Consider the following 121,526-nt stretch of genomic DNA (forward strand, 5'->3'; position numbering starts at 1 on the left):
CTTGAATCTCTCCACCAAAAAGATCCCAACATGGCAGCGATCCACAGAGGGGAGCGTGCAATGAATGGACGTGATGGCTTCAGTTTTAAATTAAAAATCCTTCAGCATAGTAAGCACCAGTAGACCAAAAATGCATGTTGTATTTTTAATTTCTTTTTTTATGTGCACTGATATCAAAATGAACAAAGGTCTTAATACTGCCCTGTTGCATGCAAAAAATGTCCTTGAAACGACTACTTTGCTCCTCTGCAGGACTTTGACACCGTGACAAAATGATAAACGTGACTTGGTGAGGGTAGCTTGGTGAATAACACTGTCATGTCTGTTTGATTATTTCGGGTTTTTGACTTTAGTTTCATGTTTTGGCCTTGTGTTCGTGTGTCTTCTGTCTCGTCAAGTCTTTGGTGTCCACCTGTGCTGGTTTACCCAAGCCCTTGTGTTCACCAATCATGTCCTTCCAACCCTCTGTGTCTTGTTCAGGTGCTCCTCGTTGTCTCGTCAATTTGTTTGTATTTAGTTCCCTGCTTTTCGTAGAGTTCTTGTCGGTACATTTTCTTTGCCTCTGCCCTTGTCAGCTGTCCTCGTCTCACGTCCATGTTTATGTTCACGCCTGTCGTCCTTCTATCTGCTTCGCTTTATTTTCAGTTTAGTCAAGTCCTCGTGTTTTGTTGCTCCCACATTTCGTTCTTTTGTACCTTTTGTTTTTTCTTGATTAAATTGCCCTTAAGTTTCCCCTGCCTCACTTCCCTGCTTTTTTGGTCCTCCTCTCTCTCAACCTCCAAGCCACGCTTCCCAACAAACAACTTCACAAATAGGAGGTGGTCAATGTTGCTCACTCGGAATCCAAAGTGGATTAATGGAGAAAGCATCTGGCTTGACCCGAGTCCAGTTTGGCTGCGATGAGCAGGCCCATTCCGAGTGCGCTGAAGGGGTGCGAAGCAGCTTGTCAGATTGTAGCGGGATATCAGGTATCAATGTGGCTGAAAACTCGGCAGCAGGGGGTTTGGAGGGCGCCTCTTTCTTGCCGTCTTTGGATATTAATAGAAACTGCGTGGCACAGAATCATGCCTTGGTGGACGGCCCCCCACATAAGAGCCACTTTCAACGAAGCAGCCTAAGACATGGCGATGCGGCGTCAGGTCGTTGCTGCCCCTTCGGAAACGCTGTCATCTCATTATCGGTGCGCCGGCCTTTTGGATGCACACCAAGGTCCGAGCCGATATGCCCGGTGAACAATTCCGCCACATATGTGATTTTACAGCGTGACGCCGAGTTCACAGCACATGTTTTGCCCTTCGACGGAAGGCATTTGGAGGCAATTTGTCTTTGTTCGTGCAACCCTGACCTTACATGCAATGCGACATCAGCAGATGGACAGAATTGCTTCATGTTCCTGCTTTAAAATGAGATCCACATTCAATGTTGAAAGTCAGGCAATGCTACAAACTATGAGAACCTGACACGTTGAGTAGAAAATAGGATGGGACAGGACGCCTTGGGAAAGGAAAAGTGGCTCAGGCAGTTTTGCAAGCAGCACAGGACAGGAATGAAAAGGGTAGTAAGTCAGGCAATGCTACAGTCTGTGAGAACCTGACATGTTGAGTAGAAAATAGGATGGGACAGGACGGTTTAGAAAAGGAGAAGTGGCTCAGGCAGTTTTGCAACTTGCAAAGAAAGGTATAAGTCTGGAAGCTAGGACAGGATTGGTGAGCCAGACTGTATTACATGCTGCAAGCAAGGCGGGCAAGTAACAAAGAGGATGGAACAGGACAGTGTCAGAGAAGTGAGTCAGGCTGTGAGGAAGGCACAAGGCAGCAGTAGATATTTTGAGGACGGGACATGACAAGTAGCAAATAGGGAGCAGTGAACAAAGCAGTTCTGCACAATGTGAGGACAGGATAAATGCCGGCCTTGCATGAAGTATTTGTAGTTTGACATGCAAGTTTTCATTTGATAAATCCAAATGCAAAAACAACTAAGTGGTTGCTTGAATGTTGGCGGGTCCCCTCTCACCTCTGTTGTGTCGCCTGGGGTGAAGGCTAAGTACGGCGCAAGAGAGTGTGTGCCTCATCGTTTACCACTCAGTAGCTCGAACGGGCTATTTTAAACACACTGATGTGTGTAACATTAGACAAGCAAATGCAGCGGGCAGCGTGATGTTTTTTTACACGACAAGCTTCACCTGCCCACTTTCCTCACACGTGTTTGCACACAAACCTTTCGACTTGGGACCAACGAGGAATGCCCCAACCAGCACACCCGGCTCGTGACTTTGTCCGCTTTCAGCATCGGCTAATGTAGTCCACAGGCCAAAGCCTCGGGGAATAAGGCGAGAAATCAGGTCAGGTGTATAAAATGGGTCACACTACAATGGTATTTAAACAAATAGGATTAACGGCTGTTGATTCAATTTGGAGGTGATAAAAACGGTCAATCAAACATGGAGTAGGTCTCGAAAATAACACGTGACAATACGATGTTGAATTGAAGCATTCAAGTACGTAACGTGGCCGTTTTGATTAATAAAATAATTTCCCATGTTTCCATTATGGCAACGGTTTCTCATTTATGCAACTTATCAAAATAATTCAATTTAGAATTTAAAACTGGATTTGCACACACACACGCAAAATTAAGTTTGAAACTAGAGAATTCATATTAAGAAGAAATGCTACACCATTATATTTTCAATTAGCCACAATTATTTTTTATTTTTTATGGTTTTTGCCACATTTTGATTTCTGAAAAACTAGATCGGCTTGTCAATAACAACAATTTGATTTTTCATCCAGCCATCCATAATCGTACCCGCTTCTCCTCACAAGGGGTTCGATTTTCCAATAGTCACAAATTTGTTTGTTCAATTTTTCATCTGATGGACATTTTTGGTTTACGGTTGCAAAATTTACCAAACACAGCAGGACTACGACGACCTTATTTTACCGAAGATAAATGATGACGAGTCTGCAGTGGCGATGGCCAATGCTTCGGCAACACGTTATCGTTTCATTCGAGTTGCGCAACAACTAACTAACAAAACCTCTGCTGACAGCGCCAACGTCACGTCTTTGGCACGTCTAATTAGTTTTTATAATTTAGTTTTCAACCACTCTCATCATCCGACACCTAAAAACTAAGAAATAAAAATCTTTTGACCGTGTTCAAAATATATACTCCAAAATGAATTGAAAACCAACAACCGTTGGTGTTGAAACGTATACGTGAACTTATGCAACGCCTTCTAACCTTTTAGCGTGCGCCGAAAATAGACGACGTGAAGGAATAGACAAGATGTCAGACAAGCGCAGGGGTCCTCCTGGCGGAGGCTCAATAACGGCTGACGTGATGCACCCGTCGCTCGCTGTCACTGCTCATATGGCAGACATAAAACACACGCTTAGCACCGTGCAGCCGTCCGTGAGTGACACACGCGCACTTGGAAGCTCTGATACAGCAAAACATGCCACAAATATTATGCATGAGGAATTTTGCACGAAATGGACAAAGTTAAGAAAATAGAAATTATGAAACCAACTTGTCTCTGAAGAATTTGTCCAAGATTTAGGAATTATAGTAATCATCCACAATATACACATCACAACACAAATTTGTCAACGATGAAATCATGATTGAGATGTTTGTCACAAGTCTTTTGGCCATCTTGTGCTCGATTGGATGTTTGAAAAAAATATCGTAGCGTACACGTTAATGGTGGTAGCTCAGCTGCCGGTAGCAATTCTGAGCAGGATGTCGAGTGAATTGTATGCAATGGAAATGATCACATTTTGATGTTTTGTAATGTTTAAGAAGTGAATCGCGTCATTTGTTTTCATGAGAATACAAATGCAACTCACACAGGTTGTGTGTTTAAGAACAACAGTGAAAGGCGGATATGCATGAATTTCCACGGGAGGAAGAAACCAACCCTTCCTTTTTGGACCTCTTTATTTCTTTGCGTATTGATCAGATCATTTCAATGTAGGAAGGTAGAAAAGCGCAACTTGGAAACCCTTTCTTGGTTGCATCATGTCTCCATGTTGTACTGTTTAACCTCTTGCAAAGTTGAACAAAAAAAAATGTGTGCAAAGTTTGTTTTCAAGTATTTGGTCAAGGCATTCTCGAATAAAATGTGTCTTTTTTTTTTTCCGGAGAAATCAGCAAAAAAAAAAAAACAACTCAACGTCGCAATTGAAAATGGAAGCACACCTTCAAAAGCAAATCAGGCAGCAGTTGATAAGAGAATCAGAATCAAAGTAAATGATTGCAAGCCTGTCGTCAACAAAGGCGGCCGCCGCTTCTTTGGTAATGTGTCGCACTTTATTGCCGGACACGGGCGTACGTAGTTATCAAATAACCACGACACGCTCACTTGTCACCCTCACATTTCTGGATTAGTTTGGCCTTTTATAGAGATTTGATATTTCCAAAGTTATTTGTCACTTCTTTCCAAGCCCCCAAAATAAATGACTCTATCTTTGCAAAAAAGGTGGGGGGTGGAGTCCAGCGCTGGCTTTTTGCTTGTGACAAGCTGTCAAGTCAACATGCGTGCCGTGCCATGCCGCTCCTGTTTCCCCGGGGAGCTGTCGTCTCACTCCCCCTCCCAGCCTTCTCTGTGAATATTTCTTCCTCATGGACGTGACGGTTCACCAGCGAGTCACTTGGACTTTTGACTCGGATGCATTGTACGCTGCGTCGACTCTCAACTGGAAAAAGGAAAGAGCTTGCCATGTATTTGGAAGAAAGTGAGCAGAGTGATGCCTCTGAACAAGGCCCGCTACTGACTGACAGCATACTTGCAGTTGCCAAATTAGCAGAAGACAACGGAAGTGCAGCACTTGACGGTAATGTCCTCGCAAAATTTTCCGAACAGCTGCTTGCCGTTCCAGAAATGAGCCCGTCCAGACTTTGCATGGATCATTGTAACAACTGTGAAGATTTTACAGATGACAGCGGAGACTCTGAGAGATCTGTCAAGTATTGCAAAATTGGCAGCATTCTGGAATGCGACACAATCCACGATAAGACTTTGAGGTTAAGGCACCCGTTAGAAAGATGGCCCGTGAGAACGTCCAGGACCTCTGAGCCCCGTGCTCATGGTATTTCCTCTCACAATGGTCGTCCTTGCTGCGCAGAACAACAGCAACACGTAATCCATGAACATGAGCGCACCCATCACTCGTCTGAGTATTCCGACTTAGCTGTAGATAAATTAGACCTGAACTCTGACAGTTTCATGCGGTGTGAAACCTGCGGTCGTCCGTCTGAATCCGTAGAGCAGCTGGCGTTATCGCAACAATACACGCCTTGCGGTATGCCCGACAAGTGCCTTGACTATAAACCAGAAACCTCAATTGAGGACCGCGAGACACACAAGATGACTGGTTTGGTACGCGACGCTTTGGAGTCGGCGGATGAATCAGATTGTGATACGGAACTCAGTGAGTACGCCGACCTCCAAAATCTAAGCGTGGTTGCAGAAGACAATGATGAGTGGGGCTATTTGTCAGACGTCAGCCAGGAAAGGGTTACTGATGATGAGCTGTGTACTGTCTCGGAGGACAACGACTGCGAGGGACATATCGTGGCCGCAGATCACTTGAACACGAGTGCATATGAAGACTTAAATGAAACAAGTCAGACATCAGAGCACAACTACTCTGGCAAGACCTTTGCGGTGTTCTTTATGGAGGACGATGTCTCCTCAGATGGCTCTTGTTCTGAGACGATATCCTTTAAGACGTGTGCAGAAGACTGCTTGAATTCTTCCGAGTGTGAATCTGACAAAGAAGCACAGGAAGATTGGAGTGATGAGCAGACCCAATGGGAATCATGTGAGGATGATGAAGAACAATGCAACGGCACCCAAATTGTTCCCGATGACGAAAAAACATCCAATTTCGTCCTTGAAGATTACTTTGATTTGTTTGACAGGTGTAACGACGACGGGACAACGTTGACACAATCGCAACATTACATCTCTTGCTTTGATGGAGGAGACATTCATGATTTTTTGTGTGCTGACCAACTTAAGGCCAAGAAGCAAGCGCAAAATGTGTCACAAGTCACAGAAATGAATCCGCAAATGAACGATTCTTCAGAAAAAGCATTTGAAGGCATTTACGCTTGCGATTCAAGTCTGAGAAGTGAGTCAGAGGTCGGACCACAAGGCTCCCAAGCGCAAGTTGAACTTGATGAGGGTCTTGACTCTCTTGAGGTATATTCTACATGTCAAATCGAAAGCCATCCGATGACTTCAATCCATTTCCTGAATGGTGATGACTCAAACAAAGACTCGGCTTCAGTTGAAATCTCAAGAGAAGTCCCTGCGGATATTATCCACAGCGTCGTCTCAGAGTGCGACAAAACTGACGAGGACGTTCTCGACGACTTGGACGACGAGGACTGTGATGGTGACCCCGATGAACTCTGCGACTGCGAGTACTGCATATCACCAAATACGCAGGTAAGTCCAAACGTTTGAAGTTGTGCAGGTCAGGCTAATTAAGGCAACTCAACCAAAAAACAGAAGTTGACATTCAACCTTTGTGGATAATTAGCAATGGTGAAAGATTATAAATGAAAACACGGTAATATTGTAAAAGGTTCACGTGAACCCATCCTGTCTGGCTTTTCAACAATCCGACAACTGTACACTATAACTGTTTATAAAGATCACGTTACGAACGACTTAAGGGAGACTGAGGCATATCGCTTTCAATCTGCCGTCAGAGCGCTGCACTCTCCCGAGCGGTCCATCGGTGGCCCTCAGTTTGTTTTAGGATCAGAATGATGATGAGAGGATGAGACAAAGAGCGCCATGTATGTTCTGTCGACACGGCACCATCTGGAGAAGCATCTAAAAGCCGTCATTAAAACGACACGCATACCTTGCTCACTGAAATGAATACGAAACATGACGTCCGTGTTGACACCCGGCTACGATTTGTCGCAGAACTTGATGTGGGCTCCTGTTGTTTGTTCTTCCCAGGTAGCTACAAAAGTGCTGCTCCCGCAACTGGAGTCTCACGATTCAGGGAAGATCTGCGTGGTCATCGACTTGGACGAAACCTTAGTGCACAGTTCATTCACGGTAAGACATTTTTTATTTTATTTTTTAACTCGGAGCACTGTGACCCCTAACTTAATGATACAGGCGTTCCGTTTTCTGCTCTTCCCCGATGTAAACAAATGGCAGCCAGTAATAATAAATGATTTGTATAAGTAGAATTTTTAACCAGCAATGGTACTTTTTCTGAAAGCATTCAGAGAGGCAAAGTTATGTCTTTTGAGTGCCTGCGACATGAAGTTCCTCTGCGGTTAACGACTGTCCAGTATTGATGTCACTGGATATTGCTAAGATGAGACATGCGGAAAAATTGAATGCGGTAAGGCCCATCTTTACAAAAGGCAAGTGGGACCGTGTGTTGCATATAACAAGGTTGTCGACATCCAGGAAACAGACGTGTGAAAAGAACACGATACCTTTCCAGTAGAATCATTCAAGTCAATGGTACTGAAATGTAATCGTGACCGTAAAATGTCGAGCAAGTTATTCAATGCGGTGAAGATGGAACACATGAAGTACATCGTCAACTGATGAATCATTTCATTTCTAATTTGAGTCTTTATGTCACCTTCTTGATGTCATTTGATGGATTGGTTTATATGTTTTAGGGGTATCAAACGCTCAAGGCTGAAACTCACTCACAAGCACCCCCTTGTGGGGGGGGGCAAAATCACACTCCAATCAACACAGAAATCGGTGCAGACGTTCATAATAACACCAAACAGTGTTAAGGACAGGTTCCTCAAATTCAACAAGAAGTCAGCCATTTTGGGCAAATTCTGCGATTGGTACATTGGCAAACTCACCAAGGATTTTTCTTTTTTCAAATGAGTCGAGGGGGTATTGGAGGCAGATGGGCAACGAGAGATTTTTTATTATTTTTTTTTTTGCCGGAGCTTGGTGTCAAAGTTTGATGAGCATTTCTTGATTATTCAAGATTGTGTTTTTTTTGTTACTAAGATGTTCTACAACTATTTGCTTGCATTTAATGTGACTTGATGGGCACCAGTTTTCTTCATTTTGAATTGTAACATTTGTTTTCCGTGGCAGCCAGTGAACCATGCCGATTTCATCACTCCGGTGGACATCGATGGAACCGTTCACCAGGCAGGTTCCTCAAACGCAGCCGCCTTTGTGTCATTTGTTTTACGGGTTGACTTAGTGCACAAACCATCACATCAACCAAAATTGATGACAAATTCTGTTCGGGAGTCGATTTCCAGAATACTATGTGTAGCTTTGTCATTTTTTTTCTATGGCGCACAAAGCATGATATTGGTCAATACATTTCTGTTTTGTTTTTTTCAGGTTTACGTCTCAAAGCGACCCCACGTGGATGAATTCCTCAAGCGGATGGGCGAGATGTTTGAATGTGTTTTATTCACGGCGAGCCTCTCCAAGGTGGGTTCGCTGCCGCTCGCAAGGTTGACTGAGCGGCGCACGGTGAACAATGTGTTGCACTTTGTGTGTCATGTGGCACCTGCTGTTTTCAAATGCGACACTTGGAATGGCGACCATGTCGTTCTGACCTTTGGGGGACTTTTTATTGTTGACCCGCCGTTAACACCAACGGCTTCATTTAATGGTTGTGCTCCAATTTCAAAGGCAAGAGAAATCTGGTTTTTGGAGGTCTCGTCATAACAGAATTAATTAATTGGTATTATTCAAGCAACGGTTTGGCCGGCATTTTTTTTCTTTTTTGTCGTCATGTTGGTCATAAGAGAGGACCAAAAAGTCTCAAGGTCTGAAATTGAAGACAAAGTGGTCCCATTAAAGAAATTTGCGCGGAGCAAATTACAAACAGAGTTCACTATCTACACATGATTGCTTTTCAGTTTTTTGGTTCAAGTGGAGGAGCACTTCTTGAGCTCCCATTTCGAGTTAAAGTTGTAACTCACGGACAGTTTCTGTGGACAGTATGCAGATCCTGTGTCGGACATCTTGGACAAATGGGGAGCTTTCCGAAGTCGTCTCTTCAGGGAGGCCTGCGTCTTCCACAAAGGCAATTACGTCAAAGACTTGAGCCATTTAGGGCGGGACCTCAACAAAGTCATCATCATCGACAACTCGCCGGTCTCCTACACCTTCCAACCAGACAATGCGGTACGCTTTCCTGCCGTTCTTCCCAAATAGCCAAGACACCTTGTAAGTGTTTGCACCCCTTAGGTTCCCGTAGTCTCCTGGTTCGACGACATGTCGGATAGCGAGCTCCTCGACCTGATCCCCTTTTTCGAAAGGCTAAGCAACGTGGACGACGTCTACGACGTCCTGAAGGAGTCAAGGTCTCTGGGATGAACGCAATCGGCGAATTCAGCGTCGACTTTCAGTTTTGGTTTCGAACGAAGACCCGAAGAGGACAAGTTCGTCTGTTTGCGTTGGGGCCAAGTGGTGCAGTGACCCACCAGATCCAGCAGGTGGCGTTACGATAGCTGTGTCATGATTTGGACTCGGATGGGGGTTTTTTTTAAGCCACGTTTCCATACAGATACTTTTTTTTTCTTCTTTTTGCAGTGAACCTCAGTCTAAAATATTTTTGTGATTAAAATATACGACATATTTTAGAAAGTCGATAATTCTGGGCCTTCTGTAGACGTATAAACTGACCGATTTTTTTTAGCGCACCAAGAACGGCGACATTACTTTGTACTTAACATAATATTTGATGTCAAATCTTTGTAAAGTTCTTCACTTTTATATGTTGTTTTTGGGAAAATAATCACACGTGATGTTAACGTTTACGGTGATGTGATGTGTTCAAGTATGATATTGATGTGTGGTTCATTGTGATCATTTTTTTTACCAGCTTTTCATAGCATCAGCACGTCAAGCTTACTGATCTGGAATAGCATCGTCTTCGGGAATATTGACATATTTCAAGTTGATTATATGAAAAAATATCCTCTCTTGTAATCTTAATTAAATAAAAAAACAGCTTTCTGTATTTTTGGTGAATTTTCTTCATTCAAAATTAATGATGATGTAATGATGAAATTAATGATTAATGATAATGATGATAAAACATGCCATAATTTCTATGCAAATACAACACGCACATTGTTGTTGGGAATTTTTGGGCATTTCTTTCATTTTGCGGTAATTAAACGTGATAGGGTCAAACTGAGCCGGAGACAGGATTAGAATAGAAATAGAATAGAAATCCCTTTATTGTCATTGTACTCAAGTGTGCAACGAGATTAGAGGGCAACGAGATTAGATTTATGCTAACGTGAAAGTTAAAAGTTACAATTCCAAACATTGAGCATATATACATATATATATGTATATATACATATATATATATATATACATATGAACGCACATGGTTGGGGGGGATTTATATATTTATTTTTTTTCCATTTCTGACTTTTTGGAATAATAAAACATAAATCGGGGTCATACTAAACCTGGAGCATTATTGCATTACTGCTGTAGAATGATTCTTCAGCTCAACCAGACCAATGTATATCATCATTTTTTTTTTATTTAAACATTTTCACACACACAACATTATTTACATGACCTTGCCAAGTGCTCTTTCAGTTACTAAAGTTCAGAAGAAGACAAAATGACACACTAAATGCAACGTTGTTTATACGAACAGGACCTTTTGATCCAAAAAGCGATTTCCTTCAAAATAAAAACACAATTTCAACACATGACATAATATTTGAGCCTTTTTTTTTCTTTACCACTTAACACCATGAAAGTAAGTCTGAAGGTTGACGGCACCCACGTCACTTACGGCCCACCTGAGAAATTGCAGCACAACAAGAATTACACTTTAACTCTCTCGACTCTCTTCTGCCTGAACGCAAACATTTGAATTCATTTTAATGCCGCGAAATTCTTCGATTGAAAAGTACTTTTCTTGCTCATGCGGCTTGACAAGCTGTTTGCGATCTCTTGCACGTCTCCAAAGTTCGGGGTCGGGCTCTTTTGCGACTGACCGACATTGGCCACAAATAGAGCAAAACCTTTTCAACAGTCCTTACAATCTGCTAAATGTGCCACTCTATTTTTACGCGCCGCATATTTCTACTTAATGTGCGCGTGACATTTCTTCACGATTGGCGTCAGCAATTAGGCTTTCTAAAATGAGACACCTTGGGGAACTTTTATTTTTAATTGCTTGGGCAATCCTTGTTATTTCAAGTGCATAGGAACTGAGCCATTTGCGGAAAAGACACAGAATTGAGCGGACACCCCTAAATGATTTCACAAACTGCCTAAATGAATTCTATAGCAAATTATAATGCGTCTCCAAAAGTGAAATTTTCTTCTCATGATTTTTTAAATAAGCTGATTGAAGTTAAGATGCATTTTTATCTTATTTCATTTGAATTAGATTGGATTTATTTTCATTACAGTTAATATTGTCCTCTGTCTGCAAATTTTAAAGTTAAATGCAACTGAGCTGTTCTTGGGCAGTAATTATTTCATTTGGTGTACCTCATGTTTTTTTTAAATTTTGGTGCTTTGCTTTGGTATTCCCAAAAAATAACCACGCAAAAAAAAAAAATCCAAACTAAAAATCTCTTGACTTACTCAAGACTCTGAGCTGAGCTGAGCTTTCGGCTTTCCCGCAAGCGAAGCCGACCACTCCGCTCATGGCCGTCGAGGTTTGCTTGAATGTGAGCCTGTGGACGGCGCCCAGCTTCTCCAGGCGCAGCTCAGGCCCGGGTTCCACAGGTTGCCCGTTGAGCCTCCACGTGGGCGGCTTCTGGACGGGGGTGGACACCTCGCATTCGAAGCAGGCCTCAGCGGGGGCCACCACCTCCACGTCTCGCAGCTCTCGGACCATCAAGACAGGCTGAGCTGCGTTGTGCACACAAGTGAGGAGAGGTTTTTTTTTTTTTTTCACGTTTCAATATAGTAGACACTGACACCTGGTGTTGAAAAAAAGGAATTGTCTCCCATCCATCCATTAACTACTGTACTGTATAAGTATCAAAACCTTTTTGTAACCAGAAAATTAAAACCAAAGAGAGAGATGTCAGTTTGAAAATACAAGCAATAAATACACCTCGGGAATCCAAAATAAAAATGTTTCACTGCTTTGATTCTTATAACCCGCAGAATAACAGACGAGGATATTTCAGCAAAGCTACTTTGTACTTATTTTATAGAATATGTTCTTTATTTTGGTACCTTGTGATCAGAAAAATAATCACGTGCGATTGCTATGTGTCCAGAAGGAAGTGCCCTGTCAAGTGCCCCCCCTTTTGCATGCCCCTCTCTAATGTTGTCCTCCACAGCCCTCAATTACTGTTGACTGGTTAGGATGAAATTGATGATGTTACAGAGATGCTGTTAGATTCTTTTTTTTTTTTTTTCTTTTCATAAAACAGTGGCACATGTGATTTACCCATGATGAACGCCTCTTACCCTCCACCGTCAGTTTTGCAGAGCACGTGTACTCCCCGACCTGCATGCTGTAGGTGCCCTCGTCGTCCAGCGCCACCTGCTGGATGATCAGCTTGCGATAGCAGCCCTCGCTGCTGATCTCGAAGCGTTCTGAGGGCAGGATGACGTTGCTGCCTTTGTACCAGCGGATGCTGCAGCGCGGGTTGGACACGGTGCAGTCCAACATCACGCGGCTCTTCTCCAGTGCCGTTTTGTCCTGCAGAGGCTTCACGATGCTCAGGGGAATCACTGGAAGAATCACCATGGGCTTTATTGAAAAGAAAAATGGCGGAAGTCAGGAACTCTGGGGAGATTTATTTTTTTACCTTTGACCTGCAACTTGGCAACGGAGTCCACATGTCTGGCGACAAATCTGATCTCGCCAGAGTCCTCAGGTCGCGCGTTGCACATGAGGAGAAAGTGTTTGGTCCCTGAAACGCAGATAAAACTCAAAAAGAACTTCAAAAGACAAAAAACAGGCTTGAAACTTTGAATTTATACACAAAAATGTTGTGAGGCATTTTAGGAAGCTGCAAACATGAACATCCATTTCGGTCGCTGCTTTGTGGCCATCTATGATTTGTTCACCTTCCTCAATCCTCCCCAATGCCGCATGAGCAGCTGCACTGACCTTCCTGTCGGGTCTTGATGGTACTGGTGGGATGAATCATCTCGCCGTTTTTGTACCACTCTCCCGGCACGTCTTCCACTGAGATCTCACAAACAAAGACGGCGTTCTGATCTTCGCCGATGCTTAAATCCTCGAGGCCCTGCACAACCAGCAGCTCCCGTTCTGTCGATGAATATTTACGCATCACATTCAATCGTCACGTTGGATTCCTGTTGCATCCTTTCCGGTCTGCGTCGCGTTTTTGCCCCCTCAGAGCAGCATACAGGAGCATCAATGCTGAGTTGTGTCCTGTTCTTACTGAGGAGCGCCAAGGCAGCGTTGAGATGGGCTGTGATGTTCAATGAGTTAGAGCAGGTTAGCTGGTCATTGGTGAAGTTTTCTCGATGGAAAGCAAAGCATTAGTGAAGGGCGTCGCCACCTTTCTTTTGGAAACACGGCCGCGGCCGTCTGGGGGGTTTACGAGAGAACGCATTTTGTCTATTTTGCAATTAAAGTTTCCGTTGTTGTTATGTTTGTCCACTTTTGACCACTTAAACGATGTTGCCATTTGAGGCACTTGAAAGTTGCAGGAGTAGACGACTTTGCACTGTGAATGCGTCTCAACATCTTCAGTTCAAAAGAGGTCGCTTTTGTTTTGTTTTGTTTTCATGGACTGCCACAACTTGTACAGAATGTATTTGGATAACCGCACACTTTTATCGAAAAGGTTTCCTTTGTGTGGTGTGATGAAGTCAGTCAGTTTGGCGTGATTTTCAGGACAAAAAGAGACTCAGGTCTCAGTGAGTTTTTTTTTCTGGTTAAATAAAGGTTTTGATTGAGATCTTATTCAGTTTAACTGCTTTTCTTGGTATTCAGACAAACCCAGGCACGGCGCCAGTGCGTTTTTTTACTGACTGATCGAGTTGTGGGGGTGAAGGTGAAAATAATAGATTCTCATCTTTTCACTTTCTCTATTGAGATTTTCGTGTTTTTTCAATGAAAGGTCAAAGTACTGAATTTGTGCCCCCTTCCCCTCCCCTCAAAACCACAAATGGGGCACAGGTGCAGCACAAATTGGATTGCTCTTGTAAACTTCTTAACAATTTTGAAACAGAATTAAATGAACCCCCACTAAATAAGTTCAAATGTCAAATAAAATCCTAGAGGGTCTCAACGGATTTGCGAGTGGCACCGTGCCTGGTCCCACCAATGTCGCTTCCTGCTCAAGCTGACACTTTCTTGACCTTGATCACCACAAGCCGTACACAGTACGTCATGCTTGGATAGATGGTGATTGCGTTCCAAACGTGTTCAGCGCATGTTTCTCAACCAATCCAACCACGTGGTAGGCAGCAGACTTTTTACCGTAGACCTCCACAGTGCCGCTTGTGGCCACTTCTCCGGCATCGCAGGTGTACATGCCAGAATCGCTGACGAGACTTTTGGTGATCTGAAGAAATCGCTTCCTTCCGATGGCGTAAATACGCACGTTTGTGCTCGGCTTCACCTCGGTGCCATTCTGAGAAGGATCACAAAACAACGCTTGAAATGATTTGACAATTAAATGCAAAACAGCAACCGAACTGACCGATGTGTTCGTCCACCGTGCGCCGTCCGTCAATTTGAAATTTTGTATGACTGAACCGCCGCGACACGTTTCTAGTCTTTTGTTTTCAGATATGCAAATTCATGAGAGATTGGCCCTTTTTCCTCCCTATGGAACTCATCTGCCACTATTTGCATATTTTGCTGTTCTCGCTGTAGCATTCAAAGCTACCACAAGATACCAAATGTTTGCAGTAAGTCTGATTTGCGATTCGATGACATAATCTTTCTTACTCTCAAAACGGGGTAACTGCATTAGCGTAAGTCAGCGAGACACAAATTTGGGTTTGATTCCGAGAGTAGTACTCGCCTTCATCCATTTGACGTCCACCTTGTGCCTCGACAGTTCACATTCAATGGAGACGACGGATCCCTCGGGGATTCTCTGGTCCTCTAATTTTCGGATAATTGTCAAGGGAGGTTCTGTGAAGAGAAATATATAATATTTGATGTGATTGGAAGTTAATTTTGGTCTTTTTTTTTTATTAAGGCATATTGAGTTGATGTTTTTCAAACAACCTCAAACCGCATCCAGAAGCGTCCCCGTTACTCGTTCCACAAATTGCCAACAAATTCAATCGCGATAAAATCTCAAGGACTTAAGAATGATATAAAACAGAAAGTCGGACATTTTTGTTTAAAGCAGCCATTTTTTAAATTGCAAAAAAAGGCCGAACTCTGAAGACAAAAACCTCTGATGGCAATCCTGTTGTCATCGAGGGGATGAACGTCTCCATCGGCGGCTGAGTGACTTGGCAGTGACTGGATTAATTTGACAGCGTGTGGTTAAACTAGCAGCTGACAGAAAAGACAGAGCGAAGCTGCCGCTTTGCTGCATTGTCACGCGAGTCTATTTTGTGTTTGGGAACGCGAACCAGACCAAAGGGCCACTCCGTTCTCTTCTCCAGCCTCGCTCTCGTCTGTCATTTGAGTGGACCGCTTAAACTGCCAATCTGAGCTTTTTGGCCTCCAGGGACCACATATGCAGAAAATACATTTTTCCAAGGACCCTTTTATCATCTTAACAACATTTAATGAATTAATTCAAGTAATCACAGCGCCCAAATTGAGACCCGTCCATTTTGGCAGCAACGCACCAACAATGTATTATATTATATAATGTGCCGTATAAAGGCACATTTTCAGAATTTGCATCGTAATGGCTATTCGAGAGGATTGCGATGGATGCAGTTCACTAATAAAAACGTTCCGTGAGCCAGGCATGCTATTAACGTCTTGATATTAGGACGGCCACAAGAGGGCACCAGTGACTGCTATTAGCAGTCTTCACCAGTCCTCCACACCTTAAAATAAAGCCCAGTATCAATGCTTGATATCATTACTCATCCACTCCTATTTTGTACTATTAATTAATAATTACCCCCCAAAAACTGTTTGGCACTATATTGCCACAATGGATTATGTACCACAAAGTTCTTAGTCTCAGCAATTATCTTTTCCTTTTTCTACCGCATTCCCAAAACACGCATGTTAGAGTTTTAGTTTCATATTGCCCAGAGATGTTTTGTTTGTTTAAATGGCATGGCTGGATTTGGACAAGTTGAAGTGAAACAAGGTCTCTCGCCGATCAAAATACTTGAGAGTTGCACCTCCTAATGTGATGAAACGTTTATCTGGTCATAACGGGCCTCTAAGGGATAGCAGAACTCCAAGAATGAGCGACAAGAATGAGTTTGACACCCCTGCTGCATTAAAATGGCCCATTAGGCGAGCAGTGTAAATCCGGTCTAAAAGAGCTCTTAATCTTCCCACGGCCTACCCTTGACAACAAGCCTCGCCGATGTCTTCAGCTTCTCGGCGCAGAACATGAAGGTGGCTGTGTCTTCCGCAGACAGGTTGCAAATGGTCAAGCTGTGGACTTGTCCCTTGGCGCTCATGCGGAAGTGACTCGTCAACTTGAGCTGGCTCCCGTTTCGCCACCAGGTGCCGGCCACATTGGGATGGGATAGCTCCACCTCCAAGGAGGCCGTTTCTTTCTCCATGATTTGCAGGTCGCTCAGGCCCTTCTTGATTGAGACTTTGCGAGCTGGAAAGAGTACACTGATCAAACAATGCCATATATATTCATCCCGTTCCTGAAATATTGGCCCAAGTCATTATTTAGCTTTTTTTTTTTTTCAGAATACACCAAAAACTGATCGAAATACTGATTCATTATATTTATGAATTATTTAATTTCAGGAGTAGAATTGAATGATTGATAATGTTTTAGTGGAGGTGGTGAAAAAATGATTTCAGCCATCATTTTAAGAGGATGACAATATGCTACATTCCGTGTCAGCATTTCTGGAAAATTGGGGAATCAATGTTTTTTTCATTTATTTATTCATTTTTTAACAAGTGCGTTGCAAATACTTGTACTGTCGGTTGTCCCAAAACACGTCCCCCGCTCCTTGCTGTGCCACGGGCTGGCATTGCAAATGTCACGTGACCAAATCCAGAAAACAGGTGAGCCACCACGTTCGCCCCGTGAGCACATTGACGTCAAAATCAGTCAACAGCAGAGGGCCGAATTAAATGAAAATGTCTTAAAACTGCTGGATTCATCTGTTTAATTCTTATCCCATGAACGCAATCAGAATACCGTTTTTAGACGAATGGCGGCACACAGCACTTGTTATGTCAAAGAACATTCTTGCTTTGAGTGCCCGTTTAAACTACGGTAATATTTAAAAGACTGCCGGCATGGAACCGCGTCCGCAGGGTCTTTATTGCTGGCCCAGATTCTGTTTTGCAGGCCGCAGTCCTGATGAGAATCTGACAGATATTTTGGTCATCTGACCACGGGGCTTTATGCAAAAGCCGACTTTGAATCTGCCAACATTTTTCATCGATTCTAACATAGACGACCATTCCCTGTGGAAAAAAAAAGGTGTTTATTTTGGAGACCCGATGACAACAACCTTAGTTTTGAAGGCCAGGGGGTAAATTTAGAAGCAACGAGGGGAGATCCAAATTCATTGGCGGTGCCAGCGGCCTGAGGTCCTGACTTTCCCCTTCGCGAGTGATGAAAGAAAAGACCTTAAGTCACTCTACGGGCAGACGTTCAGAGGAAAAAAATCACGTTTGTGGGGCATGTGTGCCACCGGTTATCGGCATCGCTGAAACCATCGGCGGCTTGGCTTTTTCCACTGTCAGCGACATCACGTCGCTTCTTCTAATTGGTGGGGCGATGTAAGCAAGTACAAACACTTAATTACTCTCATTTGAGTATTTACTTTCATTTGAACCTTTACTCCCTATGTTTGAAAAGAGAGTCGGCAATTTATACTTTCTTTTTGGTAAGGTTTTCAACCTATTTTGGTATTTGCTAAAATGCGTCAAGAAAACCGCCCATGTTTTACACGACAACACATTTGATCAAATGTTAAGATTTCATATTAAAATTTCCCTTATGACAAATACTCCACAGCTAAAACGTTCCAAAACAAATAAAAAAAATAAACTACAATGAATAATATAAAAAATTCCCCCTCTATTTTATTGCCGAATGTGACCGTGCCCCTCAAAGTCGACTTGTTCAGGGTGGCCCTCAGCTGTCAGTTCCAATCAGGTCTGATTACAAGCACCCCGCCGGTCCTCGCTCACTCAAGTTACACTTCCACAGTGATTGCTTCCACGACATGCACCGACGCAAGATGGGACGTGCTCAACAACGGAGGGAAATAAACAACGGTGTTGGCATGGCGACAACACGTGCGCACTCACGTTCCACGGTGAGCTGGGCTTGCGTGCAGTCGTGGAGGGTCTCGCAGCTGTAGGTACCCCGGTCGGACATGGCCACTTTGCGGATGGTCAGGCTGTGCTTGGGGCCTTTGTGCTTTAAGCTGTATTTGGCCCCGGCGTGGATCAGCACCCCTTGCCTCATCCACTGAACTTCGCTCGAATCCAGGCTCACCTCCACCTCCAAGGTGGCCTCGCCGTATTCCTCAGCTATTACCGGCGCCATCTTCTTGGTGAACGTAACCTGCTGTTCTGAAAGAAATAAAACCACCAAAAGAAGAATGCATGACTATGTAAGACTCTCCCATTTTAAATTTTGTTGGTAAGAGTCACGGTGTCCCATTATTGGTGGGCTAGTTCCACAACAGAATCATGGGTGTTTTTGTGTGTGTCTGAGTACTTTTACCACCACTGCTGTTTAACGTAATACACACCCAGATCCAGGAAGAGCGCGTTTACTGTCGGTTGAGTCAAAGCAACCGTGGCTGATGCCAAATTGTGCCAGGCTTTACTTTCTGGACCTTGGTTTAAACACCTCTGTTAGAAAGGAGGATTTGCATTTTGGCCATGGTGGAAATATTCCAAACAACGGCAATAGACGATTTGATGACCATCACTTGACTGTTTAAAGTACCAGTCAAAAGTTTGCAACACACGTTTCTCATTTACAGAATGGGAAAGCCTGTACACTCTTTTGACTGGCCGTGAAATTTATATTGGCGGTCAGGGAGTGGGGGGAATCTCTCAGTGGGTGGTTTACTGTTACACACTTTAAAAAATGGTTGTCATACAACCAACACATGCAGACACAAACACGGACTTTGTATGCAGTGTTGTTCGTGCGATCGACACATTTTTGGTCCAAGCTTGATTTGTTGAGCCAGCGGACACTCACCTTGAACCTGGAGCTCAGCCTTTGATAGCAATCCCTCCGCATCAGCTGTCACTATGCCGCTATCGGAAAGCATGCAGTTGCGGAGACAGAGCATGTGGCAGAGTCCGTTGCTGGAAACGACAGCGGCCTCATTCAGGGCTACTTGTTTGCCATTCCGGCGCCAAACCAAATGAGCGTCTGCTGGCGAAACCACACACTTAAATACAGCGTCTTCCCCTTCGCAAACGGTGACGTTCCGGAGTTCCGCAATGAACTCCACGACACGGGGAGCTGGTAGAAGAAAACCGGCATTGAGATGCATTTCTCAAACAGGGTTGAATGGTTTTTACATCTACTTACTGTTTACGGTGACAGTTGCCGAGGTTCTGTCATCTGTGCTTTCACAGGCATAATTTCCTGCGTCTTCTTCAAGTAATTCAAAGATGGTAAAACTTCGCTCTCGCCCTTGCGCCCTTATTCTGTAACGATGACTTGGCGAGATCTCGAGGCCATCTTTCCTCCACTGGACGTCTCCTTTCGGCTTATTGATCTCGCATCGTAACGTGAGGCCGCTGCCCTTAAGAGACGTGACGCTCTCCAGCGGTCGGGTGAATTTCACCTTCATTTCTGGCGAGGATGAACGGAAGAGATCATGTCAAAGAAATTAACTTGCTGACAGATATCCTCAAGGAAATATCTAAGATGGAACCGGGGAGCTCCTTCCGATTAGCGGGTGTCAAATTCTTACCTTTGACGAAAAGACTAAAATACATCTCATCTGTGTTTGCATCACAGACATAGTCTCCAGAATCGCACAGCTGCAGGGGATTAATGCTGAGCTTGTGGGTATTACCCTCGCTGGAGATGTGAATGTTGTCCTTGTTCAGTAGTTGGCCATCTTTCAGCCAGCGCACATTAGCTTTGTCTCGGCTCACGACAGCACATAGCGTGACGCTCTCGTTTTCATAGGCCATGATTTTATTGGTTGCCTTTTTATTCACAAACTTGACTGGTATCTCTGCGGTGGAGAACGATAAGAAGGGTTGATTCATTTTGAGCCGATACACGTTCTTCACGTGGCATTTGAAAACATTTATACTGTCATCTTACCCTGCACCTCAACAATTGTAATCAGCTCGTCATCTTCGGCATCACAAACGTATTTTCCTGAGTCCGACGGCTGAAGTCTAGAGAGAACAAGCTTCCTCATGACGTCATGGCTGTAAATTTTAACGCGGGTGTCCGGTTTCAGAATCTCGCCATTCCACAGCCACTGAACGGTGGCATTTGGCCGAGACACCTCACACTCTAAAATAAGTTCTTCTCCTGCCAGTAGTATGTGATGCTCTGGGTGACCAGAATTTCCAACGATCTTGACTGGGGGTTCTGAAATGAAAAGACCGTAGCCCTCAATGTCCTTCTGGGCAAATAACGTGATAATGGAATTACCTGCGACTGTGATATGGAAATGCATCTTATCGTCCACAGCATCACAAGTGTACTCTCCTGAATCCTCCAGCGAAGCGTTTAGGACCACCAATGATCGGAAAACACCCTGCTCTTCGCTACAGTATCGCTCCGTGTCGTCAATTGCTTGATTGTTTTTGTACCAACTGACCGATGCGTTTGCTCTGGACAGTTCACACACTAGAATAATGTCATCAGACACTAGGAATTGCATGTCTGTTTTGGCGTTGCTTTTCCCAATAATTTGTACGGGCAACTCTGAAAAACAAACAACAAGAGACATTGAACAGAAAAACGTCATAACTTGATGATGACTGAAGAATATGACTTACCTTTCACTTTAATGTGAAAATCCATCACGTCATCTTTTGCATCGCAGACATATATACCCGCATCTTCTAAAGTCAGCGAATGAATAGTTAATTGACGTGCGCCGCCGTCTTCCACGACGGTGATGTTTTTGGAGTCTTCCACTTCTTCTCCATTCCTCTTCCAGAGAACAACGGCGTTCGGTCTAGACACTTCGCAATCTAGAACCAAGGAGTCGCCGACCACTTTTTCCAGTCTGTTCACGATCTTTCGTGGACGGACAAAGCGGACAGGAGGCTCTGTGGACGCAGGAAACGTGGTGAGACGCATTTAAACGAATCACTTTGCATCTTGTACGGTTCAAACTTTCCTTACCGGCTATATTTACAAAGAACGTCATGGAGTCATCGGTCGTATCACAAACGTATTCGGCGGAGTCTTTCACGGTGGTTTCAGGTATAATGAGCCGTCTGTACACACCGTCTACCTCCAGTAGGAGGTTGTCACTCTCCTCTACCTCAAGTCCGTCTCTGTACCAACGGACCACCGCATTTGGCCGCGAGATCTCACAACTCAGTACCATCCGCTCTGACACTTGCTGGCACAGTTCCATTTGGGACTGACTCGGAGATACAATCCGCACTGGAGGTTCTGAATAATGACACAATAAAATGCTTCGGTTAACCAGGGGTTGGGGTTAGTGCAGAGTTTGCTACTTTGCACACCGGGGACAGAGCTATGGTGTTGCACGGAAACAAAGGCTACACGGAGCTCAAGTAGCAAGCAACAAATCCAGTTCCTTTTTGTGCTGTTTTTAGGGACTCTTGGCATTCCTCCAGAGTTTCATGCGCTTCAAAAGTGTTTTGTTACAGCTGGCTGTTGTGAAATGTCCTATATGAATAAAGTTGCATTGTATTGTATCTTTGTACGTGGCTGGCTTTTTTTAAAGGTTCTTCAACCAGCTCGCTCTGACTACGCAATGGCAACATAAGCATTGCAGTAAAATGTCAAACAAGCAAAGTAGCCATGCAAGCAAACAATACACACGCAACATGCATTTTTACCTGTGATGCTGAGGTTAAAGAATATTGAATCGTCTGCTGTATCACAAACGTATTCTCCCGAATCCTCCACCCTGCTCGTCAGAATCTTCAGTCGTCGATAAGGGCCTTGGACCTTCAGTTTGATATTCTCGCTCATTTGAAGCTTTTGGCCATCTTTGTACCAGCTCACCACTCCGTTTGGACGGGACAGCTCACAGCTGAGAATGATTTCCTCAGGTACGTGACGGTCAAGGTGGACATCTTCTTTCGGGTATATGATCATCACCGGAGGTTCTTGGAAGGAACGGTTTATTTTTAGACTGCAGTCATGCAAACTCTGACATTTTTTGTTACCTCGAATGTTGACCTTGAACATAACAGCTTTGTCTCCTGCACGGCATGTGTACATGCCCGAGTCAGAGAGCTGAGCTGACTGGATTGCAAGATGTCTTTTTGTGTCTTCAGCTCGCATCGTACTACTGCTGTTGGGCTGGATTTCAGCTCCGTCCTTGTACCAGTGGACGATAGCGTCCACCCTTGACACTTCGCATGACAGGCTGAGCTGGGAATTCTCCACCACGTTCTTGAAAAGCTCTTCCTCCGGGACGTCAGCAAACGTTACCGGCGGGGCTGAAGGCACAAAACAGATATTTACACTCGGCGGTACTCTTGGCCTGCTCTCAAAACTCATGTACACAGCAGCCGCATGGCAGTTAAACATGCGGGGATCAATATAGATTTTTTTTTTGTATTTATTACCACTCCACATAAAAGTTAGAAATGGAAGTTAATTACGTTTGAAGACATGTAGCAATGGAATGTGAAGCGCTTTATCTAAATTGCGTAATGAAATGGAATTAGAGCATTTTGACGCATGATTTTACTTATTATTTGCGGTTTTGGCAGAGGATAGAACTCTACAATCACAGCTTGACAAGAAAAAGCTATGCATATCACCTTTCACCTCCACATAGCAATCGTTGGACTCTGACTCATCGTCACTTTTACAACAGTACTCCCCAGAGACTGAAGATATTGCTGAGACCAGATCAGATGTCCTTGTGAGGCCTTCCGAATCGATCTTTGCAGCTGATTTTGGAAAATGTTTGATTCCATCCTCACGCAAACCAGGGTGGCCTGTGGTGTTTGAGCCCTTGCACTGCGTTTTTTCAGTATCGCCTGCTTCAACCGCCTGTCTTGCTTTAACTTCTGGAAGAGCTGAGAATAAAATCAATACTACAAGAATTGCAGAGATTTTGCCACTCTTGGCTTTGTCCCATATTTCGTCACATTTAGGATGGTGACTGAACACTCTTGTGGGTTTGGCTAGCATGCAGTCCATTTTTCTGAGATTTTGTGTTGGACCCAGGTGACACTGGTTAGACCAGACCAAATCAAACAACAGATCACAAAAGTGAGAGAAAATTGAAGGGGATTAAGCATCCTTAACCTACCGTCATGAACACAGTCTTGCAGTATTACTGACATTCTCAAGTGGTCTAAGTTGTTTTAGTTGCATAAAAAAAGGCAAAATGTTAATGATTTTCAAAACGTGTCAATCACCTGAAACATCCACTTTGAATTCTATGCGGTCATCTGCAGAATCGCAGCTGTACACCCCAGCATGTCTGACTTCTGCAGCTTTAATAACCAACGCTCTCAATGCCTCTTCAGATTGGATTTCAAAATCCCCTTTTGGATGCAGCTGCCCGCCATCCTTGTGCCACTGGACTTGGGCACTTGGCTCTGAGACTTCACACTGCATCTTAACCGGGCAGCCTGCCTCAACCAATTTGTTCCTTTCTCTGTCTGGAATTGCTGCAAACTTTACAGGAGCAGCTGGTATGTGGAAAACATTTGGAGATAAAAAAAAATGAGATAAGATAAAAAGACAATAAAATGAGTCTATTAAGTCTGCACTTTTGACCTCATTATGCGCCTCAAAATCAAGAAAATCCCACCTTGGACGTCCACATGGAATGTGACAACATCTTCCGCGAGTTTGCAGCCGTAGAGGCCCGAATCCGACGTTTTAGCTGAATGAATGATTAATTTCCTGAGGTTGCCATCCCGTTTCATGTCGAGGCCAGTTTTGCAAAAGAGGTCGGCCTCATCTTTAAACCAGGAAACCTGAGCAACCGGATCTGATACCTCGCATTGGAGAATAATTGGAGAACCAGCTGCAATCATCTTGCGTTTTTCTGATTGCACAACTGGCATAATATGTGGCAAGCGGCCTACGAGTAAAGAACAGTGTAGGTTTTCTTTTTATAAGATTGACAAACTTTGCTGTTCATAAAAAAAAAAAATTAAAAAAAAAGAAGATATACTCGTGTCAAATATCAAAAAGAAGACTTGAATAAATGGATCACCTTTTACAGCCACTTTGAATGTGACGGTGTCGTCAGCTGTTGCGCATTGGTATGTGCCACTGTGCGTGGTTTCAGCCGAAGGGATGACAAGTGTTCTTCTTCGACCTTCTTTTTGAATCTCCAAATTGTATTGTTGGTGTAGTTTGAGCCCGTCTTTGTACCAGTCAACCGCAGAATCCCGGGACAGCTCGCAGCAGAGGACAATGGCGCAGCCCTCTTGGAAGGTCTTATTCCTATCTGCCTCTTGAAGCTCTGAGAACTTCGTGGGAAGAACTATAAGTTTAAGATATTACAATAAAAAAAAAAAAAAAGGAGAAGAAAAACAATGCCTTAATACATTGAAACACGTATTATGTATCCAATCAACTTAAGAGGAAAAAAATAAGTCAAAGAGTGAACGGAATAAAGATGGCTTATAACCTCATTTCTGATGTATTTTAAACCTAGAGTCCACTGTCATAGTCGATGTGTCAAAATGTCAAGCCAAAGATGATTTTTGGTAACAACAACTATTTTTTACGCTTAGTCTTATCTCAGTCAAATCAAAATCTACAGCTTTTGGTCAAACGTGGAAAATACCAACCTTCAAATTTCTCAAGTATTCCATCAATTGAAGCGTATGTATACTTTTAAAATACCGCATTTGGTAATAGGCCAAAGTGGCCCTCATATGTTTATATTCAACAAGTGCATGTTTTCATTCTGGACTGATTAAGTCTTCAGTATTAGATTGTTTGGTATCATGCAATGTACTCATAAACTTAGCAAGGTATGAATATGAACGAATGGTTAGAAGGGAGACGGCATTGTAAAACGAATTATGACTTTTCGTAGCCATCACCTTTTACTTCGACCGTGAAGTGGACGTCGTCATCCTTTGACTGACAATGGTATACGCCAGAATGAGCCATCTCGGTAGACGGAATCACTAGACTGCGCAAATTATCTTTTGAGCGGATATCTAGTCCAGTTTGCGGTATGAGTCTTGTTCCGTCTTTGTACCACGTGACTTGGCCATTGGTGTCCGACAACTCACACTGGAGAGCAATGGGACAGCCTTCCATGACGGTTTGTTTCTGTTCAGCCTCGGTTATAGCTGAAAATGTCTGAAGTGGAACTAGAGGATGGAATGTAAAATGCAATTAGATTTGAAAACTCCCTTAGGAGCCAAATATCTCAAAGTACAATTGTGAAAATTCATCTTGGCAGAGTATCAAAATATGCATCACAAAGACAACTGATCAATTTAAAAAAGAACTCCCTGATTCATCCTGCTGTTCAGTTGATCATCTCAGATAAAGATACACTCCCGGGGCTGTGACGTTTAGTATTTGCTGTCAGGAGTGTGAAAAACAAAAATCTAACATCCATAATCATGTTCACCGTGTAAGACGGTTCGTTATTACCTCGTCCAAGGTCCAAATTAATTAGAAGTGAAGGTATTCCTACATAACACAGGTACTGTTTTAAACTTATATATATGCAGCAATGGTTTTATAGAAGAAAGAGTTGTTCATGGCCAATATTTGCAAGAGGTAAGCCACTAAGTTGTGTTTTATGGTTATACACCCAGCATATAATTCATGTCTAAGAGGCAAAGGCAAAAAGACTTTCTGCTCTGGATGTTATCAAATTGTGCGAACGTAAGACATTAGTACAAAGTTCCATACATGCTGAAAAGGATACCATAAAAGACTTCCGTTAGTTTGCAATTGAATGCTAATTCAAGTGGCCTGGCATTAAGATCTGTTTCTTGACATCAGGGCAGTCCATCCAGCAGAAGAGAACCATCATTTTTGGTCCTTATTTCCTTTATGAACATTTTCCATTTGTACTACTAGAGGTCTACCCTCTGCACCAGATTATCATAAGGGGATCTCATAAGGTTTTAAGGTAGGTCTTGGGTTAAAAGCAGAGATAGGAACTTTATCCTATTTTGCTGGTCGCCATCCATCCGCGACCTGTTCACCCTTCCGTCATTGATCCCTCCATCCATATTCATAATATAATCATCATGCACACCTCTCCGTCCTCATCCTTTTAAAGCTCTTTCGTCCTTGTATTTCACTTGTGCCCCCCGCCTCCGCCACAATATAAGAAAAGAAAAAAAGCGTCCGTACAACTAGAGGTTAACAGATGACTCATCATTCATAAACATCATTTAAAGCTCATTAGATGGCTAATTTCCTATTCACATTCACTTACCATAATTTTCGGACTACAAAACACACCTGATTAGCCATAAAAACACATTTCTACAGACATTAACCGCTTCGTACGAATAGCTGCGGGTCTCTATGTTATTAAGTGGGGCATTATCTGTATTATAAACACCGGGAGACACTTTTGACTTTTTGGGACGGACGGATGGAACGTTCCGTCCCTCGGACGAGATAGCCTTCTCTGGTTAAAAGCAGTATGAAAAACAAAAGTCTCAGAGCGCAGTGGAAGGACAAACAAAAGAGGCGTTTAAGAACTCTGTCCGAGTTATTCCACCAGTAAGTGATAATCTAGCTCGTCTTTAAAAGTACAAACAATTACATTTGTATACTCTCTCCTGACAAAAACTGCTTGTCACCTTTAACTTCCTCTTGAAATGGCATTGCATCATCGGTTGTCTCGCAGCTGTGAACCTCCGCATCAGATAGCACGGCAGAATGCATAGCCGGTTCTCCTAGGGAACCTTCCACCATTGGGTCTTGGCTGTCCTTTTCGCGTTGCTTTACTCCACCATCGTGCTGAGACGCGACCTCAATTGGAGTTGATAGTTCACAAGGTGGTGCTACAGGGAGCGCTACAGGCTCATGCACTTCGGCAGACTTGATCCTCTCAGTCTGACACAGTGTAGAAATTGTCACAGGTGGAGCTGGGGATTTTTTGAGGTACAGCGAGAAAACAATTCCATCACTCTCATTGATTCAACAAAACAGTGGAGCAAATCAGCACAATTTCAAATGCAATCTAAGAATGTATAAATCTACAGTAAATGTATAGGCTTTAAAAAGTCTTTGTACGTCACCATTACAATTTACATTGCCAAATGTTATCTTACTATTACCTAAATGCAGATGTTAAAATGCCAATGATCCCTACAAAACATCTGACTGCAATTTTTCTTTGCAAATGCGAACCATTTAAATCACCTTCAACAGCCACCTTATTTGCAGTGACACTGATGTGACTGTCACATGTCCTTGGTGGGTAGCTCTCTTCTGATTGGACGCTTGTTGTCTGCTCGATACAGGCCGAACCTGAAAACTGCATTGACGATCCTCGTCCAGATTTCAGTGCGACTTGCACTTGGTCTTTTGCAGCCTCCGTATTGTGTTGATGAGCTATCAGGACAGTTGTTTCCAGCTTGGACTGATATTGTTGGGTGGTCACAGTCTGTTCTGTTTGACAGACGCTGTTCGGTCCAACAAATGGAGTATGGACATGAGAATTGCTCCTTGGCTGGACAATTTCGGGATGTTGAGAGTCATACAGCTCCACTGATAAACAAGGTGTAGAATCAGCATTATCAGTCTTTGCTGATGAAACAGTCAACATATCCTCTGATTGGCAAATCTCAGTCTGTACGGAATTACTTTGGTTGTCTGAAATGAGTAGTTTAGTCTGCATGCAATTAAGAAGATTATTTGTCAGGAAGTCTGACATCTCTGTGGAATTGTGGGGCTCCTCTGCCCCAAATCTTGTGGACTGCATTACTCTAAAAGGTTTCTCTGTGTGGGGACTGCTTAGAGAGTCGTCTAACTGTATGGACACAGTCTCTAGTTGGTTAGTAAAGCGCATTGACTCGGGGGCAGAAGTCTTTTGGTGGCTACCTAGGTGTGATGGAACAGCAGTTGGTTCAGAGCCACAGCGCTCTTCTAACTGAACAGATACATTCTTGAGATTAGATTCCTCTGATTCAACATTTGTACTCCGCAGGGATTTACAAACCTCTGGCGGGACGGCAGTTGGTGCTGAGCAATTGCGCTTTTCTAACCGAACAGGTACAGTCTTGAGAAGAGATTCCTCTGATTCAACATTTGTACTCCGCAGGGATTTAGAAACCTCTGAAGGAAAAACGGTTTTTGCTGAGCAGTGGCGCTCTTTTAACTGAACAGGTACAGTCTTGAGAGTAGTTTCTTCTGATTCAACATTTGTACTCCGCAGGGATTTGGAAACCCCTGAAGGAAAAACTGTTTTTGCTGAGCAGTGGCGCTCTTCTAACTGAACAGGAATAGTCTTGAGGGTAGATTCCTCTGATTCAATATTTGTACTCCGCAGGGAATTGCAAACCACTGTCGGAACAGCGGTTGGTGCTGAGGAATCGCGCTCTTCTAACTGAACAGGTACATCCTTGAGAAGTGATTCCTCTGATTCAACATTTGTACTCCGCAGGGATTTAGAAACCTCTGAAGGAAAAACGGTTTTTGCTGAGCAGTGGCGCTCTTTTAACTGAACAGGTACAGTCTTGAGAGTAGTTTCTTCTGATTCAACATTTGTACTCCGCAGGGATTTGGAAACCCCTGAAGGAAAAACTGTTTTTGCTGAGCAGTGGCGCTCTTCGAACTGAACAGGAATAGTCTTGAGGGTAGATTCCTCTGATTCAATATTTGTACTCCGCAGGGAATTGCAAACCACTTTCGGAACAGTGGTTGATGCTGAGGAATCGCGCTCTTCAAACTGAACAGGTACATCCTTGAGAAGTGATTCCTCTGATTCAATATTTGTATTCCGCAGGGAAAGACATATCTCTGACGGTACAGCAGTTGGTGCTGAGCAATTGCGCCCGTCTAACCGAACAGGTCCAGTCTTGAGTTTAGATTTCTCTGATTCAACATTTGTACTCCGCAGGGAATTATAAACCTCTGAAGGAAAAACTGTTTTTGCTGAGCAGTTGCGCTCTTCTAACCGCACAGGTGCAGTCTTGAGAAGCGATTCCTCTGATTCAATATTTGTATTTCGCAGGGAAATACAAACCTCTGACGGGACAGCTGTGGGTGCTGAGCAGTAACGCTCTTCTAACTGAACAGGTACATTCTTGAGATTAGATTCCTCCGATTCAACATTTGTATTCCGAAGGGAATTACAAACCTCTGGCGGTACAGCTGACTGCAAGGAACTAATAAACTGTTCAGAAACTTCCGGGTCTTCTATCTTCTGTGTATGGAAAAACGATTCCTCACCTTGGGATTCTGTAAGAAGTCTAGTGTGATAGCATGGGTCAAATTTCATGACTGATTGCTTTATTGGGTTGCGGTCGGATGGACATTTGACAGTAAGGTTTTTATGATGATCGTTGTGCTTGTTTTTGTCTTTTGCTAAAATCCCTTTAGTCACGTATTCCTTAGTTGACGGAGCAGTGGTGTTGCGCGTGGAATGTGCCTCATATGTCAGTGAATCTCTCTTCTCGCCACTGGAGCTGCCAGACTTGTGCTTTGGGGGAATGCACTCGGCATCTGTCGTGTTGATCTTCTCTTGTTCAGAGGCAAATCTTGGCAGTGCAGCTACAAGCAGAAATGTGTTCAGTGGTTGTTGGTCTCAACGGTTCTTCTCACAACAGAATCTCATTGACATCATTGTGGGTTAGGATGGAGTTATGAGGTCATCCATTGCAAAGACAAACAAGATGGTCGACCAGGTTTGGTCTGAAATTGAGATTTTACAGTTCCCCTACAAAGCAATCAGAACTCAATTGCAAGAAACGGCTTATTTGTTTTTTTAAGATGCACATTGCATCGCTTTCATAAGAGTTCCTTGTCATTGCAACAGGGCAAAGGTTTGGCGGATCTGGTGATGCAACACATGGAATGAGCTTAAAGAGCTGAAAGCAGCATTTAAAGAGGAACAATGTGTGTTACTGTGAAAAATGAAGTGACAAACAACACAAATGTTAGTTTGAGCGAGAGGTCAAGTCGACTAAACACCCGGACACAAACCACAGAAAATAACACATCAGCAATGACAAGATGGCAAAAAGCAAATTTGAGCGGCAAAAAACGGGGCAGGTGCCTCAGATGATTGAGCCAAGAGTACAACACCACCATTGTTAGTGGCATGTATGGGCTGGATTAAAAATGGATGACTGATGTTGAAATATATGAAATCACCTTGGACATCGGCAGTGATTTGGGCAGATGCATCAGAAACCTCACCAATCTCACCACCATAGTGACACTGCTCTGCTGTTTGGACAAAGCCAAAGAGAAAACAATGAAGCGTGGTCACATCTCTCGACGTGAAACAAAATGTTGAAATTATTACGGGAAAAAACACCTTTAATGTCCACATTTAAGTGTGTGTCATCAGACGCTTCACAGTTCAAACTCGCAACAGCAGACAAGTCAAGTGTGACCGGAGGTGCAAAGGCTTGGACGCTGCTCTCAGGTTCGAAAAGAGATTCCTTTTTTGGGTAGATTGGAGTTCCGTCTTTGTACCAACAAGCTTTGGCAACGGGGTCTGAAATTTCAAATTGTTGCACGATTGGACAGCGCTCTTCAGATGATTTGGCGCTCGCAACATCTCGACCAGATGTCACAGCTGGCACTATGGACAATCATCGAGGATGGAGTATTAGAAAAAGTGTTTTGAGCAAAAGATGTCATATATTTGCACACGAGCACAGTTGAAAGACAAACACAATCACCTTGAGTTTTTACAACTAATGGAGCAATGTCATCTGCTGTTGCACAATAGTAAGCTCCAGAGTTTGATGGATGACTTGGTTCAAAGACAAGTGTCTTCTTAATGACATCCATTCCAAAATTTTGTTCTGAATTTGCTACAGTAGCGTTAGCCTTCTGCTTTGACCCCTGTGCCTGCTGTGGGCCGTGATTCTCTGGGTCTGAAATTTGACATGGAAGTTGAAAGGAGCAGCGGTCCTCAAGTGATTGCTTCTCCACAAACTTCGGCAAGGGTGACAAGGACGCAGATGGCACTGCAGTTGATGACTCAAATCATAATTGTGCAAATAGCCATACTCTGATTACAAGAATGGAGGTTAAAATGTTCAACTTTCCATAAACTATAATACACCAGATCAATGAGAAATCAAGACGAACATTTGTAATGTTTGCTAGTAGAGATTAGTTTGAAAACAATAAAACCACCATTTTGTACACAAGTGACAAATACAATATGATTGATGTGTTGCTTGGTTGGTTGGTTGGTTGGTTCAATCAGTGTATAATCACCTTTCATATCGACGGTGAAGTGGACGGTCTCATCTGACGTTTGGCAGTTGTATTGCCCCGCGTGCACAGGCTCAGCAGAAGGGACAATGAGTCGCCTCAAAGTGCCATTACTCTGTATGTCCCGCTCTTTGTGCGGGAAGAGCTTTACGCCATCTTTATACCACTGTGCAGGCAACGAGGAGTTTGCCACCTCACATTCCAGCACCAAAGGTTCGCCCATTTCAAAGGACTCGGATCTCTTAACGTCAACGTTTTTGGAGGGCTTCGGCGGTTTAGCTAGCATTGGAAATTCAAAAATGTAAATGAATACCTTCAAAAAGTAACTTCTTGGAATTTTAATGGCTTTAGAAAATGTGGTTTCATAGTGAACCGATCCATAGTGATAATGAAATCATGAAGTTATAAAGTTATAAAATCTAGGGATGTCTACACAACATCAAGTTGAAGCAGGCATTATTAGTGACATCTCCAAGAGACGTGAGTTTAAATTCTTTACACAGAAGTAAAAAAATGTCACCTTTTATCTCAACGTGAAAGTCCATGGCGTCATCCGTTGTTGTACATCGATACACGCCAGAGTGGTGCATCTCAGCAGCCTGAACAACTAAAGTCCTTGTGGTTCCGTCCAACTGGATTTCTAACTCTGAGCTCGAAACAAGCTGCGTTCCATCCTTGGACCAGCAAACATGGGCCTCCGGATCAGAAACCACACACCGGAGTATAACAGGACTCCCCGCTTCAATCAACTTGGTCCTCATTTCTTCGGGAAGTGGATAGAACGTCTCCGGTGGAGCTACAGATATAGTTTTATATCTAATGTCATAATTAAGACAACTGTAGAGGTCGCTTATCAATAAGATTAGCCTAACAACTGATCACTTGCGTGATCTAATAGAGTCAAACAAAAAGGGTCAGATGTAATAGAGATAGTTGCTTTGCTGTATTTCCATTTTGCTAAATGATAAATCACCTTTGATGTTCACATTGAATGTGACGGTGTCACCCTTTGTCTTGCAGGAGTACAAGCCTGAGTGGTAAAAGTCAGCCGAAGGGATAACCAACTTCCTCAGCAGTCCATCGGCTTGAATATTTACTCCATTTTGAGGAAAGAGCTTTGAACCGTCTTTGTACCAGTGCACTTGGGCATCGTGGTCTGACAGCTCACATCGTAAAAGAATTTGGGAACCTGCGTGGATGGTTTTGTTCCTCGCCGCTTCAGGAATTGCTGAAAACCTCACAGATGGGGCTATGGATATTTGAATATGGTCATTTATTTGTTTTTAAAATCCAGCTTTTTTCAAAAGCTATACTTAAAAATGTAGAAGAAGAGGTCATCAAACAGTTTTTTATAAGCCGACCACATAACAGGAAGAACTCACTTACCCTCGACTTCCACATTGAACCTTATGACATCGTCAATTGCGTCGCAGCAGTACACTCCTGAATGTGAGAACTCTGCTGACTGGATGACAATCCTCCTCATGGTACCCTCCGACTGGATGTGAAGACCATCTGTTGTCTGTAATTCCACCCCGTTCTTGTACCAGTGCACCGGAGCTGCGGGGTCTGAGAGCTCGCAATACAGCACGATGGGGTTTCCAATTTCTACAAATTTGTTTCGATCCATTTCTGACAGCAATGAAAATTTTACGAGAGGCGCTGTTGATTTGAACAAAAAAAAAAATACATGGCCGTTGATATTTTCATGTTGTATGTTTTTGTCCAGTCAATATAAGACAAGTAAAACTCATCCAGATGACTCTTGAAACTCACCTTGAATATACAACGCAGCTGAATCCCGTATGCCGTAAGCAATAAAAGTTATTTCAGCTCCATTTTCTGTGTCTCGAACTCCTTGGATCCGAAGAGACTGGTGCGTTCTCGAGCGCCGCATGGAAAAACGCTCGTCATCCTGAAGCTGCGTGCCATTTAAGAACCATGAGCCGATAACAGATGCAGATAATTCAATGGTAAAGACTGCATCTTGCCCTTCTGGAACCAGTGCATCCTGTAACGGGGTTTGTATCCTGGCTACTGGAACTGGACAGCGGAATAAACACAAGTAACATAAGAAATGATCAACCATGACATAAATTCACTGATGAACTTAACTGACCCAAGTGCACTGCTCGAGGGAACTCCACATTGTTGCTCTTCCCGTATTTGTTGACACTACAAATCCGGAATCGATAATCGGCCTCACAGGGCACGCTATCACCAAGGATCTCCACCGAGGTAGCCGAGTCGGTGGTTAGACACTGTAGCCACTCTTGTGAACCCGTACCCACTTCTTGTCGCTCCAATACGTAACCGGATGGGGGGTTCTTGCGTGAGTCCTGGGCTGGAGTCCATGAAAGAAGTGCAGCATTTGCCCGCTCTGTGTTGATCTGCACTCCCACTGGGACACTAGGAGGACAATGTCTGGCCGCTGAAAGCAGATCAATTACAAAAATTATAACAAAGTTACGGCCACCGTTACTTTTGTGTCGTTATACAGTCATTTACTGAATCCTACCCTTGACTCTGAGCTGAGAGGAAGTCTTGGATCTTCCCACAAAGAAAGTCACAAAGCCCGAGTCTTGGGGCATGGTGTTGACGAACACTAGAATATGAGTGCGACCAAAAGACTTCACGATGGTCTGATGCGTCTCACGCAGCTCCACACCATCTTTATACCAGTGTATGTCCATCTCTTCTTTTTCTACTTCTACACAAAAGGCAGCATTTTCACCTTCCAAAACATCGACTTTCCTTGGAAGCTTCCGCATAATTGGACCTAAAGAGACAAGAGAAGAGTTTGCAAACACAGGCCAGATTAAATGACTACCAAACAAACAAACGAAAAACACAATTGAAGTTGAACCAGAACGGTCTGAAATGCTAAATGTTTGAGGCTTACCTTTCACTGCTACCTCAGCGATGCTTCGTCCACCATCAGGCATTTCGCACAAGTAAATCCCATCATCATCAACTCCAATGTCACGGATCGTAAGTCTGCGCTTTGTTCCCCACTCTTCCATTCCATATTTTGCTCCTGGTTGCAGTCGTCGATCCTCCAGGTACCACGTGATTGGGACGGAATCCTCTGGAACTTCACACTCCAGAACAGCTAAGTCCTGCTCCCAGACCTCCAGATCGATGAGTGGTTGCTTGAACCGCACTGGTGGCTCTGGCACCAGAAAAAAGAGGAGTACAACTTTTTTTAAACAACACAAGATGATCAAATTATGAGAAAAGAGACTCATTTGGATGAGTTATTGAAAGGTCATCACCACGTTGATGACCAAAAGTGTGAAGCCTGCGGCAGATAGTTGTCAACAAAACACTGTGGACAGCACATTCTTTTAGAGTGATTCAGAATTTATCCGAATGCTTGCGTCAGACAGGTGGAAAAGTTTTTTTTTAATGTCTTACAGTGTGTTTTTTTTTCACATGGTAGTATGTTTGGAACTCCCTCGGCCATGTGAGAAATATGATCCCACGTCCCATGGTGATCACATGGTCCCTTTCCCGGTGCGTCCTCACAAGTAAGTGACTTTGTAGACATTATACCACTGTCGGAATTTACCTTATGATCTCAGCGAACCTTCTTAGACATATGTCACTGACCTCACTCGAGCATCAAATAGAGGGAAATCCTATCCAAGGACACGCAAAATCACCCCTTCCCCCTAACCACCAACCCAAACACACGTACACAATCTTGCCTGATTTACTTTTAAGACTAGCACATAAGTAACTCTCCCCCAATTCCGACTGACAGTTTCTCAACTTACCCTTTACTGAGAGGTGTACAGCACTCAGTGTTTGTCCTGCGGTATTTGATGCGGCACACACATAGACACCATTATCCTTCTGCTTACAGTACAAAACCTTGAGTGTAAAGTATCCTTCTCGATCTTCGTATAACAAATAGCGCCTTCCAGACAGTATCAGCCTTCCGTCCTTTCTCCAAATGATTTCCGGTTTAGGCTTTCCTGTGACAAAACAGCGGAATTTTGCATGCTTCCCCTCGGTCACTGCAAACATTTTCACTCTCGTAGACTTGGTCGTCGTCTGGTCTTTGTGTTGATTGGGCATCTGTCTGCTGATCCTCTGTTTCCCTTGGTGAGATTTTCTGTGTCCGTTCATGTAGCCGTTGCGGTTTCCATCCTCCTCATGTCCGGGGCCCGCGTCGACAAGCAACACCGCTCCCGCAAGCGCTTCGCCAAACTCGTTCCTCGCCTTACACGTGTATACGCCACCGTCTGGTGCGCGAGTCTTAAAAATCTTCAACTGGAACCATCCTCCATCCTGGTAACTCACGCTGAAGTGAGTGCTTTCAAATATTTCGCTGAGTTTTTTGCCGTCCTTTTCCCAGGTCACCTCTGGTCTCGGACTTCCCCAGAGCTTACAGGAGAAGACCGCATCTTCTCCGCGACCGGCTCGAGTGGATAGAGGTTTGATCAGGAATCGCGGTTTGTTCTCCTCTCTTAACTCCAGCTCTTGTGCCTCGCCTTCTACCTTCAGTGTGGCTGCTGCGTACGTTTCACCAATGCTGTTCTTTGCTTTGCACATATACTGACCGCTATCCTCGATAGTAACGGATGTTATGATCAGATTGTAAACGTTCCCATCCTCAAAGACACGGTATCGTCCTTGGGGGTCAATTTTCTCATTGTTCCTCTCCCAAATAACTGCTGGTCTTGGATCTCCACCAATCTGACACTTCAGGACTGCATCGGCCCCGCTCTGTACTCCGACAGGCCTGGGATACGCCAGGAAGCGCGGTGCGCCGCCAAATACGTCCATCTTTTCCCCGTCAGCCTCGTTTCACCTCAAGTAGTTCGAGAGGTTCAAACTTGACGATTATTCACATAGGCCGGTGCAGTTTCAATTCCTCAAAGGTAGTTTCTAAAAAGGAAAAAATAAATAAATAAATATATATATATATATATGTGTTAAATGGGGCAATTCAACATCAAACGAGGCTCCCTGACTTATTCAAATGTTTTAAATTTAAGGGGGTCATTTTAAACAGCATAGTTGCATCTTTGAAGTGCTGCCCATCAAGCGTGAAATTAAACAACAAATAAAGCTGCCTGTTCCTGAAACATGCCCGTGAGCGTGTTGTTCTGAATATATGCTTCACTCTTTCATAAGAATGTGGCTGAGTTACCAAATAACTGTCCCCACACCGAGTTGCCCCCACCCATGGGCGAACACTTTCATGCCACAGCAGGACTACACGATCTGAAACACTAGTATGAAAAAGCCAAAGTTATGCAGAGCTGCACCGAGTTCGGTTAGATTCACACACAAAACATTTGTTGTGATTTTGCACCCCGAAGAGAGTGCTTGTATGACTCGAATGAAACACTTAGAGAAGTACAACAATGGCGGTCTTGGATTGTCGAGCCACACCTTTGAGCTTGCATCTTCCCCGTCTCACTTGCTGAGTGCCAAGTGCACTAACCGCTTGGCTAAAAGCCCAGGCTGTCAGTCTACGTTCGACACCATCCTTAAGGATTACGAGGAGTGACATTTGACGAACATACGGGACATTTTGCGTAGAACAAGCTGGCGTCTTTTACAGAAGCCCTTTGCTTGGTTGTTAGCAGTTATTAGCTTTAGCATTCCAAGTTTCCAGGCGTGTAACACGTCTATCTTGATTTGTTTTGACAGTCCCAGTTCAAAACACAGAAATGACCCACACCAGAACTTCACTTTCTCTTACTGTAGAATAACAACGTACTTTTGTCGTGGCTCCCAATCCACGTTCCAGTTTCCTATGTGACTTTGTCACTTTCACTCTCGCCTGCATTAGCTGTTTCTTTAGTTCCAGAGCTGTAGCTGACAACGACACAAGATTTATCATTGCTATTTTAAGCGATAGTAGTAATACTAGCAGTCGTCCAGTTGATAGTACGCCACCACCCCGCTTGCATATTGGAACAGCGATGGTGCCGCCGCAGCTTTTGGCTTCAGTATCCATTTCCCTTTATGTTCGCTTTCGGTATACGGTCTCTCCTTTTGCATTTGTCAGGGCCCACTGTTTTCCGGCGCATGCTCTTACGTTCCTATAATGACTACAATATACTGTCCCACATTAATCAATGCGAACAAGGTGACTTGAAGTATCTTTAAGTTAGTAAAGTATACAAAACAAGCAAAGCAAATTTATTACTATTCAGTGAATTCCACCCTTAATTATGATCACGTCTCAATTTTCTCCCAAATGTTTAGTTGAACACAACTCATTTGAACTTCTGTCAGCTAGTAGAAGATCATTTAATTGTTCTGCCTTCGTTGGTGGCATATAGGAAAATGAACAAGCATTATTTGTCGTAAAAAAAAAATTCATTTCCATGTGAAATTGGGGAGGGGAATCACCGGGAGAAACGCAATGCCTGGACATACCGTTCAAATGAGTTTTACAAGCCAATAATATATGTTGGTACTCCAACGACGTGTTTGCTTCACGGTGAAGCGGATGGTATGACTATTAGGGTTAATTGAATTAGAGCTGTCTGCATGACAGAAAAACACAAGCGGCCAGCGTGATTGGGGGGCGCTGGGGGTGGGCAGCCAGCTCCAAATGCAAAGGCAGCCACAACACACAGCGAGTACAGCTGGTGCTGTATTTCAGTGGGAAAGTGCTTAATATAGTTCAAACTAAATAAAGAGCTACAAGAGAGTGTGTGTGTGCGCACGTGTGTGTCAAGTATCACAAAGAAGCTTCTGAAACACGTGTCCTCACAAACACGCCGACCATTTTGCTGTGTGTCCACCCAAGAGACCTTCCAGTCAAAATATGCCAGGCCTCCGTCATACCCGTCATTGTCAACATGCTTCGGAAATTCCTCTAGTACATATTACTGTTATCGGCGTTGAGGACAGAGCAACAGGCAGACCTTGCAAGTGCCTAAAACAAGTTTAATATTTACACATTTTGGGGGTCTTCAACAGGAGTGTCACGATCAGGGGTAAATTACACCGGTTCCATGCATCAACCCAAAATTAGGCGAACGAGTCTATCATTTCAGAACGCACGTAAAAGGCCTTCAGGACCCAAGCACAACATTTCATACAAGGTTCTCCATTTTGGTTTGAAACGATCTGAGGCACATTCTTGAGCTTTTACTTTGACAAACGGAACTTCAATCATTTTTGTTCACTATAATAAACTTGGTTGACACTAGTTTGTAATTGATGAGCTGTGCTTCTAAAGCTCTGGCACGGAAAGCTGAAATATTCTTCAGTACAGATGGAGTTCATGTTTTAAGAAGGGCGTGTGAAAGGGAACACGTGACACATATTTAATTGGTTGTGACGATTGACTGACGAAAGAAAAACGAATTTCCAATATTACCACCCCCGAAACCGTAACTTGGCTTGTTGAGTAACCTGCCCACCAATTCAGCGAGTCGGCCTCTGCATATTTTTAATGCCTTGACTAGAATAGACTTGACGTTCAACTTAAAGGTTTTGTAACAGTTGACTTTGTACATCTATTTATTCGATTCACTCGGTTGCAGATTAGTTGTATAGGCTAGAGCGAGGTCTCCAGGACAAAATGTCAGAGTTTGGACTTTGCATTCAAAGTGTCCTGAATATTCCCTCCGGTGGTTTAAAGAGAGCAGATTAACCCTGTTGTTTACATGTCTGATTTAATTGCAATGACCCCTGGCCCTGGTGAATCGGTGCCGTGTACCCCTCAGATGACCTACCTCGCTTCAGTTGCCAATGACGACCGTCAACATACATTCCGCAGTTGCAATCAGTCTTTGAGTCAAGAAGCAGTACCGTGAGTCTCCTGAAGGCAATGTCCCGAGTCCACTTCAAATTCATGTTTTCCTCAAAGCTCGGGATGTTCTATTCCGATACATGTTGGAAGCTTTCCGTTTGGTTCAACCCCGACTTCAGGCTCCTCGCTGGTCTTGGATTCACGACGGTCCCCCCCCCCGATCTCAGCCCTCCGACACCCCAAGTGCCATTGTTCGTGGAATACTGTTAAATGCTTTTGCAGCTGCTGCCGTTCCCTAAAAGTACTGGCAGCCTCGATGACAGCAAGGGGAGATAAGTACGCCACTTCCATTCACTTGCCAGCAGGGGCTAAAGATAGCACAAGTCATCAGTACACAGAAGACTGTTTAGCTTTCACGAGGCTTTGCATTAAAAATACATAAGAGGAAACTTCCGGGATTTTGCTGACTGATTAATCGTAGTTGAAAGAATTCAGGGGGGGAAAAAAAAATCATTGTGTTTTGCGCCTGCCAACTGAACACACTGCCGCATTTCAATTTACCTACTTCATTAATACATTTTTGTCAATTTAGTTAATCCCGTAGAGCACAGGTGTCAAACACAAGGCCCTGGGGCCAGATCTGGCCCGCCCCATTAGTTTTTGAGGCCCGCAAAATGTCTACTTCCAAGGTCACTCTGTGTGCCGCTTTGCCTTTTGCAGATATTTGTTCCTTTTCTTCTCCTTGACACTGGAATGCGCGCAAAGCAGACAATCGGACGTGTTCAGACCTGGAAGACGAAAGCAACGTTGAGCGTATCGTGCTGCTCGACACAATCCGTTCATGCAAATGAATCCCATGTGAGGTTGCTACTTTTATGTCGCGAAGAAGGCAACATGTTTCACCAATTTAAAAATCCAAATATGCACTTTTTTGGATGTGCTGTATTGACAAACATTTCTCTTTTGCTCCTGTCAGGCTAAAAAGGAGAGCAATGCCTTTTCATCATCGGTGATGTTTTTTATTTTACAATTGTATTGTGGCATTTGTTTTTAAATCATGGGCTCAGTAGATTTCATATGGGAAAGCAAGTAGGAGAACAGAAGTTTTTTCCACCTCCTCCCTTCAACAGATCTTGAAAATAATAGCAACATTGTCCTCTGGTGGCCATATAGTGTAAGTGCAGCATGATTTTTTTTCCAACTCAGAATGACCTTTCTTGATTAAATTGAAGTCATTAGGATGGAAAGGCCCTCGTAAAATCTTTTTTTTTTCCATTTATTATTTTGTCAAATGTAAACTCATCAAGTTTTTATATCTTGATGACTTTGTATGTCTTTTGAGCCCCCCAAACAAACAAACAAACTGACTCACCACTGCCCCATGCAAAGTAAACAGTATATATTCGAACAGCAGTTTCGTCCAAAGACATGAAATTGGATGTAGACAACCAAGACTACCATGAAAAGGTCTCGAGGACCAATGCCTGAAGTTGAACAGGAAGTCGGAAGCCATTTTGGTTCGAAGCCGCCATTTTGGTCAATTGCCCACATGAGTGTCATTTGGAAGAAGGTATATTAGCCAGATGCTAAGCTTGTTTTGTTTACGCCGTGTCATATTTACTGAGTATCAAAAGGCAGCAAAGGTGATGATCATTTCAAGGATAAGATGAGCAGCAAGTGCAAACGCACACATTGTGGAGCCTTTTTTTTGTTGTTGTTCATTTAATTTTCTCTCTGAAAATTAGGAACATTAGCGGTCCTGTCGTGGTAGTTCTTGATGTAAAATGTACTCGACTACTTACCCACTGGGTTCATTATTTGGATTCAGAAGATTGACGCAGAATACATCTTGGGCAGTTGAAATACTTGCTCATTCATCGCGAGATAAAAATGTGTGAGTCAAGGTTGAAAATGGCCTCTGTAGCCTTTCTCTTTCTTCCATGCAAAGTAAATACGGCTTATACTCGAGACTTCTGCTCTTGTGAGCACAAGCGGGTTAATGACAGTGCAAACTCAACGTGACTGACGGAGATTTTCCGGTGGAAAACGAGTGTTTACACAGTTCGTGTAGTTTTCTTTTAAAATTTTTTTTTTTTTACAGCCTATGTTGATGAAGAACGCAAATCATGTTCGTTTCAAACCACCAACTACGTGTCATGTGTGACAATCACAAGATCAATCTAATGATGTAAATGATGAAGGGCACCAAAACTCTTTTGGATTATAATTTTTCTCATGATTGCACAGACAGACAAAAATTTTAATCCAATTTGCAACATTTTAGTTCAGCGCAAGAAATAGCAAATGTCTGTAATTAACTTGAGCACGGTGTTGCAATTTCTGACAGATTTGTACTTTTACTCTCTACTTTTGAAAACAGATGGGCTTGTTACCTTTTTGAACCTCTGCAGATGAGAGCACAAAGTAACAAAGCTGTGAAGAGAGAAGCGCAACAATATACAATTGATATTTTTAATGGATTGATTGAGATATTGGCATTAAAACCTTTCCATCGAACATGAAAAATATTATAATTGCTTTGTTATTAGCTCATTTATTTATTTATTTAATTAATTATTGGTAAGTCAATTAACAACTTGAGCAAAGCGAGGGAATCACATTATCTTGATAACGTTTCACAATATTCAGTCCAACATGCAACACATGTCACGTGTTTGTTTTTCCTTCTCAGTACAAGCACGACTTCAGTTAATAATAGAAAGAAGTGCTTGGCATGCACCTGTCAATCATTAGTTTGCCAAAGAGGAAGGAGCCCAGTTTTAGCTAATATGACAATAAGACTCAAACTAACTTTATACAGACTTGGTTTTCCAAGTAGAATAAAATAAAATAAAAATAGAAAATAAAAAGCAACAAGGCGAGGTGGTGACTTTCTCTCAAAGTATGACAACCTAATTCTGGCAAGATGACATTTTTTCTCCAGAGAAAAACAACTTTGTGACTTTTTCCTAAAAAAGAAAAACAAGTACAATGTAACTCAAGTAAGATGATGACGTTGTTATCCTTTTTGCGTTTGTGCATTTCTTTTTAAACACAGGTATCTGCATTTCTGGTTAAGGACGTAGATTGTATTTTTACCACTTCTCGAATTGATTCAATTTTTCCAGCGTGGTTCTGATTTTAACGGCAAGACACACCTACAAGCCCACGCGCAGGAAATAGTTCCACCGCCCGGATCTGGCGGAAGTCCCTGGTGGGCGCTGCGAGCGGGTCACCAGTCGGCCCCACACACTGCTCACTTCTTGAGCTTCGTGCATCATCTGGAGGAGCCGAGAGGACTTGGGTGCGCCGTCCAAAAAGTCCATGTTGCTTCTTCTTGTGCAAGACAGATGACGATGAGGTACACGGCGCGTTTTCACCTCAACTTCTGCACAGGTGAAAGTTGAGCAGTTTGTTTTTCAAAAGACTATTTTTCTCTTTTCTGCTTTCTTGCAGGTGTTCCGCAGGGCTGGAGCGATTTTTGTTCTGCGTCCTCATTTTTGCAAGTCAGGCTGCAACGCAATGGCCAGGTAAAAAGAGCTTGCTTGCTTTGAAGAAAGAATCTGTTGCACTTGTTTTGTACTTTGCCACAAGTAGACAAATGACCCCCCCCCCCACAACCCCCCCAAAATGAATGACCTGCATGCTGTTGCTTGTGTCAAACTGGATGTGATTTTGGAATATTAGTGGCCAGTATGTTTGATGTATGACCATTTCTCGCAAGATGGATGGAGAGACGGATGCTTTGTTTATAACTCAAGATAAAGCTCACTCATTTATGAGGTGGCTTGCTTGGCCTCTTTGCTGTTTTCTTAAGCAGGATTTTCACATTCCACTTTAAAGCAATCTAATATTTTCGTGTGTGCGTGGGGGGGGGGGGTCTAGTTCCATAATCATTTCATCAAGTGCCACATTTCCCATCTGGCTGTGTTTGTACTGACGTAATACATGAATCAATTTGCGTGCGCAGACACACAAATAAAACGCAAGTGTCCACAATAAGAGTCAGTAACAACAAAACATCAACGATAGCAATAATTGACTTTTCCTTTACTCCACCGGCTGCTTATATGGATTGATGGACGCAGCATACCATTTTGTTTTTTTAGTTTTAGTTTTTTTTTTTTTTATGTTTTTAATTGTGCAGACTTTGTGTTGTGTGTATTTCGACGATGTCAAGGTAGCATTGACAGGGAATATCCGATCTGAGCCTTTAGGCTGCACCCCATTGGCAGATATCCCAGCACAGATTTTTGTTTGGAAGAGGCCTGATTGCGATCTGAGGATATATTTTTTTCCCCCCAACAAGTTACATGTTACAAATCTGGATTATGAAGTTTGAGAACAAAAAATTGGATTTGTGTCAACGAGAGCCTCAGGCTAGCTATACACTTCGAAGGTTGTCCTTTAATTTCAACAGTCCTCATGCATAAACGAGGCAATAATAAGATTTAGTGACAATGGCAGTTCCATTGCTTCAAGGCCAAAGTTGTATTTCCGACATTCACACGTTTCCTTGTGGTCCAAAGTCTACTTTGCATTCCTGGCGTCGACTGCGTCGGACCACAAAATGTTGCTTGGAGTGTTTTCTATGCAAACTAAATCTTTCATGGCAACACACGAAGGAATGAAAGGACCCTCTTCTATCGTTGAATAATTGATCTGCGGCCGATATTTTGTTGCTCTGTCAGTTGATAGGGCGACGAAATTGAGAGGATCTTGATTAATATTTGATTGCGAAGTGATCCGTCCCTCCAGGCTGGCGGGGACGATTGGACTCAAAAGACACTGTTGTGAAATTGGGAGTTAGTTGGTCCTCCTTAGATTTTGCACATCAACGCCGATTATCGCAAAATATCGCAACATGCCAAAATGTCATCTGGGCAAGAACTTACTCGTGTGGTTTTGCGCTACAACATGCGATGAGCGCTTGATTTTGGGATTTGTATCTCCTGATCCGTCATGTGACTTTCTTGGTGGCGAATTTCAACTCATCTTTCTTCTCTGGTGATCATGAACAGTTCTATCGGTTCAAATGGATTATTGATGCGAGCGATGGTGAAAATGTTTTCCAGATTTGACATATTTGCACTTCCACTTGCGCTTTTTATTTCTCAAGACAAAGGCTGGTCAAAGTAAGCTGTAAATGGATGCCAACGTGAGATGAGTTGCTCAGGTACTCATTGGCAAAGTCATCTTTCACATGTTGCGTCTTATGTTTGAACGGCCGCCAAAGATCCTTTATGCACCTGTGTGCTTACATTTTAAGAATAACCCTCCTCCGGCAACATGACATAATGTCCAATGTGTGCGTGTGTGTGTACGTGTGTGCGGTCGCAAAGTCCTTCCACACTGCCCCAGGCCGCAGCGGCATTGACGGCATGCGACATGCTTGACTTGGGCTCTAATTTATTCCCAGTCCCCGGCTGGGTCAGGAATCCCTATTGTCATGTGATCTTTGACATGCACCCAGCGGTGCTTTTGCCTGAAGGGGGGAGCAAGATGAGGAAAGGGGGATGGAGGGGGCAGCGCTTGTAAGCGGACACCCCGCTGGGCTATTTAATGGCTGAATTAGATGCCGCATTAAAAAAATCACAGTTTGCTTCAGGGGTCTCCTTTTTTGGGTCGCGGGACCACAGGAGAGACATTTGAAACATGGTCAAGGATTGAGGAAGCACATCAAAGTTTACACCTCCAAGAAGCCAAGTCATGGAAAGGTTGCCGTCTGCTTTTAGCACAAAAAAGGCAACGTCAAAATGTCCGTACGTTTGTTGGCGACTTGGCTCAGTTTCTCAGAACACGTCACCGATATGTTCCGGAAAACCAAACTAAGAAAATGTGTTGATGGAAACCAGAAAACACAGAAACACTCCAAATGAGATGGACTTTTGAAAAGTTGGATTCATGCTTTCAGACCATCTCTGATTCCTCTGTCTCCAAATTTCTGCTGTTGGCTAAAATCAGCACTATTTAGAATTTTAGAATCGGATGTCAAGGTTGAGATCGGTAGCACTTGTTCGATGAGAATGAACTAAATGAGCCGGCTGCGCACCGATTCTGTTGACTCACTCGACCTTGTGATGTCTAATCTTGGGCTTTGCTAGTTAGTAAAGCCACTTATTCATGAACGACCACCTCATGAGGTGCCGCACATCGAGGCGCCATCTCCGTCGCGTGGATTTGAAAGGTCATTAAGCCTCTCCTGTCTCGGAGGATGGAGAAGCGTCAGGGTCGCCAGGTTTGGACTTGTGGGTTGGGGAAGGGGGGTGAGAGGGGGGGTCATTCAAAGTGTCAAGTGGTCTGCACCTCCCTTATTGGCTCAGTTTTCTCCGCATTTGACGCCAGGGATTAATGCTCCCTGTTTCCATGTGCTCAGTCCAGTCCAAGAACAGTTTTCTTGTGCGTGTCACTCACCAAGTTTGAAGTCGGTTAACTCCCGACGCTTCAGAATGTGGCGCATTCTTCTTCATTTATAGGCTTGTGATTGTTTTAAAAAAGGCCGCCTGTAAAAGGACGGGACCACACATGAGCAAGTGTTGCAAACATCTTCCAAGGAGAAATTGAATCTATTTGCTGTCGTTTACTTTGGGTGTGTTTCTATGAACACATCCTGCTTTCGGTACTTGACTCATCTGGATTTTGTTCCAAATCGGTTCAGGACATTGCTAAACATGGCCTCGTTTCAAAACGCCCCCCCCGACGCCCCCCGGCACGCACGCTGTTTAAGTTCGAGTTCACGTCCGTGGAGGAAACAGAAAAGCTTGACTCGTTTGTCATTCACGTTTCTTTTTCCTCCGATTTTCGAAAAAGCACATGCACATCTCGCAAAACAAACTTCATGAGGGACAAACTTTGAGCAAATGACTTTTTAATTGCTTGTATACAAATAGTTGAGTTCTTGCCATGAACAATCAAGTACCTATTGGAGCTCATTTACATAATTAGCGCAAAGGAATGAAGTGCTGCTACCATAAGTGAAAATTCATCCAATCCATGTCGTCTTTCTGGGCGCTTCGCAGTAACTTTTTCAGATGCAAGGCTTCAAGTTTGATCACCTTTGCTGCGCCCCAAGTTGGTGACATGGTAACTTGTCATTGGCCCAGCAGTACATGAGCAGTTTCTCATTGGCAGAAAAAAAGGGCCGCCTTTTGCCAAAAAGTATTTCACACACATGTCATTAACTCACCTAGGAAGTTTTTAAAATGTGAAAAAAATTTGCATGCCACCAACAGCTGTTATTTGTATTTTTATGCGCTTCCACTTGAGTTTCCGGTACTTCCGTCTTCTTGTCTCTCATGTTGTGGCTGATGTCAAAATGCCAGTTTGCCGGTGTCAAAATACAGAGCGATAACATAATTGCTAGTCTTGTCGCAAGGCGAGCGAGCAAACGGGTCTGCACGGTCACTCGCGCAGTCGCACCAAATGTCAGCCTGAGCGCTCGGCGAGCTCTCAGCACCTCTTTCCTGTTTGGGGCAAAACCCTCACTTATCTGCTCGTCTTTCCCAGCCACAAGGCGATTCGCCGTTGGTGGAAGGTGTGACACCTGCATCGCATGCATGTTTGGCAGGAAAAAGGAAAATCATAATAATAGCGTAAAGTAGCCCAAAAGGAAAAACATGTCATAACGCTAATTGCACATTTTCAAAGATAAGCTTTTTCTTGGAAAAAAAATAATAAATTTGAAGAGGTGATTTTGTGGAAAATGGAGTACTTGCATATGGGTCGTTTCCATATAATTCATCAGCAAAGCCTGACGCCATTGAATTTCTTATTCGTCTTGACTATTATGGTTTAAAGTTTTAAATCAGCCCAAACTTTTTGAAATTAGTGTTTATATTGCCTTTATTAGTCCCACAATGGGGAAATTCGAGATTCGAACCCAGGCCTCCTGGGGAGACTGGGTCCTGAACGCGGCGCCTTAGACCACTCGGCCATCCTGGCAGCCAAAAAATTAGGACTTAACGTGTGGTTGTTTGTGGTGCAGAGTCCATCTTTACTCTTATAGATCCAAGATGGCATTCAAAAACGTGTATTAGCAACGGTTAGCATGTAGGCCATGCAGAGACACAAGTCTGCAACTAGCGTGCCACATTTCAAGGGAATGACTTTGATTGGCCAGGATTGAAGGAACTTGTGACCACTCCCGCAACAGTGCATACCTCCCTCCCTCCGATCTGGTGACCTGTGCTCACCTGCGAAATGACCAGACTTGCCTCTGCGCAGAGGTATGTCACGTACGGCGCTGAAGCTATGCTGGTCGCAAAAATAGAGCCCGATGGGTCTTCTTTGACTTATTTTGATGATGTACAGAAATGTTGTCCACAATATCAAGCTGAATTTGAGTTTACTGTTGGGTTGCGTGGTCCGTTGGTCACCTCAGCGAGCAGCTGCATACTTCTCCATAGTTCGAACACATTTGGCCGTTGCGAAAGGAAACCGGATCTGTCTACCTGGCACTTTGTTCCTCGTCTCTGGCTTCAGGGAGTGTTCTCTTGTCCTGAGCGACAGACAGGAGACCACCCCTCTACTCTTTACACATTTTGGAGAAATGTATGTCACTTATTAGGACATATCCAGTGAGACTTGAGTGGCGTTTCGTGAGCTTTTTCAGCGATTTCCACGTGAGCTTAAGCATATTTCAAGTGGCGGACGTGAACGGAGGTCAATAGAAGCAGCGGTTAATGCACTCCACGCATTTTGAAAATGAGTGAATGGACCATTGAAGATTTCATGAGGCCCCTCCTAGGAATGCCTTTGTCCGTTTCAAACGTCACTCTCTGTTATGTATCCCTCCTTTTGCTCTCCGCGTCGTCTTATCTTCTGATTGACTCTCGCGATTCGCAGGCTGCCTTTCAAAGCGGCCGCGGATTCCGCTCATTCACCCGTCCCTCAAGAGTCGCCACGTCTGGAAGGCACTTGTCTGCTTTTTTTTTCAGCCAATGGCAAATCTCACACCACGGGGGTGTGAATTGAGGAGAATCCCATGGGCCGGGCAGATTACCATCGAGTCTAGCGCTCTTGTGACAAAAGGGGGATTTGCTGAGTTGGGTATGGTGCCGTTGGAAGTAAGACTTGGATAATGGCGAGAATGCTCATGATGTTTGTCAAACAAGGATGCCCAGACCGACAACAAGCACAACAAGAGAAGTTTGAAGATATTAACTGACAAAGAATAAAAAGATTTGGCGAGTCTATCTTTGATTGAGGAACCCAAGTGATGGATAGAGCTCTGGAGGCGGTTCCTTTGAAACCGTTCAGTGCAATGAGACACTCTACACACCAATTCGACGTCGGCCATCGTGGCCTTGAAGTCGTCACATCGGACCGGAAAATCCCGACTGCACATGCGTGAGGAGTAGTACCCCTCCAGGCCACCGACGGCGCTAGTCAAAGCGTAGCCTTTGAAGTGGTTTTTCTTGAAAGAGAGTGATTACTTCGTCTTGGCACGCTTCTCGTTCGTCATCCATAGAGGAGATTTTGTTCTTGAGGAAGAGCTTCAATTTTTACCCTTTGTCCACTTTCGTCACTTCCCGTTCTTGACCGGTGGACTTATTCGAAGTGTTCATTTAACTCGACCCGATTGTACAAGTTAAATCGACCGAAGACGCCTCCGATTTTGCGCATTTCACCCTAACCGAGTTTCTGAAGGCTGACGTCGGATTGGTGTGTTGGGTCCTTAAGTCCGGTCCTATCGAGCCGCTATTCAGCCTGTTTTCGATGTCTCACCCCCTGCAAAACACCTGATTTGAATGATCAGGCTCATAATCAGGCTCCTGCAAAGCTTGCAAAAGCTGACTGGAGAGATTTCCAAGATATTTGTCGTGTCGAGTCCCTTTTCCTGATTTCACGCCGGAAAAGCACCAAAGATACAGAACGTGGCACAACACGACGTGGCACAGGGAGGGCAGTTGTAGGGCGGGGTGCTGAGTCTGCAAAAATCCCCTTCAAATTAATGCCTCACTTGCTCATAACTTGTAATTGTTGTGTGAATCGTGAGTTTGCAGACAATAAAGGGCGCCCTCTTTTCACTCTGCGCTTGCTTGGGGCCAGATGGCACGCTGCCATCCATTGAGCAGTTTGGATAGAGGGAGGGGGCTTGGGGGGGGGTAGAGGTCAGCCATGAGGACATTGAATATTTAAAGGTCCAGTGAGAGATTTGTGGGGGGCATTCATCTGCTGATGCTAACTACTTCATTCCGAGGAGAGCTGGTCTGCTGGGGATCTGGAGTGAATTCTCCCCTTCGCTGACTTTGAGAGATGGAAAGTGCCCGTGAAACTGTCGTGTTGAACAGAAGCCCGTGGTTTCATTGCTCCAGTTGACTTTGCCATGTAGATTTATTGCAACTTGTTTCCTGTCCTGAATGTAGAAAGCACAAAATTGTTTGACTCTTTCGTGCCCTAAAACTGAATTGGAAACCACTTCTCTATCGATGACCGTATTTTTCGGACTATGAGGCACGAAAAATCCTTTTAATTTGGTCAAAAATCGACAGTGAGCCTTGTTATCGGGTGCGCCTTAAGTCTGGATGTCGACTAAGAGTGGAATGAAGTTTTGCCGTACTGGTTCGTTTCCCATAATGTGTAGTAATACGCTCTATATGCCAGTGCGCCCTATCGTCCGAAAAATTTACGGTAATCGGGTAAAAGGTGTTTGGGTGTCGGTTTTCTGCAAATTGCTTTTTACCTTTCGAAACCTTTACAATTGTCAACTAAAGTCCGACTGGAGTCCAAATCGCCCCGCCCCTCCTCACCGTCGCTGCGAGATTGTCAGCACACATACGCGACACATGTTGGATCTCGTCACTTCTCATCCTCATCCTCCCTTCTGGTGAAATATTTTCACCTCAATTAAATATCACAAAGAGGTGCTGGCAGCCACATTGTCCTTTTTGGAGAATGAATAACTAGCAGTCGCCTCTGCACGAATAAATAAAGAATCGATTTCTGCTTTCAATTGTGGTCACCTTAGTCATGCCAATTTTTCGAAAACAAAAATCCGCTCATAACCTTAACCCCGGGCTCCCTTCTCATTCTTCCATCGCTGGAATTCTGCAAGTATGATGAGGTGGCTAGTCCGTAAATGCCCGGGGAGAGAATACTTACAGAGGTTTTCCTGGGTGGAGCGCTTCCACTTGGTTGCCTCGAGAAGCACCCGCGCTTTGAGCAAGTTGACTTTGGACTCGTGACACAACATTTACGTAGCAACGCGGAAGGCTGTTACTTTTCAAGCCGCGGCGCTGAGTATCGTCGCTGGTACTGTATGTTTTTCAACCACTCGCCGTGACGTCCCCCACGTGGGGCCGCCAGCTGGTTCATTAAGTTCAATTGAAATCAGGTTGCTGCGCTCGCTCTCCAAAGCTCCATCACGCGGATTATAACATGCCTGTGCTTGGTTTAAGCTCAAACAGAAGAAGAGTATGATTTAATTCTTTTTGTGTGTGTGTGCGCCCAAAAGAGGGGCGACAATGAATGCCGGCACCCTGGACTCTAATCTTCTCTGTACTAATTGACGGCCCTGATATTGTCTTGTGGATGAAAGGCCTCTTTGTCACTCTGGCTTCTCTTCATCTTCTGTATGGCCGGGCGGGCGAGAGGGGGTGGGGGTTGCTTTTGCTGATATCGCCAACGGCATAACGTCACCCTCTCTCAGTCATTGCTTCAATTCATTAAAAGAGATTAAAATGTCAACGGAAGGTGAAGCAAGTTAACTGGCATGCTATATTGGTTCACGGAGCCTTGTCATGCTTTTTTCTTTCCATCTATTTAAAGCAGTTCCCGGGTGTCTCAAGTTTGTGATGGTTGTAGTGGCTGTCGATTAGTGATAGACCGATATGCCGATACAGATACCGATACCGATTATTAGTAGTCATGGCGGCCGATATTTGTGCTGCAGCAAACCAAAATAAATCAGCTTTTAATTCTATTAAAAAGGCCGATGCTGATAATTGGCAAAATGCCAAATATTGGCCCCGATAATCGCTCTATCACTAGTATTGAATCCTGAGTGGACGCCAATATCCCTTTGAAATCTGCGCATTCATGAATCGATGTGTCCTACCGTAAACGCCCGCGTGAGTTGAAACGATGATAAAATGTCGTTTTCATCATTTTTGAATGTTAGCAGAGAAACCTTTTCGCTTCCAATCCAAGATTCGGCACGTCTTGCAAACGCCACTCTGAACTTAAGTACAAGCGAGCGCATCCGAAGCTCCGAAAAGGAGCTCATCAAAGACGAGACGGGATGGAGATGGAAATTACAGAGAGTTGCTTTGCATGTTGTGCTTTGCGCCACCGAGTTGAGCGTGGCCCAGCAACTTGCCACCACGCAGATCGGAAGCTGCTGAACAACGTCACCGAATCTCAGAAATGTGAAAGCGTACTTCAACACATCATTTGGAGGCGAAAACGATCACGAATGGCCCCAGGACTTTTTCCAATGGTCACTCAATAAATTGTCCCGCTTGAGTGGCAGCAGAATTTAAAGAATGCAGATAGCCTGGGAAGTTTGTCAGTGGACGTTGTAGACGGACGGCAAAGCGCTGGCTGGGGCCTCCATTTTATTAGATATGAGCACGTCTTGGAATGTGACCAAGACGTGCCTTTTGATTTATGAAGCCAACAAGCCGCAGCACGTCGAAGACTCCTCATTACCTTTTGCAACCCGTGACGCACGAGGGGCTTGAGCCGAAAGGTTGAGTCTTAACTTTCCCGCTTCTTTGAGGATTTTTTTACCACCTCCAACTGGTGAAGCAATTAGATGTAACTGTCGAAGGAGATCTTAACATGCACCGTTTCCATTCTTTCCATTGGCTCAAACATTTCTGTTTGGATAGAATGAATTTAAAATCATGCCCAGGTGTCCAAATAAAAGTTCACTGACGCGTCAATGGCCGTGAACGAGTTAAAAAGCCATATTGCAACGTCCCGATTCCCAAAATTCCAACCGGCTTGCATTTTTGGAAACATAATTTACCCGGTTGTTTCATTTTCACTGATGGGTCGACTGAGAGCAACTATTAGCGCAGCAGCCATTCCAAAGTCAGTTTTCCGTAATAAATCCCATGGACTGAAAGTTTTTTTTTTTTCCCCCTTTCGGTGTCTGTGCTGGTCTCGTTTTTGTTTTTGTCATGCGGATTTTCTTAATTGTTCTTTTCAAGCCTATTTTTTGCTGAACAATCTTTGACAAATTCAGCTCGGTTTGAAAAAGAAAAAAAAATTTGTCAGAAAGATTTTCTTCGAAGAGCTTTGCGTATCAGCGGCTGATTTATGACTGGCACCTTTATGTTTGCTATAAAATTGCCACCTCAGCATGCCGAATTGTTGTGAACTTTTTACCTCTGTTTGTCCCAGCATGGCTGCCTTGTTTGGCTTTTAGTTGGATTACAAAAAAAACAACAAAACAAAAAAACAAAACGGGCTCTGAAGTTGTTTTGTTCTTGTTGCAGTCAAGCGGGGCCAAGATTATAAATCTCAGGTAAACACATTCTTCACGGCACTTCTTAATTGAGACGCATGTTTGTTTGTGTCTCACGGCAGCAGATTATGAAACCTCCAATAAATTACAGCGCATTGAATTTGATCAAACAAAACCTCCAGGTTGGAACTCTGCTCAAGTGGAAGGCTAATAATTTACTCTTCCACCGCTTTGGACGATTGTTCTTGCCAAGTGGAATCTTACTTTGTCCCGCCAATGAGCAATCTGTTCATTCACCACGTCGTCTCACTCAACTCGTAATGACTAACAGATCCACGTAGAGGGCAGCGTTACATCGCTTCGGATTTCATATCAGCACAGTTTTTGAGTCGAAGATAAAGATAAGGGAGGGATGGTCTGTTGATCTCGGCTCGTCCCGTCACTGGTGAGGGAGAGAAATTCCAACCTGTTGGAATTCAGACAACTTTGGGCACATTTGCTGTATGTTATAACGAGCGAATGTGTTGTGGTTGGTCGTAGAACGTGTGTCGTGATTATGAGCTTCTTTCTTGGTTGCATATTTGTAAATTGTTCTGTCACAAAAGCTGTTCTGCTCTGTTCCACTGTGTCTTTTCATAAAAGCCTTTTTTCTCTGCTTTTTGGTCACAAACCAGCATTTTGGGTCAAATGAAGTCATGTTCTATTAAGGATGACAAATTTCGAATAAAGAAGTAAGTCCATTCTTCCTTGAAAGATCAGCCAAAGTGTTCTAAAACTCCGGACGCAATTCTGTTTTGATGGCACTGAATGAGTTTGTAGAGAATATGAACGTCCGAGCCCATTTGTTTCCCCCGATATTAGATTGACCCGAATCGGGACGGTCCCGTCGAGCACAGTCGAGTGCAGTGTCAGACTTGATGCGGTCATCCTTCTTCTGTCCTTTGACGGGCTTGGGCTTGTTCCCGTCTTTGTGCTGTCGCTGTGATTTTGAAAAGACTCGTTTTGATGCACGCTCATTTCGTTTACCCTCATCGCAATTTATGTTTTCTTGTGCTAATTGCAGCAAACGATGGCAAGCTTTTTGAAGAGGTGGAAAGGACAACTGAAGTACACGTGGAGCCATAAAGCGAGCAGCGCTTCTGTGATTTGAAGTTTGGAGTATCGTAATATGATACGTTGAGCTTTCACCTTCCGCGCCGCAGCGGCATGCTTAGCCCAAAGGCCTTTCCCCGCCCTCTAAAATCCATGTTTTGCCCCCAAGGCGCCTGTCTGCACCTTGCAAAAAAACAACAAAAAGAAATAAGCCCCAAAAATCTCAAGAATTACAAAAAAAAAAAAAAAAGATCCGCGTGCAGGGTGGCCACAAGATCTTACGTGATTGAAATTTCTCAGTCGACTGTAAAGTCAACTTGCTCCGTGATGAACGGAGCGATGTGTCAAGATGGGTCAAGAGCTTTGCCATCAAAACACACGATTGTTCCATAGGAGGCGTGTTCCACTTGCTTTTCATTCGCTCTTTGTTACCTTTTTTTTTTATCCAGCGCATTGCGGATGTGCATTTCTGCTGAGCCAGCTTTCTGGAGCGCAAAATATTGATTGATATTAAAGCTGGATTAAGACTATTTTTTTTCAGTTTGCATGGGGTAGAAGAAGCAAGCAGACTTCTCAGAATTCGCTGCCTGTGATCATCACTTCATGGAACACCTCGTAAACGCCTATTTGCAAGCCAAGAAAATACACTGGAAAAAAACAAACTTTAACATTTTAATTAAAATCCGTCTCTAGATGATTTTATTTTGTGCAACCAATTGACAAAATAATATGGCGTAAATTCAACACACCATTTTTTTTTTCACCGTACCAAAATTCTGATTCACAAGCAGGGTCTTCATAGATTGTATTAGCAAATGACCATCATCTATTGTTCCGAGCATTTAGCGTGGCACTTCACGGTCAAGTCCGATAAAACAAAATATGTCAGTAACGTGATTCATTTGTGCGTGGGGCTCACTTCTCTTTGTCAACAACTTGTGACTTCATCCTGTTGGTCGTCACTAATCGAAATGGCCCGAAACTCAGTGGCTGAAGTGGAAATGAGGGGGGTGGTCTCACACGCGCAGACAGTGATGTCGCCTTGGTGAATGTATACAGCATGTGGAGAATGCTCCTGTGCAGACGATAGCCGTATCGGCCTTCTTACCGAACAGTCAAATGAAACACAGAACAACTGAGATCTTCTTTGTTTTGCTGTCCTGTCCAAGTGCCACAGGCAGACTTTTATTTTTTTTCTCCAAGTGACATATTATCCGAGGCACCATCGCTGTGAGAGCATCTCAATGCCACGGTCACTGCAGTGAAGGCGCACTTGCCCGAAAAGGCTGTGCTGATCCCAAATCCAAAGTGGTACAACGGCGCCATCAACAGGGAACTGTCCGTCATGACAGTGGTTTGTTTACAAAGTCCCTCTTCCATGCTGAGCCAATGACAAACGTACTTGACGAATACATTTGTCAGTGGTAGTAAATGGTTGGCTCGTGAAGAGTTAGTAGATTGGCAAAAATATCCCCCAAATTTTTATTTCATGCTAACAAAGAGTTCTGAAGTCAACATGAATTGAATGGATTTTGTAATCAAGCCGTAGCGTAACTGGATGTGGAAAAAGCCAAGCGGTGCGGATACTTTCCGGATGCTTCTCTGTTGATAGTAGGTTGCAGGTGGCAATTTCCTCGCTCGTGTGGCCTGCTGCCACTACGTCGAGCTTTTTGCGGCTCTGCACTTTGGCCTCCAAGTTGTTACGTTTGATGTGAAGGGATGAAAGGATGCTGCCGGCCCCATCTCGCCATTCATCTGCGATGTTGCCGCGTGTATGTTTAAGTGTCCCTCCGCACCCCTCAAACTGCGCATTTTCCTCCCTCGTAAACGCTAACTTGCTCGGGACCGAAAGACAAATAATGAGTACGAGTAACGCGAGCAGGTATTCCGATGTCCAGACGTGGACGCCCCGCTCCCACTTGAAAGGGTGGCATTGTGCCGGCATGACAAAGTCCTTCCTGTTGCAAGGTTTGCTTCACTTTGGCCCGGTTTGAACGTTTGAGGGTCTGTGTAGTGTCCTTTTAACGTGGCTTTTTGTAACAACAATTTTGACTGGCAGCATAATGAGCATATACAAATTAAAAAAAAAAAAAAAAACTTGGTAGGATCCCTCGTCCTGATATTCTTCAGAAGGTGTTTTCCTTGCAGTAAAAGTCAGCTCTCCGCAAGAAAAGATACAGGAAATCCAGCAATGTCTGTTGAAAATATAACGAGGCCGTTTGCTCGGCGATGACAGATGCTTTTACAATCTTGCTCTCCACCTACACGTTCGGCTCGTTTCTGCGCGCGTCATGAACGTTGACACATGTGAAGTCAATCACACCCCCTTCAAAAATGCCTTTTTGCTTTGTTTAAAACCCACTGGAATCAGTTGATTCCTTTATTTCCTCCTTTTTGTTGAGTCAACAACCCCAAAAGTCCCTGGCAACATTCTGATACCTACCCTAATTATCCAGACTTGGAACCCTTACATTAAATGGAGGGGGGGGGGTTGACGAAAATGAATCACACGAGGTGCAAAATGCAAATTGTGCAATAGCAACGCAGAAATTAGGAAAAACCTCTAAAATATCGCAAAATTCTTCGGGAGACGAAGTATACGGCAAAACACGTTTCTAGCATTTAATCATGTGACCCCGCCCGGTTCCACGCTACCCGTAGACAGAAGAAGAGAATCGGACTAACGCCTTGGAGGTTTTGCAAATAACTCTGCGTGTCCGTCTTCTGTAAAAAAAAAAAAACTCTTGCGAGAACCTTTCATGACATTTTACAAGAATGACGAGATCTCGTTACGAGAATCACGCCACGGAAGCCCAACACTCTACCTACAAATAGGAATACTTAATCCATATTGGAGAAATATCGCTTTTATTGAGCGAAGAACTTGGCACGTGAGTTACGACAAAGTACATGTTCGGGACATGTAGAAGTTTTGTGTGCAGGAGATTTCGCAAGACTTTGGATCAGAAATGTGCTGCCAGTGTCATAAAGCTTGACATTGGTTATGTTTTGTTCTTTGGCTTCTTTCCTACACTGACAAGGGAATGTCTTGGATCTGTGCAGGCTCTAAAAAAATCTCAAGACTATCGAGGAATTTTGTGCTGCCAGTTCTAAACTAAAGCTAACCCGCAGCTTAAGCGCCATAAAAACTATTGAAGTTGTCCCTGCACTTGCGCGCCTCGTTCCAGAAACGTGACTGTCAATTGAGTTCCTAGCGAGTAGCTCGTGTCTATCGTTCAACGTCAGCTCGGATCGGCTCTCGCTCCCCCGTGTGCTCTTCACGTTCAACAAAATGGATGGATGGAAGTTATTTCAGTCACCGTTGTGTTTTTCTGTCCTTTGTTTGGAAAGGGTGGCAGCAGTTTAGTTTATGTGTGCTGTGTTTGTTCTCGTCCGCTTTTGGTGGCAAACGGCAAATGGCAAGTGTCGACAAGTTGATCCGCGTTTTCTTCCATTGGCTTGTGCCGAGAAAGTTCCGTTGGGCACGCAAATGCACATCATTTCCTCTCGGTAATCAATGTACTTCCTCCAAAATCTGCTCAACTCGAATTCCTTTTGAAGTTTCCTTTATGGAAATCCTGTTCTATTTGTTCCGTTCACCTCGAGGCTCCGAATTGAACATCTTGCCATCACATGTTTTTCTGGAGCAGAAACTCATGTCGGGGAAATGTTCAGTAATGTCTGCGGCCCAACCTTAAAACACGGTTTGCTTGAATGAATCTATTGTTACTTTATTTTTGTCGCAAAATCAGCTTTTTATGAGTCCATTGTGCTTCACGCGCTTAACTTTCAAGGGGCAAATATCATTCCAATCCCGTTCGATGGAACGATACGAAGGAAAAGTGGAAATAGATTCAAATCCCCTCAGCATCAACGGGCAGTCTCCAGCGGTTAGGCAACATCTGGATTTCCCCTCCATCTGTTTGCAAGTTGAGAGAAATTTCCTATTTATCTCGGCCGGTGCTGATTCATGCTATTAAACTGCAGAGCAACATCTTACTCATCTTGGCATGCGTCAGCGAACGGAAATGAACTCTGTCTCAGAGTTGTGCCTGTAATGTAACCATGAAAGCTTTGTACCGATCTTTCTTGGGTCTCTGTGCATTTCAATTTGGAGTTCTAAAGATCAATTCCTCTACAGGCGTTCAGTCCAGTCGTGACAAACGGATGCTCGTTTGTACGGAGGCCAACATTCCCAGCCTGTCTGCTCCGACTGTTTCAGTTCACGGCTTTCAAACAGGCCAAAGACCCTCCGTTGTGTGTGACAGGAAATTCTCAATCATGTCGGCAGCGAGCACAATTACCGCTTTTCTCGATGAAATCTCACACAAAACAAGTCAGACCCCACAAAAGAGAAGCCGAGGACAACTTTTTGATGCTTTATTGTGTTAATTGCGCCTAAAGTTGCAAGGCAATACCGCAAAAGTTGTCTTCCTAGTCTGGTCTTTCTACATGAAAGAGGGTATTTACTAAACATCTTCTCCAATGTGCCCGAAAAGAATCTGGCATGAACTAAATTTCTCACTCAGCTTCTCCCCTGGGAGTGTCTAATCGGGAAACTCGAGTTTGAAAATAAATACTTTCAAGACTTTGGAGGCAAATGCAGTCAATGTGTTGATGCCGTTACCAACCAGTTTAAGGAAAACGGTCACCACTAGGTGCACTCCCATTGCATGCTTCCCTGCTCTTCACTTTTAAAATAAAAATTTTAAGCGGCCGTATCGAGACACTGAAGTGCCGGATCTCACTGCCGGAGTCGGCACGCAGGAGTGAGCGCCTAAGTGTAGAAAGTGTTGCCTCCACAAGTGAAAATGCTTTTCTTGCGTTCACGGGCAACTCAGTTTTTTTTCTCTCTGGGCTCTGCTTCTGCATATTCAAGACGATCACTTGGTTGAGCAAGGCCCAGTTCCCGGATGCTGACGAAAATAAGGTTGGATTTTATTCTAAAGTTATGTTCCATGATTAGAACGGTTGTCAGTTCTCTCATTCATGCCAAATGATTTCGGGGCCTTCCGGTTAGCCGTGCTAATCCCTGAAAGTCATCGGCTTTTAAAGCTGAACTTCCGATCGCCACTTCATTTTTGGGAAGTGGAAATGACGGCATTGTCATGAGCAGCTGTCCAAACACAACACAAACGCTGAAAGGAGACGACGCATACGTAACCAGTCGTCAGTCACCAGGTTTGCAAGCCGATATTCTGAAAAAAGAAGACAGATGACGGGGTTTGCACACATTTGAAATGTCCGCTTTCTTTATTAGTGCTTGTAAACATTCTGACTTGAATCTGGCCGAGCGGGTCATTCGCTTGGTAGTAAAGCATTTTGTTTGGTTAATTCCCTTTGACATATTTCCGGGGTGCTAAAATACGGAGCTTGGCAATACGCCCTCAAACGAGAGCCAGTGTCGTCTTTCATGTGTGCCGAAGGGGAAGGTTTCGACTTGTCTGTCAGAAGCTCTCGGGAAAGCGTAGCTGCTTTGCAGAGTTCCGACTCCAGTAAGCGCACCTTAACTCAATGACGTCGAATGGACGCGTCATACTGAGCCAGGATCTTACATGAAAGTCTTTGCACTTTATCTGCTCGATTCCGAGCGCATTTACACCACTTGCATTTTGTCTAAGACAAGAATGTCCTGTCAGTCAAGAGTTTTTCCCATCTGGTCTTTGGAGTCCAACCGGGGACCCAGCGGTCAAAAGGCACCTTTCTTTGACCTGCGGCCACCTGGTTTCTGTGACTGTTCTGTTCTCGACTAAACTTAGAATATAATTGAAGGAACCAGATATTTATGAGGCCTGCGACTGGCTGTGATGCAAATGAGGACAAGAAATTCTGAAACTGAATTGGACGTAGAAAACCTCAAATTCCAAAACGACATAACAATGTGACGAACTGTATATTTTCTCTCACTCTTTGTTGCTGACATGGAGCAAAGTGGAACGGGTCGATTCCAACCCAGTGATCTTTTAACCCTTGCTCTTATTAGACTGTCTGGATTCCAGGTGTGCGAGAGTCCCGCTCTCCGGGATGGAAAAGCAGGTAAATGATTTGTCAAAACCCTTCGCTCTAGAGTTCAAACAATCCCACGTCAGACTGATTTGAAAAGAATTTCCTGCATGCATGATAAAAGCCAAGATATCGAAGGAACATATTAACCCATTTCGGGCAAAAAAAGTGAGCAGGGAATTTGTTTGGAGACTCCTCTCCACTTGTTTGTTATCGTCATCCGTTTGCATCGACAGAGCGGTCAAGAGATGCCTAAAATATACAACTCTTTTTTTTTTTTTTGATCTTCTGGCTTGATCATTTTGTTTTGTTTTGTATTAATATTTCAAGAACCTGTCAAAGGCTGCCATTGAGGAAGCGTAAAACCTGCAGCACGCGGTTTCCTTTGTACGGTGACATCATCACGCAGGTGCAAGTTGACAGCCTGCCTCGCCGTAGGCTGGACCACATATTGAGAGTGTCGTCTATTTATCTAGATGACGATCAGCGACGGAGAGATTTTTGAGCAGATCCACTGAACACGACAGAAGACATCCATGCACTTTCGCATGATGTCTTTTTGTATCTTATCACGATTTGGACAAAGTATCGGCCATGAGTTGCTGCTTGGCGTTGACGGGCCCCTTTTGGACGTCCTGTTTGATTTTCAGCAGGTGTGTTTTTGTTTGGAGACCACCACCTGTATAAATTTGGCTTTGACGTGCAGCCAACGGCAAAGATGTGAGATAGCATCGGGTAGCGTAGCGTGTGCTATTGCTAAAATAGTCATTCATCACTACCGCACATGAAGCAGAGTCGTTTTACTTTTTCAACTGTGGTTGTATGGGAAAAAAGAAGAATGTTTGCAGTTTGATATTTGCTATTAGATTGTTTATTGTTCGGGTTTTTTTTTTTCAATTTTTATGAAAAGTGTTTTGGGATTTTACTTAAGTGATGCATGTGCCGTTTAAGCCAATAAATAATAATATAAAGATGATTCTGATTCTGATATATTAGGCAATTATGCAGAATTTTTGGGAGGGTGTCAATGGCACGATAGCGAAGGCTCACTCTTTTGATCATTTTCGACTTGAAGCTGAAGCTTGCGTTTCAGGTGGTAGATTTGATGAGGAAAGGTTTTGGACAGCAGAGGGAACCATTTCCCCACAGCACTGCAAGCATCAACTTGCATTTGTGGTTCAACTGTCACCCTGACACTAAAGGTTCCCATTTTTACTGAGCTGAGGCCCCCATTTTACCTTTGAAAAATGTCAAGCCGCAGCATCCAACTAAAATGTGACCCATTTATTTATACAGGATGACCTCGCCTCAATTCCGTCTCACGTTGACTTACTTGGCGTGGTATAAGGACCCATTTAGTAGAACTAAGTTGTATTGCCGAAATGGTAGCAGGTGGTTCATTGTAGCGTCTGCCATCTTTGGAAGAACATTTTATCGTTCTGCCTGTCACTATGCATCCCCGATAACGACATCATTTGTAATAATGGCATCGTTTTCCGACCAATGGAGTGAAAGTGACGTCGAGACACAGCGGTTGGGACTCGCCGCCCACAGTATGCAAAGTTAGATATTTAAGCTCATAAGTCAGAGTTATGTCGCCCGTCAGCCATTCATTCTTCTGTCAAGCAAAGTTTCTGTTTGTTATCAATTTCAAGAGTTGTTAGTAAGTAAGTTGGTATGGATGCTTTAAAAGTGACCGTTTAAAACAAAACAAACGTTTGCGGTCGGATGATATGAAACGCTATTTTGCTAGTTTGGACATGCTGTTGCAAATGACAGTGCTCCAAACACTCACAGGTTGGTCCCTGCGGGCGTCCGTGTGGGAAAGTGGAATATTTCTCTCATTTCCAGCATGACTCCAAAACAGCTGTTAACACTGGCAGGCCTCAGACTAAAACCACGCTTGTCCGTCAATTCTCTCAAAGCCGGCAGCCGTCGCCTGGCCAAACATCCTCTTGTCATGTTCCATACTTCAGTCAAGCAACTTTTGTCTTCAGCTGCCGTTGACGGACTCGGTCGGAAACGATTGTTTTGGAAATAACGACACGGGTGGATTGTAAATGCCTTTGAAAAGGCGGGCCAGTGATTTGATTTTGGAATGGCAACGTGACAAGTGGCGGCCATCTTTGAGGAATTTTCTATAAAAATTATAAAAGGACCACTTCAAATGCCTCCACAACAAAGAAATTGAAGACAAAAAAATAGAGTATGACTTTTCATGAATAATTTTGCATTTAAAATGAGTAAATAAGCCGAGTTGTGATGTTGTATTTGGGCAACATTTTCAGAACGAGGCCACAAATTTCACACTTGCTAGGTAGCCAGACACTCCAAGCGTATTAAAAAAAAATAATAAAAGCAATTAAAGAGCAAATTTTTCATCGAATGTCCCCTGTCCCCTCGTTAATATATTTTCCCTTGAAGCCCCCGCAGAGCGACCCCCCCCCCCCCCTTTCCTCGTTGCCGTCTGGGCACCGCAGGCCGCATATTCGCCGGTTGTTATGGAATGTGTCTTATTCCCACTGACAGCCAAGCTGTTGCTGCTTGTCTGAGCAGGACTGTGGGGCGACCCTGCGGCGCTCCGTCTCTTTCCTACGTGATCATTGATCATTCCGTGAAAAAGCCCCAAAGGCTTTGTTTAGCCATTTCCAAGGGCAGTGCCTCAGGAAAGCGACTCATGAGAAAAGAGATCATGAATGATGTGACATTCGTCTGTCTGAGTTGAATCGACTCTTATTACATTTGTCCTTCTGATGAAAAAGTATTATTTGAACTCTTCTGTTTTATCGGCTTCTTTGAAAGAGAAGTAATATTATTGGGTGACTGGTTATTTTTGATGTTCCAAAAAAAAAATAACAATACAAATGATAATACAGGAAATATATGTCCCATTTTGATCCATGTTGTTCTCCAAATTCACGGTAGAAAAACAGACCGAACAATTGTGCACTTTCAAACGATTCCGTTGCCTTTTTGCGTGCGACTAATCCTCTCAATATTTCTCAGTCAGATGAAAAGGATTTTACCAACACAAACACACATGAATCTTTTGCAACTGAGTCTTTATTTGTGTACCGGTGACGTATTTATAAAAGTCTGCAATTTTGGACCGAGTTGTGTGTCTGGCGTCCAGGCGGGCGAGCGACGCTTTGTGTTTGCAACTTGCGAGCATCTACTCCAAAAAGCTGTCTTGCGTGCGTGCGCTTGTGTGTGTGTGTGTGTGTGTGGGTGTGTGTTGACTCTGCGCCTCAGCTGTTCCATGCTGCGTGATTGTAGTTTGACTTTTGTTTGTATGCGTCTCCGTGTGTGCACACACATGTATTTGGGCCATATGCGCACACGCCCGACTGTCTGCTTGACATTTCAAAGCGAGGGCCTCGGCGAGGTGACTTGCAGCAAGAGGTCGGTGACCCTTGCTTGCTGAAATAACAGCGGTGACGTTTACAGGAGGTTGGGGGGGCTTGTGGATGAAGTGCCCCAGAGATTTGACACCAGCATTTTTTTTTTCAATCTTAGTAACCTCTGTGTGGGTTCACACGTCTGTCTCTGTTTGGACAGCAGTTGCGCTTGCTGAGGGAAGGACACCAGTCGACCCGAGTACAGCTGCAATGCCTTCGGGGTGAGGTGGGCGGGGGAGTTTTTTTTTTTTTTTTTGTGGTCAGCCACAATTTAGGTTAGCGATACATGCACTCGATCTCAAGTGAGTCGGGCGAGTGTAACGGGACACGTCACGTTGATGTCATATTGCTCGAATTGCTTACGATGTCCAAATGCACTACTCTCCTCCACGTCAACCTGTGAAAGTATAAAAGTGTTCTGCACAATAGCTTGGTTTACGTCGGATGTGAGCTCATGGGATCACATCACAAATTTAAAAAAAATATCGTGTCGGTTGCTTGTCCACTTACACAGGCTGAAGCGGACAAGAGGAACAATGCGCACACGAACCCAGACTGGTTATATTAAAATAAATTATATATATATATATATATATGAGATGAGCTGGCGTGCTTGACCTCTGCTGGTTTATCCTGGCGAGCTTCTGTTGTTTGTTGTAATTAGCCAGTCATTTCTTCTGAGCTGAGCTGACGGACTCATTCCAGGTCTTAAGTTTCTTTCTTTTGTTCGGGCGTTGTGACGACAGACACCGGGGAAGCTTGGAATTTCACTTCATCCTTCGCTCAAACATCTCAAGAGCTCGCAGCTCTTAGAAGTTCCCCAACATTTCATGTTCACAACACGAGGTGATAACATGTTCAAAGTGGCTCATATGATGGAATCCTCTTTTTGTCTGTTTACGTTAGCCGGCCCGTGAAAAGCACAGGTGTCCCGTCGGGAAGACGTACCCGTCTCAGCATTTGAACTCGATTGAATGGAGGTCCATGGGAAAGAAGTCATTCGTGAAGCAAACAAGAGTGCCGTGTACATGCAACATGCTGGCACCTGAACTAATTACTTTTTAGCCCAACTCTCACTGAGGCATGACAACCCCCACCCTCCCCCCCTGGCTTCAATGTTTTCAAGGCATGAGGGGGGATTGCCTCCAAACTGTGATGAAGGACAGTAAAACATTGCCTCGTCATCGCTTTTGACTGAGGGAATGTTTCAAGTGTTTGGGCTGCAATTACCTCTTTCAATCCCAAATGCCGCTCTCCAAAACAGGAAATCCTCGGCTTGTGTTGTTGTAATTACTCGGCTACTTTGTACTCGGTTTCAGACTTAAAAGGGAAGTTGAACGGAGGGCTTCTGTTACGACAATCTTTTGGTGTCCCCCTCGAAAAATGTATCCAAAATTATTTCCCAAGTATAATTTCATCTGCACGTTTTAGTATTCTTCATAATATCAGCTATTGTTCTACCATTGGTTTTATTTTTTTAATTTTGCTTTTACTACTCAGTTATATATTCTTTATCCTTGACGAACCGCTAAGTACGAAACCGTCTCCGTATACGTCACTGTCACATGTTTACATCCCGTTGTTAATTTTCTTCACTTTATGCTAACTTGTATAGTATTCGTGTGAAGCAAAAGAATTCAGGGAAGTTTCAGGAGTTTTCGGCAAATCATTACCAGCCTGGCAGTGTACTGCATTCATTAGCCATTATTTAGGTTACACACTGACAAACGATGATGCGGGTCATTGAGTGTGGCCACGGGAAAGGTTGTGTTGAGTGTCTGCTTTGGCTCTTTTTTCCCACTTGGAAGTCAGCTACTGGCTTGAAAAAAAAAAAAAAAAAAAACATTAAAAATTTTTTTTTTCAATTTCATTCATTTCCAAAATCAATGTCCAAAGCAATATCTTTCATACAAAATAATATGCCATCCTCACTTTGGTGGTGATGTGCCGAAAGATATCCATTCAGTTGCTAAGTCAATATTTAATCATTCCAAAATAACAATTTTGACCATTTTGGAGTAGACAATCCTTAAAAACTAAGATCTGTTTACTTCCTTTCCCGAAAAACCACGCCTAATTAGTTCAGCTATGAATTTTAAATTCATTTGGATCATGACTGACCCCAGACTGAGATCTGAAGGAGACACAGACATTTTTCTAATTCTAGAATTCAAGTCCAGCCTCTCATTCAGTATAGCGGGATCCCGATGTATAATTCCAGGATTGCAACGTAACTCAAATTTGTACAGAAGTCACAACACGTCGTAGTAAATGAAATCCTTCAACGCAAAATGTCCCCTGTCAGGACTGCTGTATTCCGAGGGCCTTTGGCGATTGGTCATTCATGTCAACGTTTGTGTCTGAAAGCTCCCAATTGCAGTTTTTTTTTTTAACGTGCAGGAAATATTTGCTGAAAGGAGCTTAAGCTGGTTGCAACTAAAGTTGAGGTTCTCTGTCAACTCATCCCAATGTCAGCATGCGAAACCAGTCCGGACAAGAACGTGAGGCCTGGGTTACTTTGTGACATCTGAGCACTTCAGACTTGAATGGCTCGTCTTCACAATTTTCTTTGCACACCGGCAACAAGAAAAGTCAACTCATCTCGCTTCTTAGTCGTCGTTTCTTAGCTTTCAAGAGACTGAGTCCAGGGAAACCTTTTCTTCAAGAAGTGAAAGCATCACTAATGTACAAAGACTGGCATAATCCGAAAGTGTAGGTTCGCTGAAGATCTGACTTTTCATTGCTTTGACAAAAGGAGGAGTTGCCGGAGGAAATGTGGCGTGGGCAGCCAATAAGGAGCACAACTCCTCCTGCTCTCGCCCCCCTTGACTATTTTGAATGGAGTGCTCTCTTCACTGGTCTTCTCTGCAGAATAGTGTGTGAAGAGACACTACGGGGTGTGTGTTCTCGTGTGTATGCGTGTGGGTTGTGTGTGTGGCTGCCAAGACATGTCACAGTTGTCTCAGGGAGTCTGAGGATCAAACAGGTGGATGTGCTCAACAGTGTACCCAAGATGAGGACCCATGGTGAAATTTTGTTTTTGTTGACCGTGTATGTGGTCTACTCTGATGCTTGGTTTTGGTCCTGGACTGGGACCACCACTCCCGCCCCATCGGTGGATCACGAGGGGTCCGGCAGTCCCACAGGTAGTGGGGACGTGCCAAGCGAGAGTTCTGCAAGTACTGGGGCAGAGGTCATTGAAGACAGACGGGGTGAGCAAAGTGATGAGAGGACTTGGCAGGAGACGACCGAAGCGCTTCAACTGCTTACAGTTGCACCGACAGTGGAGCTTGAGCACACGTCAGCCGAAGGCACCACAGAGATTTCACCAAGCACGAGTAAAACTGGTCATGAAACATCGGCACTAAAAGGTACGAGTCCTGCGGGATCTAAGTTTGAAGGTTTTATAGGAAATGTATCCGAAGTTGGGTCTACTCTTGGACATTCTGATTCTGGTCTTTTGTCTGAATCTGAAATGGCAAAAATAAGTGAAGGATCTGGATTGGAAAAGTCAGAAGCTTTTGTGAGCAACCTCAAAAAGTCTTTCATTCCCAGGTACTTTCATGAGGTTGACAGGAGGGACGGTAAACTTTCTGAAGGTGAAGATCTGAAATTTCCAAAAAGTGCTATGAGTCGCAGTAATCGCCGTAGTGGAACTGAAGCGAGCAAGAATCTTGCTGGGGGTAGCTTCAGCTTGAGTGCAAATCAGTCTGACACTTTGACGGAACCATCTCCTCAATTGGCTCTCTTTGCACGTTTACCAAACAAAATTGTTGATAGCAATTCTTCGGGAACTACGTGGCGTCCAGAGGACAAGCGACACGCGAAAGGATCACCATCATATGAAGGTGATCCTGGACTCGACTTAAATTCACCCACCACTGCCGTAAAAAATCACCAGATGGCATTTTCTCCGTTTAAAACTTCCACCATGTTTCGTATACAACCAGATTCAGATGACTCAAAATCAGACGGAACCGTTTTAGACCTTACCGCCCAGGACCGACTCAATAATCAGGTGTTAGCAACGAGCCAGGCTGTCCCACCTAGCCGTGCCTTAGCACAAACATCGGAACATTTGTTAAAACGCAGTCAAACCTTTACAGCTACCCATGAAAATCGTCGGACATCAGCAAAAGATGATGAAAAAACAAACACGATTCATCGTAAAAACCCACATTGCTTGTCAGTGGATCCCTCTCTTCTGTTTTGCTCATCCATGGTGGGCAAAAGGTTTGCTGTGCCAAATCATCTCAATCAGAGCAGCTTGGAGCAAATCCAAGTTCTCCTAAACCACTGGTCTTGGTTGTTGAGGTCAAATTGCCACCGTGGTCTGGAGACGTTCTTCTGTCGTCTGTTGCTACCCGATTGTGGCGCTCCAATGACGGCGTTGCCTTGCCGAAGCTTTTGTGAAGGTTTAAGGGACAGTTGCTGGTCGCTCCTGGATGAGGGACGCCTCCCGGTGGAGTGCCACAAACTTCCAGAAGAGGAGGACGATGGGTATCAGTGCTTGTCGCTTTTTAAGCACAAAGGTAACGACCGCTTGAAATAAATACCAGTTTTGGCATTTATTTGAACCGGGTTTCCAAACTCTGACCTCCCCAGTTTGTCGGCAGTTCCAACCCAATTTTAGCAGAATACCCAACGCCCTCCCCCCCATCCTCCCCCCATGGGTGTCCCAATAATGAAGAGGAATATGAACAACAAAACACGCATTGCTGTCATGGAATGTCATTCTCTAAAAGCTAACCTGTAATCTCTTGCATGTATTTGTTCCCTTGCCCATGTAAATCACGTGTGACTTATACTTAAGGTCTCCAAATGCATGATCCGTGATGTAAAGATGGGTTCTGGGTCTGTTCTTTATGGCATGGGAATGTTCCTAGTTGGTTGATTCCATTCTCGGGGTTTAATTGACTGATGGTACGAATCCTAACCTAATTTAAAGTATCTGCTGGTTGAAAATCATCAGAATTGATGATTCAGACGTTTAATGCCAGTTGACTGATTTTATTTTGTTTTTTTGAGGGAGGTGGGGGGGGCAAAATTCTGTTTTGCAATCCACTTGAAAAAAATGTGTTTGTGTGATGAAGATGTGCTTGGAAATGATTTTGACCAAACACGCGGCCCCGACCTCCTCCTTGACTTCATATCAGTGAATGTTCGAGGTCTTTTTACAGCGTCAGTATCTTTCTGACAGCTTGTTGTGCTGGCAGACTGAGAGGTCGGGTAGTTCTTCGTATAAGATGCCGTGCAGACTTGGCGTTTTGCGGTGTGGTGTTGTCAGAAAGGTTCGTCAAAGTCATTGATACGTTCTGGGAAAGATGGAAACAAACGAATTTGAGTTTCCATTTTTTCTAGCAGACATTACTACACTATAAACAGCTGTGTTGATGCGAGGACTACAACATTGTCTGCTTTGCGGCCTTAATAACCACCTACCACGCCACAACATCATTTAATTATAGCCTATCATGTAAGAATGCGACCAGATCGGCTTTGCTTGATTTGATGCACAACTTTATCACCAAGCGCAAACATTGACATCTTTTCGACAAAGTCGTTCTGCAGATGTGGCAGTTTTGAGCCCAAAAATGTACATTGTGAGGACGCTGTGAATGTGATCTGTTTACTCATGGGGTGGGGGGGGGGGTCGTCGCAAGGCAGGATGTGGAACATGAGCCTTTGACATGATTTTTAAATTTTTTTTTATGGTTACGTGCGTGAAAGAAGTCGCTCATATCTTGGTCCCGAAGTACATGTTCACAATGCATGAGCGGAAAAACTTTGGTCAATTAAGTGCTTCTTGTCCAGTTCTTGTCTCTCTCTCTCTCTCTCTCTCTCTCGTTTGAGGATTGCCTTGATTTCACTTCTAAATCAAACGGTTAACAACCGCCACGTTTCATTTTGCCTCACAATTTTAAAAATGGGCTCCAGTGAATCATCAACTTTATGAGACGGATGTTTTTGTATCGCCCATGAATGGTTGCCGGTTTTAAAAGTGTGTAAAACGGTGACTTTGCGGATGATTCAAAGTTTTCCCATGGCTCATACACAATTCCAAAGCGGGACTTAAACGCTCTCACACTGCATATCTTTTTCTTAACCAGAAAATCTCAATGGTGGAGCCCCATCTTGGAATGTTTTCAGAAGAGGAAGAGGCTTTTTATCAGCAAGACAAACGAGCACCATAAACCTGGCGCGACTCCTTTCAGTGACCTCTGGGCCGTCATTGGTTGACAAAGGTTGCGGAGAACCTCACAAATGCAGTTAAAATGCTAATGGCTTTGTTTGTGTGGAGACGCTCGGCCATATTGTGGCTCGCTCGCTCCGCTCCAAAAACATGTTCAGCTTGTTTTTTTGAGACGTGACGGCCTTCACCACGTCGCGTCATTTTTGTTGAACATGAGATGTGCGACCTTTGGGCCGTTTGATTTTCAAGGTTCGACTGCAGTTATGGAGATCGCGTCCCGTCGCGACAAAATGCGTTTAGTCTCTTTATGGTTGCCACACATGCGAATTTGAAGACTGAACTGTACTTGTACAATCATTTGAGACTGTCAAAAATGAATGAAAAAATATGTTAATATTTTGCGCTGACGGCAAAATTGTGGTTTGCATCAATTTTGGCATTTGCCACCAAATGCAAGATTTTGCTAATTGGACAAATTTTCATTGGCAGCACATGACTTGGTTCTTGCAACATGGCAAATAAATAACTTGCGTCGATCTGTTTCCAAAACAAATTCCTCTTGTTTTGTCTCGACTTGTTTACCAGCCCGTTAGCTAATAATGGGAGTAAACTTTTTACGTTTCTTAGTGGACAGATGATACACATTCACTCTCATGTTGTATTTTTTTTTATTTTTTTTATTTGCTTGCCCTGATTGATAATTTTGTTGCACTGTGAGTGTATCTCCAACTTGCGGTATACTCGTCGGATGCCCCATTGGGAGCTCTCCGAATCATTGTCTGGTAAGTTATGTTGCCGATGTGGACCAATATCAACGTTTCTTGAAAGAAATCTACTGGGCTAATAGCTCCACATGTATCCATTTTTGTAGTTGGTGTGTTTATAAAAATATCTTTAGGAATGTCGTCAAATTTTCGAAGGGCTCATCTTCCAATAATAGTGTCAAGTGCTTTATTGCTGTGGTGTTAAGGCTTGACTTTGTTGTTTGCAAAGTTTGCTTTTGGAACAGCATGCTGGAATCTTCCGACTTGTTGAGCACCAAGCGGGACGGCCGGGCCGGGCCAAAAACACCTCGTGTGTTTCGGGCCACCGCCAGCACTCACCGCGGCGGGGAGGCTTTGAAGCCGCCAATGGAGCTTGAACGCGAGTCGCCGGGCGGTAAACCAAAGCTTGTCTTCAAAGAATGACAAATTTCAAGTGATGTCCCGGAACAGCGCGTCTTGTAAAAACACGGCGATGCGTCGCGCTTTGTAATAAGTAATCCGAGATTGTGTGAAGTGGGATGTCAGACACATCCACACCATGCTCTGAAAATATTTGCTTTGCTTCAGCTTGCTTCATTTCTTCGGGACTAAGTCACCAGTCACCCATGGAGATGGAGGAATGAGGTCATACGTGCGAGGGGCCCAGCTGATGGACACGGAACAATGGCGCAGTGTCATTCAGTCGATGTTGCACCAAATCGGGGGACTTATTGACTTTAGTTTCGAGGCAACGTGTTTTCACACAAATGGATGTGGAGGTCAGATAAAAGCACTACATTTTTTTTGGGTGGGGGGGGGGGCAAATGAGCCTGGCTTCCATAAGACCGGCCTCTTGTGTTTGTTTGAATTTGTTGAAAAGTTCAAATACAAAAGCCATTCAGGATTAAAACGTTGAACGGGCCGCATGTGGCCCCCCGGCCGTAGTTTGCCCACGCCTGGTCTTGAAGCAAAGATTTGGATTGAGTTCCCTTCCTCTTGTTTCTCCATGAACATGAAGTTTGGCTGAATGTTAAATTGCTCTGAGGATCTTACGTAATAGTAGTAGTTGCATCAGACACAATGACACCGTAAGCCCAAAAAACCGAATAAAAGATCTTCTAACATCGTGCCCTGCCATGCTGCCCTTCCTTTTGTCACGCCTTTTTGTGTTTTTGCAAATTGTGATCTCACGTCAATCTTTTTTTCTCTTCCTTTTAGAAGACAGCGGCGTCTCCCTGCCGCAGCTGATCGGGGACCCTCCTCCAGAAGAGATTACGCGAGTTCACGGCCCCGACGGCGCTCCCGGCTACGTGTTTGGCCCCGATGCCAACACGGGCCAGTTGGCCCGCGCCCACCTGCCGAGCCCGTTCTACCGGGACTTTTCCCTCATCTTCAACTTGAAGCCTACGTCCGATCAGGGCGGCGTCATCTTCTCGCTCACAGACGCCACGCAGCAGATCATGTACGTGGGCGTCAAACTGTCACCCGTGCAGGCCGGAAACCAGAACGTCATCTTGTACTACACGGAGCCCGATTCGGAGACGTCATACGAGGCCGCCCGGTTCCTGGTGCCTTCCTTGAGGGACACCTGGACCCGTTTTGCCATCGCGGTAAAGGATGACAAGGTCAAGTTCTACATGAACTGTGACATCGATCCTCAAGTGAAGCGCATCGAACGGTCCCCCGATGAGATGGCGCTGGAAGCGGGCGCCGGGGTCTTTGTTGGGCAGGCGGGTGGCTCCGATCCCAGCAAGTTTTTGGTATGTACAAAAGATCTTTTGCTAGAATCCCAGGAATTGAATTAGCTGGTTTTAATTTGAGATGTACTTCCTTGAGACCAATTACAATGTTGCCTTGAAATACAAGTTACCATTTTTTTTTTTTTTTTGCTTTGACTCGCAAACTAAATGTTCAGACGCAAGTAAACTCATCTCACTTCACAAGTATTAGCTTTGCAGCCCGTGAAGACATTTTTCCCTCCCAGAAACGACTTCACACTTTTTTATTGCCGAGTGGCGCATGGAAGATAAGCAAATAATCTTGACAACGAGTGAGTTGTCGACAAAGCCCGAAGTAGGTGGGCGTGGCTGACTGGCAGACGTGGGCGTGGCTGACTAACAATGATGTCAATTTTGTGTTTTGACGTACGCGTGGTCACGGAACCAATTAACCTTGTATCTCAAGGCACCGCTGTACGAGGTTCCAACTTTCATCTTAAGGTTACAGAAAAAAAACCTGCGAGTTTTCGCGCGAATAGCTCAGGAGAATTTCTACAGAAAAAAATAGACCAAAAAAAGAATATGAATCATTGGCCTTCTGCGTTTATAAGTGAGTGAGTGAGCTCAGAATTGTCTCATCGCATCCTTCAACTTTTGTCTTGAACCAGAAGCAACTTTTGGTGTTCCGATGCTGATTGACGTTACGAGTCACTGCAGCTGAATAACTCATCAGATTTCATTGCTCCAATTAGCCTGATCCAACGCATCATGCGGACTGTTCCAAATCGACGCAGCGGCCTCGCCAACGTTGTCTGCGAGTAATTGGCCGTCCTCAGCGTGGCCATCTCGTTAACATCTTTCGTTCGTCGGCAGCAAATCACCTCATTTGACCCGGCCGGAAATCCGCTCAACTCGCTTGTTCTCCTCTTGCCTACCCTTGGCGACTAAAAGCGTGCGGCCAAAGGTGCACTCGAAGCAAGTTCAGCTCAAGTTCGTTCCTCTGAAAAGTTAATGGCTAAAAGATTATTTTTCACGTGTCAAATGTTGGCAATGAATCATGAGCGGATTTAGTTTAAATCATTGTTTTCTGACTGTTTTTTAGTTTTTGGGGTTTTTTTCCTGGAAAAAAAATCTCTCGGCTAAAAGTTGTGAAGATGAATGGAATGAAAAAGAAAACAGCTTCTTTGCACGATTTGATATGTCCAAATGAATGAAGGTGGCTTCCGATCTGACCCGACGCACGAGTTTTTCACATTTTCTAAATTTTCATTTATTTTCTTTCAGAAACGTTTAGATTGCATTTTTGGAAAATGATTGCGCTGTGCAAAGTCAGCGTGTTGCCAAGTTGCATCCATTATAAGACGTTTCTTTTTTTACTTTTTTTTTTTCTCGTCTTTTATCGTTTATTATTATGATGAGCTTCGGTGATGTGACGCGAACCGTACATCGTACGTGTACATGACAGCGTGTGCCGTGGATTTTTGATTTTTTTTTTGCGTCTTTGTTTTAGTGATCTGTGATTATTGTCCTGTGACTCGGTCATCGAGCGACTGGTCCCGTCTTCTTCTCAGGGTGTGATCAGCGAGCTGAGGGTGGTGGGAGACCCCGTTGCCGCCGCGAGGCCCTGCGAAGACGATGACGACGACTCGGACATGGTGAGTGTTATTTCGTCTGACATTTCATATTTGATTTTATATCCAATCGTCATCGCCGCGACTGATGGCAAATACGAGTTTGAACAGTTTGCAAGTTATCTTCGGACAAGTAACGCGGGATGTTTGTGGACGCATTTGAACGGATTCTTAACGTTGTTGAAGTTGAACGCTGTTTGTTTGGATTAAAATATACTTTTCGATATTTACCAAAAGAATGTGACACATTTGGAGTTATCATTTAAAAAAACAGTTTAGTCAGACAAATATGCTCATTTGGATAATTGTGAAGAAATTAGGCCATCGGGCCAGTTTTCAGTTTGGCACGAATGTATTTCCCTTTCAATGCAAAGATGAACACCCGCCGTCATTTCTCATCAGTTTGTAACGTTGGAGAGTCTTGCAGAACTCTTTGGACCAGCCAGACTCAAACGCAGGTGCCTCACCGCAGTCCGCCGTTGAGCTTGTTTGATAAAACATTACAAGCTCCTCCCCCCCGCTCCTCCTGCTCCAGTTGAAGGCTTGTCAAGTGAGCTTCGCATGTTGTTTGTATCAGAGCGCGTGGGGGAAATCACATTCCGAGTGGATGTTGCTTTCATTGCAAACCATCACCTCACTCACAGCTGTTTTTCCACGAGAAGCAACGTCTTCCGCGTCGTGACTTTCAAAACGCTCTCCCTGTCTGTCACTGCAGCGATCTGATCGGAGATGCAGTTCTTAGCGACGCTGGCAGTTTTCATGTTAGGATTATGAAATAAATGTTATCAAACAAATATGTTGACGATGCAATCTTTGCTACAGCCGCAATTTGGAAAGGGTTTAATCATCCCAAAAAATAATTCCTAAAAAGAAAAAAAATGACACACCGCAACACAGTTTAGTATTTGCTGCAAAACTTTTTTTTTTGTTTACTTTCTGCTTGTTTTTTGTCAGACCTCAGGAGAGGGAAGCGGTGATGTGGAAAGCAGATCTTCAAAACCATCCGTCGAAAAACACACATGGACGGTAAGGAGCCATTTTCCCCACCAAATAAAAAGAGATGAATTCCTCAAAGAGTTTTGATGTCCTTTACAAGCGACATGCAATATTTTTAATAAGGACGCAGAAATTCAAAAAATTATCAAAAGTAGTCAAAGATTTTGTCTTGAGATGAGTGTTTTTGTTGATTTGGTTTCTGATTAGCTTTAGTTTCACGTTTTTTTCTTGTGTTTCTTTTTCTATGGCTTGCTCGCTTGTTTCTTTTTTTTTTTTTTTTTACATTGTCAGCACTGTTCCTTTGTGTGTCAGCCAATCAGCTCTCTCCATTTGCTCGGGTCTTGTCCAGGTGTACCTCGTTGTCCCGTCAGTTTGATTGTATTTAAGTTTCCCGGCTTTGTTCATTCATTGCTGAGAAAGTCACTGGAAGCAGCAGTCCTGCAAAAGATTGAAGTTTAAGGATGCCGACCTCCCACATGCGATATTCAAATACGAGCTATGGATCAATCAAACTAGGATGAAGAGTTTTGAGGAATTTTTGATGATTTCGTTGGACTTTCATTCATTTTGTTCGCGATATGGCGACTACTCTTCCAACTTAAACGCTTGTCATTGAATATCAAAACATCAGAATAGAATAGAAGTGGTCCCGGAATCGAACCCTGTGGGACTCCACGTGCAATTTTTTTTTTTTGTGCTCGTATTCACTCTTGAGGTATTTTGTTTTAGCCACTATCATGCCACTTAGTCCTGTCCCTGCTTTTTGTCCTGTTCACATTGTCACACAATCAGATTCCACAAACACCCACTCTGTCTTCCCACCCTGGAAAGATAAGCGACACATCCCCATCCCCACTACACACACACACAACCGCACGACGATAGTGTGTGCACACGCACTAAAAACAGACGCCAATTCCACTCATGACTTTGACATTGAGGGCTGGTTTGTCAATCGACCAAAAGCCGGAAACTGACGTTGTCAAACCTTTTGGGTGCAGGGACCCCTTGCACGAAATCATTTTTTTCGGGAACCTTTCATAAGCCTCACACTAATTAATTCACATTTGCATTAGGATTTTAAAATGAAAGTTTTGAGGTTGGAGTCATATTGTAGCAAATACATTCCTAAAACATTATTACACCCTTTGACTTTAAAAAAAAAAAACTTTCAAAATGACTGCTTTATTAAATTTTTATGTCACATTATTTATAGGCTCCAGACTAAATGATTTGATTTATTATGTTTGTTTTATTGTTGCACTTTTTTTTTTAAAATATTCCGACAAAATAACTTATTGCAACTAATCTTGCTGACTTCCAAGTTACAAATCTTGGAGCTCTGGGGTTCCAGTCACCCCAGTTTGAAAACCCCTGCAGGAGACATAGTGGGCGGGGCTTGCCATGCTTCCAGAATGTTCATGTTTGGGCCGTAATGACTCTGCATTAATAGCATGCCACTTTTACAAGTGGGTTCTCCCGCCGTCCAATTGTCGTTTCTTATCATTTATTAGCGTCATCATCAGCAAAGGTGGTCTTAAAGACAACAGCTGGTACCAAACACCTGCCGAGCAATTTTTTCCACATGTGATGTCTGCACAACTCTGACATGTCAGGGCAACGGCAAAGATGGCAGTTCAGTGAAACTTTCCATTTTGGCATGCAGGAATTTATGGAGGCTGAGTTGCTCGTGACATCTTTGACAATGTCGCTGAAGTGTCCTCCCCTCCCTTAGTTTGTCTCCCTCTGTTGGTCATTGTATTGTACTGCACTGCACGAGCACGATGAGGAAGTCTGCAATGGCAGAGAGGTCCATTGAAATGATTCAGGACATGTAGGAGGTGTGCTTTGGGTGTGAGAGAAGCCTTTAAAGCAGAACTGAAGCGCTTTTTTTCTATTGTTGTGATTGTAAGAGTCGGATTTTTGCAAAACATTACCAAGGCCAAACTGTTTATGCAGATTGACCCGAAACTTCCATTCTGTACTCTGTGAACATCCTCGTGCGTTGGGCCAACCCGCTGTAGGATTTCTGTCTCCAAGGAAACTGGATGTGTGCTTTTAGACTTTGGAGGTCATGTGGTTCAAGTCTGTCAGCACATCTCAGGGCCTGCCAGCCTTCAGCCCCCCCCCGTTTACGATGAATGCATGAATGCGTCGCTTATCATGTTATTAATTGTGTCAAGCGAAAGAGTCAATAATTGTTGTGTGGAATTTTTAGCGTAGCCGTTGCTATGCGACGCAGTGAGGGTGGCCGGGGGATGGCGAGAGGGAGGGGGCGGGGGGCCTCTACGAAGACAACTGGTTAAATATCAACCGGGGCTTCATGTTGCCCCCTTGGGCTGCACGCTCTTTTAACATTCTTTGCAGGTGACAATCGCAGTGTGTCAGAGGTGAAGAATGAGCCCAATGTGCGTGCGTGTGTGTTTGTTTGGGAGGCGGGGGCAGCGGGCTGTGCGCTTCCATGATTTCCTCGCCTTTCCATTTTGACACAAAGGAGCTGAAATGAGTCATCAGTTGCTCCTGTTGCTTCGCAGTCCTGCCCTTGTGCATTTCGGGGGCTCTTTACAATTATGCTGATTTAAAATGCCAACAAAATGTTTGGCGTGTTTTTAGGATTGTGCAGCAACGTGTACATTTTCTGACCTCTGGCATGCAGACGTGAGCGCTTGCATGAGGCATTAAGACAAACTGCGATGGAGAATGTAGTTGAGTGAACACTTGTTTGGTTGATTTGACTATAATTGCCTGGACATATTCGTGCCGAGTCATCAGATTTTTTTTTTTTTTGTTTCGGAAGTATCAAGTACATTTTCCCACGGCCTACATCGAAAAATGAAAAACATTTTTTTTAATTAGGGATGCGAGTAAACTTTGCTTGATTATTTTTTTGTGCGCTGATTCAGAATCTCATTTTTGTTTTTCTTGCACATTAGGTTTTCGGAATAATAATAGTATTGTAAACAAAAAAAAAGAAGAAAATATCCCCAAAATCTGATATGCTAGAATTTTTTTTTTTTAAACATTTTTAAATGAGCTTTTTGGGGCACATATCTAATTTAAAATGTAAAAGATCAGCATGTAAGCCGAGCAACATGTTCATGCAGGTGAATTATCACTGATGATGTTTTTTTTTATTCACCACCAGACGGCTGCGCCTTCTTTGAGGCCCATTCAGCAACCACCGGTCGCCAGGCAGGAGGAGACGTCGGCTGTGAGACACACAGGTGACGCCCGTCCTCACACAATCTTCACTTCGCGGCAAAAGATTGAAGCGGCACTGTCAAAACTGGAAACAAAAACTTGGGACTCCTTTGGATTATTTCCCCTCACACCTCAAGTCCTTCTTACTGACTTAATGGCAAATCTCTCCACCTAGTGGACATGATGATTATTGCACTGTGTAACCCTTTACCTCCATAAATAATTCAACATGTTTAGAATAACCTAATTAATTTTTTTCAAATTCAAATTATGTTTCCAAAACTTGAATATAACTTTGCACTCATTTTGAAAATAAATAGGTCACAGATCTTTAATCCTGACCCCCCTGTCTTTGTAACTATGTCAACTATGTTTCTTTCTACTCTGTTTGGTGTTGAATGTCATGGTCCTTTCAGGATCCGTCGGAGCCAAAGGCGAGAAAGGCGACCGAGGAGCAAAAGGGGAGCGCGGTGTAGCGGGGCCCAAAGGAGACGCCGGCCACAGCACTGCCGTGAGCTCACAGGGCGGTACTCGAGGGGGGAAGGTGCGCATCCTTTGATCATTTCTCCTTTTTTTAAAAAAAATGATTTTTTAATAGCCCAAGCACCTGCTTTTGAAATTGCATTTTCATTTAATAAGAAAAAAAAGTGCTTATTATTAGCAAGGGCTTTTTCCCACACTTTTCATTTTAGTTTTTTTGTAACGTGACATACTGGATGTGTATTTCTTAGTTTGTAGTGAGGTGGTGGTTGACAAAGTGCGTTTATGGTCACGGTGACGTGAAATGTTTTGTTTCTGAAGATGAAGAACAAGCAGGTAATGCTATTTTATTCTTCATATTTTCAGGGTGAACCTGGAGAAAAGGGAGCAAAGGTGAGATGAATCTCCAGACAATACGCCATTTTTTAAAATGATTTTTTTTAAACTCCTTGGTACAAAAAGTTGCTCCTTATCCCAACAAATATTTATCATTTGTTTTCCAGGGCAACGCAGGTTTTGGCTACCAAGGAAAGAAGGGAGAACCCGGCCCCCCCGGCCCCCCGGGGCCCCTTGGATCTCCAGGGCTGGCGTCAGAGGTCTCCGTGTGCCAAGAAGGTTCTGATGCTTCTTGTGTTCCTGGTGTTCGAGGACCACCTGGACCATCAGGCCCCCCTGGTGCACAGGGACCAGCGGGAGAGGACGGAGAACCAGTTAGTGTGCTCTCTATTTAATACTTAATTTTGCACCGAAAAGCAGTAGAACGCAAATAAATATGAAATATTAGTTGCGTGAAGTGTAAGTCCAAATCAACACATTTTGTTAGATGACAATTATTTGTATACAAGCACTGAAATTGTCCATAATATGTCTTCTTAATGTTGATTTTATCGGGCCATGTATACTTTGTGTAATTGTTTAGGGTGATCCTGGCGAAGATGGAAAAAGGGTGAGTGACTTTCAACAACTTGCGCCTTATGTTTTTGCACGTTGCTTTTGCATGGCTTGACCGTTTCTACTTTTAACCCCGTTGTCAATTCAGGGTGCTGATGGACCCCCGGGCTTCCCGGGGACCCCTGGAGATCCGGGACTGAAAGGAGCGAAGGTGAGATGAACGGACACAGAGTGGACCTGAAGTCCGTACCGTAAAAAAATATATATATTGACTGTAAGCTGTGAAGCTCATGGAGTGATGCCTACAGGGAGAGCGTGGCGATGGTCAGCCTGGTCCCAGAGGGCCACCAGGTCCTCCGGGACCCCCGGGACCAGGAAGCAGATCTGTGAGTGACTCCGCAAGTTGCACGCTGAGTTGTGTAAGAGACAATTGATTGGATGTGACTGTTTCTGACGGATGTGTTTCAGACTTATGTGGACATGGAGGGTTCAGGATTCCCTGATCTGGAATCAGTTCGGGTAAGTGCGGTCGTCATAAGATGTGACGGCGTTGAAGTGATTAGCTCATGGACGCCGGGACGTTTTCCAAGCAGCCAGCCGTTGGAGAGCATTTTGACGGATCTTTCAATACAGTTGGATTATTTTTGTTTTAGGGACTGCCGGGGCCACCGGGCCCGCCAGGTCCACCCGGTGTTCCCGGTCCGGCGACACCAAACACGTCATCGACTTCGGGGGCAGTCGGACCGCCGGGACAAGATGGGGCGCCCGGTCAACCTGTAAGTGTCACCGTCTTGCTTTCCTAATCCTAAAAGAAATTCTCAACTTTCAAAGTGCTTGTGATGACTTGACCTTCTGGCCTGCAGGGCTTGCCTGGTGTTCCGGGTGTCGACGGCCTTCCAGGGGCGCCTGGCCCGAAGGGAGAGAAGGTCATTTCCGACTTTTTTTGCCTCCATTTTACCTCAACCGACATTTGGAGTTGGACGTCCAATCCGAAGAGATGTTGCGAACATTATTTGTTCTATTTTGTGCGATTCTAGGGTGATTCCGGTGTCCTTGGTCAGCCAGGATTTGCTGGACAGAAGGTTAAGATTTATTTATTTTAGTCAATTTGTTTTCGCATAGGTTGTTGGATTTGCAGTCATCTGGTTACTCTTTCTTTTTTCTCCTCATTAATTCCGTGTTTATTTTTTGAAAATGCATTTTGTTTTGTCCATTCATAGGGAGCTCAAGGAGATTCTGGTTTACCCGGACCAACAGGGGAGCCCGGATTGGCTGGTTTGCCCGGACCAATGGGACCGGCTGGGCCACCTGGACCTCCTGGGCCTCCTGGGCCAACATACCGTGTTGGATTTGTAAGTTCTTGTCAAGTCATTCTGCAAATCAAGTGGCTTACGCTAAAGCCTGTCACTCAAAACAGGCCACGCTGGCCTTCAAGCGCAATAACTGGACAGTGTGAGAATGGGCACCCCTAGTGGACAAAAATAATACCTGCACCTCACATGCGAATACCGATTGGAACTAGTACGTTTCATGAAGCTTTAAAAATCATCTCGATCGCAACGTCACGGATTTGACGGCTTGCCGAGTTGGTCTGGATCGTTACCACGGCGATAAACGAGCGATTACTTTACAATCCGTGAAACGTATGCTTGCTGTAATGCTTCAAGATTTTGTTGTTGTTTGAAGGATGACATGGAGGGATCTGGTGGGATTTTCTCAAATGGGCTTCCTGGTGTCAGAGGACCTGAAGGACGACAGGTTAGTCGTTTGTCGCATTTGAAACATTCGTCAAAATTGCAATCCACTTTTTTATGCCAAATTACAATTCAGCGAAATGGCCATGAAGCCTGTAAAAGGAACAGCTGACTGTTTGTAAAGACAGCATCCAAACATGGTTCTTAAACCTCCTGTGACAGCGCAAGTCAAGTGGACCCATTTTGAAGTTAAAAAAACAAAAAAAATTCCAATCCAATTTGAAGCTTCAAGCAATGAACAGGCTGCCCAGTGCCCGCCCTCATTTTATGGCAACGCCTCAAGAAGATCATAAAAATTTGACATTTTGCTCCGCCCACATTCAATGAGTTCAGCCTACAAAATGAGTGCCGCCCGCATCCAATTGAGCTCATTTGGGAGAATAAACTCCCGAGTCGGAAATTTGTCACATTACAACCTTTGGAATTTTCTCAAAATGGCTGCTTTAATCCGGTTTATTCATGAGACAAAAATGGTCAAAATAAACGCACACTGGAATCTTCTTCCATGTTTTAACGCAATCGAACGTGTGCTCTTAGGGACCACCAGGCCTGCCTGGACTTGCCGTAAGTAAACCATCACTTCATGCAGTAATCTGATTTTTCACATATATGCTGTACGTATGTTGGTCAATTGGAGAAAGATTTTTTCAAGGTGGCAAACTTTTGTTCAGTCAACATTCAGTTCCCACATTTAAAATGAAGGCATGAATCCCTGCAGGGTAAACCCGGGTTGCCCGGCCTCACCGGTCAGAAGGGCAGCGAGGGTCCTGAAGGCAGAGATGGCCAACCGGGATTGGACGGCTTCCCTGGAGTTCAGGTCGCTCATTCTTTTCATTACTTTTGGACCATCGACCAAACGTGCAAATTGCTTCCAAACTGCCCGCTCAACAAGGAAACGGTTCAGCCAAACACTTTTTTTCGAGTCATAGAGGATGCGCGGTCTTGCTAACTGCGCTAACATTGCAGCTCTGCTTACCTTTTGGCTTTGAATTTGAATTGCTTTTTGACATCTGCTGTCTTATTCTTGAACCTTACAGGGAGCAAAGGGCGACAGAGGAGAAAGAGGAGAGAGGGTGAATATCTTTTCAAATTCTTGATTTTGTCAAGTAGATGGTATGCTGGACTGTATTTTTTATTTTTTTGCGTTTTCATTCTTCAGTGAGTGACTTTCTTGAACGCATGAATGGATGTTAAGCATTTCACATGCATGCTTTGCTTCAGGGTGAACCAGGCCGCGATGGTTCTGGATTCCCCGGACCGCCCGGCCCACCTGGACCGCCCGGACAAATCATCTACCAACCGTCTGACAATGTAAAGCAAATTCCCCAAATGTTGGTAGCAAAATTTGTCAATTTGCATCCTTTTCATTCCCGTCTTCTTTTTCTGCTGCTACAGTTTGACGGTGTTGTTGGCAGTATTGGGCCGCAGGTGTGTATTCAAACAAAATATAAACATTGTCTGGCGACCTCTCCAGGGTCTACCTCACCTAATCAAATGTTTGTTTTTTTGTTTTTTTCTGTGAAGGGAGGAGCTGGTGTGCCAGGTCGTGCTGGATTCCCTGTAAGTCCCTTCAGTGATTACTTTTGTACAATTGTCGTTAATATTTGTTGGATTACGCAATATACTTGGCTTCTCCCCAACTCCTCCCCCTTCCGCTATTATGGCGCACCTGCAGAACGGGATGTGGTGGCGCCCTGCTGGCTGCGAAGCCCGCCCTTCTGCAGGTGGACTCCCTTCGACACTTCCCACTTGTTAACGTTACCGTTTTTTTTTCCCGGACTCCGTTCCGTATCTCCTGGACGGGTTCCGTCTTTTCCATGCTGTTGCACCTTGAGGTGCCATGACAATAAAGTTATTCTGATTCTGACATCAGCAGACTATGATTGTAACGGTCTGGTCCTGTTAGGGTCCGATGGGTCCGAAGGGTGACGTGGGAGATCCAGGCCCTCCAGGTTACGGCATCAAGGTACGGTCATAGCTTCACGCGGCGTTTAGACTCGAGTCGCCTTTGGTTGTGGAGCTAACGGCGCTTCTCCCCCGTGCAGGGCGAGAAAGGTGAGCCGGGTCTAGTCATCGGCCCCGATGGGGGTCCACTCTTGACGGCGGGGCTAACGGGTTTTAAAGTAAGCATCAGCGCCTTTGACAGTCTGCGTTTGTCTCTCGTACCTTTTTCTGATGCGTCCACTCTGCGTTTAGGGAGAACGAGGCCCTCCTGGACCTGTGGGACCACCTGTGAGTATTTCTACATCTCATATTCGTCCTCAAATAACAACAGCAATCGTTTCCAAAATGTCCAAAATTTGTTTCCAATGCTGCAATGAGTTGTGTCTCGGGTTCCTTTTTAGGGACAATATGGACCTCATGGAATTAAAGGTGAAATTGGAATGCCGGGGAGACCTGTAAGTAAATAATGTTGCCTGCAATGTTTTTCACAGCCGATGATGTTCTTTGACCCCGGAAATTAAAAAGTGTCAACGTTGCGTCCGTTTAGGGTCGGCCCGGTGTAAATGGATACAAGGGTGAGAAAGGAGATCCAGGCTCTGGCTTTGGATACCCGGTAAGTTACTTTCAAGCCGTCTCATGAAGTTTTCTCTTTTGTGGATTTACGGTCTGAATCTCTTCAGCTTTTTCTATTCAAATCCGATACGAGAATGTATTTAATTTTTGGGGCTTGAACTTTTGGTTGTTCTCAGTCACAACTCGTTACCATATATAAGGCGCGCCGGGTTATATGGTGCATTATTTCACATTAAGACAAACAAACTTTATTCCACTTCCGTTCGACATCCATCCATATTATGAGGCGATTTTTGAGAAAATGAAAGGATTTAAATTTCCGCTTTATAATCTGAAAAATACGGTACATATATAATGTATTATTGTCATTTTTCATCAGGGTGTTCCTGGCCCACCTGGACCACCGGGACCACCAGGACCTTCTGGACCCGTAGATCGCTTTAGCGTGAGTTAGCAAACCATTTGAAGCTGCAACGAGATGACAATCATGGCTGTCAAAAGTAAATATTGTGTTGGATTTCGTTGTTCACAGCACTATGATGGAACCGGCAGGAATTATCAGACTCCAGGTAGGAACTTTTCACCAGACACGAGCTGACAGGCAGCTCACGATTAACTTTTCCGTTCTATTGAGTGCGATACCATTGTAACATTGAAGCGTGCCGACTTGAGGCGGGCGTTGTGCGCTATAAAATGATGGAAGTTGAAAATAAGCATGTTCTCTCATCAGGAAGAAGTACATGGGCCTGTCAAAGAAGTAAGATTAAAGAAGGCTTTAAAGTTTCTGGAGACAAAAAAAAAAAAAAAAACGTTCCTCATTTCGGCTTCTTCCAGATACAGCAGCTCCGCCTGAAGTGGGGGGGGGGGGAGTACTCCATTGTCGCAAGATTAATCCGTCAAGTCTAACTCGATTTGAGAAATGAGGCGATAAAACACAAAATACGGGAAATAGCGATGCCAAAGTCACTTACCTGTGTCTCATGCCGCGATGTGCGTGTCCTATTTTACGACAGCAATTAAAGGCGAAAAGGGCGAACGTGGCCTCCCAGGCGTCCCCGGTAAGGCCTCGATTCGAAATACACATTAGAACATTCTTGATGGTTACACTGCATGATCACCAAAAAATTATTTACAGGAACAGGCTCCAATTTTGATCTTCACACATTCAAGGTAAGCACACAAACTGAAGCTTCTGAAATAAAAGCGTCAACCACATTTGAACAATATTGGACAAAGTTAAACTATTTTTTTTTTTTTTTTTTAAACCCAGAATGACCTAAAAGGAGAGCATGGCGACCCGGGAGTGAAGGGAGAAAAGGGCGAACCTGGTGGTTATTATGACCCTCGTTATGGAGGACCTCTAGGCGCACAAGGGCCTCCCGGCAAGCCAGGTTTACCAGTGAGTTTGCGAATAAAACATCAAAATCCCGCCGTGTATTCTCATGCTTGGAGTCATGCGTTTTCTTTATATTAGGGTCCAAAAGGAGATTCTGTTATGGGTCCACCCGGACCTCAGGGTCCACCCGGTAAAGCAGGGATCGGCTACGATGGCCGCCCAGGTCCTCCCGGGCCACCTGGACCACCAGGGCCGGCGACGTCCCCCTCGTTGCCTGCCGCCTTTTGGCCCGGTCAAAGTGAGTCGCATTGGTCCTGCGCCACCAAATATCCAAATGAAACTGAAGATAATGATGAGTCGTATCCTAAATAAAATGTTTCATTTTGAAGCTGCCAATGTACCAGGACCTCCTGGCCCTCCTGGACCACCTGGAAGTCCCGGACACTCATCGGGAGTAAGTGTTTTCATTTCGGCCTTTGACGAACTGAAGTCTGGCAGAGCAGCTCATTCGGTAGCACCGCTCGGTTCCCCGTGCACAGGTTACAGCTCTCCGGTCCTACGACACAATGCTTGCAACTGCCAGACGCCAGGCGGAAGGCAGCCTCATCTACATCATCGACAAAGCCGACCTCTATTTAAGAGTCCGCGATGGACTGCGGCAAGTCATGGTACAGTTCTTTTGTTGCATCTCCAGTCCTGTTCAAAAAGCGTGAACGCCGCATTATACTGTTTTGAAAAAAAAAACAAAAAAAAAACGGTTTGAACCCCAAATATTGGTGAAAGAATTTTTTTTTTCCACAGCTCGGAGATTTCCATCCCTTCTTCAGAGATTTGGTGAGTCCGACGAAAGAAAATGGAGCCAAGTTGCACACTTCACGTTTGTCTTGATCGTCATCGCTCATCGTTTGCGTTTCTGCTTTCAAGGAAAACGAGGTGGCAGAGGTTCAGCCACCGCCCGTGATCTTGTACCCGCAGTCTCACGACCAGTCCCAAAGCAATGGAGCCGGCCGCTACTCCCAGAGCGTTTCCGACGTGCGACCCATCGAACCGCCGTCGCGCTCTCCAGTCGAGCCGCCGCGCTACGACCACCGTTTCCCCGACCGGAGGCACTCGGGTCAGACGGATGGGCGAGTGGCGACGGGGCAGGATGACAACAGATATCCCGTCACTCCCCCGCGACAACCCAGCCCACCTCGAGTGCAACCGGCGGTCCACGTGGACAAATCCGGATCGGGCGTAAGTGGTGCTGAGCAACTGGAACGCAATCATTTCCTGGCAACGGTCTTGGACAAATTCTTTCTGCCTTTGCAGCTCCATCTCATCGCCTTGAACGCCCCTCAAACCGGCAACATGCGAGGAATCCGCGGGGCCGACTTCTTGTGTTTCCAGCAGGCCCGAACGGTGGGCCTGAAGGGGACCTTCAGAGCCTTCCTGTCCTCCAAACTCCAAGACCTTTACACCATTGTCCGCCGGTCGGACAGGGAGACCTTGCCCATCGTCAACCTTAAGGTACGCTTGAATATCATTTTGTTACTCTGAAACATGAAAGGCTTACGCTTCACTTGGTTTTTGGTGTTAAATGCTCGGATTTTTGTTGTTCTTGTTGCGTTTATTCAGAATCTGCCCTTGTTTTTTGTTTCTCAAGCACATCAGGCTTTCAAAGTATTTTTACTGATATATTTTGCAAATTTAGTAATATTATAACAGGCTCTAGCGTGTTTTTGCTCCTACAGATGAATTAGTATAAATATTCGAAAACATTTATTGAGCGGCGAAGCGGACAGAACTTCTAATGTAGAGAAAAAGTCGTCGAGAGCGGGTCACAATCAGTACAACTGACAATGCATAATTTTTTTTTTCTCCCACGCAGGATCAAGTGCTGTTTGACAGTTGGGAATCCATCTTCGGTGACAACGGCAGCAAAATGAGACCCGGCGTACCGGTTTACTCGTTCGACGGCAGGGATATTCTCAGGGACAGCACATGGTGAGTTTTTGCGGCTTTGCCTCGCCGAACGTCCCGTGGCGCCCGTGCGCATGCATCATATGCCGTCTCCGCTTTCTCAGGCCGCACAAATTGGTGTGGCACGGGTCGAGCACCAAAGGCCAGCGGCAAATGGATCACTACTGCGAAACGTGGCGGGCGGGCGACCAGGCCGTGACGGGCTTGGCATCGGCCATGCAGAGCGGCCACCTCCTGGAGCAACACTCCCGCAGTTGCTCCAACGCTCACATCGTCCTGTGCATTGAGAACGCCTCCACGTCACACTCCCAAAAATAAGGACCTTCTTATTTTCATTTTTAACTCTCACATCGTATTCTTTGGCGTCCAGCGAACTTACCCTGCAGCTTTTTGGGCCTGGGGGAGGGGCTTCTTCTTCCCTGCATGAACGCCAAAGTGATTGGCTTGGACGGAGCGTTCCTTTTGTCTCGGGGGCACATTTTTTTCTTCAAAGGGTTGGATGAGAGATAAGAGGGGGGTGGGGTTTGCAGGAAATGTGTTCACAAATTGTATTCATATTATGAGTTACTTGCATTGTCATTTTTTGGCTGTTTTTTTTTTTTTTTTACCTTTTAAATGTTATATCCATCCTTTTATGTGTTTTGCTATGCATTGATCATTTCCAATTTTATTTTTTAGTTGTGGGTTACTTTTGGGAACAGCAAAGACTTTTTGAAATTGAAAGAAAATATTTATTTGTAGATGAAGTTATATAAGGACAAACAAATGATGTTCAGTGAAAATACAGCTTGCCCAAATACTCCCAATCATATTGAGAACGTTTTTTTTTTCCAAAGGGGCTTTCCATCACTGTGCCTTCTAATAAGACCAAGTGTGCTTTCCAATTAATAACGCAACGGACCACTTTCTTTTCATATCCGTTTATATTCCAACAATGTACTTTTGCTGCTCCAAGTGCTTTCCGATTCAGTTTTGTTTTTGTAATCAATGGGCAAGAATGACACAGAGGACAATTTTTTCTTCAACGAGATTTAACCACCTAAATCATTTACTTTACTGACAGTGTGTGTGGGAAATGATTGACATTAATCTGTGTTGAGATTTTGTATAAAGGTTAAAAAAGAAAGCAATATTTTGTTTATAACCCGACTTTAGTGCAGCGGATGCTTGAGCGAACCTTTGGTTTTCCTTCTTCATTTTCATCTTTGAGCTGTACTGATCTTCAAGGCACTGAATAAATGTCTTTTCAAGCGCCAACGTAACAATTTGTTCTCACTCGACTGAAAAAAAAATCATCCCATAAATTGCGTTAACCTCACTCGTAATAACTCTGGAATTCAAGTCCATGGAGGTGTACACATTTACAATGTATTGATGAGGATGCTTCACAAGTTCTCGATGGGGTTGAGGTCAGGGGGCAATGGTGGCCCCGTCATGATTTTGCGTCTTTTGCTGAGTGGGATGTTCTTGCATTTTCAGCAGTGGGCAACTAATCCGTTGAAAGCTCCACGTCATACTTTAGGCCCCCAACAGGGGGCGTGGTGGCTAGCCACCAAACACCAGAAGCAAATCATTAGCTTCATTCATAGACGCATCAAAATTTGGAAGGCGGTGTTGTATATAAAGGACCGTTGCTACTTTGCTTCTCTTGTGACGACACAATTTAATGTGGTGATTTTATAGGAAGCAAGTTCCGTGCAGATAACGAATACGCACTTAACTCCTAAAGACAGTCGCGCCGCACTTGTCAATTTGCTTGAAAATATCTCCATTGATATTCCCGGAAAGGCCGTCTGTCTTAACGTGAAGCGGATATTCAAAGGGAGCTGAATTAGGTCACTCGTCGTTGGCGAATGTCTCTAAAATCCCCTTAAATCTCCACTTTAAAGTTAGTAGGAGTTCCGTGATCATATTTGATTAAGAAGATTAATTTGAATTATTCAGAGGTGGCCTAATTTGCCGGATACTTGAAGACGACATGGCTGGTCACGGCGCACATTCAGGTGATTACTGGCCTCGCATTCGCTTTGGCTTTGACGCCAAATCTTGAAATGAATGCCAGGAAGCGCTCGCTGACGAAGACCAAAGGAACGAATCAAATATTTAACGTTCAATAACGTGTCGTTCGGACAAAAAAAGTTGTGTCCTGTTGTTGAACATTTGGCCTCAAGGACCCACCGGCGATATTAAACAGCAACTCAGGAATATCAAACGTTTTTTTTTGCCGTCGGATGTGGGCTGAAGAAGACGGCCTGGCGGGCCACTTTCATTTCACGTGATCTCACTACTCTCGAGGTCCGACTGCTCGGTCGAGGCTCCGATTTCAAGCGCCCTGTCATGTGAGCTTCGTTTCCTGTTTGGGACCTGAAACGTAGCCTCTTTTGAGGAAGTGTGCAAGGACATCTGGAGGCGGAGACGGAGACGGGGGGTTGAACTAAGTCAGTGGCTTGCACTCAGAATGTGGACAAAAGTCTAAAAAATGATTTTCAGTCGTGGGCGCGGCACTTCATGCACTTGTGAAGCGCACACAGCCCACCGATGAGTTGAGTACCTGCCGCTTTTCCGTAGCTCATGTCTAATGTTAACCAATGCCGCCAATCACGCAGCTCTGCTTACCTCCAGGCTTTGACGTGATCGCATTTCAGAAGACATGCAGCCCAAATAGAAGCCATTTTGGACTGAAGGGTCATTTTCCCATCAAGCGGAACTGACGGCTCAGCATGTCCGAAAATAAATTAGCAAATAGCGGCGGCGCTTTCTTGCCATTTCCTTTTCATGCAAAATGCCAATCAAACATCAAGGCGCTCGTGGCTTATATTAATTGAGTTGGGGTCTGAGTGTCACTGCAGCGTCCCATCGTCTTTGCTTACTTAAATCTTGAGGAAATGCGGCACTCGGTGATTATCCTTTTACATCATCTTAACTGGCTGAGGTGAGAGAGCGGCCCCGGAGGCTGGCGTGTAATCGCCCACATCTGGCTTTAGCGGGAAGCGTTATCATGCCGGCAGCTTGGGGGAAAGCTATATTTAGTGGCTGCTAAGTAATAACTAAGTCGAGGAAAAAAAAATCCACAATAGCACAAGGTGACGAGCAGATACTGGGGGAGTTAATTACAGTAGCGGAGGACGCCAAAAGACGAGCTTGTCACGGCTTTGCTTTGTGATTCATCGTCACCCCAAACCGAAAAAAATTGAAGACATTTCCCCCGGAGCCATTTTGTTGCAGAAAATTCTCTTTCCGATCGCTTGTGTACGAATCCAGCAGTTCCCCAAAATTTTAGTTTACCTCAAAATTTCTGTGGATTCACTTATTCACGGATTTAAAAAAAAAAATCAATTTTTTAAATATTTCAAACATATTTTGGGCTGAACAAAGCCAATTTTTCGTGGAAAACACTTCTTACAGGTTTACATTTTTGGGGTTAAATTTTTCTTTTTCAATGCATTTTTAATGGCCATCAATTATACAAAGATTTTCAATATTCACGGGCCAATAGTTTGGGTCCACGGTATCTCTAGAAATCAACCTGCCAAAATGTTTTCTTATGTCTTCATACATATTTTCATATTGTACTTCAAATGAAGAGATTTTGTAATCCGCAGTGGTATTAGTTCTTTTTTTGTAGAAAATCAAAAATATTGTTATATTTTGTTTGTCTACCTGTGTTGACGCACCGTTTGTGTCCATAGAATTGTTGCTTTCAGCAATTGATGAGAAAATAAAACAATTGTGATAAAAAGCAAGTTTGCAATCAAGGAGTCAAAAATGCTTCATGAAGCTTCGTTTGACCGTCACTTCTTAAAACGCCAAAAAGGCGCATTTCGGCAAGATCAAATGATTAAGACCACCATTTTTGACCCTTGAAGTATTTTGAGGCCGTGGAGGGCCAATTATGAACCGGGATTACGTGTAATCGTGACATTCTGATGAATAACAATAACGTTTAGCAGATGACCTTGTAAGTGACTTCCGACTTGACCGATGTGTGTTTAGACGGCGTCTGGCTTGTTTGGGCTCTGCGAGACGTTCACATTTCACTGACATTTCGATAGCTAACGAGTAACTCCGCACGTGATCTTCTGGCATTTAAGTCTGTTTTTTTTTTTTTCTATCGCTCTCTCTCTTGCAGCTTTAAATATTTGATGAGCAGAGTGTTATGGAGAGGCGATATTGCCAGCAGGCTCTGAGCACTTTGTCATACCGGATCATGTTTGATTGCTATAATAAGAAAAGAAATGTTAAAAAAAAATAGATTATACAGAATGTTGAAGTTATTGGAACATATTTGATTGAAGTTTTTTTTTTTTTTAAATATAATTCGACTAAGCCAAATATTAAGCTTTTTAGCAAGAAATAAAGAAACTAAAAGTTTTCTGCAAAAGTTCTGCCAGAGATAAAGAACAATCTTGGGGTTTTTACATTTTGAAAATTATTGATAGCCTTTTTTTATTTTAACTGCAGAATTGTCACATTTTGCAGCATTAATTATGATTATGGGAATTTGATAACAGAATCGAGAGCATTCCAATCACCTACTATTAATTCCGATCACTGGATATTCCAGTACTGAATCTTTTAATTTTTTTTGTTCAGGCCAGCAGTTGTTATTCCTTTACGAAGTGTAAATGAAGGCCATTCGTCATCTCCAGTTGACCCCGATGTGGTCTTTAAATCCGGAAGCGCCTCCTTAACCTTCCACAGCTCACTAGCCGCGCTCATCAGTGCAGCCGGCAACATATTGGAGGTGACGTCTGCTTCCATCTTCTGATGAATTTTTCATGACTCTTGCTTTTGCACTCACACGCAGATGGCGCTTGGATCGGCTTTGCGCTGTAAAACGACGCCGCCGGAAATGATAGAAGCCCCCTCGGAACAGCTCGGACCCTTCCGCTCCGTGACCACTTTAACGTCACGCTTGTGTTCTCCTTTTGCGACTTTGCCGACGCCAAATGATTAAAGGGGGCTGGGATTGATCATTTGGGGGGGTTAATATTTGCGTACAAATATCAAGGTCTAATTGTGACAAAATGTGACTTTTTATGTTTAGCTTCATTAGGAATTTTAGCATTTTAGGTGAAAATCTAATCGTGCTTTCTTGACTTGCCCGAGTTGAGTGCTGATGTTCTTTTCATTCCTCCACCTGACAGTTCAGCATTGATCCTTCATCAAGCTGGGCTCTTACCGTAACCATTGATCCAAAAGGGGGAGGCATCAAATAAGACTTCTCCGAGTAAATCAGCTCCTTGGTTAGCACGCAAGCTGCAATGACGAAAAGTCTCACCTTTTGTGCCTGATGCTCAGCATTATGAAAGCACGTGTTCGTTGGATCATGTTTTGCTTCCAAAGGAACCACTTTGCCCTTTTTTTTGGCTTGCATATGTTTTGCAGTCTACTGAGGTCATTTTGACACCTTGGGGCGGCTTAAAACAGGGCCTGCCATCTGAAAACGTCACTCCGCCACCTCCTTGCGGTCTTGTTGGGACATGGAGGCCATCCACCAACCAGGAAGGACTCCATCTGTCTCAATCGTGCAAATTAGTAAGGTAATACGGCTTTATCACCACATGTGATCAAACTCATTTCCTTCAATGGACGTGGATATTTGCCAAATAGAATCCAGACCACTGGTGTATACATTTGTATACGTCAACTGCACGGTCAGCTTTCTAAACCACTGGAATGATTTTTTTTTCCATGTAAGAAAACCATGGCGCCAAAACAGCGTCTTTGCACCCCAAAAAATCTTGTTCCCTTTTCTTTTTGGTCAGAAACTGGTATTTTTGGTAAAACCAACTCATATTCTACAGCTGATTACAACAGAATGGAAACATTTTTTTGGGGCATTTTACGCTCAGGTTTGCACTGGAGGAGTTGCTTTCGATCGCATTGCATTGTTGACTAAATGAATTTGAATTCAAAACAAGACGATGTCACTTATGTTCTCAAAAAAGCGACTTTCTCTAATTTGGCTTTCAAGAACAACAATTCATGCAGCATTGTCAAATGTAAGTGATAATCCGTCACAATCATATCAGCAAGGAAGTCATTTGGTTGGTATTTTTGTTTGCACTTTTACCCAAAAAAATAATGCAACACTCAATGAGCGCAAATGACTTTGTGGACCCCGCGCTGTGTCTCCGGGGGCCGCAGCTTTCCCACCAAAGTTATCAATGCTTGCAGTGTCCTTCAGAAGGGCAACTTTTGGCGACCCTCGTCCATTCCGACAACGTTGTTCCATCTGGACGTGAGCGAGCCGTTGCACTGAGCGGCCGGGGCTGCGCCCGCTCTCATTGGCTACCGGGGGACACCTCTCCGCGCGCTCCCATTGGCTGCCTGGAGGTGAGTGGGAGGGGGGAGCTCACCCCATCCCCCCCCCCCCTGTGGAAGCGTGTGTAAATGGAAAGAATCTTTTCGGCGCCTGTGATGTGAGCGACTCGACTCGTGCGACTCGTGGCGTGGCGATAAAGCTCAAGAGGAGAGAGAGAGAAAAGGAAAGAGCAGCAACTCGCACTTCTTCTCCCCCTCCATCTCCCTGCTCCTTGTCACTCCATCCTTCTTCCCCCCTCTTGGACCGGCTTCGAGGCAGGACCAGCAAACCCCCCCTCCCCCTCCCGCCCTTCCTACCACCCGGACCACCCCAGGACCCTTTGACTCTCCTCACTTCTGTCCCACAAAGTGACACTTTGCACAAGGTAAGCGCCCCGTTTTTAATTCTGAAACTCGTTTGCATCATTCCAAAACTGTCTGAATGAAGTTTGGCCAAGTTGTCTGTCCGTACGGCCTCAACTTGGTTCCGTGTTTCAAGTTGTGCCTCCAGCACCGCTGTTGTCTTCCAAAACAGAATTTCGGTAAAAGGCGATTATAATCCCCAAAACCCCTTGTTTCGCCACTCCTATCTCAATTTTGCAATCTGCTCGCCTGCGGGCATCGGCGTTTACAAATCGTAAATCTTTGATTCCTATCTTGGAACGCAGGTGAGCAAAGACAACAAGCTGTGTGTGTTTTTTTTTGTTCCACAAGAAAATGCACCTCTAATTGATTTGTTATGCTTGAGAGGTAGTTGCTAAGGGCTATTTATAGACGCTGACAGGCCAGCCAGCCCCCCCCCCCCACACACACACACACACAACACGTCCCCAAGCCCCCCCACCCCCCACACACAGGTCACTTCCTGCCCAAATGCCGGACTCAGGACGGAAGCGCGTCCAGTGCCTGGAGAAAGCATGACATTGCAGCCATCTTAATGACTTTACAAGACATTGACCGGCTTGATTGAATCACGGGACGGCAACTCGGCACGGTCCATAAAGCATTCCTGGCAATCGCAGAGAGGAAAACTGCTTAGTCTTCCATCCGCACATCCTGTACTTTACCGGGAAATGTGTGTGTGTGTGTGTGTGTGTGTGTTGGCGAGATAGATTCTGCTAAAGTGGTTGAGACGTCAATACCGCCTGCCTGCACACAGTTTTAGCGGCGTTCTAGCTAACATTTGGACCTCAGGACATGTCAACAACTTGGGAAAAGCTTTTTTTTTTCCACGAGTAAAGTCGACATGCTGTATTAACCACGCCCCCTCCCAATTTTGCAACAAAAACAGCATCTGTGAAAATATTCCGTTGGGAATATTTCTGTGAAGCCGCATTTTGGTGATTTTTGTTTAATTGCAACATCACAGGCCAGTATAGGGTACTTGTTTGGGTTGTTATTAATTAATCAGGAATTTATTTTTTAATTTGAAACAGTTCGCGCCTGGCAGCAAGAAGTGGTTAGCATGTGCTCTGAGGTTGTGGGTTCGAATCCCTGCTCTCTCGTGACGCATTCTGAAAAGTTCGCTGTCAACTGTCCATCGTTGTGAATCGTTAGTTTGACGACACACGCCTTGTCCTGGCAAAGTCATCGTAGGTGCACTGAGGACTCTTAACTGCCCATCGCTTGTTTTGTTTTCCATACATTTTTTTTTCTCCAACCAAAATCAGCAGCTTCTATTGTACTGATTTTTTATTTTCTTTTTAATTCACTTATCTCAGACTGGCTCTTTCAGGGTCAGCGTTTAAGAATGTTCCACAAAAAAAAACCTTCCACCAAATTGCGATATTTTGGATCCTTTGTTGATACATTTCCACCCTCGGCGTTACGCGTGTGTTGGCACAGACAATGAGCGTGTCTCGCCATGTCCGGATAGTTGTCCCCTCAATTTGTGCCACATGTGTTCAACGTGAGCAGATGAGCTGCGACTGTAAAAGGAACCGACTGACACGCGTGTTGTTGTCAGCGTGTGAAATGAAAGTCGACTTTGCCTCACCATCCACGTGTGTGGAAAATACATTGAAACAACGGTGAGCTCCTTCGACACCCAGGTGCAGTCAGAGACGGTTTCCATCAATTATTTGCCTTTGTTAGGTGAAATGTTTGCATTTTTTTAGATGGTGACTAGAATCAAAATGAGAAAAAACTACAGATACGAAACAGATCACATGAAAGGGTCCAAATCCCGATTTATCGACCTTCCACCTTTGATGAATGACTTTAAATACGCAAATGTGAAACATTCGACATTATTGTGCATTTATGTGAACATCGAGTGGCGTAGCTTCAGGCTACGTTTATATGGTGGGGCTGCTTTGCTAATACCGGCGCACGATCTTCGAGTCTGTGCAGGGTTCCACTGACATCTCAAGAAACTTGAGAGTGACAAAGGTGAAAAAAAAACGTGGTTGAAAGTGTACGAGGTTGAAACGTCCCCGCTGCGACTCTCGCACGGTGGCGGCTGCTTAAGTGCGGTCATAAATAGGGCAGCCCATTGACCCTGGGGCGAGTGCTATTTTTATATTTGCTAATACAGGCTGGCGCGTGGAAAGGACTCTGGCGGTAAAGTGACAAGTAAATGTTATTGTTGGGGCGTCGTTAAGATCAAATGGCGGCACAGGATTGGATCAGAGATGCGTGTTCATCACTTTTGGATCGTGCGCCCCTTCCTAAATGCGACGCGGCCTCTTCAAATCATCAATGTTGCATCTTTGAAACTTGTTTAGATGCGCAGATACCTTCAAGGATATTTTTTTATGGTACTTCCGGGATGAGGAAATCCTATGAAACAAAGTGTAGTGAAAAAAAAGCCGGTTTGGCTTCATCAAATAATTAAAGTGACCAAAAAAAAGAGGAAGAAATCCAAATGCTGAACTCAAATTGTGTTCAAATCAAGCACACGTTAAGTTTTTATATTCGTTTTCACACCCGCTCGGGACTTGCTTGAAACTTGAAGGTTCAGACTTCTGGTTTATGACGCGGCAGTTCTGCAAGCGCAACAGCAGCCATTTTGTTAATCACGCAAATTGTTCTTCTGAGTCGTCCCCAAAAAAAATCCATGAGCCAAAAGTGATGATTCACTTGTAGCAAAACTGGAATGACGTGTTCGTGCGTGTGTGTGCGTGTGTGTGTGTGTGCGTGTGTTAGCTGCTTACAGTGAAAGCATGTCTGGTGATGTCAGAAAAAAAAAGCCAAAGATAGTGAAAATCTGGGCTCTTGGCAGCCGCTGCTGCCTCTCAGCATTTTTACTTGATTAAAAAGCGCCCGTGAGTTTGTAAGCGCGCGGTAGGTGAGTGCGCGCACGCCGCACACCCTGACGGCTTAACATTCTGATTATTCAAGCCTCTTAGGCTAAGCCACGACACTCGAGTGATGAGCGCCGTCTCCTCTTCCTGGCAATTTCGCCGGCTTTCTCGTTCATTCCGCGTGCGACAGCTCGCACAAGGCGAACCTGTTGTCTGGGAAAGCCGAGACGAGGATCAGTGACACCGTGATTCATCCGGTGCCGTCCGGGGCTTTATTTAGACATAATCCACCCGGCCTGGCTTTCAAGTTCTTTTATGGACTTGGAGAACAGTAGCCGGAGAGCGTCGTCGTCCGAGACCGCGCGGGCGTCTGACGCGCAAGTCGAGCTCGTCCTCCCCACTTGGAGCAAACCGAATCCACGATTATAGAAGAGTATTATTTCTTTCGTTCTGATCCAAGCAAAGGAATGCAGATACAGTACTCCCCAAAACCGTTTAATCGGGCCGTCGGCCATCGAGAGGAAAAGAGCGGGGCAGTCCGTCCCGGAAGTGGAACGGTCCGGCCTTCCACCCCGGCGGACGGACATTTTTGAGGCAGGGGGGTGACAAATTTCATATAATTGTTCGATGACAACAGGCCATAGGTGGACCTTAGAATCGGCCCTCGGGCGTGTGCTGAGGTCGCGGCCAAATGGGCAAACGACAAAAATCAACTCGGCCAAAACCAAATGTTTGCGTATGACGAGACGTGAGACAGCAGCGTGCGTTCAAGTGGGCCTGAATTTTCTTATTCTGACATCACGTAAATCACAGACAATTTTGATAAATAAAGCTGCAGGGTGGAGGCTGGAACCGTTCCGAGATAGCGTCCGGAGGGTCGGGGACTGATCAGCAAAAAAGGGTCAAGTGCCCAGTTCCGCCAGTTGCTAAAGAACGCTAGCATGCAGGGGATAGATAGAAGAACTTTTATTGGAATCGATCAGAATCATTTTCAGATGAAGTGAATTGGATCGCTTCCCTCAGCAACGTAGCGTTCCATATTGTCGTGAGTATGTTCTTGCACACGAGAGGAGAGCTCATATCGTTTGAGCAGCAGTGCAAGCTGTCCCCTCTTTTTTTGTCCATGTGTGTTTTCGAGTCGTCTCAGCATGCCGGCGAGGCTGCCGAGTCGACCGCCGAGCGGCGCCCGACCGACGGATTGGGCCCAGCGGGGCCTTGAGACAGAAAAGCCGCAAAGCCGTGCAGCCACACTGCTCGCTTGCTCAGCGACTGCATGCAAATGCAAAGGCTACTTTCTTTGACCGAGGCTCGCTATGGTCGACCTCTACTTTGCGTTTTTTTATCGATCGCGGGAGTTCTGGTCCCCATTCATGAAGGATTGAAGTTTTTCTATATTTTGCAGTAGTAAACAGAAAGATAATGCATTTCTTTGACACCGATAAGCAGACATTTACATTCATTTATCATTTCATTTTTTTTCTTTTCAATTTGGTTTGACGAATCCAACTTTTGACAATGTCAAGCATTTTCAACGAGGCGTCCGGTCAACTTGAAAGAGCACAAACTGGATGATGATGCGTTTGGAAGGAGATGATTTATTCCGCACCGAAGCGCAGGGACAAAACAGTAAATAATCAGAGTGGAGAAACGTTAACCTTTAACATGCGCTTGCACATGTGATGGTTGTAAACGACAAATGGCTCCGTGCATAAAAAGAGAAAGGCATTCGATTAAGCTCGGAATAGCAAACCAATCTACAGACATCAGCTGGCCCGATATTGCATTTCCTCACCGCCAAACCACGCGTCTCAGCTTTTGTTTGTGGTGATTTCTTCTGCTTAAATCGAAAGTCTGCTGGGAAAAAAAAAACTGCACTGAATACATTCAGGATGACTGCCGTTATTCGGTTTGGGGACGCAAAACGAGTGTGTGAAGGGTAGCGTATGAAGTGCTGCCTGCTTGAGTGAAAATTGTCTTTTCCAAATCTGCAGTCAATGCCATATAATATATTCTGGGACCGTCCAAATGCGGCGACGGCAAGTGTGAAAAATTATTATGAATTTTTTTTGTCTTGTAACGGGATGACGATCTTCCCAAAAGTCAGCTGGGAATGAGCCTCAGCTCACGTGACCCCAACGAGAACGAGAAGGAGTGCTCCTGAACATGGTGAGAGAGATCAACTTCTCGTCTCATCGGCCATGAATAAGTGAAAAGAGTGCATTTAAAGAAGAAAAAAAATGTTTGGGCCGTCTTCTTTTGAGCTCGCAATCAGGCTGCCAAGTCAGCAAGAGTGCAGCCGTCCGTGTGTGCTGAAGCAGACGTCATAAAAGGTGCTGTGTACTTGAGGAGCTTGAGAAAACACTCCGCCTGGGCTGTGTAGTCAGCGAAGGGGAGCTTAAAATCCCATTAGCCCCCCCCCCCCCTTCTCCTCCATCGCTTTATTCATTAATCACAAAATATTTCAGAGAAATCGCTCCCGGGTGTGTTTAAGAAATCCCGTACGATTCGGACCAAAGCTCGAACGGCTGCGTTCGACAAAAAATAACGCGAGAAATTTGTCAGGCCGCTTTCGATAATTCTTCTTCTCTGATCTCTTCTGTTGTTCTTTGCGAAGGAGAAGTATTATTTTTTTTTTGGCCACCAGTCGGTTGACATTATTAATTGACGAGGCCGAAAGTGTGTCAGAGCAGCTCATGAGATATTGCGCAAGACCTGCTGTGCAACGCCGCCTCTCTCGGCCCCCGAGTCTGGAATGTTGCTTTTGTACGCCGAGCCATCGTCTACTCTCTCAGATGCGTTGAGAACCAACGGACGACTTGGTCGCAACCATCAGGGGGTCAAGGGTGGTCGATTCATTTTGCAAAGGAACCGCATGACAAACTGGAACACTTGCCGAGGGCCAAGCCAACATGCCGACCTCATCGGATTTTTCATGAATTTCCCAAAAAATTATTCAATAGTTTCGACTGATGATGACTTTAATAATGCTCTTAAATAAACAAAAAGAATCAAGAAAAGAACATTTTACAAATTGACAAGTATAAATTGTAGATGGACTGACACCAGAATAGCCGAGATAAGTTGATTTAAAAAATAAATAAATAAATAAATCAAGTGTTGTCTTGGTTAATTCTTCTCATTAGCATGACAATCTACAAAGTGGTAGCGATAAACAAGCAATTCTAAGCGTGTAAAAAGTGCTTTAACGTGAGTCGGTACTGTCAAAATGAAACCTTTGCATGTTGGAGGTTGTTCGTGTTTCCCCGTCTTTGGGATTAAAAGGTTTTAAGACGGAGACTTCAAAGCGCAGTCATCTCTTTACGGAAGGTGTGAGGATGTCAAATGCTGCTTAGTCGAACGGGATATTAGCTTTCCCCTGACACACACACCCCCACACACACACTGAAACCCATAATGACTTTGTGCCATTCTGAAACCGAACCGGAACGACGTTCTAGGCGATAAAAAAAACAAAACAAAAAAAAAAAACGATACAAACACCGTGTGTGGAAATCAAAGCGAGTCACCATCAAAACTATGAAAGCATTTTCACTTGTCATCGCAGCACTTCATGGACGATGCGTCCCGCAAGTTCCAGTTAGCATGCGGATCCATATCTTTGAAAATAGGCGCCATTTTCATTCCGATTAATTGGAGATTTTTTTTTTTTTGTAACAACCCCTGCCTCGGACATCTTCCAATAAATTAAAGATAGTCTGCAGTTAGAGGTCATCATCTGCAGCAGGCAGGACAAGCATCGATGCTTAGCGTCAACGCTGCGCCTCACTTAAGATTAAAAAAAAAATCTCCGGGGCTCATCTCTATCATGCTGTCATTGGTGGAAGACGCCGTAAAATAGCTCATTGCTCACATTAACCCTGGCTTCGGGGAACTCGGCAGCATGTGACCATGATGCCTCCTTTCTTTCATCCTGTCAGCGGACTTGATTCATCCGAGCTATCGGAATGTCGGATGCAGCGACAAATGCGACAGAATGCAGTGGGGCGTTGCTAAGTCGGGTCACAAAAGGACAGCTTCAGGACAAGTTTTAGTAGTCATCATTGCAATTGAAAACTTCTTGCTGTGCCGTTTCTACAGCATTCTTTGAACCAAATAACTTCTTACGCAATTGACAATGTTCTCGCCAAATTTTGGTCATTTTACAGATGACTAAAGGCTGGCGGATCTGCGAGTGGGGTGGGTGCACCTCTGTGGGAGTGGTCACAGTTGACTTCAATCATTCCCAATGAAAGCGGCTGCTTTCATTCCCTTTGAACGTTGTTGATCGGATATTTTTGGAACAGCAGTGGGAATTTTATTGATTTGATTTTGTTCTCATTTGAAATTTGCATTGATAAGTGCTACTTCCGGTTTGAGCTATGTGCTTTTATTTTGAATGCAAACTTCCTGTTTAGTACTGTTCACATGTCAGGTGACTTAACAAAGAGTGCGGCCAAGCGTTTCATATTGAGCCTCAGAAAAACGGACATTTCTTTTACGAGCACCGCCTCCGAAGAGGCAAAAAGTGCGTAAATGATGCAAATTAATTGTTTTATGTTTGTAAATATTGAGTGTTGACTTAAACCACAAAATCATCAGTTAAGTCTCATCCTTGTTGGGAGGGCATGCGACGTTCACTGACGGTGGCAACGTAAGATGGCTGCCCTCTGGCTTTTTTTTTTTTGTTAGTCCATCAACATGTCAGTGCACTCGAGCTTTGTTGAGCGGCCTCAGCGACCCCGAAGACGCCCCCCCCAACACACACACACACACACGGCTGTTTAATGGTCCGAGCTCCGTTGACGAATTGAAGATGGCGTCTCTTTGAAAATGACATTTTGAAATGATCTTAAACAAGCTCCATGGACTGTGTTTAATTTCTCGGCCATCTTGTTATCGCACGCGCGCAGCGGAAGCACCCGAGACGCTCGCTCTTGAGCGCTCGCCAGTTGCTGTGATGAGCCGGCAAAACGAGCCAGCCTCCCTGGGCATAAATATGTCCGGCATCAAGATATATCACTGGCAATTCCATCTCCGCTTGAAGTCGCGCCAATTGCTTTTCGCTCCGACTCTGACGCGCAATCGCGGCCCGGGCGTCGACGCACGGCCACAATCGAGGGGTCACAGAATGAGTGTCAATGTTAAATGGAGGATTATGCAAATAGGTCGATAAATTATTGTGCCTTTGTGTGGTTGCGATATTTTTTCTGCATCAAATTTCATGTCCTTTAATAGCGTTTGTGTTCTCTTTGATTGTGAAGCTCGTGACTTCAAAGTAGATTTTTGCAGGCCATTCACATTCCCCCTGATTAATTAAAAAAGAAATACAATGAATACAATAACTTTTTTTTGGGGGGGCCCTTTATGCTTACGACAATAAAAATCTGAATTACGGGAAGAATATTTGACAGTTTTACAATATTTATCTTTTTAGTATTTATATGTACTAATACGGATTTCCACCTGTTCTCATTAGCGCGTCATCTTGCGTCGGCCAATCAGTTCCCTCCATTCACTCGTGCCTTGCCCAGGTGTGCCTCGTTGTCACGTCAGCTTACTTGTATTTAGTTCCCTGATGTCTTGTCATGTCATGTTTTGAGTCTTGTCGTTTGGAGTTTATTTTTTGAGTTTGTTACTGTGAACTTTTCTTTTTGTGAAAGTTGTCTTTTTTTGCGGGGTCGGGCGGCTTTGTTAATGTACGATTTGTCATTCCATGTGTCTTGTTTCTTTTTGGTGAATATATTTTTGTTTTATGCAGAAGTCTTGCTTCCCTGCTGTTGGTTGCTGATTTTTACCAACCCTTTTAAAGCAGACACATTTTATTTTTGTCCTCCCCACATGTGACCTGTAACAATATAAACAAAACTTAGGCCTTCTTCAGAGTGTCCAGAGTGACACTTTGAAGAAGGCGAAAGACTCGCCGAAACAAAACGATATTGTCTGCTCTAAATGATTCAGTCCAAATTGAAATAAACGGTAGTCAACGAGTGAAAAACGCCAAACTCTGCTCATGCAGAAAAAGACTCGTAACTTCCGCTAACGACCCGGGCTAAACGTCGCTCCTCCCTGACATACAAATATTTTCATCTCATGGTCGAGCTGTGCCAACTAATACTTATTTATCAGCGAGAGCTTTGTTGTCATCTCGGAGAATCTTGTGCTGTGAGAGAGGATGAAAATATGTGGAGAGTTGCAAAAAAAAAAAGGCTGAGGGTTGGTTCCCTCCCAAAAAAAAAAAAAAACTTGCTCTGCAGTTTGAATGTTGTCTGGATTAAGCCTTTATCATCATCTGAGTTTTGAGTTGGCTTTTTTTTTTTTTTTTTGCTTTCAAAGGCAGCAGCGGGGAAAGCTGATGCACACGAAATACGGCATGACTAATGCCTCCTCATCAACGACAAGGCCCCGTCATCTTCTCCACAATCAATCTCTTCACTCGGAATGACTTCAAAGCCGAGTCTTAGGCCACGAGCCAGACTTGAGCGATGGTCTGTGTGGCGCCGCCCGGGTCACAATCGGGGCGAGGTGTCGTTCGCTCGACTTGACGACTCCGGCTAAGCTCTTCTGCGAATTGCTGCGTGGCCCCTTTAAGAAAGTGTTTGGACGCGGAAGCGTTTCTTCTCAGCTTTGGCTTGGTGTCAATGTACTGGTGTGTGTACACACACTTACAGAGGCATTAAATGTCTTTCTTGTGTAAGAATCTTTTTTTTTTTGCTAAATATAAGAAGTAATCCCTCATTTATTGTGAGTTACTTTCGAGACTACCTCCACCAAACGGAAGGAGAGACCACGAGATGTTGTATTGTCAGCTGTAAAATCGCTCGTAGCTAATCAGGCTTTTGTTGACCTCCGGTTGGGAGGGAGATGATGAAACTGAGCCAGATCATCGGTTTGTGTCGATTACTTCTCGCGCCCCTACGTCGAATGTCTGCACCCGTCGGTGTTAGATTTGGGTGTGGGCCTGTGCAGATGACATTTGCTGTTCGGGGCATAACCCAAAAATCCGAAATAGGAAAAAGATACACGGACGGATGGATGACGCTCATCTTTTGTGGCGCTTTTCACCAAGCGAAAGGTGCGAGTTAGATTTTGGGGGAGCGACTGAAGGGTGCAAGTGCTTCGGAAGAGGAAATGTGAGGTGAAGATGCTGTCGGGATATTTAATGGCACACTCCGGAGAAGGAGCATTAGCCTTTTTCGTCATTAAATATTAAGACTGTCATGGGAGCGCAGCGGGGGCTCTTCCCATTGACTTTCCCACTGCGTGATAATAGACTTTTTACCCAGAGGGACCTCCGCACGCCAACCACTCCTCCGTTGCGGCGCAAAAGCTGAGGGGGAATCAGATTGCTGCTCCTGAGGATTATCTTAATGTGTATGAGTGTGTGTGTGTGTGTGGGGGGGGGGGGATTCGAGGGAAGCGATGGTGGTGGTGGGTGGGGGGGCAAAGATTATTCACATTATTCCCTCCCCTGTCTTCTGCTTTTGGAGGAAAAGGTCACAGTGGACTCTAAACTATACGTAATCAAGGCACTTCAGTACTTCCTCCTTACGCGACCCTCCTTTGATCGTGGGGGTCAAAGTGACCCATTTAATAAATTATTAGCTGCAACAAAATGGAATAATTCTTTGAAAATCAGCATATTCAATAAAAGTGTTTCAGTTTTGTACTTTTAAACTGTGTCGTCTTTTTGATAAAAAAATAAAAATCAACTTTTCCCCCCGCGACAACGAACATTTCAATGAAAATGCTTTATGAGTGACTTCGTAAAAATTTTCGGGGTTATTTGCCAGTTTGTGATGATGAAATAGGCCCCATGCAGGTCAAAATGATTTAATTTAATTTTTTAGTGTACCCCTTTTTTCAAGGTAGGAGGTAAAAATATTTCTAATTGTCATAAATGAACATTTCCCCCAATCTGTGTTTGTATTGCGACGTTGTCAATTACGTCAGTGAGAAAAAAAGGCGAAGATGCATTTGCGGTAAACGGCCAAAAGAGGGCAGTAAAATCCTGCTGCAAAATGAAGCCACGTGACAACTCGACAGAACTGTACATGGACTTCAAAGTGGGCGGCAGATGACGCTACAATTTCAACCAAAAATGCTCTGCTTCATTCACAGAATCGCCTCCCTCTCAAAATTGTGCTCACGAGTGTCTGCAGAACAACTCGCCTTCACGATGTAAGATATGAGCATGAATAAGAAAAAGAACACCATGTCAGTAACTGGAACATGAACATTTTTGCATGTCACTGGAGAAGACGGTGTTTTTTTAATGTTATTCATCATTTCTTATATCTCCTTTTCTCTCAGATAAGTCCTGCTCCATTTTCAACAAGTTTGGATCATTTTTCCGCTGAGAAAGCGCTCCAAAGTAAGTGCAAATGATCAACTGTGGAAAAGAGTTGAGTCACATTCACGCCTTTGGACATGTTTGAGTCTTGAAGGAAGCGTACATGCAAGTTTGTGGAAATGATTACTCGGACTAAGTCACAGGCAGAATTACTGGTCAATAGAGGGCGCTAGAGTACCGCTACACATGATCAGCACAATATCACTTTCCTCAAAGGCAAAAAATATATATATAATTATATTACAAATGACTTTACTTATATGAGCAAGGTAAAGTGTATCTGCTGTATTTTAACAATGAGTAAAGTTGTTTCTGTTGCCTAAAATGATTTTCATTGCAGGTTGCAGAAACCTTAATTGACTCTCATTAAAAGTATGACATTGGCAGGATTTCCCCGGCCATGAAATAGATCGGGCCAAGGTGAGGTGCTAGATTCCAGCTCTCGGACTGTCGAGACTCCAAAATGTACCAAGAATTGCCCTGCAATTGGCTGGCGACCAGTCCGGGTTGCGACCCTGCCAGGATATGTTCCAGCTTACTCGTGAGCCCTGACAGGACATGCTGTAGATCTGGGGCGTTCAATCCTGTTCCTCGAGGGATGGTGTCCTGCCTGTTTTCCGTCTCTCTCAGCTACAACACACCCGATTTCTTCTGCAGACGTTGCTGATTATCTGATCATTTGAATCAGTTGTGTTGCAGCTGCGAGATGGAAAGCAGGCTGCACACCCGCCCTCGAGGGACAGGACTGAAGACCCCCGGCTGGAGCTAATGAAGTGATGTTCTGGCTAACAATGCGGTCACCAACTGGCTTGACTGTGCCAGTTGAAATAGTTTTGAAAAAAAGTTAAAAAGCTGTCCGGGAAGACAAAGTTCCAGAAGTGGTCGGAAGGAGAGCAGCTTCAAGTTCTGCAGCTCTCCAGGACAAGAGTAAAATACCTTTGAGTGCCAGGTGCGCATTGATCTGCAGAGTTCAACGAGTGATACGAGTGTCATGTTATTAAAGGCCTTCAAAAATAATCTGCAGGAATCCTAAAATCGATGCCAATAAAGATGCCGAAGAACACCGGTGATGTGAAATTGCGGTTTGGCTCGCAAAATAGTTTCAATGTCGCAAATAATGAGCCCACGGCGGTGAAAGTCAAGCAGAGAGAAAAAAAAAGTTTTGAATTGGACATAGCGTGCTGCGGGTTTAAACGACTTTGCGTTTTCTGGGCGTGTGCTTGATTGTGACAGACGTCATCATGGGCGGCTCATCGACGTGAGAAGAGGCCGTCCGACAGCCGATGGACCGATCGTTGGTCAAGTGACGTCTCGTTGCCTCAACTCTGCTGACCTTTATGACTTGGGAAAACGTCACTTGCAGGACATCTGGTGAGTCGCGACGTTGGTTTCAGATGCTTTGCGGCTCCAAAAGCCAATCAGAACGGAGAATGAAAACTTTTCTTTTTGGGTCCACATGTCAAAATGCGTGACATCAGAATTGCGAATCGCTGCGAAAGTCGCGGCTCGCCTCTTTTCGGGGTTTGAACGAAGCCCGAAGTCAAACGTGGATGAACGCAGACCGATTCCTCTTCTTAATTCTTAGTTAATCCTTGGATCCTTTTCCTCAATAAAAGAATCTGTTGAAGGGGGCGTGGCGTTCATCGGGCCGGAGAGAGTGGCATTCTGCCAGTGTGTCTCCGCGTGTTTGCGGGTGACACAACCGTGGAATGAAGTTTTTTTTTGGGCAATCATCCGTCCTGCCGGCGATTGTGTTGACCTGATGCACTGAGCAATCCCATTTGGGCCCAAACGGAATCAATGCAACACTTTTCAAAGTTCATGTTGACCCAAGGGAGCCAATTGTGTGGCGGCAGCAGAAGTCATGCGGAAGGTCAAACTACCGCGACGTGCCGTAAAAGTCAAAAGGAGAAAGCTTTCCAAAAAAAAGGTTGTCCTTAAAATGCTCTAAAAATGAAGTTGAGTTGATCACTTAAAGAGAAATTATTCACTCATCTAAACACGGGATTCTGATTAAGATTGCGTCTGCGGACTACGATTCAAGCAGGGGGCGGCCATTTTGAAATGAGCTCAGATAACGACCAATCATGGCTCATCTTAAGAAAAAAGTTGTGAAACTCAGATTCCACAAATGCAATATTAATCCAAATGTCGTGTTTTCATGAGTTCATTTTTTTTTTTTAGGGGTTGACATCCTCTTGTCATGAATGTTTTCCTAGAAAAACGAAACATACGTACTGTTGGTGGTCAGATGTGGAAATCTTGAATAGATTGGTGGACAAAATGTTTGCGCTCGTTTGTGATGTCTGGCAGGTGCCTAGCTGGCCGGCATTCCATCATTTTGCCATTTCCTCCGGTGGACGCTCCCCCGCCCTCCGCCGCCAATTCCAGAGTCGTCATCGTCCGGCCTCGCCATGGAGTCCACCCAAGTCCAGTCAGAGGGCGGCCTCAATGTCACCCTCACCATCCGTCTTCTCATGCACGGAAAAGTAAGCCGACACCTTGAATGCTTCTTTCATTGAGGAGGGAGAGCGCGTCGCAAGCATATGTGGAATGTCCGCGCTGCATGCGCCACACTGCTAATCTGCAAAGTGACTCCTTCTGTTGGAGAAATACTCAAAGACAAAATGACTTGTGCAGTTTATTCTGAGTTGGGCAGTCGGACGCGCAGCATCTCGAAAGTGCGTCCGAAGGGGGGATGGGGGGGGGGGGGGGTGTCTCAAAACTTCTTCCAAGCAAATGATCTGCTCAATATGCAGACGACACACAGACGTGGACGGGTGGGCAATCGGAGGAAAGAAAGAAACGGCATGTGGCCTCAACGTGCGCAGGCCGCGTCACACCTCCACCGCTTCATATTTTCACAACCACAATTTGCTACAAAAACACACGCCAATCGTTTATACAATTTTCCAAGACAAAATATCTGGAGGAAAATCACTTTTATTTTTATATAAATGATATTTTCATCATGTTAAAAGTAGTCGTAAGGGTAAAACTCAAATATTTATTTAACTTTTCCCGATCATTTTGCGCTGATCTTTTGAATTTCTCCGGAGCTGTGAACGCTCGTTTGCGCGTGTATTTCCACGTCAAATCGACGGACATGAAAAACAAGTTTTTTTGAAATGTCCTCTTAATGAATTGGCCCAGTGGCCCACACCAAATTCTGCAAACACTCATCCAGCTGAAACTGATGGATGAACAAAAATATGCGTCTTGCCACCCTGCTGTGCTGTCGGCGGCAATTGGAGTCCGCTGAATTACATTCAGGATGCTACTCGTTCATCTTCGGAATCATTCCCGCTGACACGTTGCCGTTCGACTCGCCAAAATCATTCACCGAGTCCGGCTGCCTCGAGAGCTTCCCGCCACCTTTCAAAAACGACGCATAAAAGAAGAATCGAAGACTGAAAGTGAGTGCCAGGTTGCGAGTGTCTTCTGTATTCCGGTGCGCTTTGGCGGAGGGCTTAGCTCGTGGTTCCGTCCATCCATCAAGTCATCTTTCGAGCTTTTCCATTCGTAGCTTATCCTGTGCAAGGTCATGCGGCGCTTGAGCTTGTCCCGGTAGATCACCAGTCAGTGGCAGACAAACATTAACCATCACATTATCGCTATCAGGCAAGTCCGCGTCGCCTGCATGCAACGTTTCAGATTGTGGAAGGAAAACACACGAAGATGGGGAAAAATGCCCCAAAATACAACAAATCTGCGTGTGTCGGTCTGCACATGTGCAACTTTTAGTTGTGCTTGCACGGAGTCTGACGCTGTTTATTTATTTGATTTGATTTTTTGCAGATTTGGAATAAAATTTTAAAAGTATTTTTGTGGGAAAAAAATTCCAAAAGTGAGTAACGATGTTTAATTTCAACAATTTTTTGTGCCAACCGTGAGTGTTCATTATTGTTGCATATATGCGTGAATTTTGTCCATATTTGAAATGGCATTTTTGTCTTTTGTCTTGGAGTGCGATAACGCGACGTCGATCGTAACGTGCAAATTGAACAGGAAGTCAGCCGTTTTGCTTTGAAGCAGCCGTTTGGGTGTTGCATTTTGATGGGCAGCGGCCGGGGAATTTGCCCAAACGAGCCCCGATCGGAAGCGCGCATTCCAGATTGATGAGGCAAAGCTTTTTTTAGCGTTCATCGCTGTTTCCGCTTTCAATCCCAACAAAATTATATTCTCACCTTCAACCGGGATGATGAGACAGCACGAGTACGTTTGACGGCGCCACGGGAGCAGCAAGCCAACCTGAACTTGAATCTAACCTTGGCAGGCCCGAATCGTTTCGAAAGGAGCTAAAAAAATGGAAGTCAAGGAGAAATACTTGCGATATCAAGTGTGGCAACTTCCAAACAAGCCTGATGGCTCATTTATGAATATTCATATCTACCCGGGGAGCATGGCGGCCTGCGGCTTTCAAGTCACGCTGGGCGTCCACGAAAGCTTGCGGTCAATTCGCGCGGACACGCAGCCCGAGTTGCTTCGCTGTCCTTTCAACCAATGAGAGCTCACGAAGAGCGATTGCATGCAAATGGCCGGTGGACCTCAGCTTCCTTCCGAGACCGCGGTCGCAAAGAAAAGAAAAATCAATTTGTAATGAATTGTTCGGACACGTCAGCGTTAAACATTTTCTCATTTGTGTTTCCGTTGTAGGAAGTGGGAAGCATAATTGGAAAGGTATGTTCATTTCCTCCCTCCTGTGCGTTTGACACATGGCATCATTTTGAGCTTTTGTTTCATCCAGAAAGGGGAAACGGTGAAGAAAATGCGGGAAGAGGTGAGTTTCACATTCCCAACATTTACACGTTTTCACAAATGCTTTTCATTATAGTGAAACGTGAAAATGTTTTCGGGTCCATTTGCATCTCCGGCATATAAAATGTATGCATGCACAATAAGCATAACCGTAAAATCATTTGTGACCTGCTCGTTGTTCAAACGTAATCGATTCAAATGAAAGCGCACCATGAACTCGCGTTTGCTCGTCCGCGCTTAATAAATGACATTTTGAATCATTTAAAGACTTTAGAGTGCATATGTGTGACTCAAATTGCCCAACATAACAAATATTTACTCTTCTAGGAGGCGAGTCAGTCGCAGAGAGGCACATATGCTCCCTATCCTGTGAAAAACAAGTTCTAGAAATACACTTTGATCACCACAACTTTTTTTCTTCTGGTCTTTTAGCTCATGGATGGACTGCATTTGTGTTCCGTATCTGCATGCTTGCACGACACTGCCCCCAGGAGGCCAAGACGAGCACAGCAAGATCAATACAATATTTCTTTATTTAATTAGCAGCACATTATTCTGTACCTGTACAAGGCACACGTGACAAAACACGACTAATATCAAGTAATAAAAACCTTGCGCGTCTTATTGTTACGTTTGATGCATTTAAGAGACATTCGGCAAAATGTTGTTTTTTTTTTCCAGAGCGGCGCGAGAATCAACATCTCCGAAGGCAACTGCCCTGAAAGGATAGTCACCATTACTGGGCCAACGGACACCATCTTCAAGGCTTTTGCCATGATTGCCTACAAATTTGAGGAGGTACGTGTGTCGTGGCGGCTAAAACAAGACACTCCAAAAGCACGTACGAAACAAATGCGTGCGAGTTGCGTATTCATTTTGCAACTCGGCAGCTTGTAAAGCAGAGAGGGGTCAAGCCTACGGTCCGCGGGACACATCTCGATCGTCAGGGGATCCAACCCGGCACGTTTGGATCGAAGATAGGAACGGCAAATTTTCTGTAGTTGTTCCTAAATGACATTCGGCAATTGTTTTGGTGGAACCCGTTTGCTTGTTTTTTTTCAAGGATTGAAACAACTTGTGTATGTTTTTTTAGATTCATAAGATGGGCAGATACCTGCACCTTCTTTCTGAAAAGTTTGAATGGTGTTATAACTTAGTTGAGGTGTTCAAGAGGTCCGGATGGAAGTGGAAATTTACGTCAATGGAAAACTGAAACTGCAGAAATTTCCAATTGCTCGAATTGTGTAAAAGAAGATTTGCAACAAGATAATATTAAAAGTGAATCACCAACTTGAAGTTTATGAATTTTTGATGACACCCGAAGATAATGTTGCTCGTGCAAGGTGAAATTGTTTTGTTTTTTTCCCCCCAGGATATCATCAATTCCATGAGCAACAGCCCGGCAACCAGCAAGCCTCCGGTCACCTTAAGGCTCGTCGTGCCGGCCAGCCAGTGCGGCTCTCTCATCGGAAAAGGAGGCTCCAAAATCAAAGAAATGAGAGAGGTAGCGCCCACAAATTGGTATTCATCCATTTAGGTTGGCTAACTTGCAATTGGAATCATCCAATCTATTCATAAGATATCCGATTAAAAATGAATGCATTTTGCTTTTGCATAAGTGCCATATTCTGTGAAACATTCATCGCGTTAAATAGTTTCCAGGTGTCGTAACAAAAAAGTCGCTGATGTTCTTCTGTTAAACTCCACAAAGAGCAACAAAAATAAGAGCACACTTAGCATGTCGCCAAATTGCGGTCTAAAAAGGAATAGGACCAACGTCGTTTGTTGATGTGACATATCGCGACCAAGAGGCCACCTTTTGGATGTCGAGGAGAGGCGGAGTTTAGCCTGGGTTGTTACAGAGATATGCATCATTCATTATTTTTAACGCTAACGTTGTAAAAAGTGTTTTGCTTTCCACTCAGTCCGATCTCAGTCCGTCTTCACCCATTCAAAGGTTTTGACATTTTTACACTTTCCTAACAGGAAGTGAGATTGAACGCGGCGCCGCCGTTTGCGTCTTTCTGAGGGCTTTCAAAGCATAACAGCATGAACAGCATTTGATGAAATCAACTTCTTTGGCCTCCGCTGAGATAAAGTTCCTCAGCTGTGGCGAGATTTGCCTCGCTTGTCCCAAAGATGGGATGGTGAACCTCAGGGTGCGTGCTTCGAGCCACCTGAGGAGCGGCAATAAAAAGTATTCCCGTGCGTTCCCATTTGGACGCACACCATAGTTCAAAAGCATTTTGGCTATTATCCGTCCGCGCAATAACGGAAATGAACGAATCGAGGTTTGCGTTTATGTCCCTCGTGAAGCGCGTTAGTGTTGCAGCCTCGCGCTGGAAGCGAATGGTCAGTTTGGCGACATTAAAAAAGCCATCTGGCATCTGTAGTCCACAGGGGCGCAGGTTCAGGTGGCGGGGGACATGCTCCCCAACTCCACAGAGCGTGCTGTGACAATCTCCGGGACCCCCGAAGCCATCATCCAGTGTGTCAAGCAGATCTGCGTCGTCATGCTGGAGGTAAACTCGCAAAAACGCGGCCGACTCCATTTGAGACGGTTGTTTCCCGTGGGGCCGAATGTTTCTTCCTGAAGTGTCAAGTACATCAAATCAGTCGCACCCCCACTGTGAGAAGACATCACTTGTACCCCTCGCCCCCCCCCCCCGCACATGATGCGGTGCGGTCCAACACAAACGAATCACTGGAAAATGGGGGACTAATTACAGTGGACGACTCACACCTGCGCACTTGCCGGTTGAACCTCGCATAGCAATCAGCGGCGCATATAATTGTATGACTGAGCCGCAAAGAAATGTCTGGCTTCTAAAGTAAGAAACGGACGCTGCAGCTTTCTTATTAAAATACAAAGAAAGCGGAATGAAGGAGAAACGGCGACAATTTGCGAGGCCGTCCGCAATGATGAGCCCCGTTCAATGACGGCGCTCGTACATGAAAGAGACTTTCCACGCTTCGCTTTAAAGATCAAGGATATATGGACTTATAAAATGACGTTAATTAAATCCACCGTATATTCTGTATTGGGAGAGCTCTGCGCCGGCTCGATGGATCTCACTTTGTCAAAGGTCATGGTCAAATCAACAAGCAATTTTTTTCAATGTCCGTCACCGTGGGATTCAAATTTCAGACGGTTGCCGTCAGTCGCTCACACTCAAAGACAGTCCAGTTAGCAGACTGAGCGACGAATGCGTCGGGTTCTGCTACTGTAGTCGTGTATTCTACTTGTCGTGGGTCATCCAGAGCGAGGCGATTCAAATTTGTTTTGCTCTCAACGTGGCCGATTACAACCAATCCCAAAAATGTTTTCCCGTTTTAAGCCAGCGAGATCCGGCTAGCGGTTGCACCATTGCCAAGTCCTACAAATCCATTCTCGACAGTGGACACACCGAACGTGTTTGACAATATTTCACTCCTTTGTGGATGAACTAGACGCTTGCGATTTCTGTCACTAAAATTCGCACAAGCGACATACGTCGCATTCAACAAATGGAGGCAAGGCAACTGCTCAAATGTTCCACCATCTCTACTTTCCTCTTGCTCGCGTCGCCCCTCGGTTGCAACCCGCTCCTTTCTTGGCCACCAAGTTATTTTTGTCGGCTTTAATGTATGTGACACAGAACGTGGAGCCTTCTAAGCCATCGCAGCGTGTTGGGAGATCAAATGTCTCTTCGCGTGGGTGCGAGTCGCCAACTGTTCTTTTTTTTTTTTTTTTTTGATACGATCTATTCCAAGTGGAGTTTCGCCGCGTTGCTCAGTGTGCGACGGGCCTTAAAGCTCCAAAGACCAAAAAGACCGTTAAAAGTCAATGGACCGCTTGCTTCACTGTTGCCTCCGCGAACGCTGGCCTTCCTCAGCCATCCGACATCCCAATCGTGATCGGACGTGGATGAGTTTAGTTACCGCTTTTCAACCGAATAGTTTGCCGTTTTTAAAGGAGTCAAATTATGGAGTTTATTTCCCAGTTGGAAGAAGTGTCTTTATCGAAGGTCCCTCCGAGGTCTTCTGGCTTCTTCGCGACTTTCCTGAACGTTCTTCTGAAAAAAAAAACCAAACAGCTGGCAAACACTCAAGGGATTTTTTTTTTAATGGTCCGATTGGAAGTTTCTGGAGGTTCTGAGCCTGCCCGAGAGCCGATGTTTACCGCTTTGTGGATAGACTGCAAAAGTAGCTCAATAGACACCACCGATTCATTTCACTCCATACGCTGCACTGCAGGAATGTGCATAAAAAATGTCGGTACAATTCCGAAGTGTCGAGCATCGGACCGTCGCTGCCGGCTCTTCGTAATGCATGCGAAGGAAATGTGATGAAGCGCTCCGCTCCCTTGTAGAGCCTGGTTGCGGGCCGCAGCTTGATACAGTCGCTTCGATCGTAACAAAAGATTGGAAAAGTTCAATTTGGACCGTGTGTGTGGCCATGCTGTTACAGAAAAAAAATTAAACAAATATTTGGCCCAAGGCCAAATCCAATACACAAGCGAGGATCACCATCCATCGCGTCGGTCGAAGACATTATCGAAGAGCTCAATTCAAATTGAACATCAATCGTACCATTTTTTTTTTGGACTTTTCAGATTTGAAGTAAAACTCTCCTGAATCTCACTTGAAAATTTGGTCAACAAGATCACGACTGCTTGAATATCTCCACACTTGTATAGCTAAATGATTAACTAGTCACAGTGAGACGTGTTTCCTATTTTATTTTTTTATGTCTAAAGTTGTCGTTCTCGCTCTCTCCTAGTCGCCGCCCAAAGGTGCCACCATTCCTTATCGCCCCAAGCCTGCTTCCACCCCCGTCATTTTTTCAGGGGGCCAGGTAAGAGTCCGTCCACCTGCGAATGGATCGGTTGCTACCAAGACCAGAAGACAACTTTATACGTTATCGCTGGCACCAAACACCAAAAACAATTTCCGCTTTTAATAGCTGATGACAGGACCAAACAGAATAATTGCACGTTTCGTTACGTTGCATGTCTTCTTTTTTTTTTTTAACAATGCCTCTTTTCACTTTTGCCCACAGGCCTACACAATTCAGGGACAGTATGCCATTCCACACCCAGACGTGAGTTTTTATTCTCTTCTTATGATAAGATCATGAAATAATTGAGGGGAAAAAACAAAGCGACACACCCATGGCCGACATTCTTTAAAGTCACTTGAAGATCTCATTCAGTCGTCCGAGAAAACAAAAATGTGGTCAACGTCTCCAAGTGCAAGTGAGTGTCGTCCCTCCCTTAATTTCCAGCGTATCATATCGCGGCCCATTAATAATCCGCCATCATCTATCCTTGTCGCGAGAGCATCTCAAGAGCTCGCTGGTGTCAGATTGACTAATTCCAAGTCGGGCAGTGATGGATGCGCTCGAAGCCAACGCTTGAAGGTTCAATCGCTCAAGAGCCGACTTGACGTCCTCTTTCAGCCATTAAAAGTCTGTAAAGAGGAAGAATCTCAATTTAGAATTTTGAGCACACGCCTTCCCCGTTTTCCTGACGGAAAGCGACACTGGCGCACCGTGACGATAACCTGCGAGCCACCACGGAGCTGTTCCTCAAATAATGAGAAAAAAGAAAAGAAAAAAAAGCCTGACTAGTGCTCTGTTTTTTTTTTGAGCGCAGTTCTCCACTTCAGTTGCACGCAAATCACAATTGAGAGTAGAAAGCCGCCTTCTCCTTTCTCTGTCCTCTTCATGTTTTTGGTTTTGTTCCCGCCCACCCCCTCCACCATCTTGGTCGTGTTCCCACCTCTCGTCACCATCTCTACGTCTCGGCTTGACTACATTGTCTTGGTGTAAAGAGTAACCTGTTAGTTGTCCTTTCCCTCCTAACCCTTCAGCAGCTGACCAAGCTCCACCAGCTGGCTATGCAGCAAACCCCCTTTACCCCTCTCGGACAGACCACCCCCGCTTTCCCCGGTACGTACCCACCAGACCCTGTAGACGCCACGCCGCCTTCTCTGGCCTCATCCTTTCCCTTCTCCGACCTCCCACCTCAGCTCCTTTTCTTTTCAGTTCAGCATGACTTGCTCGCTGTACTTTTTCTTTTCAGAGAACAAAGCCATTAGGCCTGAGAAAAGCAACATGGACACTTAATATAATCACGGCATCAACGGCGATGCGTCTGTCCTTGAAAACACTTTGGGTTATTTCATTTGGCATATCTGACCTCGGGCTAATCACATACCGGATCACTTACGGTTCTTAACGGAAGGATAATGCGGCGACGTTGAGACGTGCCAAACGGTCGGTGCTTTGTGATGAATAACCAAATGGCAAACGTCGGCAATCACGCCACAACGGCGGATTTTTTTTAAATGCACATTTTATCATTGACAAATCTTTTCTGATGAAACGTTGTCCCCCACAGTCACATTTTGGGGAATCGTGAGATAGCAAACGATGACTTGGGTTGTTTCATTTCACGCCGATTGCTTGCAGGCACTCCAGAGAAACGATTATTTTGCATACAAGCAATGAAAACGTACATTTGCCGTCATTCGGACATTTGATGGAAACTTAAGCAAAGCCACAAGCCCCCCATTCATGATTTCAGCAAGTCAAGCGTTGCCATGGTAACGGCGACATAAAAAACAAGTAAGTTGCGGCGCATTAGCAACTTCCTCTCCGGTTTTTGTGGCCAGAAAACGTGACCTTGGTTTTTTTTTTGTCGTCGTACGAGTCGATGCCGTCAAATTCTGACTTTGATTATGCCTCAGAATCAGAACAGGAACTTCAAGTTTTCAACCCGTCTTGTGTTTTCTTGTCGTTTGTTTGACCAAATCAGGTTTGGATGCGAGTCCACCGGCCAGCACCCATGAGCTCACCATACCCAATGATGTGAGGAAGCTCTCTCAAATCACTGATTTCTTTTCGCTTTGCACCACACTTGTCGGAAAACCCTATTCCGGACCCTAATTGCCGTTCTCAAACTAATCTATTCACAAACGGACCCGTTTTCTGCCGAACCTATTCTCAGCTATTCGCTCAAAAACTCCTGCAGTCGTGGTTTACTTTTGCTCTTTCTGTTACGGACTGAAAGATGGCGCCAAAGTCCTGGTTAACAGGAAAGCAGTAATTGGTCATTTAGAAATGAGAACTCTTGACTGAAAGACTCGGATCTTTGTATGCCCGGCCCAAGTTAGCCTGCTTTTTGAGTACACTTACGCTTAATTTTTTGTGGAAATCAAATCGTTTGTCAAGTTGCTATCTCGCAGCGACCGACTCTGGCAACCAAATATTTCTCGCACTCTGACCGGGGTGTCCCGCAGGGACCAGTTTGCCCGGAGACCTTGCTGAGAGAGCGAGAAAATTCATTTGCTTTTCATACGTCAGGACTTGAGTGAAGGTGAGGAGGTTGGAATACGGTAGCAGGCTCAGTGATGTGGGCGAGCACCTCAATTTTTATTGAATAACATTGTCATCAAATATTTGAGATGTCGCTGCAATGTCTCCTCCTCCAGCAGATTTTGCAGGAGATGTCTCCCCGTCGCGGGGACAGAATTACCCATCGTCTTAGTGTCAGATGACGTGAAAAATGTTGTCGAAAATGTATCCGATAATCCAACATGTTCGAATAGACCGCAATTCCCCAGTCTCCAGGAGATGTCGCCATCCGATCAATAACCAGTCGACATTTATTTTTAAAGCGAATATTGTACGATCGCTTTAGACTAACGTTTGGGTTTTGGGATCATAGCTTATGGTCGAGTTACAGCGTGTACGATAAATCAGAAGAACTTCAGTGACCTCAGCCGCCTGCTTGCTATTCCAGCTCATAGGCTGCATCATCGGACGTCAAGGAACCAAAATCAACGAGATCCGACAAATGTCCGGGGCTCAGATCAAAATCGCAAACGCCATCGAAGGCTCATCCGAGCGACAGATCACCATCACCGGGACGCCGGCGAACATCAGCCTGGCCCAGTATCTCATCAATGCCAGGTAACCAAACGCGCTGCAACATTGGCACGCTCATACAAACCTGGAAGACTGGCAGTCAAAAGTTCGTCCTCAAGGGATGTTTGACCTCAAACTTGTCGCGTTGGTTTTGGCCTTTCCATCTCCCTTCCGGTTTTTTTCTAATTGGCCCAGAGTGAAAGACGCTCGGACATCCATGTTATAAGACGGACTCCGCCGCCAATGTTGACAAGCTTCTTCTTATTACTTGGCTCCTGACTTACTTGGCAGTCGAGACATTTTGTCTCAGCAAACACTCGCTGAGAGCAGATTCATTGTTTGGATCTCGTCGATAAGGGCACGGCGAATAAATAAAATCAGCAACGATTGCGAGTTCACCACATTTGTGGCGGCCGCGTTTGAGCGGGCCGAAAAAACAAAACGTCGGCACAACACAAAAGCAATTCAAATGCTTTTCATCAAAAGCCACCACAAAAGATGTCATTGTCACTGACGTGATTTAGTTTTTTTTTCACAATGCTGCCTGCAAAATGATGATGATTATTTTTATTATTATTATAATTTCCCATAACTCCCGACGGCAGGTTCAGGGACGTGGCCGCCATGTGGAACGACCCCTCGGCAATGACAACATCCTGAAATGGCCGACCCTTGCATCGTAGATCCTTGACCCCCCCCCCACCCACATTCAACATTTGCGATGTGTCACCACGCCGAATAACACGTGCATACGTTAGCATTGCCATATAAAGTCTGTGAGACGCTTGCATTTTCGGTATTTTAATTGCTGTTGTGATCGAGACAATATGCCACGAAAAGTTTGTGAATATTATTTATAAAAATCACCTTCAATTTATTTACTAAACTAAATTAATCTTGGTATCTGTTGTTTTGTTTTTTTTCATGTTTGAAATATTTCTCTGTGACCTTTGCATTTGTTTGTGAACGACTCGGCAACTTTGTGCGTTATGTTTTTGGCAATAATGTGGCCTGGTCAATTTGACCCGGAGCACGTCTAATCTTTGCAAAGGGCCAAAAAAACAAAACAATCCAAATCAAAGTTGCGTAGCCCTCAAGATGAAGTCAGCTTGCAAAAAATGGGAATTTCACAAAGTTGTTTTTTAATCTGAGCATCATATTTTAAGTCAGTTGGGTCATTTTGACCCTGAATAGCAGACTTGTGTTGAGCAATTCATAAAAAAAAAAAAAAGGCAAATAAACTGCAATCTAAATGAATTTGATGAGAATGATCTCAATTCAAACACGATTCCTCGATCTGACCACTTTTAGATAATTCCAAAGACGCTGGGTCCATTTGGCCCGGCTACATTATTGCAAGAGCGTTAAAAAAAAAAATAGAGTCAAAAGTACAAGTGGGTTAAGTGGGGAAAAAAAAAAGAAAACAATGAAGCACCTAACTAGCTGCTGTCCTCTTATTTCCTCCTTCACACTCGTTTTATGTTTTTTTTTTTGTTTTTTGTTTTGTTCTTTTGTACTGTTCTAGGTTGACATCCGAAGTCACCGGAATGGCCACACTCTAATTTCCACCCATCTTCTCTCTGCGCATCACATGACTCACCTTGAGATAAACTTGTCGATTTCCTCTTCTGTGTTTGTTGCCCAGTTGAGATTTGGTCAACTTTTCTTCTCAACTCGTCTTCAAAATGAGATTTTTCACGCCGATCTGCCAACACTTTTGATTGTTGGTTTTCAACTTCACTTTCTTTCCGTCTCCCTCCCGTCCAATCGTAGCCAGAATGCAGTTGAGAGCTTTTTTCCATTTGCAATCAAAAACACTTTGATTGCGTGTAGCGGCGGATTTTGCCGACAAATTCCACTCGCCGCCAAACAATCCGTTTGTCATCAAGCGCATCCACGCTGACGCACGAATATCAACCTCCCGTTATGTCGTTTCCACACCAAATATGTTCACAGGTCGGGCTGCATGTTTACTCATTATTGAAAGAGGAATAAAAAAAAACGTTTTTATTTTCCAATTGTAAACTTCACAAGAGCTCATTTGTTCTCTCGGATCAGAACTTGAGGTTTCACCACACCGAGCGAACGACGTTGGTGCCGTGCAGGCAGAAATCTCAGTGCATGTCGACCAAAAAGCCATTTTGCTCACACCAAACACGCAGTCACATTGTTAAAGTTACAAGAAATATTCTCAGAAATAAACCGGCCGTGTCGACAAAGGATAGAATTGCTGCTCAGAAGGCTTTTCTTGATTTTGTTTTCGACAAGCCATTCAGGAATCCGAAATGACATCGCAAGACTTTCTATGCAAGATGACGGCCAACAAATTCTTACAGTTACGAGTGGCGGCTGAATTTTGTCGTGAAATACAAATTCAACCACAATGACAAGAAATGAGATTTTGTTTTCCACACGGATTTTTTTCAATCCCTGAGGCTGGATTTACATGGCAGGTCCAAGTGTCCCGTTTCATGCCATCCATTTTTGGTAGACTTTTGATACCGTGTAGAGATCAAGTGACGCTTAAAGGAAATAGCCGTGTTTACACTCGTGAAACAACCCGCATGCTCAGACGCCTAATTTGCGCGTTAATAAGAACACAAATATCAACTCGGGGCAGCAATAAGGCAATAAACGATGTCACATATTGTAAATAATACACATTTAATGTTACGTATATTTATATATTTAATGACGTCACATCATAGTTTTGGTGATTTTTGAATTGTTGAGTGAGTTTATGTGAGCTGCCATTTTTTTTTTATTGCATCCCAAATGTAATAAATGGAGAATCATGTCACCTGAACTATGCGGTGTAAATCCAGTCTTCTACGCCATGAAAGTCAAGCGATTAGCAATGATGTCGACGGGCGTAGCTTTGTCACTGCAGCTTTGGCTCAGGTCATTTGTAGCTTATTTGTTGTAGTCACACCCCATTCCTGTAGGGGGCAGCATGTTATCTCCAAGTTTCAATTCTTCAATCAATTTTTTCTCTCTCTCTCCAATCAGGAGTCATTTGAAGCTACTATTACAAATGAAGTGACCGTGTCCGTTGCCGACAAATAAAATCTCAAAAGCGAGTGAGGTGAGGGAATCTTCTTTCAGGGGGATTCTGTTTGACCGGCAGGTCCAATGGGACGGGTCGTGAAGAATCACCTTGGTACCCTTTGTCCCTTTCCCACCCAATGGCATCAGGTCACGATCTGCGGGGACATTGGGAATAGAAAACGAGAAACGGAGGCGATGGCGAGCTTTCGGTCCACCGTCCTCCAATCTGTGATCGCGACGTTTTGTAGGGCTCATGTCCGAAAGGTCGCGTCAACGCTCGCATGCTACGTTTTCGGGCAGCTTGGCTCGAAAATGACCTGACCCATCTCGCTGGTACGTTTATATGCCGAGGCAACGACGTTTGAAGAAATGTGTCATAATTATTCATATCTGTATGGAGATTTATGTCTTGAGGTTGATGGTGGATTGTTTTGTAAAAAGAAAATAAAGAGTGCGTCCCTTTTTTTGGCTTTGCTGTTGCTATTTTGTTCTTGTGATGTTTGAATTAAAGCAAAATGATGTAGAAGTTGCACGAGGTTCTGTAAACGTGGACAGCGAGTTACACCACAAAATTTGAATAGATTCAGACGACATTATTGTCAAAATAATTCCACATCACAGGGACGTCCAAACATGACAGAAAAAGTTTCAATGTCGTGTCAGTTCGGTCATGAAATCAGCTGACTGTAATCAAAAGCAGCGAATATCCAAATAAACGCGGCACGACTGTATGTTTGCTATAAAACCAGCTGAGTTGATTTCATTCCGGTCGTTTGTTCCCCATTCCTCATAAAATAGATGGAGTGCTTTTGTCAAGATAAATCACACTTGATGTTTTCCCATGCAGACGGGAAGACAAGAGAAACAAGTCTAGACTTATTACGACAACTAATCAAGCGTCCCTCCTCCTCCTCACCTTCACCTTCCGTGGCTGCTATTATTAGTCTTATGCCCTGCGGGGAAACTGCCAGGGTGAATTCACTCTTGCCAAATTGCTATCTGCATTTAAAACTAACTCTGCAGGAATTAGCCGCTCTTCCGAAGGGGATCAATGGATGGCGCTGATGAAGACACTTTGGGATGATTGGAAGTGATGATTGGAGCTTTTGATGAAGTGTATGAATAGATTGTCAGCTGCAGTCATGGAAGCCGGTTCCTTTCTTAGAACTATCAAAACAA

At 44.3% G+C, this 121,526-nt stretch overlaps 4 protein-coding genes across 9 annotated transcripts; 3 read left to right on the top strand and 1 right to left on the bottom strand.

Annotated features, from left to right (window-relative positions):
• The first annotated feature begins 4,726 nt into the window (after positions 1–4,726).
• On the top strand, positions 4,727–9,361 carry LOC148323906 (uncharacterized). The gene is made up of 6 exons (XM_088315239.1): positions 4,727–6,463; positions 6,989–7,090; positions 8,117–8,173; positions 8,375–8,467; positions 8,984–9,169; positions 9,233–9,361. Exons 1-6 carry the CDS (start codon positions 4,727–4,729, stop codon positions 9,359–9,361), a joined length of 2,304 nt encoding a protein of 767 aa, XP_088171365.1.
• A 1,284-nt stretch (positions 9,362–10,645) lies between these two features.
• On the bottom strand, positions 10,646–36,465 carry LOC148323907 (obscurin-like). The gene is given in 38 exon segments (XM_088315094.1): positions 10,646–10,815; positions 11,612–11,881; positions 12,452–12,718; positions 12,796–12,900; positions 13,101–13,262; positions 14,445–14,598; positions 14,995–15,107; positions 16,465–16,731; positions 18,414–18,680; positions 19,324–19,593; positions 19,663–19,929; positions 20,051–20,320; positions 20,413–20,688; positions 20,752–21,027; positions 21,102–21,377; positions 21,454–21,729; positions 22,143–22,415; positions 22,476–22,751; positions 23,079–23,339; positions 23,685–23,960; positions 24,083–24,358; positions 24,494–24,766; positions 25,335–25,610; positions 27,072–27,359; positions 27,637–28,437; positions 29,572–29,988; positions 30,592–30,666; positions 30,758–31,027; positions 31,128–31,418; positions 31,675–31,950; positions 32,192–32,467; positions 32,645–32,920; positions 33,058–33,333; positions 33,448–33,714; positions 33,791–34,102; positions 34,190–34,450; positions 34,574–34,843; positions 35,451–36,465. Coding segments are annotated over 38 exon segments (10,809 nt in total). The 3' UTR covers positions 10,646–10,804.
• A 6,108-nt stretch (positions 36,466–42,573) lies between these two features.
• On the top strand, positions 42,574–87,986 carry col18a1a (collagen type XVIII alpha 1 chain a). Of its 2 annotated transcripts, XM_088315225.1 has the most exons (42): positions 42,574–42,761; positions 42,857–42,930; positions 71,462–72,003; positions 73,533–73,616; positions 74,547–74,618; positions 77,734–77,812; positions 78,206–78,333; positions 78,636–78,662; positions 78,773–78,979; positions 79,189–79,215; positions 79,309–79,371; positions 79,469–79,546; positions 79,629–79,679; positions 79,814–79,936; positions 80,024–80,086; positions 80,198–80,242; positions 80,381–80,512; positions 80,847–80,918; positions 81,452–81,478; positions 81,633–81,731; positions 81,952–81,987; positions 82,136–82,225; positions 82,310–82,342; positions 82,439–82,474; positions 82,821–82,880; positions 82,960–83,037; positions 83,111–83,146; positions 83,260–83,313; positions 83,406–83,471; positions 83,811–83,876; positions 83,964–84,000; positions 84,445–84,489; positions 84,567–84,601; positions 84,702–84,830; positions 84,906–85,065; positions 85,157–85,221; positions 85,307–85,435; positions 85,569–85,601; positions 85,692–86,003; positions 86,079–86,276; positions 86,638–86,753; positions 86,834–87,986. In XM_088315225.1, exons 1-42 carry the CDS (start codon positions 42,751–42,753, stop codon positions 87,045–87,047), a joined length of 4,032 nt encoding a protein of 1,343 aa, XP_088171351.1. In that variant the 5' UTR covers positions 42,574–42,750; the 3' UTR covers positions 87,048–87,986. The 2 variants fall into 2 exon arrangements, with proteins under 2 accessions (XP_088171351.1, XP_088171350.1); XM_088315224.1 differs by lacking the exons at positions 42,574–42,761; positions 42,857–42,930 and adding an exon at positions 66,192–66,678.
• Positions 87,987–93,142: 5,156 nt separating this feature from the next.
• On the top strand, positions 93,143–120,810 carry pcbp3 (poly(rC) binding protein 3). 5 transcript variants are annotated; one of them, XM_088315005.1, is made up of 16 exons: positions 93,143–93,421; positions 104,399–104,494; positions 104,591–104,651; positions 105,864–106,001; positions 106,944–107,119; positions 109,287–109,310; positions 109,378–109,410; positions 110,070–110,186; positions 110,761–110,892; positions 111,782–111,910; positions 114,150–114,224; positions 114,429–114,470; positions 115,241–115,319; positions 116,188–116,240; positions 117,175–117,344; positions 117,905–120,810. In XM_088315005.1, the coding sequence occupies exons 5-16, from the start codon at positions 107,045–107,047 to the stop codon at positions 117,957–117,959; spliced, it is 984 nt and encodes a 327-aa protein (XP_088171131.1). In that variant the 5' UTR covers positions 93,143–93,421; positions 104,399–104,494; positions 104,591–104,651; positions 105,864–106,001; positions 106,944–107,044; the 3' UTR covers positions 117,960–120,810. The 5 variants fall into 5 exon arrangements, with proteins under 5 accessions (XP_088171131.1, XP_088171130.1, XP_088171134.1 ...); XM_088315004.1 differs by having other exon boundaries at positions 104,399–104,458; XM_088315008.1 differs by having other exon boundaries at positions 104,399–104,458; positions 118,825–120,810.
• Positions 120,811–121,526: the final 716 nt, after the last annotated feature.

Source organism: Idiotropiscis lumnitzeri, chromosome 14 (genome assembly GCF_059441095.1).
Source record: "Idiotropiscis lumnitzeri isolate Australia: NSW breed Sydney's pygmy pipehorse chromosome 14, RoL_Ilum_1.0, whole genome shotgun sequence".
NCBI lineage: Eukaryota > Metazoa > Chordata > Actinopteri > Syngnathiformes > Syngnathidae > Idiotropiscis > Idiotropiscis lumnitzeri.

Coding starts and splice junctions, on each gene's coding strand:
- LOC148323906 (XM_088315239.1), top strand. CDS start 4,727: ATGTATTTGGAAGAAAGTGAGCAGAGTGATGCCTCTGAACAAGGCCCG. Junction 7,091..8,116: donor TAGTGCACAGTTCATTCACG/GTAAGACATTTT, acceptor TTTCCGTGGCAG/CCAGTGAACCATGCCGATTT. Junction 9,170..9,232: donor CCTTCCAACCAGACAATGCG/GTACGCTTTCCT, acceptor TGCACCCCTTAG/GTTCCCGTAGTCTCCTGGTT.
- pcbp3 (XM_088315005.1), top strand. CDS start 107,045: ATGGAGTCCACCCAAGTCCAGTCAGAGGGCGGCCTCAATGTCACCCTC. Junction 110,187..110,760: donor TTGCCTACAAATTTGAGGAG/GTACGTGTGTCG, acceptor TTTTCCCCCCAG/GATATCATCAATTCCATGAG. Junction 111,911..114,149: donor TCTGCGTCGTCATGCTGGAG/GTAAACTCGCAA, acceptor GCTCTCTCCTAG/TCGCCGCCCAAAGGTGCCAC.
- col18a1a (XM_088315224.1), top strand. CDS start 66,321: ATGAGGACCCATGGTGAAATTTTGTTTTTGTTGACCGTGTATGTGGTC. Junction 85,066..85,156: donor CGCCTTTTGGCCCGGTCAAA/GTGAGTCGCATT, acceptor TTCATTTTGAAG/CTGCCAATGTACCAGGACCT. Junction 85,602..85,691: donor ATCCCTTCTTCAGAGATTTG/GTGAGTCCGACG, acceptor TCTGCTTTCAAG/GAAAACGAGGTGGCAGAGGT.